A 142,902-nucleotide genomic window follows, 5' to 3' on the forward strand; every position below is an offset into this window, starting at 1 on the left:
AAAAAGAGAAGCGAGAGAGAAGGTGGAAGGAGAGATGAAGGAGGTGATAGTGGAGGTGGAAGGAGAGAAGAAGGAGGCGACATTGGAGGTGGAGGAAGAGAAGAGGTATGGGAGAGAGGATGCAGAAGGAGATAAGAGGTCAGGGAGACAGGATGTCGAAAGAGAAGAATGAAGTGACACTGGAGGTGGAAATAAAGAAGAAAGAAAGAAAGGAGGCAGGAGGAGAGCAGGAGGCAAGAGAGGAGGCAGAAGGAGAGAAGAAGGAGGAGGCAACAGTGGAGCAGAAGGCAGCAGTGGAAGGCAGCGGAAGATGCAGAGGCGGTGAAAGAGGTAGCAGAACACAGTGGAAGATGGCATTGAAAGACCTGTAAAAGAAGGGGTCAGAAAAGACTGCAGAGGAAGCTGGCAGAAGAAGGTGGCAGATGATGACAAGGAAGAAGATGGTGGAATAAGATGGCACATGGAATGGGAAGGTTATCTGCACTCCGACTCAAACCAGGTGCATCACCTCTCCGTTGGGAAAAAAAGTATGGGGCTGGGCATAAAAGGAACAGCAGCTCCAACTCTGGATTCCTTCTGGCTCTGGGCTTGGAGCAGACAACCACAGTGATACCCAAAGGGAAGGAGATACTGAGAACCCAGATGCTGGGTCCTGTTCTCAGCTTTCAGGTACAGAAATTTCATTCCTGGTGGTTAATCACTACTGTCCGTGGTATGACAGATGCATGACCAGGGGGCTCTGCCCCAGGGGACATCTTTGGAGATCAGCAAAATACCTTCCCCACTAATAAGGCAAGCACAATTATCACAAAACCAAGACCTTTAATTCCTCACACATGGAGCTTGAATCCCTCCAGAACAGTTTGGGCACCTGGGCTGCTTCCCCATTCCTTCACCTCTATTCCACTAAGTCCTGGAATCTCCCTGTAGAAAGGAAGAGGACCTCAGCATTGAAGCACTCAGTACACTCCGGCCCCCTCTACCTGCAGGGTGCACATCGTGCCCCAGAGTGCCAGAAATGAGACCCCCTCTCCCCTGGGCATCATATCTGGCCATTCAGAGCTAGGCAGATTCTCTTCCACCCTGTCCCTAGTAAGGCCATTCCCCGTGATGACAACCCTCTACCCCTATCCTTCCACTGCCTGTTACCTGACATCTCTGGGGTTCCTGGCTCCCAGATAAATGAATCTCAATCCCAGGCCCTGGACCTGTTGCAAATCACTCCCTGATGCAGCAGGCCAGCGAGAGGAAAACAGTTTCAGAGAAATCCTGTTTGGGGGTGTAGGAGGGGACATGGACAAATGGACGGACACACACAAACACACGTGGATGTGTATGCACACGCATCACTGCACAGGCACGCTGTTGGTGACGCACCATGGCGTACAGACACACGTACTCCTGTGCACTCAGAGTTTCGTAGACACATCCCACGTGCACACCCACAAAGAGAACTGAACACACTCCCCGTACACACACCCTGTTGTGATCACACACTATTGTACACACACCATATCTCTCAGCCCCACTAGCACTGAGGCTCTGCACTCGCTCCACTGGCTAACCACCTGTGCTGGTTACAGCTGGGACAGGGTTCATTTTCTTCTTAGTAGCTGGTGCCGTGCTGTGGTTTGGATTTGGTGTGAGAGCAATGTTGATAGCACCCTGATGTTCTTAGTTGTTGCTGGGTGATGTTTATAATAAATCAAGGACTTTCTGGTTCCTTAGGCCCTGCCAGTGAGAAGGCTGGAGGGGCATGGGAAATTAGGAGGGGACACAGCCAGGACAGGTGACCCGAACTAGCCAAAGGGGTATTCCATACCATGTGACACCATGCTGAGTATATAAACTGGGGGAAGAAGAAGGGAGGGGGGGACATTTGGGTTTATGGTGTTTGTCTTCTTGACTAACCGTTACGTGTGATGGAGCCCGGCTTTCCTGGGGATGGCTGAACACCTGCCTGCCGCTGGAAAGTAGCGAATGAATTCCGTGTCTTGCTTTGCTTGCATGTGCGGCTTTTGCTTTACCTATTAACATTGTTCTTGTCTCAACCCCTGAGTTTTACATTCCTTTCCGATTCTGCTCCACATCCCTCTGGGTGGGGGGCAGTGAGCAAGCAGCTGTGTGGTGCTTGGTTGCCGGCTGGGGTTAAACCACACCACCACCACGCTCTCCAGTGCACAGTAACAAAATGTATAGCTACCAGCTAGTCTGCCACACAGAATTGGCCTGGATTGAAAGCTGCTCCTTGCCTTCAACTTCCCTTGGCACCCCCTTCAGAGCCCCACCAAAACCACAGCTCTGTCTTTGCTCTAATACTAATCATAACCAGAGCCAGAGCCCAGCAAGGCAGCGGACGGCAGCCAGCTAGGGCTCCCGCAGAGATGTGGCCAGGAGTGAGAGCAGTTGCTGGCCTTCACCTTTCCTTGGCAGCCCACTCACGGCCCCATCAGCACAGGGGAACGGCAGGCTATTTCACAGAGCCATTAAAACCAGGGCGCTCTCTTTCTGCTAACACCTAATGATCACCGTCCTCAAAGCCCAGCAAGAAAAATGGCAGTGGCCAGCCAGGTCACCCACACAGAAGTGGCTGGGGCTGAAAGCTGCTGCCAGGCTTCAGCTGCCCTTTGCAGCTCATTTACGGCCTCACTAACAGTGGTGCCCTGTGCTTGTTCTGAGACCTGAAGATTTCCCTCTCCTCCTTCCTCACTTTAGCCAGAACCCTAATCCAACCAGCAAAAGCCTCTAGCGAAGGCTCCCTGAGAGAGGGGCCAGGACTGAAAGCTCTTGCTGGCCTTCACCTTCTCTTGGCAGCCCCTTCAGAGCACCACCACCACCCATGCTCTAGCTTTGCCACAGCCCAGCGAGCAAACGGTGAGCGGAGAAGGTTCCTGTGCAGAAGCAGCCATGGCTGAAACTCTCACCTCCCTCTGGCAACTCCTTACAGTCACATCAACAGCCGTGCTCTCTGCTTGTGTGACACCTGATGATGTCCCTCACCTACTGCTGCCTTGCCCTAGCCAGAGCCCGGGTCCAACAGAGCCCACCTCCATCGAGGCTTCCCAGCACAGGAGCAGGCAGAACTGAAAGCTTTTCCTCACTCTCAATTTTCCTTGACATCTGTACCAACACTGGGACTCCCTGTTTGCTCTACCACCTGACTTTTACCCTCATCTACCCCACTCAAGGTCAGTGTTATGGATTGGCACTGAGGTGCCTGCATTCCCCAAAGGCACCTGGAGCACAGTTGAAAGCCCTTTTTTCCACCCTTGCACAGCAGGAAAATATACACGGATGCCCATCCTGCCCTTTAGATTTCTCAGGGTTTTGCCTGAACACACCGAAAGACACCTGGAAGATGTCCTGGTTTCAGCTGGCGTAGAGTTCGTTTTCTTCTCAGTAGCTGATGCAGTGCTGTTTTGGGTTTAGTATGAGAATAATGTTGGTAACACACTGATGTCTTTAGCTGTTGCTAGGGAATGTTTATACTCAGTCAAGGACTTTTCAGTTTCTCAGGCCCTGCCAGCGCGAAGGCTGGAGGGGCACGGGGAATTGGGACCCAGCCAGGACAGCTGACCCAAACGGGCCAAAGGGATATTCCACAGCATAGAGCATCACACTCAGTATATAAACTGGGGGAGTTTGTCGGGGGCTGCTGATCGCTGCTCAGGGACTGGCTGGGCATTTGTCAGTGCATGGTGAGCAATGCTATTGTGCATCACTCGGTTTTTGGGTTTGCTTTTGCTTTTGTTTTCCCCTTTTGGATTTTATTCCTCTCTCCGTCTTTCTCCCCTTCTCATTGCAATTATTGTTGTTATTATTATTAATATTATTATCATTACATTTTATTTTATTTTAAATTTATATTTTATTTTTTACTGATTTAAAATGTCCTTATCTCCATTTATGAGTTTTACCTGCTTTCCCAAATCTCCTCCACATCCCTCTGGTGGGAGAGAGTGAGTGAGCAGCTGCATAGTACTAAGTTGCCAGCTGGGGTTAAACCATGACAGTCTTTTTTGGTGCCCAATGTTTGGCACAAAGGCTTGAGATAACAACAGATCTGACTAGAGTGTGTTAAAACAAAACTGTTGTAAGTACTTATTGTATTGGTTTAGTAATCACCGGCCACAGTGCTGGTTTCTTTGCTCTCAGAGTCGCTGCCCATGATCTCAGGGTTGCATTATGTACTTTACTTGCAGTATGTGTTCCCTGTTGTGCTGTTTATTGCCCGTGGAGCCTGGGCTAAAGTTATCATTGTGTTTTACTATGCAGCACTGGCTTCCGACACGATAGACTCGCTGGTCGTGACATTAATCCAGCCTGTGTGCTCAGCGTTGCAGTCACCGCTGCACTTCGGGAGTCATCTGGTGGGGAACACTAACAATTGCACCTTCAGCTTCTCATTTTCAGAGACGATCTATGGGTAGGGACCTACAGCATCCCCCTTCTCCCCTGAGATAATTACAAAAGCATTTAAGACTTTTGAAATATTTTAATATCGTTGGGATGCTGGAACAAGCATAGTGCTGGCCCTGATCCTATTGCTAGGAATGCTGAATGTGCTTTTGACCTTTTGGACCTCGTTGAGAATTAGGCAACTAGTATTCCAACCCCTCCAGCAAGTCCTGTGGGTCCTCTGGCACTCAGCTACTCCAACCCCTGCAAGGAGTGATGCACAGGACCAACCCATGCCAGTATCAGTCATCCCTATACATAAAAAGAAATGGACATCAAAGACAGCTTGTTCAGTAAAGGTGGACGAAGCAGGGCCACCACAGGAACAGGAGGAAGAGTCAGAACAAGAGGTAATCACTCAATACCTATCCCTGAATGAGCAGTGGGATATACCAAAAAAACATTCTAGCCATCATCCCAGTGACCACGTTATCACCTGGCTGCTTCAATGCTGGGATAATGCAGCTAATAGCTTGGAATTAAAGGGTAGGGAAGCCAAGCAGCTGGGATCGCTTTCTAGAGGAGGGGGCACTGACAAGGCAATTGGAAGAGGGACACATCCTCAGCCTCTGGAGGCCACTCCTGTCAAGCATGAAGGAAGGCCATCCCTTCAAGGAGGATATTACATGTCACCCAGGCAAGTGGACTGCAATACAGAGAGGTATCCAGGGAATTAGCTCTGAAAGAGATGACTTATTATGGCCTGAATAGCATGCAGTTACCCACAGACCCCAACAAAGTCCCATGCACGTGACCCACGTGGCAGGAATTTGTATGGAGTGCACCCCTGTCACATGCCAGCTCATTGGCAGAAATGAGCTGGGGAGACAAAGCGTCACCGACACTGGATGAAGGGGCTCGCCAACTCTGGGAATACTGAAGGTAACACCTCTGCCTCCCTTATCTTGGCTGTGGAGAAAATGGTCCAGCAACTCAACAATGATAGACTTTACTCCTCACCTGTACAGACCCGCATCTCAGCTATGAACAGGTAAGCACCATTCTGCTCAAGAGGAGGAATACAGGAGGTACACAGCACAGGGTACCCTGCGGTTTTACTGTGCGACCGTGGGAGAACATGAGGAGGTGGGATGGAAAACCCACTTCAACCCTGAAGGCATGAGTACGTGAATTGCAAGGAAAAAAAATTACAAATAGAGATTCTTCCAGGAAGGCCACTACTCCAGTCTCCAGTGACAGAATGATAGGGCTGCTTTTACTCTCGATCCTATGAAAAGGAATTCTAATACATTTTTGCAAGATGTGAGTGGGCAGAACTACTCCATGCTACAGCCATTCTGAATGGGTTGCCGCCCTGGTGGAGAATCCTACAACCAGGACTAGAGGGGCCCTGCCTCCAGCCACATGGAGGAGAGGGACAGCTGGGTTTAGTGGACTGTGTGGATCAGATGGCCTGGCACATCAGGCACACATAAAGCCCTAGCAGATACCAGTGCACAGTGTACCCTAATGCATCAAGCTATACAGGAGCAGAACCCACTTGTGTTTCTGGAGTGAAGGGGGATCCCAACAGCTAACTGAATTGGAGGTTGAAATAAGCCTGACTGGGAATGAGTGGCAAAGGCATCCCACTGTGACTGGCCCAGAGGCTCCGTGCATCCTTGGCACAGCCTTATGTAGCCAGTGCAAAAGACTAACGGAGAGTGGAGACTAACAGTGGACTATCATGGCCTGAATGAAGTCATGTCGTCAAGCCAGACATGCTAGAACTTCAATACAAACTGGAATCAAAGGCAGCCAAGTGCTATGCCACCATTGATATTGCAAACGTGTTTTTCTCACTCCCTTTGGCAGCAGAGTGCCGGCCACAATTTGCTTTCACTTGGAGGGGCGTGCACTACACCTGGAATCGGCTGCCCCACAGGTGGAAACACAGCCCTACCATCTGCCATGGTACTCTATAGCATAGAACATCACACCCAGTATAGAAACTGGGGGGAGTTGGTTGGGGGCCACTGATTGCTGCTCAGGGACTGGCTGGGCATCGGTCAGCAGGTGGTGCGCAACTGTATTGTTCGTATTGTGCATCACTTGTTTGGGTTTTGGGGGGTTGGGTGTCCCCCTTTGGGATTTTATTCTTCTCTCCCTCCTTCGCATTACAATTGTTGTTGTTGTTACTATTATTACATTTTATTTTAATTATTGAATTGTCTTTATCCCCACCCATGAGTTTTACCCTTTTTCTCGAATCTCCTCCCCACCCCACCAGGGGAGTTGGGGAATGAGCAGGCAGCTGCACGGTACTTAGTTGCCAGCTGAGTTAAACCACGTGGTGCACATCAGATGGCCATCATGGAGCACTGGATGTGGGTTACTGGTTTGGGTTGGGTGAGTGGTAAGGTTTAGAGATGAGCATTGAGTCAGCTGGAGAACAGAAGGATACACTGAGGTCCTCGGGGGAAAAAGAAAGGCAGTCAGATGATGCAGGTAACAGTGGATTGTAGAGCGGTCGCTCAGCATCAGTGAAATGCTCTCAAGACAATGCTTTGCTGAATGGCCCCAGGGAAGCTGGAATGCCCTGAAAGGTACTTGGATGTTCTGCCTTCTCTGAGAGGGCGCTTGATCTCTCCTGGGCTGTTACTTTTCCCAGTCACAGCAACAAGTATCACCAGGAGCACTCTGGTGAGTACTGTAGGCACTCAAATGTCCCACTGACAGGTACACAGAGGAAGCTGAACCATCCTGGGGGACAATCTGAATACCCCAGACAGCATGTGATGGCACTCAGTGGCCCTTGAACATCACCAAAAAGCACTGGCATGTTCCCCAGCTCTCAGAAGAAGGCATCTGGAGGACACCAAACAGACCCAGAAGCCACTGAGAGGAGTCTGGGTAGAACACGAAGGCACTAGGAGGAGTACAGGCAGCACAGAACGACACCCAGAAAGTAACTGATGGCCTGTTGACACCACTGAAATGCACTCCGGAGACTGCAGGGTACCATTGGATCCTAGACTGCTCCCAAACGGTCCCAGGGAACTTGAACTGGAGAGAAAGGCACTCACGGAGGCCAGAGGCTACACTGAAAGGAACGCGGGGGGCCCTGCATTGCACTCAGCCGCACGGTTGGTACCAACAAGCACAAAGAGGCCCTGGGAGCACACAGAAAGGCACTTGGAGGGTACAGAGCTGCCCCGGAGGACATTTAGCTGACCATAGCACAGAAAGGAAATTGGTGTTACAGCAAAAGAGATTCAGGGGGACCCTGGGATGCACAGAAAACCACAATACTCTGCTAGCACCAAACATACTCAGAAAACACTGGAGCGCCCTGCAAAGCACTTGGAGCCCCCAGATCCCACAGAGAGAGGCATCATAAGGATGCTGAATGGCCCCCCAGAGGACACTTAGAAGAATCTAGGCAGACAGACAACACTGGTGGGCCCTAAAGAGAGTCCATCATATGCTGGATAGGCAGGGCTCCAAACTTCCGAGTAATTGTACAGATCATTGACAGACATTGCTTTGAGCTAGTGCAACTGTGACACTTGCCCAGTAAGATATCAATAGCCACATTCTGCAAAACAAACTGAATTCACCATTTCTTCTGAATCAAATTTTGCAGAACATATTTAGGAATATTAGCACAATGTTCTAATATTAAGGATTTTGAACCCCTGACCCTTGGGCCAGGATCTCAGCAGGGACCAGTGATAATAACGTCATCCACAGAGTGGATTTCCCCCACCATTTATGACGTGGGGAAATACTGCAGACTTCCAAATGCTGGGCTACCAGCCCATGACAAATCACAGGGCTCTGTAGATACCCCTGGGCCACAACTGTGAAGGCATGCTGCTGATGCTCCCATGAGAATGCCAGTTGCTCCTGTGATTCCTTAGCTGTTGGAATGCTAAACAAAGCATTAGCTGGATCTAGCACAGGGTGCCATGGCCCAGCTTTGGTTTCACTTAGCTCAGGGAGCGTGACCATGTCAGGCATGAGGGCTGCAAGTGTGGGGCAGCCTGATTTAAGAATCAGCAATCAACTCTCTCCAGGACCCACCAGGGAACAACACCAGCCTCTGCTAACTGTCCAATTATCTGGGCAATCTTTGTACTGCTTGGATGCAACCAGTCAGAGGGGGGTGTTCCGGGAGTCCAGAACAATGGCAGCCACAAACACCTTTTCCAGAATCATAGTATGAAACACAAAAAAGTAGTTCTGCCAACATCATGAAAGTTTTACCTTCCAACAAATAATATATTGCAATACTTTAGCTACCCACATTTTTTGCTATAAAAGGTGGGTAGGAATCTAATTGTAATATCAAAGAGATTTCACGAACAGGTTCTTCTGCCCCCAAAGACATAAATTTCCTTGAATCTATCATTTGGATATTGGGATGGGTCTCCAGAAGTTAAAGTGACCTTAGACCCTCTGTCCATTACAGCTAACACCCACTGCTGGTTATGATGGCTCCAATGTATTTTCAGGGGAATACAAGGGCTGTTATCTCTCTGTGGGGGTCCCAAAAACCTGTTGCATCTTGAAGGTGCAACATCTAAGAAGAAACCACATCTAGTTGGTCAATATGAGTTTTGTATGTTTTTCCAGTGAGCCACGGAGGCAAGATCAGATTATTACTTGGTCCTGGTGTACTCTCCCTCTCTTCACTGAAGGTGGAGGAGGGGAGTGGAAGGTGTAGTTGGTCTATCTATTGTTCTAACATCCTTTTGTGATCTCTTTTTTCCTTGCAATTGCTTATATTTTTCCCATAAAGGTTAGTTTTCCCATCAGTTCTGTCCTTTTGGGACTCCAGACAACAATACAGCTACAAACATATCCTTTCAGGTAACTTTTTTCTTTTGCAGTTTTCCACACAGTGTAATATCCTCTCTTCCCTTTCCGCTTGTATTCTCCTAACTGCCCTCATGTGACAATTACATCACCGACAACTTTTGCCTGGGCAGCTCCCAGAAGTGTTATCATGACCCCGTTAAGATGAAGAAGTGCTCCAGCTTAACAGTCTGGGTTGAATTGCTGAAGTAAATATCTCTGAGTCAGGTTTAGTGAAAGCAAGACTGTAAACATCCTGTTTAATATCTAAATCACTCAAATACTGACTCCCTGTCATGTCACATATACTTACATTCAATATTCCACCATTCAAATCAAACTGGGGGGGGGATGCTGTAGCTTTGCTTCCCCCCACAACTACTCCCAAAGAGAATAAATCACACTGCCATTTGCCTGTGTCCCTTTTAAGCATTGAGTTACCATTAGATACTGGGAAATTGCTCCAAGATGCATCAGTTGTACCCTGTTCCCTCCTTGGTCCTACCCTTGCAGTTGCTGTTATTATTTTCCCCCAGGTTTAGCATGGAATCACAGAATGGTTTGTGTTGGATGCAACCTTCAAAGATCATCTAGCCCAACCTGCCCCCCACCCCCACGGAAGGGAGTATCTTTCACTAGATCAGGTTCCTTTGATCAGGTTGCCCTGTCCAACCTGACCTTGAACACTTCCAACAATAGGCCATACGCAACTTCTCTGGGAAACCTGTCCCAGTGTCGTATCACCCTCATCATAAAAAGTTTCTTCCTGATGTCCAAACTAAACCCACCCTCTTTCAGGTTATAATCATTCCTATGTTTCCTCAATATTAACAACTATAGTAACAGAAACTGTTTTGCAGAGTTCTGGGGCAAAAACATTTAGCCCTACCTGTTTCAGTAGTATCTGCTGTCTAAATGTTAAGAGCACCAAGTGCAGCTTCCGAATCCTGCACTTGCTTTAATAACCATCCCCCTTTATCTGGTAGCAGCTGAATGTTCACTGTAACCAATGCACTCTGCAAGAACAAAATAGAATCCAAAACCTGAGGGTGCTTACCAAGCCAAACTCTCTGCCAACAGAAAGCAAGCAAGTCAGAAGTTTTAAAACACTAATCTTACGCCATAGTAATTTGTATTTTGATACTGTTCTGCAATCTCCAAAAGCATTTAAATGCCATCCAGTGTGATTAAATAGGTTTTTAGCAGAAAATAAGCTAGCCATTATTGTAGTTTAGGAAAGATGCAAGGACACAGAGCCTCTCTTTTTATGGAACAGGTAGTCAAGTGATTTGGACAATCCTGACATCTCTCAAAGCACCCAACATTCAACCTATTTGCACGTTTCTTTCTACGCTAGCAGGGACAACAGTTCTGACTATTTTGAGATGCTATTCTGAGCTCTAGGCAAACAGGGATTTTGAGAATAAAAACTATGAAACACAGTTGTTGGCAATTATTAAAAAAAACAAACAGGCAGTTTATTTCATTGTAAATGAACTTTCATGGCTAGATCACTCTCACTCCACAAGGCCAAGAGAGACCACCAGAAATAGCCATGTTATTTAAAAAGGTCAAGCTGGTTGTGCACTGTTCCATCTTAGGCAAATTACTTTCTGGGTAAAAGACAGGCACAATCTCAGGCAGGTAAAAACTGAGCATCCCCAAATGCAGAAGGTTGTATTACCTTAGGGGTGATTGGCTCATATGTGGCTTAAAGCAACTAGCCTGTGCCTAGGCTGAATTCCCTGCCTTGGACCGTTTTCCTAAACCATCGAAATATTTTGCATTTCTGCTGTGAGGGGATACCATATTCTGATACCTGTCATGAGTAAGAGAAGTCCCCCTGGACACCAAACCAAAAAAAAAAAAAGGGAATAATGGGTGCAGTAAGTGACCTTCTGCTTCAGCTGGACTACACGATGGTTGCGAAGAGCTGTAGTGTCCTGGGGTCCTTCCACACCATGCGATGCTGCAGCTCCCATCAGTGATGCCCACTGCATGCTCCTTCCTCATTTTCCCGATGGAATCTCTCTTAAGCGCAAACTCTTAACTGATTTCTCAGGTTTACTTTTATCGGATGAGGAATAAACAAAACCCTGCTTCATCACTGTCACTGCCAGAGGCTCCACCAGCGGGCTGTCCCGGGCACTGCCCCCGCTCCGGCCCCAAGGCAGCGCGCGGAACGCCGGCTGAGGGGGAAATCGCCTCTTCTTCAGGCATCGGTTTCGTTTCTCCATTATTCCGACCGATACATCCTTTGTTCCTTTACCCCCGCAGGTTTTTAAGCGCTTTGCCTCCGGCCCGGCTCTCCGCACGCACAGGCTCCCCCCAGCACCGCACCGAGCCCACCGCCGGGCGGCAGCTGCCACGCCCCTTCCTGAACCCAGCCAATCAGACCGCCCAACCAGAGCGGCGGAGCCAATCGCAGCCGCGCCCTGAATTCACTGCTCCTCGTCGCTCCCGCACCCCCGCAGGTTCCGATTCATAACGCCGGGGAAAGGGCGGGAAGAGGAAGGCGCGCTGCCATTGGCGAGAGGGCAGCCCGATGGGGCGTGGCCAGAGGCAGGGGGCGTGGCCTCCGCTCCCCCGCGTTTCGGGCGGTACGCGATGACAGGGCGCTGCTCCGCGGTGGTGGCACCAGCCCGACGGTGAGACCAGCGCTCACCCCGGCCTGCCTGGTGCTGCGGGAACGGCCTCCGCTGCCAGGCTCGCCCGTGAAAAGTGAAGTACTCCGAAATAAACTTAAGTTGTAGTAGCAGAAGTATAAACACGCAGCACTGACTATTGGAAGCTGGAAACGTTTCTTTTTTCTTCTGTATTTAAAATGGGGATTACAATTTTATAAAATGCGTGCATTTGTTCCTGACTGCTTTTGTTAATGACAATTCAACTGAGATAATGACTCTGGTAGTAAGAGAATTATGGAAAGGTTATAATGTGTGTACAAAAGGATTAACAACATTTACACTAAATAACAGATTAGCAAAATTAACATCGACAGCCAAATTCAGTCATGGTGTAAACAGATGCAACCCCACTGACTTGCCTGAAGGCTGAATTTGGCTGAGTACCTGCGTGAAAAACGTGACTTTTACACACGAGTAACAATTTTGTGCTTTCACACGTGCCTTGGTATTTTTCCTCCTAAATATACACCGGTTTAGGCTAGCACCACAACACATACGCGCCCACGTGTGCCCTTTTCACAGCCACAACTTTGCTCAACTTGTTTGGAAGCAGGAATATGAAATAAAAGGGACACAGATAGAATGCTTCAAGCCACCCAGGGCAAGTGTATACTTTACGGAGCGCAGAGTACTACAAGCAACTGTGATAGCAATGATGACCTCAGCGCAAGACATTTCCTGGCAAATACTGGGATTTTTCTTTTTTGACTGAGTGCCCACAAGTGCCAATTTATCTAACGTACTAGAAGCAAAAAATACCGGAGTGAGGCCCTCGCTATTATTAGTCATTTCATTCCTGCATTATGCAAAGAACCACCTTACTGGTGCTTAAGTGTTCTTGCTTTAACAACCTGTTCTTAATCAGTAAACCATGTACTGAATTTTAAGCATGCAGTTATATCTTACATGGGAGTGTAATGGGATTCAGGCTAGCTCACAAAGTCAAGCTGCTTTGTCCAGAGATGGACATAAGCTCATGTGGAATACAATTCTGAGTTGGGAACACAGACAAACAGGATGTCTAAATACAGTACTGGACTGAGGCTCTGCCACAGTTTGCTTCTGTGCTTGCAAATGAGTTGCACACAGCCATAATTTCACAAGTGTACACCCAGTTTTTGCCCAAATGGAAACATCCTGCCCCTGATGTCCAAACAATCTGCAGCAAAAAACTCATATAAATCACTTCTGGGGAAAAGTGAAGGCTAGGGCGAGCAGACACAGAGTAAACAAACGCAAATCCTTGGTCCTTAAGTCCGTTTGCTACCGACACCCACCCCCAAGATATCACCCTATGCACTTAGGTCTCCCTCTCTTTGAAATAAGCAGTAAGGCAGGGCTGTAACCCCCACAAGGTAAGGAAGGGACCAGCCCAGGAAGGCACAGAAAGGTTCCTCAAGCCCACATGCTTGTATGATATACCTCATCCCTCTTTCCGTAACAAACTTTTCTACCTTGCAGCTTGTTTCATTGCCAGCAGCTTGACTGTGGCCGAGTTCCCTTCTTTGGCAAGCAGGGCTGATGAAACCTCCCACAAAGGCCTAACATGGTAATGTCTGTACAGTGCTTAAGAACATGCAAAGTGCAATGTAAGTGCCAAATGTTCTCATTTTAGAGATTAATGAATTAATACTCCAAGAAATAGATGCACCGAGGTAACTATAGCTTAAATACTACATTCCCTCCTGATTAAAAAAAAACAACTGATAGAAATTGTCTTTCTAGAAAAGATGAATCCTGAAGTGGTAACACCTTATTTATATTCTGTCAAGCTTACCACAGCTGTAGAGTACCATTTTAGTAAAAGCAAAACTGGGGAAGTGAATTGAAGTTCTCAGAGAAACTAAGAACTCTGCACTGATGATTCCCTCAAATATAGTCTCTGTGATGTTTCCAGCACAGATCTGCTCCTACCTATTACATCTAGAGAAGCTGGTGTCTTACAACACAGAAGCACTGCACAATCCAATTTCAGATCTAGTAATGTGACTGCTGAACAGCCAGAAACACCCACTAGCAAGGGTAAGTATGACGATACTCTACATAAGCTCTCCGAAAAGTTCAAGTTTTGCCCTTAGTGAAGTCCATGTTCCTCATTTGGGAGTCTCTGACAGAAAAGCTGCATGTGGTATCCAATGCACGACCTATCAGAGCACTCCAGCTATTGAGTATAAACTGATTATCCTGGCGGTCAGAAAAGGATCAATGCAACATTGAAATAAACACTGCATATACTTCTCCATTTTCATTCCTGTATCGGCTTTGGCCAGTAATGGACCCAAGACTCAACAGACTAATGATCTGGTTGATGAAACCAAACCCTGCATTCCTATGCACTGTGTGACAGATTTAAGACATGGCACAAGAGTCATTAGCACCCTAAAGAGTAAACAAACACTGCTGTAAAATGTTGATTTAAGTACCAGAATTCAGCTGGTTTTCAAGTGCTGAAAAAACACCGACAGCATCCCAAAAAGGTATCCTGGTTCTGTTGTAACACTAACAGCTGTAGTAGGTCCTGCTTAGTGGTTTCATTCAGTTTTCTTACTCCAGTGCTCCTGTCAAATATTCCCTTCATCGATGCTCTGCAACTTAAGTCTTTGGCTAGCATGGGGTCTGATACCACGCCGTGTGTTCATACTGCTTCCTGGCAGAGTCCGCACAGGGAACAGAGCTCCTGGTAAAGCATCTTCCCCAAACAAGCTGATTTTCACATCAGCTTCAATAGCTCTTGCTAAACTGGATGCGTAACTGTCCAGAGATTTATGGACTTCGGCTTTTACATGAAGAACAGAATTCTTTGCAGCTTCTGGAAAAAAAAAGACCAAAACCCAAAACACCAACACATCAGAAAAGTAACAGTTGATCAGTATGGCTGCACAAATGCTTGAAGACTAACACTGATCCTTTTGTAAAGGTATAATCATGCCTTCTGCAAAGTAACTAACCTACAGAGCGCACGTACTAGCAATAGCCAGGATAACCAAATGGTTCATAGAACATAAAGGTTCAGAGTGACCTCGATAGGTCAAGCAGAGAAAGACTGCCTCCAAGTGAAAAAAAAAAAAAAAAAGATCTGATGAAACAAAGTGCTTATACACGTTTAACTTAATGAATTAAGTTTATGTTGAATGATTTTCTGAATCTGAACCTGTGCACGCTGGATTTTTTTGGTCTTAATTCAAATGAAGTCAACAGCCTGATTTCTGCTTACTATCTCGAGTCCAGGATCAGGGACAACAGGAATTGTCTGGCATCAGGCAAGACATCCTGCAGATGACAGAAACAAATTTCTCAATTTGTACTTGCCCTGCTGTAAGCATGACTTACAGCCTTACAGCAATTCTCAGTGCATTTGAACTAAGATCTCACACTTCACTGACATGAGCAGTGCAGTCTAGGAGCTATTTTATACTATGTTTTAAACCCAAACACCAGATGCTGTGTTTATGGATTAACGGCAACCAAATTTCAAGTGCTTCTTCCAAGCAGTGATTAAAATCAGCAGTCTGCTGTTCTTAGGCTTAAATTTGTTCCAGCCGCACTGTGGGAGCCACTTCCAGTGGGGAAGCCACAGAGCTCGCCATGCCAGGACAGGTTGAAAACTGCAGCTGCAGGCAGTAGTATACTTCTTCCCAACCTTTTATTACCTTGAATACACCTGCTCTTCAGTGTTGATGTAGTTGTTTTTGTAGCATCTATATAACCACCAACACATTGAGCAACACAGGTGTTCATCCTAAACACAATTCTTCAGTGAGGCACCTGAAATAAGTTAAAGTCTCAGAGATTCTGAAAAACCTGAGACATACCAGAAAGAACTGCTAAACCTGTGGGGAACTTTTGCACTAAGGCCTCCTCCTTTCACTGCACTGCACAAAAAATCAGATGTCTGCCCCTACATAATCACCAGAAAGATAATGGGAAACGTACGATAATGCAAAAATATCATAAAAGGAAATAATCAGCTCACGCTGGGAAGAGGGCAAGAGTGCATTTTGCCAAGATGTTTGAAAAGAAAGGTTCACAGGAAGAGTCTTCTCATTTCAGAATCATAAAAAAATCAGTCAGGTTTTATTATTACTTGACTCTTAAAAACATTCTACTCATTTTTGTAGTGTCCACAAACATTTGTGTTTAATAAATCCAGTTATTACCAAGTCTACTAGTCCATAACTATCAGCTTAAACTAACTTTGCCATGTTTTACAGACGATCACAGCACACAGCAACACTTTGCTAGCACAGAATCAGAGTTGACTGAAAAAAGTGCATGTGGTTCATCTGTTTTCCTCTATCTGCTGAGAAACATACTCAGTAAGTGAAGTAAAAGTTAAGTTAAAAAAAGTAAGTGAAACACAATGAAATTCTATTCAGACCATTAAAGTCTGTAAATGGAAGAATTTCAAGTCTGTGAATGACAAAGTTAAGAGCAGGCAGCAAATGAGAAACGTTGGGATAATGGAATCAATGTATGAGGGCAGGAAAATGTATTCCCTGAGAAACACAAAAAAGACTGCAACAGCCACCAGGTGAGTAGAGTTACAGAGAGGATACTGCTGTGCAACATAAATAATATGTATGCAGGGAACCCCAGTTTCTAACTCTTTTCCCTGCCTGTTGTTATTTGAGAACTGCAAGAAAGACCTGATCTTACTTTCTGTTGTGCCTGCTTGAATAGTCAGGTCTGTCAAGGTGAACAGTGGTCAGAGATGTTTTAAAACAATTCTGAAAGACATGGGAGGCTTCCTGAGCAGGCAATATAGGTAATTCTGAGTTTTTCCACATTTATCCCTAAACCCACCTTTAATTTGCTCTATTTCATCTTCAAACGTCACTGAACTCCTCCTTCGAGGAGGACAAATGCAGTGTGGGGCATGAGGACCATCTGAGCTATAATCTTCAAGAAGCATTGCATCTGTTCCTGAAACAAAGCAAGAGTTCTCAAGCAAAACAGAGAAACAATATGATAAAATATTTAAGTGGTGGCAAAAACTCTTTTGGTCCATAGCAGTTCCTTCAAAGACTGTCTAAACCCAGCTTCTCTGAGTAAATTTCAGCCTGAATTAGAACAGTGCACAGAAAAAGAATGAAGTCAGAGTATTCATTCAGAAGATTTAGAAATCTTTTCTCATTAGCCATCTAAAAACCTCAAGAAGCTCTGAAATGCTCAGCTGCAGAGCTCTCAACAGGACAGCAGACATAGGTGAAACCTTACCTTTAGTAAATAAAGGGTAAAGTTGAGGGCAACTTTCCCCATTTCCTGATTAAGAGAAGAGGCTAGCAGTGGCTACCTGAGAGGCAGACGACCATAGCTGCTAAATATCATGCTTGTAATCAGACCTGGATGGAAATCTGAACTGGAGAATTTTTCTGTTCAATTTAGTTTGTTTCTAATCTATTTTGACTTTCTTGAAATGTATTTTAATGGGGAAAAATCCCTTGCTGGTTGGGAATGATTTTTGTCCGGTGAGTCTTTTTTCCAGTTTAGGACTTTAGTTTTTGGGGTTTTTTTACCTCCCTGCATTTGCTTTGCACCTTTACAATATAAAACAGAGTTTACGAGCACAAGCAAATTCATCTTGGCATCTCTGCCACATCTTTTGTTTTCACACAAAGGGCAAAACTGCAGCCTAGACCTCCCTTGCAATGCTGGTCTCTGCTGTGTAAGGGAAAAGCAGAGCAAGCATTTAGGGGAGACACTAGAACAGTGCTGAGTAAGCTGTCCTCAGGTAAGCTGCTACAGGAAGACACAACTTGCACACATTCGATGTGTGACACTTTACTATCAGTCCATTTACTCCTGTGATGTGACAACAGGCCTAGGACAAAGAGCCTTCACAGGTTTCATAACTCCTCCGGATGGTGGCTTCACATCTTCACCCACTTGACTGCTTTTAATCCCGAATATATTCTGTGCAAAAAAGAGGTGTTCCAGCACCCATTTTACAGAAGTGAAAGACATCACTGGGGGTATACCTCTAGACAACACACTAGCTGCTCCACAGCTCTAGTCTTTGCTGACAATTCATTATGATATAGATTTTTAAGGTGAAACTTGCATGTTATGTCTTACATCTCCCTGCAGCGCACAAAAAAGAGAACGACTTGCTGCCCTAATACACAGTTCCAAGTAAGCAAACAACTTCTGTGCTATTCTGTGAATTAGCTGGGTTTGAGGCTGTCTACTGAAAACAGTCCACTATTACTGATCTGCAAGGGTATCACAGCCTCCTCAGAAACAGTGTGCAATGGAAGGGTGGCACTAGGAAGAAAAAGATACTTTCTTCCATGGAGCAGAATTTTAGTGGGTTTTTTTCAAATGCACGAGTTCAGTGTGTTTTTTCAAATGGGGTTAGTGAAGAGACTAGCCCTTTATTCTTACAGGCTGGATCTTTGTCCTTGGAATAACTGATCTTAAGGCAGTATTTCTAGCAATTGGGACTGAGGTCTCCATATTTTGTGGCAGCTGACACCACTTGGATTATTGTCCTTTCCTGCTACTTCATCTGTTTTTCACATGAAGAGCCCAGCTTCTGTTTACCAGGCCACAGGATCACATACATCAATCCAGGCAGCATTGAAGACTGACTAAGACTTCTTTCTGCTCTTTAGTTCCTCACAGTAAAGGCATCCAGTGAAACAGTATTTCAAAGTGGGTCCTTGTGTATCCATTCCCAGGCTATGGACCCTCCATAACAAACAGTGGCACTTCTAACAGCATTTGGTATGCATTTAGTTTGTTCATTTGTTTAAACTGATCAATACCATTCATCAAAAGGTGAAATGAAAGAAAAAAAAAAAACTCACAATATCCTCTTAGCAGAGGCAGTATCCTGGTTTCAGCTGGGATAGAGTTTTCTTCTTAGTAGCTGGTGCAGTGCTGTGTCTTAGATTTGGTGTGAGAACAATGTTGATAGCACCCTGATGGTTTTAGTTGTTGCTGGGTGATGTTTATAATAAATGAAGGACTTTCCGGTTCCTTAGGCCCTGCCAGTGACAGGGCTGGAGGGGCACGAAAAATTGGGAGGGGACACAGCCAGGACAGCTGACTCAAACTAGCCAAAGGGGTATTCCATACCACATGACATCATGCCGAGTATATTAGCTGGGGAAAGGAAAGGGGGGGACACTGGGTGTTATGGCATTTGTCTTCCCAAGTAACCGTCACGCGTGATGGAGCCTGGCTTTCCTGCAGATGACTGAACACCTGCCTGCCCATGGGAACTAGTGAATTAATTCCTTGCTTTGCTTGTGTGTGTGGCTTTTGCTTTACCTATTAAACTGTCTTTATCTCAACCCATGAGTTTTCTCACTTTTCCAGTTCTCTCCCCCATCCCACTGCTGGGGGAGTGAGCGAGCAGCTGTGTGGTGCTTGGCTGGGGTTAAACCACAACAGGCAGGTTTACCAGGATGCTATTCTCCTTCATCACATGCAGCTGCAGAATACCCATAACAGTCATAAAACTACCAGCCTAAAACAACTACCAAAATAAATCCTAGCTCCACAGACTTCCTTTACAAAAGAAAGAAACAAACATCTAACACCAAGGAAATGTTAGAAGATCACCCTCTGGTGACTCTAGAGCAGAAATATTCTTTAAAGTAACTGCAGTGCAGTTAAGGAGTGGTAGCTGAATTAAATGCCAAAAAAAAAAAAAAATCTAGCTACAGTTCTGCACAGAAAATTACTAGCGAAACTCTTTTGCCCTTTTCCAAATCATCTTCAATTGAGAGATCTCAAGTAGTGACAAAATCATAAGCTGAAACCACCCTAAGTGTTTATGTTTAGACTGCAGGATGAGCAAGACAAACTAGGAAACACACAAGCACATTCTCCACAGAACTTCGTTGCTCTGTTCCTTGTGGATACATGTAAACTCCCTGAAGAATGACAGAAACTACAGGAGAAGGGCACAAAAGCTGCGAGTCCTGTTCCCAGGACACATTATTAAGGGAGGGTCATCATTCCTTAGAGCAAACAGTATTTTGCAAGTAAATATATTGACAGCAAGGAAGGAAAAAGCAACTGCAGCAGTTTTGTTGTAACAGCTGGAACTGATACTTAATGTCATCCATCCACCAAGAGACATCTGTGTGTGTAAATACAAAATATCCCAGAGATTTCCGCCAAGTTACAAGTGCAATCTTCTGCCCAAAAAGAGAGAGCAAGAGACTTTTAGTTACCTGAATCCTGTGAGCAGCTGAAACCTGTCTCTCCTGTGCTGCTGCTGTTTCCTAATGGTCGCCCACCTGCCATGAGGGCAGTGAGATGAGGAGATAGTCCCAAATCTGCAAAAGTGTTGTTCTTGTTACAAAATGAATGTTTAAAGGGTCTGCTATAGTAAAAACCTCTTTGGGTAACACCCACTCTACTGTTTTTATTATTCTACATATAAAACTTACCTTGCTGATCCAGACTGCACAGCATCTAGACTTCCCATCTTTGAAATCCAGTCAGCAGCTTTCAAATATCCTTGGAGTCTTCCCATATGGCAAGACTCCTTTCTACCTGCACCATCTCCCTCCCACTCTTTCTGCAATTGCATGTATTTTATGTGCCAGATGGACTGAACACAGGATCATACACACTCCAAGAGATTGGGAATATTTGCCAGACACCTTCTAGACAGAGAATAACCTGGCAGCCACCAGCAGCTGTGACAGCCCATTAGTGTGGCAGGAAGCCCGTGAGTGAGGCTGGGGCACAGCAATGCCTGGCTTCTTTCAAATCTCCAAAACAAGAAGAGACGAGACTCTAGGGAAAGTGCTGTCCTTGGATCCCACTTCAAGATTTTGTTGTGGGTTTGGTTGGGGTTTTTTCCCCTCCCTATCAGCCTCGAGCTAAGACACCTGATAAATTTGAAGTTGTCAGTTTCTTATCGCATGGAAAGAGAAAGAAGTTTCCTGTCTTTCCCTCCCACCGCAGTTCCCAATGTATTCATCCACAGCATCTCATGGATACAGATTTCCCAAAGCTCCTGCAGTTTGTCATGTGGCTGCAGCTGCAGAACTCTTTCATTTAGATGGGTCTCTCCCAGCGATCCCAGGTTGCAGGAAAGACAACAGATGCCTTGCTGCTTTCCCCTTCCTTCTGCATTTTAGATCTTCACTCCCAATTAAATAACTTAAGTTCCTGCCTTCGCGTGAAATATCCCAAGGGACCCAATGAAGATGTTTTTGGATGCTTCCGAACAGGACCAGGGAAATTATTAAAAAAATAATAAAAATCAGAATTTTGTTGCATTTCTACTTAAAAAGAACCAAAACCACACCAAAACAAACTCTGAGCCAATGAAGCTCTCAGCCTGCAGCTCAGGGAGACACCAAATAGTTTTACTCTTTTACATAGTTTTACTTTGTTTATGATCTTTTCTTCACAGTCATTAAGCCTAAAAACCAAATTTACAGATATAGTAAGGCCAGTGTAATTTTAGTGGATCTCAGAGTTGTAGCACAAAGCCAGGAATCAAAGAACAAGCGCTGCAAACGTACAACTAGTAGTGTAAAAACCTGGGTAACATAAAACAACAGGCATATGAAAGGAAATACTTGAGAGAGAAAAAAATAAATGATCTGTTAACCTCATCACTAGGTCTTCTCTAGCAGAGAAAATTTTACTAGAGAGGAGAAAGAGGTTAGCTCCCACAAAAATATTCTCCTTTCAAGGGTCTATGATAACCTGAACAAAAGACTGCTGAAACTTCCAGAAACATCCCACTTTGTTTACAGAGCCCTGAAACACGCCAAGAAGAAGCGGGCATTAAATCTTGCTCTTACTGGTATTCAGGAAGCATGTCTTTTACGGCCAAGCATCTTACCTGTGATCCTATTGGAAATGCTGAATAACCTCGATGTCCTGTGTCGCTGAACAAAGGACTCACGATAATACCGATCCCCAAAGCACATTCCTAGTAGTTCCTTGCGCACTGTCTTGTTCCACAGTCCATAAATTAGTGGATGGCAAATGGCACTGGAAAAGGACAACCATGTAGCTAATGTCTCCAAGGCAGGGGAAATACTATTTTTTCCCCAAAGCGCCTCTGATGTAATTACTACCATGTAAGGCCCCCACGTAATCACGAAAGCACCGATGACAACCAAGATGGTTATGAAAGCTTTGCACTGGTTGGCTGAGTAGACAACCCCTTGGAAAGCATTCCGTCGGCTGCCAGAAGAGGATGTGGAGGTGCTGGAGTTCTTCCTCCCATTCTTCTGGGAGTCCTCCTCCACAATGACGATGCTACCACAGTGGATTTTGCGGGCCTTAATCCTTGCCACGCGGAATATGAATCCATAGCAGATCATCATGACCATGAAAGGCAGCAGTGCGCACCAGATCTGCCAAAAGGCAGTGTAGCCAGCCTCTTTATGCCAGGCCACCACACACATCCACTTGAATTGGTCAAACTCTAAAGACGACCAACCAAAAAGGGGAGGGAGACAGCCAATAAGGGAATGTAGCCACACATACACAAGAGCTACCACTGCTCTGTTGCCCGTTATCTTCATCGGGTAAACCATCGGGTACAGGACAGCGTAGTACCTGGTGGACAAGAAAAGTGTCAATAGAACAAAAGACATACAATAAAAAAACCCCACATTTTAATGATGTTGATAATTGGTTCTCTTTTCTCCAAACCTCAAAGTGGGCTCAGGGACCTTGTTATAAAAATAATTACATATAAAAATACGTATCATTGCAGTCAAGATTGTAAAACTTAGCTGAAGGCACATGTGCAACTATTAAAACTGTCCCTATATGTGAAAGCATGCTTAGGATATAATCTGGAATTTTAAGTCATTATTGTTTCTCAAGTAGTATGTTATTTTACCACTAATAGCTTTAAAAAAATCTAGATGCATGTCCTCATTTTGCATATTGACGACTTTGCTTTCTTCTGTTCTGTATCAGAATTTCACAAGGGGCTGAAGAAAAAATAACACTACAACAGTAGGCAGTGTTACCCACTGCGGTGCTTCTCAATTCTATGAGCAGCCAACAAGTCACTGTATGGAATGAGTAGGCAATTTGTTAAGACTCATTAGAAAAGAGCTGCTCACCTGTCTATAGCTATGAGTCCAAGAGTAAGCATGCTGGCTGAGCTGATCAGCATGTAGAGCAGGGCTGAGAAATTGCACCAAACAACTCCGAAGATCCATTCTCGCCTGATGGAGCTGGTGACAACAAAAGGTAGCACCAGTACAGAGAGTAGAAAGTTGGAGAGGGTCAGGCTGAACACAAACTTGTTGCTCAGCGTGAGAAGGTAAGATTTCCGGTACAGGGTGATGACAATCACCAGGTTGCCCAAACAGATGAAAATAGCAATGACGATGATAGCGATGGACTCTGTGACTCTGACCGCCCCATCTTCCTGCGTGGTGAGGTTCCTCAGGCCCTTCACATTGCTGAGGGAGGAATTGCTGCTCATGGTCAAAGCGTGCAGAGCTGGAGCAGCCGAGACATGCTGAGCAGCTGAGACATGCTGAGCAGCTAGAAGCAGAACAATGCTCAAAAACATTCAGGCAAGATTTCTTCAAACTCTCTTCAAAGACTGGAGGCTTTTTTGCCTGTGTTAATTAAAATTTACCTGTAGGATGCAGGAAACCATTTTAGATGGGAAAGCAAAGAGGCAGGAAATTGCCTGTGGGTACACCAAAGAGGTCAATAACGGTGCCAAGCCTAAAACAGGGAAGAAACTGTCTGAAAGACAAAAAGAGGTGGAGGGGAGGAAACAAGGAAGAAAATTAGCACATTTTACTTTTAAATTTTCTAAGGATCTTACTTGTTTCCAAGCCATACTTGCCAGCTGTGCATCTCACCCAGTCCCTTCATCTACGCTGTGAAGAAAGAATGTCACCATCAGTCCTTGTTTCTCTCACTTTAAAAAAAAGTGACTTTAAAAAAAAATCTGCAGTTTGATCCTGATTGTTACTTTGTATTCTGCCTGTGCAGCATTTGCTGGTGATCTGTAGATGCCCGGCTAGTCATATCCTGCTGACTCTTTCTTAACAGTTGCTCAGTAATGTTCAAAGAGTCAGGGATCGCTGCACATGCTCTCCTACCACCTCTTCTCCCTGTCCATAATCACCTTAGCTAGAACACCAATTCTATTTTACTGCCAAAACTAAAGGACTGGGAGAACTGAGGCTCAAAAGACACCCCTGTCGAGAAATGTCTGAGAAATTTTAACCCTTGACTTCTCAGTGTTGGCTAACATCCATCCCACTGACTCACAAGCTTGCTTTTTGAAAGCTTGGTATTTCTCCCAATTCCTTAAGCAGCCTTCTCCCTGCTGCTTCCAACAGGCACTCCTATCTACTTAATTCCATCCATCACCCATCTGCAGGCCAACGTATTGAAGAAAAAAACACCACTTATTCTTGCGCGTATTCTTGCAGATACACAAGCCAGAAAACTAGAGTCTACCGATTAATATAAAGCTGATATTAGCATTTCTTGGGAACTGAGGACTCGGGGAAAGTTACCTCAGCTAAGGCCGTGGCCGTGCCCACCCGCGGCTCCCGGACGGGCGGTACCCAGGAGCGGCGCCGTGGCCTGATGCAGCGGTGCCAGGCTGGAGAGCCGCGGGTTCTCCATGGGTCTCTGCGCTTCCCTAAAAGCATAATCGCAGGTATGACTGGGCCGTGCTTTGTCGCACATCGCTTGGCGCTTCTCCAGCGAAGGTCTCCGCCGGCTGTTCCAAAAGCGCTTCTCCTCAAGTTTATCTCCAAACACGCCCGCGGCACCCGCGACCCCGCCGGGACGCCGAGGGGCGCAGGGCTGGGAAAGGCGGCGCCCCCCGAAGGCCGCGGCCCCTTCCCGGCCCCTCAGGGCCCTGCCGCGCCCCGGGGGAGAGGAGGGGGCGGCCGCGGGGGGTGGTGCCCCCCCGGGCAGGGCAGGGCAGGGCAGGGCAGCGTCCCGCCCCTGCCGGCACACACAAAGGCAGCGGCGGCGAGCGGCAGACACGGTGGGTAGGGACAGGGGGTCGCCATTTTGCCCCCGCGCTCCCTCCGGCAGTGAACAAAGGGCAGGGTCCCCCGCCCCGGGCACCCACCGACCGCTCCGCACCACCACCGGGTCCCGCCACCCCTGTTCCCCCCCCGGCCGCCGGTGCCGGCACCGCACTCACCGCCCGCCGGAGCGGGAGGGTTCGGGTCACCGCCCCCGGGCCCCCCACAGCCGCCGCCGCCGGCGGAGAGGCCTCGAGCCGCGGCCCGACCCTCCCCCCGCAGGGCCATGCCCCCTCCCCGCCGGCCCGCCCCGCCGCCTCGGCCCGCCGCGCCCCCTCCCCGGCTCCGCCGCCCGCCATTTTCCCTGCGGCCGCCCCCAGGCCGGCGGGCGCCCCTCTCAGCCGAGCTCAGCCTGCGTTGCGGGGGCCGCGGAGCCTCCAGGACAGCCCCGGGCTGGGACTCCGCCGCCGCGGGCAGAGCCTGGCCGTGCCCCGGCTGGGGGGGGGCACCGCATCCACCCCGCGGGCCCGCCCCGAGGCGCAGCCGCCGCTCCCCGCACCGCTGGGCTCCCCGCAGCTCTCCCCCGCTGGAAACGCAGGAGACCAGTTCAGAGGGGAGTGGGGGGTGTCCGCTTTTCACAGATCAGGTGAAGGGGCTTGTCCCGGCACCACAGTGCAAGACAGCTGCCGAGAGAGGGGCAGACCCCGACCGCCAGACTCCCTAATCCCCGAAATGCTGTTGGAAGTAACAGAGAGCGGATGGGGGGGGGGGGGAAGTTGTTCTCCCCCACCCGAAACAGGACATCGGTGAGCGCAGGGTGGATGATAATTAAATGCCACGCTTATGCATCCCTAATTCCTGGCTTCCCCGTGTCCTGGAAGGCCTTTGAGTGCAAAGGTGACTGCTCTGACTTGAGCTTTGCCGTGTTTTGGTTGCGCTGTGGTTTTTGGAAGAGAGGGGGAGTTTTTCACGAAACGGGCATCGCATTCCCACAGCTGCTGTCTCAGCTTGGCGGGTCTAACACGAGCTGGGCTGCACATCGTTGTGCCCCCACACAAGGGGAAGCTCTCGGGGAGCGTCTGTCCTTTCCATGGTGCAGAAAAGCAACACAAGCATCAGGGCTGGAAGTGTAAATTATGTTATTCTCAACCAGTTCTTCCGATGCTTTTCCACAGGATTTTAAGTTTACCCTGCCATCACGTTCTGACATTTTCAAAATGCCATCTCCGGACAGCGTTCAAGACTATGCCCAACCGGCACAGGAGATTCCACACGTATGTATGCACCTGTGTGTGTAATATCTGCAACAGCAGAAGGCGTCTGTGTGTTGGGGCTGGGTGATGCTTGCTGAACCTTGAAGCATGGCCAGGGAGAATGGCTCGGCACCATTTGAGCGTGGCCACGGAGCTTTAGAGCTCCCCATGACTGTTCCACCTCCCCGTGCGTAGCACCGCCGCAGAACCCTGCGTTAGCGGACACGCACGTTTTGCACCGGCTGCTGCTGCCGCCGCCGCTGCCCGGCTCCCCGGGGACAGGGGCTCAGGTGAGCTCGCCGGTCCTTCGCGCCCAGCTGCCCGCGGCGGCGCCGGGCACAGGAGGCCGGAGGCCCGCTCTCTCGCGGTGGGTGGAAGGAGGTTCCCGCCCGCGTTCTCACCCCCGGCACGACGGCTCCGGGGCCCAGCACCTCCGGCCTCCCGCCCACGGCCCGTCCCCGACACGTCATCTCCCGCCGCCGCACGCCTTCCGGGCTGCGCGCGCAGGAGCGTGTCCCCGGAAGCGGAAGTCCGCTGAGGCGGCGGTTCCGGCGGCGCCGTTGCTGCCGTGAGGGGTGCACGGGCTGCGGCGGAGCGGCGAGGCGGGGCAGGGCAGGCGCCGCCGCCCCTTCCGGCCCGTCTTGCCTCCTCCTCGGCGGGGCCTTCCCCCTCGCCTCCGCCATGCACCCCGTTTTCCAAAGCAGCCGGCGCGACTTCACCTTCGGGCCGTGGAAGCTGAGCGCCGCCCGGACGCACATCATGAAGTCGGCGCAGGCCGAGAGGTCGGGCGGGTTTGGGACCGGCCGCGGGGAGGAGGGGGACGACACGGGGCCCGGGAGGTACCGCCGCTGCTCGCCGCCCCTCCCCAGGGCGCGGGGAGGCGGCTCGGTGGGGCCGGGGCCCTCGCCGCCCTGCTCAAGCCGTGACATTCTCGGGGCGCGGGGGACGCTGTTCAGTAGCTGTTCAGGGCCAGTAGCTGGGGGAGGGGCGGGTGTTGTGCCCTCTCTTTTTGCGAGGCTAATGGCTTGGGAAACTGGGATGATTTGAGACACAGATGGTTTCCAGAATTTTGTTTTTAATGATTGCTAACCGTTTTGGAGACCTAGACCTCTACGAACAAAAGCCTGCTAATTAGAGGTCTGTTTCTCTTCATTATTTTTTAACGGTGATTAAAGTTCTTTTAAATGTGGTCCACAGGCTCTCATAAGCTATTCTGTGATAGCGGCTATTTTAAGATAGTGGTTTTCATAAAAGAAATACTATTTTCCATCTCCTTGTACTAATTCCCACACTTATCAAACCACTGGAGAAAATGTTTCTGTGTCAGCATCAAGTACTTGAGTCAGATTTGCTCATGTGGAACTGAGCAGTTCAGCTGTGTAGCGCTGTAGCTGACCTTGGGCAGTTGAATTTGACAGATACTTCTTAGTTTCAATATCTGAAATACATACATGAAAGTCTTGTTGCTTTTGTTAAATGTATCTTCATTCATGTGTGCTTTTAACTTTTTGGAGGCTGGGTGGTTTTTTTTTTATGAAGCCCCATGTCTTGAAATCTTATGCTTTTTTTTATCACAGTAAACTACGTAAAAGTTTGGTTTTTTTTCACATAACAGCATAATGCTGATTGTTTTTTTTAAAACTGGATATCAGCCTTAAAACAGGTAAAAAATACGTTCCTTCCTCCATCTTACGTTCAGTACCTGAAATAATCTTCTCAAACTGCTTCTTTTAATTTTTGCAGTTACAGTTAAGAAAACTTGAATTCTGTGTTTCAGTAATTTTTCTGTAATGAGGATTCAGCATTGAGCTAAGTTGTACCTGTGTCCTGCAGGGGAAGGAGGGGCTACCTTTAAGAGTATCCTATTTTTATGGCAGGTTTCTGAAGCCTTATTTTGTAGGATGCTGCCTCTTAAAAATGAAGATCTTTATTCCTAAGATCAGGAGGACGTTAACTCAAGAGATACTTGAACTGCCAGTCTAGAAGCCAAATTGCCTGCTGTACTCATCTTCTGATCTATTCAGTTTCTTTAACTGTAGCTATGTTAAAATAAACAGCCACCTCTGTAATATTCAGAAACTACCTTTGTCTGTTTAGATGTTTTTGAGGGACAAACAGTTTTTCAGAATGTGTTGAAAAAGGCTGAGAAGTAAATTTGGAAGAGCCACAAAAGGAGCTTGAAAGAACACAGAGGATTTTGCAAGGTAGGGAAGAGAAATCCAAAATTAGCCGTTGACCTGTAGGTCTTGATACCTAATGTGAGATCCCCAAAACAAGTCATCCACTTTAATTTGAAGAGTCAAGAACTGCCTAGTTGCAGTGCCTTTCGTCGGCTTCTTTTTATAATGTATTTCTTTGGGCATCTTGCCTTTTTTTTTATTGCTTGGGGAACATAATTAGTATCTGTAGAAGTTTTATTTCTGGCAAACTTCTATCACAAAAATCCCTCGGCAACCTCTGTGGAAAGGTGAAGGATTAAACATGCAAGAACTCCTTTCTGTCCTGGGGTTGGTCTTTGCAGGTCAAGGGGCCTACACTTAAAATGGAAAAGTTCATAACGTTCTGCCTTCTCTGGGAGAGACATAGGATCATATTCTCCAGATGTATGAATTTGCTATTTTTATTTCAGGCTCGTTAGCATAATGTTCTTTTGTATGCAGAGTTACAGAAATTACCACTTTTGTTCAGGAATGCCTTACTATCAATGTGAATGTTACACTTAGGGCACTTTTTTTTTCTCTCCTCCTTATAAATAATGTGTTTCCTAAAGTTTTCTTCTCTCCAAATGTTGTATTTTTCTTTTTGATCTTGATCAAGTAAAGTAGGTAGTGGTAGAGAGGAAAAGAAAGATATGAAGCCTTTTGGTAAATAAAATCAGTATGTATATAAAGTGGTGTTATATACGTGTGTGTGTGTATTTATATGTAGTGTATGTATATGTGTACATATGTATACATAAGTATAAAGATTGATGTAAAACAAAATGTGAAATGTTTGAGATTTGCTCAGGGATCATGCTTATTTGGTTCGTGCAGTACTTTGTCCGGTTGGGTCTTTGGCTGCGGTTTTCATGCGTAAGGTTACAAATACCACTGTGTTCTCTGCCAGCTTGGGAAAGGAGTAGAGCGTGGTAGTGTCTTCTGCACTTCTCACGTACTCTGCCAGTCTGTTTTGGCCCCTTTTTGTAGGCTTCTAAATTTGGAGGTATGGACCACTGTGTAGTGAATTTAAGCTTGTTGACAATGAGTGTTTGTTCCTAAAAGTTAGCAAAGTAGTTCATGGACCATCCAGGGATTTGCTACAACAGGTTGAAAGCTGCTATTTCATGCTGTTTGGATAGTGTTTTGATTCCTCCCACATGAAGCTTTTGTACAAGCCTGGTGGAGAAGGAATGTTTTAGGAATACTTTTGTGGTGGAAAAGTCATTTTGGATCAATGACTGCAATTCATATCAAATGAGTAAACTGGGAAAACAGGTGTTTTGCGGAACATATTGACAATATGTCTTCTGAATTACCATGGTCTAAAGATTACTTACTCCAAAACAAGACTGCTTTCACTGAACTGTAGCTGACTGATCTCTCTTCATGGGACTTTTATTTTTCTGTACAGATTGGCTGATGAATTACACATGCCTTCCCTGCCAGAGATGATGTTTGGAGACAATATCCTAAGAATACAGCACGATCGTGGTTTTGGAATTGAGTTCAATGCAACAGATGCTTTAAAATGTGTCAATAATTGTCAAGGTATGATCAAAGTGGCTTGTGCAGAGGAGTGGCAAGAGAGCAGGTACAGTATTTTATCACCAGTGGGCAAGTACTGGTGTGTTGTATGTGAAACGGTCATAAGAGCTCAGTCTGTTCTTTTAATTACTTTGAAGACCACGTTACATTTGGTTCTGCTGTAGATACAGTGTGGGATCACAGAAGTCACTTGGCTTTTCTTTGCCACTATCATCCTATCTGTTAAACTGGGTCAACTGTATTTTGCAGTTGCATCTTGGCTTTCTTAAAATAAACTACAAGTTTAACATGGCTTAATGCTCTTTCTGTTTATTTAAACTCATAGGGCCTCGAGCATTACAAGATTGTATGGTGTGGGGTTTCAAAGTGTAAAATGCTGTACGTGTTCAAAATCTTAGCCTTAGGAAAATAGCAGAACAATTACCATGAACGAGAACTAATTGTACTGCTTAGTATTTACCAAAGTAGCGGCAGAGCACCTAGAAATAAAGCACAGAGAGAAATCAAAGCTGTCACAAAAACTAAGGCAAACAGCAGTGTTATTGATTGCTGTGTGTTATCAGCAGATTGCTTTCTGCCTGCAAAGAAAAAATGATCTCGAAATGGGAATTTTTCAGCAACGTTGAACTAAAAATTTTTTTTTTTACCCAGGACTGAGATAGTGTTACCAGAATTCCTGTGCTAACGCTTTTCTAATAAATTATGGAAACATATATTGTAAAGGAAGCAATACTATGTGATTAAGTCTTGATGTTGTCATTGCAGCACAGGCAATGTTGATGCTTTTCTTCTTGAGGCGTGTGGGAATCGTAATATGTAATCTTATGTGAGGCTGTAATTTTTTAAGAATAACTACAAAGCATGCTGTTTTCTTATTTATTTCTTCAGGAGCGAGACTGAGCACACTAAGGAAGTTGTCAAGCCATATGATTGGACTTACACAACAGACTACAAAGGAACATTGCTGGGAGATACCGCAACATTAAAGGTAACTATTTTCACCTTGTTAAATGCTGATTGCCTAGTCTTTCAGACAAACACTTCTGTTTTGTGGTTTTGGGGTTTTTTAAGCTGTCATTTACCTTATAATAGGCTTCTGTAAAATCTTTCATGCTTCATGGTTTTTGACTTCAAGATATAGTTTGAGTTTTTCATGTCTTTCAGCATGTTGTCCTAATCAAATCATGGCTTATTTTAGTAACTCTGTGTGTGTGTGTGTTAAAGCATTTTAGGATTGTATAAAAGGGTGCCATTGTGTCCCTTAGGGAGAACTTACTCAGAGAGTAAAGCACATGGGAATCTTCCGTACTTGCTGGATGCCCCTCTGAAGCCCTGAGCTCCTCACACACAACAGAACTAGTAAATGTGTAATTCTCTAGTACCTTTACTCTCTGTTGCTTGCCTGTTTGTCTAAGCAGATCTGTAGGTCAGTCTGCTTTCAGTGGCTTTGTTTTTCTGCAGCAGTAACTCCTCATACTTAAACTCACAGGCTCTCCCTTGTCTTTATTTACTTTAAAGTAAGACTGAAGATCCCACCTTCTCTTTACTGGATACAGATTGCTTGCTACTAAGCAGATAATTGATATTAATCCACTAGGATTGTGTTAGGTGTAGATCATTGGAGTTACTCTGGAAGTAAAAGTGCAGCATAGGAATAAACGATGTCTTGTGTGTATATGGAGCCCATGAGATAGAAATATATAGGCACTTGATTTCCATTGCAAGGCTTTATTAGGATCATGTTCAGGGTTTGTAGTGGGCTAGAGATATTAAAATCCTGTTTATAACCCAGAACTTTTATCCCTTGTATGTTAAACACAAGGCATCTTGAAATGTTTTCAAGTATCGAGAGTGAGCAGAGTTGTTTGCAGCTGAAATGCTACTGAGCCTATACCCAGAGGGAAGTTTATTCAGAATTTTCCACTCTTGGTTTTTGCTTTGATTGATGTTTCCTCTTGGAAACTTTGGGTTTAATTTTAACTTGTTTTCTTAGAATGTTTTAAGCCTAAAAGCTTTTTTGACTCCAAAAGTAGCAATTGTGGGATTTAAAAGATCAAGAAAAATTTTATGTAGCTTGGCAACAAACTAACTCACTGCTTCTAACTGTTCTTAATCTTTTTCTTCAGGTTGTTCCTACAACAGAACACATAAATACAGAGAAATTGAAAGCCAGGGAGCAAATTATGTTTTTTGAAGAAGTACTTCTGTTTGAAGACGAACTTCATGATCATGGAGTATCAAGTCTGAGTGTAAAAATAGTGAGTACCGAGAGGTGTATACAAGATGCTTAGTGACTCAGTTGGCTGATATATGCAAAATAAAGTAACTTTTTGCATGTTGTTCCTTCTGAGATTTAAAGTTTAAAATGCAAAGCTCTTTATTGTGGCTCTTAGAAATAAAATCTTTCTTTCTGTCAGTTGATTCAGGGAACAATCTTTTCCCTCTTTCTGCATCCTGTATAACAATCTTTTGAGACACACTCTGCCCTGCTGTCCAATGATAGTTGTAGTACATCAACAGCCCAAATTTTTACTTTACTACTGAAAGCTCCTCACACTATCTTTCATTACAAATATCAGATTGTTGTGTTTTAAGCCCAGCCAGTGACTAAGTACCACGGAGCTGCTCGCTTGCTCCTACCCCCAGCGTACCCCAGCAGGATGGGGAGGAGAATCGGGGGAAAAGGTAAAACTCAAGGGTTGAGATAAGAACAGTTTAATAATTGAAAAAAAATATTTTTAAAATAATAATAATAACAATGCTTGTAATGAAAAGGGGAGAGGAATAAAATCCAAAGGGAAGCGGAAAAAAACCCCAAGTGATGCACAATACAGTTGCTCACCACCTGCTGACCGATGCCCACCCAGTCCCTGAGCAGCAATAGGCAGCCCCCAGCCACCTCCCCCTAGTTGATATACAGAGCGTGACGTCCAGTGGCATGGAGTATCCCTTTGGCTAGTTTGGGTCATCTGTCCTGGCTGTGTCCCTTCCCAGTTTCTTGTGCCTCTGCAGCCTTCTTGTTGGTAGGACCTGAGAAGCTGATAAGTCCTTGATTTGTTAAAAACATCACTCAGCAACAACTAAAAACATCAGTGTGTTTTCAGCGTTGTTCTCACACCAAATCTAAGATACAGCACCGCACCAGCCTAAGAAAATTAACTCTATTCCAGTCGAAACCAAGACACTGATGTAGATAAATGCGTGCTTAAAGTAAAACTTTGTAATATGCTGAATGGAACATCTTTATTTTTGCAGAGAGTTATGCCTTCCAGCTTTTTTGTGCTGTTGAGGTTTTTCTTGCGAGTTGATGGCGTGCTTATCAGGATGAATGATACAAGGCTTCATCACGAGGTAAACCCTTATTTGCCATCATGAATACAGATGCTCCCTTGCCATGTTACTTTCAGAGAAGACCTGCTGATATTCCTGTAATTTAATACTGATGTTTGAGGGCATAGAAGTTACCTGAAGTTTCAAGTGTATTTTATTATTGTGGTGATGCTGAAGTAGCAACCAATTACTGGATGCCATGGGGCTTGGTATCGTATGAGCAGAGTAGGCTACCCCTCATGTGAAGTAATCATTTAAATAGATTTGACAGATGCAGATTAAAGAGGAAGTACTAGAAGGAAAATAGCAGTAAATGGTGTGATACTGTGCTTACCCTCATCTCCAAGTCAATGTTTTTTGGCTTGTCTAATACATGACTGCAAGTTTTAACTTGCAAATAACTGTACCACATTGTGTTCTAGTATCTCATAAATAATATAGAATCTGAGTTGTGGTTTGCTTATTTTGTCTAGCTGTATTCATACTGATGTAGGAGTTCTAGTTGAGTAAAGATTAACAAGCATATTCAGTCATACAATTTTTTCATGCATACACACAGAAAGGTGAGTTTTGGGAAAGAGAACATTGCTAAGCATCTTTCTCTCTCTTTGTGAATTTGAACGTTATGTTTCTGCTCCCAGATGAAAATCTGTGGTCAACTAAATTCAAATGCTTACTAAATTTAGTGTGTTTAAAATTGTTATTTTGCACTGATACTAGATAATGATTTTGTAATTATTTTTTGTCATTTTTTTCCCTTAGGCTGACAAGGCCTACATGTTGCGAGAATATACATCCAGAGAAAGCAAAATATCAAGTTTAAAGGTATTGCATTTTAAAAAAAAATATTTTTTGTCTGCTTTTAAAATGTTTTATGGTTAGCATAGGAAGTACTGTGTAAGTCATTCTTTGTTAGGTTTGGAACTGATACAGGGGAAAAAAAACTTTCTGCTTAGGCAACATTTATTTTGGTGATTTCACATTTGTAAATGCTCAGATCATGTGACAAGATATAGGATTGGGTTACTTCTACTTTTGAGTTAACAATATTTTTATTATTATTTTACGTTTTCATAGAACTGTTCAGCCACAAAATCAGATAGTCCGTGTCCTATGATGCTAAATTTCAGGGCTGGCTGTATGCTTGCAAGTGGTATTAGGGGTTAAGATCTGTTTGGTGATAGACTCATTCAGTTTTTCTCAAGTAAGTTTAGCAGTTCACCATAAAACTCTAGCAATGGCTCAGAATAAGTTGTGGCACACTTGGAGTTGCAGCTGTTGATTTTTATTCTTGACCAAACACCTGATCTTGGGTGTTCCTTTACTTTCCTTCTCCCTTGTTTTTTCTTCACTTGTAAATGTGTTACTAACCTTCAGAGGGAGTATTTTGGCAGAATGCTTTTCCTTTTGATAAAAGGGGCAGTGTATCATTTCTTAACAACATGTGATTCCTATAAATGGGACTGAATCCAGACGTGAGCTTTTTGATAGTTTTGTGGGTTTGAAATATAAATCAGTCAGCCAGGTTTCACCTATGCTGTTAAATAATTTTTCCTGCATGTTATAGAGAGGAAATGCATATGGCTTTTCAATTCCCTAGATCAGCTTGCATAGGTAAAGCAAAAAAGATTCCTGCTTCGCTTAGGTTTGGAATAACTGAAACAGCAGTAGAATTCCTTGCATGTTAGTGATATCCAGAATACAGAGTGCATTTGAATAGCTCTGGATAACAACTTTCTTAAAGAATATTACTAGAAAGTTTGAAGGTGGTTTGCTCAGTATACAAGACATCTGATGGGAAAAAAATGTGTGTGGTGAAGTTATCTACAGGAATCTCCAGAGAAAGATACAAACTTAATGAAACCACCTAATTTATTTAAACATTAAATTAAAATCCAATGAGTTTTAGTATTTCATATAAATGTCTGTGCTGAACTTCATAAAACTTAGGATACATGTCGAGGTATATCAATTAGCAATAGCTAAACCCAAGCAACTCCAGTGAATATATTGCAATGACTAGAAGACCTTAAGCATGGGTTCCCTGGTGGCCATCCTGGTCTCACCTAGAACTAGGACCTCAAGAAGACTGTTTGTTACATTTAGATGATAAACGCATTTTTTTAAAACAAACATTGTAGCTGTTCATGAATGTCTCTGACTTCCTTGCACTCTTACAGTCTGCTGCTTAAAAGCATTAAATAGCTTTCCTTAGCCTGTTGGTCCATATGAGTAAAAGACTCTGTACATTTGAAGTTATAAGGTAAATTTTAATAATGATACTTTACTTCAGGTGTTTAAATCAGGTAAATTGTAGATTAGTTGTAAAAGTTTGGGTTTGGAATACCTCCCCCTCTTCTTTTTTTGTTTACTTGTTTCCTGTAAAATTTTTGCTTCTTAGGATGTTCCACCTTCACTGTTCACGGAACCTAACGAGATCTCTCAGTATCTACCCATAAAGGAGACAATTTGTGAAAAACTAGAATTCCCAGAGAAGTTGGAGCCTAAACCAGCAGCAGCACTGGAAACCATGTCTGTTAAGTCTAAATAAATGTGACTTTATATGGACTTGAATCATGTAACCATTGCCATGGGGGATAATGTGATCATGTAACCATTGCCATGGGGGGTGGTTTCACTACTAGTGGAATAAAGAATTTGGCTAATTTTTCTGTAGCCCTAAGAGAAAACATTTCAATCAGGTTTTGCTAATGGTGTTTTTTTGTGGTTTTTTTTAACCTGTATCTGGAGTTAATGATAGTCTGATGGTGAGTTACAGTTTTCAATGGCACTGGAGAAAGAATCTCACGATTAAAAGTCTAGGTTCTGTTTAGTTCACCAATTAGGCAGGAGTATTGTCTGGATACCCTCCACCACAAACACTTCTATGAAGATTTTGTTATTGCTGTTCAGATACTAAGAGACTAGTGGAGTCATAACATTGGCATGATTTTATTGAGAAATTGTCCATGGTGTAAAAAAAAAAAATAAAAAAAAAATCCTCTGCATTTATTTTGTGTACACATGTTGCTTGGCTTCCCCTACTGTGAGCTGGTAACCAACTAAGTTACTTTTTGGAGTCTCTGATCCAGACTGTAACTTAAGATCATTCTTGCTTCATCTGAAGGTAGATTTAAGGAGGAAAAGAAAAAATAATTGCAATTGTTTGACACTATATAAAGGTAAAATTACCTTATTTGTGAGGCAATAACTCCAGAGCAGGATTAAACCTGGAGGCTAACAGAGGCACACACTGATAGCTATGTCTCTTCACAAATACTAATCTGATGTCAGCCAGATTTCTCTGAGCAGCTCTGGAGACCATTGCTTGTGGTCTGTATGCTGCTACAGTCACATAATCTTGCAAATGCATTGTACTGCATTGCCCTCCTGTTGGACATCGCGGATGATGCCCATGTATGATGGTTGTACTGCCCTGACGGTCAAATTGCTACATAGAAGTGTGGCTTAAGGCTGGGGAAGAGAGGGGTGTTTAGTCTCTTAATCCCTAAAGGGTTGCTTCCCTAAAGGATGCTGGTATTTGCAGTTTGAGGAACAAGATCCTATATACCGTTAAAAGGTTGCTAACATATTCCAGATACATCATCTTGGTTTATTTTTAAAATTTGTTAAGTTCTGGTATTAATAGAAGTGATCTATAGTCATCTATGTATAGTTATGGTTTTAACTCAACACTTTGTAGATTAAACTTCAAATATTTATATTGATTTTGGAAATCCTAAATTAATGGTTTGGCCTAAGTGAGGGAGCTAAACAGACTTGTCTAGGTTTACTGCTCATGCTCAGTGAAGTGCAAGAACCAAAGGACTGTAGCGAAAAGTAGGCCTTGTGGTTTAAGGTGATAGCAGATAAGAATGTGTACACATTCTGATGTCTTGGAATTTTTGTTTTAAAGTCTTCATATTCTACACTGCATGGCTTAATAGAAACAACCCACCTCAAAACCTGGTATTTAACCAGGTCTTTTGAGAAATGGTTTTCACTTGGAGAAGAGCCTGAGGTTTTTAGAAAAAAGTGTACTGCCATCTGAGTGACTGGTTTCTTAATTAAAAACAAACACTACACCCTTTCACTTTTATTTGAGGCAGCCTGGTGTAATGAATTAATCATAAGATTGTAGGGCAGCTTTTCCTATGTCACTGATTTACTCAGACCACAAGGAAGTCACTTCTCTGTGCCTCAGTTCCCTGTATGTAAAAATTAGAGTTAATACATGCCTACCTCACTGAGGGTCTGTGAGGATTATTTTGTAAAACATTATTGATTAGAATATCTTTCTTTGGTTGTTTTTTTTTCCTGACTACACCTGCAGCCTTATCTTTGGAATCCTTTGGAAGGGATTACTGCAAAAAAATCCTATGACTCATGGGATCAGATGAGTGAAGAGAACTGAAATTAAACACTCTCTGAAAGAATTTATTATCAGCCAGACATGATCTGGGTAAGCAAATTTACAGCCACTTTGAATTAGAGGTGAGGTCCTCTATTCCCCTTTACAGTCCTGAATTCTGTTGGCTTTTTTCATCTTCCTTCCTGCACTTCTTCCCTAAAGATTTTAGTGTCAGGATGAAGAAGGGGCTGCAAATGATTACAGCATGGAAGTGATCAAATTTAATTTGGTAACAGAAAATTATTTAGGTCCACTCCAGTGATAGAGGGATATGGGGAGAGAGTGAAAAGGAAGGGAACAACGAATGGGGGGTGAAGAGAAGCCAGTCATGGCATTTCTTTTACTCTGAGCATATATTCTTTTAAATGCCTTAAAGGCTTACAAAAACACACTTTAAGCTGGTAGTGATTGAGAGGAGAGCTGATGTAGTGCTAGCATGAACCTATATCTGCATTCATTAATTACAGTTGTGATTTCAGTTTGGTCAGTGATGCTGATAACATTCAGTGATGCTAATAACATTGAGCTCCATTGGGCTAAAGTATAGTTGGGGGGGAACTGGCAGCATGGACACCTACGGTTGAGAAGGTGCTCTGCATGTTTAGCTTATACTGTGTATTTTATCTTGTCCATCACACACACTGATCTGTGACCTGTTGATACAGTTGTCTTGAATGGACTTGAATCCTGACTCTATAGCTATGTGATACCCATCTGTTGTGGGTGCTCTGTGTTTCAGTAGAACACGTGTTGGGGGAATCACAAGAGTGTGTTTAGGAAGTTACAGTTACTACAAAGTAAAACGTGGAGCACTTTGTGACTCTCTCACACCACACGTTACCAAGAAGCAGCAGCATAAACCGGTACACCGTAAGCTCTCTGGTACAAATTTTCCACAGAAAAGTACCACTACGGATAACGTAACTTGAGGGGGAGGGAGTGGGGTGATTCTCCAGCTGTTTTGTGGCAAGTTTAACATGTGACAATTTATATTCTTTCCTGTATGTCGCTAAATAAAACGTACCAAACATTTTATAGTTCTGTTTTTATCTGAGCAAAATAAACTAAAATAACTGCTCGTGGTGCTGAATTGTGCATGCTACTAAGATGTTGGGTCTGTGTGCCTTTGCCTTTCACCAGACCACTCCAGGTAGTTACGAAAATAAAGTGAGACCTTCTCAAAACAGGGAAAGAGCCCCAGTAGTGGGAGGAAAATGAAATATGTGTTACTATTTCTATGAGCTTCGTTATTGCCATGTAATGGATGCAAAACCGGTGGGAGGAGGTAGGATACAACTAGAGAAGTAAAACTGGCAGAGGGTGTGGACTTCATTGTCTGGAGAACAGCAGGACAGTTTGGATGTCAGCTGTCCAGTGCTCGGAAGGGTGAGCGATGGCAAACTTGGAGAAGGTGGGACTGTTTGCTCTCTCTTAAAACACCCGAACCCATAAGTTACTGTGGAGAGGCCAACCTCAGTTCGCCGGGCTGCTCTGTCCGGCCGCCACCCCTGCGGGAGGTTTGCGGCGCTGGGGCCGGTGCCCCCGCTCCCGGGAAGCGGCCGCGGGGCGGCTGGAGCACCCGGGGGCGGGCACGGGCCCCGCTGCGCCCCGGGGCTGAGGGCGAGGGGCCGGCCGGCACAGCGCTGCCCCCCGCCCGCCCCCCCCCCGGGGGACTCACCGCTCCTCAAGTCCCGGAGGCGGCGGGTCCCGGCCATCTCCGCGGGGGAGCGGCCCCGCCCGGCGGACTACAGCCCCCGGCAGCCTGCGCGCCGCCGCCGGCCCTCGCCTACCTGCCGGGCGCAGGTGCGTGCCGGGGCCCAGAGTTCCGGGGGCGGGGAGGAGCGGCCGGGCCGGGCGCGGGGCAGAGCCGCGGGGCCGGGCCTGGGGCCATGGACAAGCTGAAGCGGGTGCTGAGCGGCCGCGACGCGGAGGAGCCGAGCGGCCTGGCTGAGGTAACGCTCCGCTCGCCGTGCCCTCCGCCTCCCTGCCGCGGCCGGCTGCGCGCCGGGGCCCGGCCGGCGGGGGGGCCTGCGCCGCCCCTCGGCTCGGCGGCGGGACCGGCCTGTGCCGCCTCGGCCCGCCCTTGTGCCGCCGGGGCCCGGGCGAGCGCCGTCGGGTTGCGGCTGAGCCGCGCTCCCCACCTTCCGCCTGCAGCTAAAGGCCCCCGTGTCCGCCCGCCAGCAGCCGCTGCCCGGCCGGGGGGCCCTGGCTGCTGGGCTCGGAGCGGAGGAATCGCTTCACCTGTGCGCGGGCGAGCGGAGGGTCGTTATTCGGCAGCGCTGGGGCGCGGGGATCGCTCCACCAAGGCATGCACCCCCAGGGGACCTTTCAGCCCCCTCTTTATACAAGTCACTCATGACTATTCATTAACTTTTCGGGGAATCATTTACATATTGTTTACAATTCCGGGACCTCCTTAACATATCTCGCACTTGCGTTAGTGTCCTTGAGGAGTGGTCGTCCGGGGGTCTTCAAGGTGGAGATCATGAGCCTTCCTCTGATGAACTTTTTACCTTTTGTGTCTGCGCGGACTCTGTTTCTCGATAGACCGGTGACCATGATTTAAATTCCCTGTCCCGTTGTACGAACAACAACTTAGGACCAGATCTTTAAAGATAACAGAAATCTAAGGCCTCGGTAATTAGCACGTTCTTTATGTCATCAATTCGAGAATGACGTCCTCAGGTCAGCATTGAGGCTCTCTGATTTAGTACATCCTAAAGTCAGCAATAAGGGTCTCCGGATGTTTTTCAACCTTTAGACAGACAAGAGCGCGGGCACGTTGTTTTTTTTTTTAATTAAGTCGTACGTAGGTCATTATTCAGCTCACTATGGGAGGGGGCGGCCGGGTCTCCCGCGGGGGCTCGGGCCGGGAGGCGGCTTGGAGCCAGCCCGGGAAGCGGCGGCGCGGGAGTGGCAGGGGGGAGCCCCCCCCCCGACCCCCTCTCCCCCCCCCCCCCCCCCCACCCGAACAACCAACCCCGCGACGCCCGCTGCCGGTGCTGGCTCTGGTCCGGTCCGGCGGGGAGTGGGGGCTCTGGTCCGGCGGGGCAGGGCAGGCCCTGCGGGGGGGCACGGCTTGGTGTCCCGGGGACGAGTCACGGGCTGCCCGAGTGGCAGAGCCGTTACTACATCGTAACTCGCCCTCTTTGTTTTCCTCCTCGTTTCTAGGTTATTGATGCGGCTTCGTTAGGTTGGGGCACCCGAGTGAAAGGCTTCATTGCGTGTTTTGCAATAGGGTGCCTGTGCTCGCTCTTGGTAAGGACTTTTTTTGCCGTATTTCCCTGATCTTTGAGCTTCAGTAATTACAGCCTTGCTGTATGCTGTTGCTTTATTTATTAATTAATTTTTGAGCCTCTGGGAAGGCATCTAACTCAGTTCGTTAGCTGCGATGCAATGCACTAACTGCTAACAAGAATGCCAATAAATGCAATTTACTTTTGTGTGCATGTGATTCTGCAATTTGGGTTTAAGCTTTCCTAAGATTTCTCTCGTGTTGTGACATTTCTTGCATATATGTCTTTTGCAATGTAAAAAAATATTAATTCTATTCCCCCCCACCCCGTTCGTTTCTTTCTAGGGTACTTGTCTGCTATGGGTACCAAAGAAAGGGCTGATACTCTTTGCAGTATTTTATACGCTGGGGAATATTGCGTCTATTGGGAGGTAACAATCTTTATATATTAGTTCCCTAATAAAGATGTGAAACTAAGGCACAGTGATAGGTGAAGCTGCATAAGTGGTACAAGCTGTTGCATTTGTGTGAGAAGGCTTGATGATGTAGATCATTCTCTTGTTGCTGAATATCAGCATTTCCCCAGAAGTGCCCTGAAACAGTAAAGAAACCTTTTATTTTGTTTATTGCTGTTAGTAATGCATTCAAGATAAAAGTTACTTATTAGTAAAGAAGAATCAAACTCATGTTTTGAACATGGAAGTTTTTTGATTTTGTTGGTTCCCCTCCCCCCCCCCCCCCCCCAAGATAAAAAAAAATGGTTTGCCATTTTGTATTTTCTGTGTGTTTTGGTGAATATATTTGGGCAGGCTGGCTGTCAGGGCAGGTGTGTTTGATAAGCCGTCATGGCCATTCAGGGTGCTGAAACGTAGCCCCCTTAATTTTGTCAGAGGCATAAACTTCTGTGGCTGAGGAAACTTAACAATATGTCACAAAGCACAAGGAATGGAATTAGAAATACTATAGTGATGAGGCAGAAATATCACCTTAGGTAAAACTTTCACCTTGTTCATGCAGTATCAATCAGTAGGGCTCTAAATGAGGGCTGCAGATCTGCTAAGGGATCGGAGAATGGATCCAGGCCTGAAAACAGCCCTTTATGTAGAGGAATTTAGCTGGGTGACCTGTCAATCCATGCAGAGCCTCTGTGGCTGGAGTTTTTCAAGAGCAGGTTAAAAAAGCACCTGTCAAGAATGATCTCATTGAAGCTGACCTTGAACCATGCTTCCGGCTTGACAGTTCTGCTCTGCTTATGTTAGTTGTAACTGAACAAGTGTGAATAAAATTATAGAATAAATACCTTACACAGAGAAAAGCAGGGATGGATTTTGTCTTGTATGTCCTGTTTCTTTGTTTCTTTTGTTACGCAGCACTGATTACCATAACAACATAGTGTACTGATGCCCCATATCACAGCGATTGAATAAAATACCCCCCCTTAATGAGGGACCTTAATTAGTTACACTTTTGCCTTTCTACTCTCTGTCTTAATCTTTTCTTTTTTTTTTTTCCCTCCAAAGCACTCTTTTTCTTATGGGACCAATGCAACAGTTGAAAAGGATGTTTGAGCCTACACGTTTGATTGCTACTATTGTTATGCTAGTAAGTATCAAAGGAATCAGTTTGAACTCCTGCTAACCTGTACACAATTCCCATTGTAAAGTCCTTTCCTACACATTGATCTATGTCTCAGGGTGGGTAGGTGGGTGGGTGGTTTGGTTTGTTTTTTTGGTTTTTTTCTCTTAAAACATCAAATATCCTGCACATCTGCTGTAGTGGAAAGGTATGTGTAGCACCAGAAAACCACTTTCCTATTATGAAAGACTGAGCTGGGGCCAGGTTGTTATGTTAAATCAGCATTAAGGGTCTGTGCCTGGTGTGTGAACCATGCACATGCTTTTTTAGGGTGCTTGAGGTCACAACATGATATCTACATGTTGCTTAAAAGGTGGGAAACTAGTTTTTTAAAAGTTGTACTACAGAAGTTGTTAGGCATTCTATTTTGCATAATTTTGTCTTTTTTTATTCTATCTGATTTGCTTTAAAGAGCTGTGCAGGTATTTCTACCTCAATTTAAATAATCGTTCCCTGAGAAAGCAACTGGGAAGTCTCTATGCCTTGGTCATCTTGCATTAAAAATACAGAAATCATCCCAGCTGGCTGATAGCTTCAGGTTTTGAAACTCATGTGACACAATGAAACTGCAAACTCAACATTCAACTGAAGTCAGCCCTTGGAATTATTTTTATTTTCAGAAGATAGGAATGGTAGCCAACCCTCTACTGGGTGGGTGTGTGAGTGTGTGTGAAAGTTGCTGCTAAGTTTCAGACTCTTCCTTGTTTAAAGTGCATGTGCTTTTTTGTCTCTTAGACTTCCCCATTGTCCCCTGGAGTCTAAAGTCTGGAAGGTGGTTTAAGCTGCATGACACTGTCCTCCTTTCAGTGTGAATGTCTTCAGAGTGTTTGCTTGGCATCAGCGCTTCCTATTTTCTCTTTTAACTCACACAACTTTTAACTTAAAACAACCAGAGAGGCTGCAGGCAACTGATAAGAGCTTGAGAAACTGACTGTGTATCCTCACAGATCAGAAGCAAGCAGCCTCCTGCTTGGTGTGTTTGTTTTGTATGCGTTTAGGATGCCTGGAGTCAGGAGAATGCTTGGAATGTTGTTAACTGGAATAAAGCCAGTTGTTAGATGTATGATGTAGTATTTAGACCAATGTACAGATCACCACCTTAACTAATGCAAAAACTACATTTAACTTCAGTAATCATGACTGAGGTGAGGTGTGTGATTTCTTTGGCAATGCATGTGTTGCTGTCTTGAATATGTAGTGCTAATTTGTTTATTTTTTTTTTTTACTCAAGCATTAAAACGTGCATTATAATCTCTAGTGGCACAGTGTTACATGTGTATCAAAAGGCTGTTAGATGTTGATGAAGGAAGACCAAGTATCAGCATCGGTTGTAGCTAAATGAGCTGTTGTGTCTTAAATTGAACACAAAAACTTAAAAGGAGGCTCCTGTTAAAACATAAAATAATCCAAAATTGCCTTGTACCCCCAGAGATTTTAACGGTAGTAAATACGGAGTGCAACTCTGAAGAAAAGAAAAAGTGCTGGTTTAAATGGTTGTGCTGGACTTTATATTAAACAGGAGAGCTACTAAGCAATAGCTGAAAGTTCTTGAAAGTGAATTGTAGTTTTAATTAATAAGAATTAAATAAAGAAATAACTTCAACCCCATGGTAACCTTGAGAATCAACAGGAAATATGGCTTGTACAGAAGCAGAAAGACTAAAGTTGTAACTGAAAGATCTTACTTGCAAAATGATGAACTGTGGTATATACCTGTGACACCAAGAAGTGTGTGGGATGAAGCAGGGACCTGCTGATGTTGCAAAAGAGCTGTAGGAACCTCTTCCCCTTTTGCGGCTGTAAAATTATTTCCTGTAGATATTGGGCTGATACTTCTTATTGCTTTAATTCACTTCAGGAATGTAATAGTGAGAGCATTTTAAATAAGGGACACCGTTATGCAGGATTGGATGCATCTATGAAATTATGTAATCTGTCTGTGTGGAGGAACTCATTATAGTGTTGCAATATCTATAAAAACTGGAGTTGTTTCTGTGTTTAATATATATTGTTTGTTTTCTTCTAGTTGTGTCTCATACTAACATTATGTGCTGCTTTCTGGGTGAGTATGTGTGTCCTGTATGTATATATAACTGGGCTGTATTTTGAAAATAAGATTCTTACAATGTTTTCTCTGTCTGCTTGGTTTCTTCTCCCCTCCTTCAGTGGGGTAAAGGACTTGCGCTCCTCTTCTGCATCTTACAGTTTTTTGCCTTGGCATGGTAAGTGATTTCCTCCCTGCACACTCCTATTGTCTATCACACCTAACATCAGCAGCTGAATTGTGAGTGGATTTTGACCTTGCATGAGTTAGAGGGAAGAAGAATTTGTACCCCACCGTTCCCCTAGATGCAAGACAATGCATCAGTGAGGAGCTGACTTACTCCTGCGTCTTGGTCTCTCCGACCACCCCTCTAGAGATGGAGCTCAGGGCTCCATTTCCGGGGGAAGTTCCTCTGAACGTGTTTAATTTCTGTGAGCTTCAAGTAAAACTACTTTTTTTTTCTTTCCATTATAAATCAATTTGTTGCTTACTGTCTGGTATTCCTCTTCTGCAGTTTGTCTTATTCAAAGACCCAGATATGCTAATCAAATGAACTGTCAGTGTTCTTTAAGTTAACATATGCTCTGTGTAATGTTGCAGCAGCATGGAAACTGGTATGAATATCTAGCCAGCACTCAGAAAAATATATCGGGTGCAGGAGAACTGTGTTAGAATGCTTCTACAACGTGCCCCCCCCCACCCCCACCCCGGTTTTGCCGTAGTGTTTCACAGCCCGGCTGGGCTAAGATGACTTGCAAGGATACTCATTCCTGTTGCTCACAACCTCAGAGCTTCATTTTAGTTGTGTGTCTTGCAGTTACCTGTTTAGAGCATCAGAGGAGTTGTTCTTCTTGTTTGTGACTAATAAAATCTGACATGAATAGTAACTTTAAAAATCTTTTCTTCTTAGGTACAGCATTTCCTTCATACCGTTTGCAAGGTAAGCTTCCCTACTCCCTTACTTTTTTGTCATCTTGAGCATTAATGATACAGAAGATTAGCTTATAGAAGCATTGTAGTGTATTGCTTTAAAAGTTTTTCCATGGTGGTTTCTTAGGGGGAGGAAATACATGTAGTTAAATCTGAACATGAAACTAAGCACATTCTCTAGTGGGAGAACACAGATGTAACAAAATGTGAGGGCTTCCCATAAAAATATGTAACCGTGCTGACCATGTGCTAAACTTGAGGCTTACCTTTGGATGTCTAAATGTTGGTCCAAAATGCTACTAGGCAAGTGTACCTTTTTTCTACTTTTTACACCTTCTGTGTAACTCATTTTTTCCCTGTTCCCCCCCCTGAGCACTGTTACGTGTTTGAGCACACAGTTCTCTCCCCTGCTCCATCACGCCCACCCTTCGTTGCACTGCCTCAACACAGGCTGACAGGTGTCATTTCTGCTGCAGTTGGGCAGGTGGACGGTGAGCAGATCCACTTGTCTCTAATGCATTCATGTAGTCATTCAAATTATGAAAGCACAATTAATACAGGGTCAGCTGATCTTTCAAGTCCTCAGTGTCAGTGTGACAGCAGCATGGAATGAGTCTCATCAAGCAGCATAACTGAGGTGACTCTCTGTGTTGTTGTTTTTTTTCCCCTCTTTCTCCTGCCTGTAGGGATGCTGTGAAGAAATGTGTTTCAGTCTGCCTGTCCTGAGAGGAATACTGGATGCTTCACAAAGTTCTAGGAAGTATAGTAGAGCTACGTTAAGATCACTGTGTGTGTATTTTTCCTACTTCTGTCTCCAACATGTGCCTTTCAGCTTGTTTAGAAGCCCCTTGTGTTAAATCCAGTGTGTGCAATTGCTTGGTTTTGTAAGCAATGGTGTCTGTAGGACAGGGTGCTCGTGGTCAAATGAAGTTCAATCTGGCAGAAAAACTAGGTGGAGATCCAGAATCTGTTATGATAATTCTTTATATAAAGTCATGTATTTGTTTGGTTTTGCAAAAGTAACATAGTAATACATGAAGTTTGTAAAATGGAGATCTCTACTCTGATGGGACTATGCCAGTCTAGAGGATTTCTTTTTTCAAGAAAAAAAATCAGTTGGCAACTGATTTGTTACTGACAACTTGTTTTTTGTTTTCAAATAGCCTTATGTCACTTAATCTTTGCACTGTTTACCTTGGATAATGGAATACTGGTATTCTTTTCATGCCTCTTGAAAAATTTTAGGTTTACTTCAAAAAACTTTAATTCTAAATGAAAAGACTATTTTGGAGTAAGTATGAAATGTTTGCATCTTTAATGAAATATTTACTTTTCAGTTTAGACTGGTGGTGTTTCCTTAAAATACATGAAAGGGACATTTTCATCTATAATAACTTACTCCTGTAGGAAAAGCACTTGCAAAATAAGGTTGATAGAATCTTTTAGCTGTCAGGAACCTGAATTCTTTGCCTTGCCTGCAGCTAAAGGTAATACATAAAAGGCAGAAAACTGAAATTTTTCACATGATGCAGGGTGCTTCCCTTCTTTCCCAGCTGCAGCGTAGGGGCCATGCAAAGCTGAGGGCCTGATAGGTAAGCAACGACAGAATTTATGTATGTCCTTTCCCACAGGACGAACTCTGATAAGGTGAAAGCAGGATATTGTTTAAGCAGTTTGGTCCAAGGAGATGTTTTCTTCTTACCTTATTTACAAGTTAGAACTACAACATTTCTTCTTTTTTGTAAGTGGGATCAGTTTTGTGTCTCCTAAAGCTCTTGCATACACTAGCGAAGAACAACTGTTTTGAGGAGAAAGTACAATTTTCTGTTGCCTGTCTTATCAAAGAAAGCGTGTATCAGTCTAGCTGCCAGCTCGAAACAAATGCTGAACGTCGGTATCCAAATTCCAAGGCTACTCTATATTCTGTTCATATTCTGAGCTGTGTATAATCACTTACTCCCAAACCATTGCTGCGGTTAGTTGTTTATAAGCACAGGTTCCCGCTTCTGCGGGGTGAGATACTGTTTAACTGCTTTCACCTTTCCTCTTACCAACTGTCTTGCTGGAGGCAGTGGCTACGAAGATGATTATCCAACATGAACTGAAGTCTCTCTTCCTCCATCTACCAGGAGTTTAGCCAGGTAACAGCGTTCTGTTTGCATGGCAAACACATCCCTGACTTGTACTACAAAGATTTCAATGTAGGAAAGACCTAGATGTACTTGGCAATAAAACATAAACCCACAGTGAAGCCAAGTAATTCTGTGGCTTCCAGAAAGTTACTAGAAACTGAGTTAATTCAAAATCTTAAACTTAAGTGTCCTTCTGATAATTTATAAAGCACAGTACCATCCTTCTGTTAGGATCCTCTCAAAAAAAAAAACCAACCCAAAACACCAACCTTTTGAGGATAGTATGAAAGGGAAATTTCACCAGGCGTTCAGTGGATTCCAGCTGGCTAGAGTTCCTGTTACAAAGGCATCTGAATGGAAAATGCTGCCTTGAAAATATGGCACCGATGTTGGGATGAATCCATTACACAGGATGATCAAATGCAGTTCCTGGTGCTTTTTTATTTTCCTGCTAGAATTTGGAAATTAGTGTTGAATAACTAGGTTGACTATTACTTTCCTTGAAGGATTGTTAAATGCCCAAGAGAGACTGGGAATTACAGAATACTGCTACTTCTTTCCTCTGACTGACCTAAGTATCTAAACTGATGTGTGTCTTTTATCAGGGAGAAGGTTCAAACCTAATTTACATCTGTCAAAGGACCTGTGTTAGTCTTTTATTAGGACTTTGATGATGTTTACAGAATTCCTTTGTGTGAGGGCAATTTAAATGCAACCCTAATGCCTTCTGCATTCCAATATTTAGTTTAACATACTTGGCTGTTCCTGGAAAACACTAGAAGTATAGCATACGTTCCTCCTTTCCCTCTCCAGGAAGTTATGTTAACTTGGATCATCATTCCAGGCTCATCAGCAGTCAACATAATGGAATTTGACTTTGTTCTTTTTTTGAATACTTCAGATTAGGAGTAAAAATCTTTTGCTTCTTCCTTGACTGGCTTCTGAAGGACTGTGGCACCCTGACTCTCTAGCAGTTCCTCTAGAACACCAGAAGTGGGTATGCTGAATATTAGTTTTTCAACTTGCATACTAGCTAACTGGAACATTTTAGCTGACTGTTGTGAGCACAGCCGCTTGGAAGTAAGAAATTTAGGAAACTACCAATATATAGTGGGTAACCTTAGATAGATTATTTTTTTTCCTTACTCCCCCTCCTTTTCCAACTCCACAGCTTTTTATTCAGTAAGAGAGAAGAACAAATCTTCATTTGACTGTATAGCACGTGAGGCTCAGCAGTTGTGCCATTAAAGAAAGGGAATCCAAGGAGAGGTGGCAAAGACACAAGGACTGCCAGAGTGCAATTAGGGCTTATGTTGCCCTTTGGTGTTGCATTCTGTTCCTGTGAAGGTCAGACAGGAGGAGAGACTCACTGTATTCTTGCCAATATGTGAAACATACTCAGGGTTTATCATTTCGTCTACAAGCAGTTTTGATTTAAAATAACTCTCCTTTATCACAACAAACTCTTCAGATTCTTAGTCGCTTATAAGTAGTTATGTTCAAGCTGATGCCAAGTTTAGCAGCAAAAGATTTTCCCACTTTGTTAAAATACTTTATATGATTTTGCATAATCAGGGAGTAAACCTCTCGTGACCAGTTCCAATCTGAATTAGATTACACCATCATACCTTCTTTTCATCATTCATACTACTTTATGTTAAGTTTTGTTACCATCCGCTTTGGTCATCTGCTCAGCAGGAAGCGTGGTGGGCATTTTTGAAGCCCTCTCTAGCTTTCTATCTTAGTGTCCTTCAAGGCAGGAATGTTTGTTGTGTGTGCTGTACTGCAAATAGAGATGTTTGTGTTTTAAATAGCAAAGCTCCTTCCTTCCCAAAGTCCTTGCTCTGTTGCCTACAGCACTTAACTCAAGGTTGACTTTCCTAAAGAAACTTGCATGATGTTGGATGCGCATCTCGGTAGGCTTTGATGTTCTTCCAGAAAGTGTTTTTTGCCCAGCCTCACTGTTGGTCAGCTTGCCTATCCACTTTTTACTTTTTGCAGTACAGATAACATAACCTTAACCAAGCAGCCCTAGCATACAGTTCTAGCATACAGTTCTAGCATGAAATGTGCATATCTGGGATCAGTTGACTTTCCAGATACAGTAGAAATGGAAGTAAGGAGGGTGGTAGTCATGTGTTCCCAAAGTACTGAGATTCTACACATAAAAATGTGGGATTTCTTTTTCATTACTTCAAAGATTTGCTCTGTTTCATGCAATGAAGTCCATTGTGAATACTGGTGCTATCTGAGATGGTTCCACAGGGATGATGTGAACAATTTCCTCTTGTTTAGTATTTACAGTAATGAGATTGTTCATGAACTGTTACAAAAACCAAGGAAGAAATTTCTGCACCAAGTTGAAATTCTTCTAAGAAATTGTTTTTTAAAAAAGGAAGTGGTGTAAGCTTTGTGTGTGAATAAATACGCAAGTTTGGGGGAGGATAGGGACCCTGCTATGGGATGGCTTCCAGCTAGGTGTAAGATGGCAGGCTTGAATCGATCATGATTTGTGGGTAGAATGCAGCTGGCGTGCAATGCATTTGGAGGCTCATGGCACTGTTGCTTACATGTGGTCTGAAACTCCTGTTCTGGGAATTGCCTTGTGGAGTAGTGCGGGCACTTGAAGCTCATCCCCTTTTGCTATGTGCTATGAGATGGAAAGAGCCTCCGAGTCTGAGAATGGTTCTTGCTTAGTTTTGGTACTTAGTCACATTAAGGGAAGTAAGATCACTGTTGCTATTGTAAAGTGAGGAGGATGATGACATTGAAACACGCTTGTCTTATATACTTATGTTTAACAACCACAGCAAATACTGACCATGCAAGACAGAAAGCACAGAAATGGTATATTTTTCTTAAAACCACGTGCCTCACTGTAATGGGACCACTATATTTTTTTAACAGCTGTGGACTTGTTTTGTAAAACAAAACCCAAACTCTCAGAAATTCTCCACAATGTTTTCTACTGTTACTGATTCTATTTGCTGTTGTGCTTTTTGTATGTTTTTACACTGTTTTCTACTTTGACAAACATCTTCTTTCCTAACTTCCAACTTTCTCTGTAATTAAGTGAAATATTAAAAGTGCTGGGGTTTTTTTCTTCAATAAAGTTGTCATTGCATTAAATTAATTGCTGTTATGGTTAATATGGAGTTTTTAATAATGCTGATTCTCCAGATGATGCTGAATTGCTGTGGGTTGTTTTGTTCAAAAAAAAAAAAAAAAAAGTTACTGTCTTGTTCTCACTTCCTTTGCTGTATATACAGGTACTGCTGAGTTTGTCACCATTGCTGTGCAGCTGTTTCACCCACCATCATCTTCTCTAGCTCAATCAAATTCTTATTGTTCGTTGTGTGCGCCCAGACAACTGGTGTGCCCAATTAGGGTTGTGAAGGTGGGGGTGATAATTTTATTACTAGTTATTCATTTACCTCAAGAGTCAGCCTAGATGTGCCAGCAAAGTAGTGGCTTAGTCCATGCTACAGCACAAATAATTCCTGATACTGTTCTGTCAGCAAAGACTGGAATTAAGAAGCCACATGATCTGGCTCTGTTTGTCGAATAAATACACTCTGAATACTGATGTACACTGGAAGTAAAAAAGCCAACTATTTATGAATGTGTGTTTGTTTTGCCAATTGATGGGGTCAATAGATAGCACACAGACACCAATAAAGAAAATAACCTTAGTTTACTGTTTGTTTCAAATTAATACAGAAAATAAGGCATTAGCTTACAATACCCTGATTCAAGCAATGAAACAGATAAGCAAGGTAATGCACCTAATCATTACTACTTAAGGTTAGCAGTTGTGATTAAGAAAGGTACATCACCAATTGCCCTAACATGTTACCATCATCCAGGTCTGCAGTCAGTAGGGAGCCCCTGTTGCAGTGAGGATTTGGAGAGCCAGTCCCGTGCAGGACGTCCCCGCATAGGGGAGGTCTCCAAAGTCACTGTGAGAGGGTCCAGCTTTTACACTGTTGAATAAGCTTACGTAATTTCAAATGCAAAACCATCTGGCTTCACTCTTCTTCTCTCAGGTTCCCCCACAGCCTGGCCAGGGCTCAGGGAGGAACCGAGGGAGTTTCCTTCATCTGCTGGGTTTTAACCACCTGGTTCCAAACAAGGCCAAACAGCTGGTTCGTGGCCTCGACCACCTGCCTCTAAGCAAGGAAGGATGCACTGTATCTTCGTTAATGATTATATTTTCCCTAAGCTATGTCTTTCGCAAATGACCATGGGTATTTTGCTGGTGATCGGATACTAAGCATATATAATGTTCAGTTGGCAGGTTCATCTAGAGGTCAACTTTATCTCAGGGCCTGTTGCTCAGGCCTCAACTACTTCAGCGTTAAAATTAGGTATCGGGGCAATGATTTTAATGTTCTTGGGGAGGAGGGTTAAACTTTTAGAAAGCACATCTATCTAAGTTTGTGCCTAATACACATCCAAATGCTTACTGTGGTTTTAATGTCCATGGGCAGTGTAACAGGGCTGTTCAGAACACATTAAACTGCCTTCCGAGTGACAGGGCAAACCAAAGCAGTTGCATTTTTTGCGAGGGTGGTGGCTTGAGTTGTGTGCTGTGGGAGGCTGTATTCAGCTTTTAGGTACATTTTTTGGGGGGGGGTGAGATTGTTCTAAGCAAGCCCTGTCTCAAAGCTGACTAACCTGAAATCTGTCTTACAGAAAACTCCAAAGTTTTATTTGAAATAGAAGCAGCAACCTGTCTTCCTGTAATATAGAAACCTAGGGGGTTGTATTTTGTCTTTTTGAAAAGGTTAGTTTCCAAGGACTGTCAGGAGAGGTTGATCTATCTATTTCATATCAAGACAGCTGTGAATCTGAGTCCTAAAGGGCAATAAACCCTTTCCATACTTAATAGCTTAGAAAGAGCTGTTTTACTTGGCCTAGTTCAACCTCCTGCAAAACAACAAAGCTGTTGAATTTTGCCACATCATTCTTATGCTGAGGTCTTAATACCTGAATGATTAAAAAAAAAAAAAAAAAAGTCTTCATCTGAAATCTCTAAAGTATGAATGATCAGATGCCTTCTAGGGAAAGTGTATTCTGTGGGTGACTTTGCTCCTTAGAAATCCTCTGGAAGGGGTTTATCAGTTGCATTACAGCATCTGGTCCTCGAATCCCATTTATAGATACTGGGGCAGAGTCATCCTCACCACATGCAAATTCAGTGACGAGACTCTTGGAAGGCTGCTGTACGCCTAATGTCTGCCCCTTTCTCTTCTCCTACAAGGTCTGATTTGCAAGAGGGGGTATTTGCAAGAGGAGGCACAAAGTTCAAATTTGGGGGTTGATATTTATTTCCTTCCCTTACTTGTACCTTTCCAACTGAGCTCAGTCTTGGTTGCGTTATCGGTGGGGGTACAGGCTTGTAACTGCCTGGCCATGAAAAGCTGGAGATGCCTAAAGGGAACAAAATCCTCTGTTTTCTCACTTTTCTGAAGAAAGCTTCTGATGAATTTGAGATGGAATGGTATGTGTAAGCTGCCAATCTTCGGGATTGATATTTTAAGTTAGCCTATTTGAAACCCTTTTAAGTTTTTCTTGGGTTCCCTTGTGGCATCTCTAAGAGAGGTTATTCCTGAGCAAATGTGCTTTAAAAATCTCTGTAGAAGCAAGTGTGGAGTAACACTGGTGCAGTGTAAAAATGGTACATTGAAAGTATTGGCTGGCCAACATGATTTCATTGCAGCTCTGAAGGGCTGTCACTTCCAAATATGTGGAGTGGAAACAAATTATTTTATCATGGGCATGTACTCCTGTGTTTTCTAGTTGTGTGTAATTTGATGAGCTATTTAACTCATCCTTCTTGAGAGAATCAAAAGCTTCAACTGAATTACACTTAAAACTTGTTAACTGTCATAGTTAACAAAAAGCTTTAACTTACACATCCAAGTCAAAAGTTCATGTTTGATTTCCCTAATATAAACACTGAACATATTCCTTTTATTCTGAGATATTGTAAATAGAAATCAAGAGTTTGTTTAGAAACCTTTAAGTTCTTTATTTTTATTATTTTCTGGTCTTAAAAATAGGGACAGTAATAGTTTCTTGCTCTAGGTGCTAATCCATGTCTGGGGACAGCACTGCAGATCTTCAAGTAGGAAAAACAAATTAGGGAAAAGTAAAATTACTGTTTAAAACTAACTTACGTTTATTGCCAGCCTGACTACATGTATTGGGTTTGCATGGCAAAGTTTTGGTAGTGAGCGCGCTACAGAGGTGGCTTCTGTGGGAAGCTGCTAGAAGCTTCCCCCATGTCCAACAGAGCCAATGCCAGCTGGCTGCAAGATGATCTTGCCACTGCCAAGGCTGAGCCCATCAGCGATGGTGGTAGCACCTCCGGGAATAGCGTATTTAAGAAGGGTGGGGAGGGGGAAAGCTGCACAACAGCAACTGCAGCATGAGAAAGAGTGAGAATATGCGAGAGGAACAGCTCTGCAGAGACCCAGGCCAGTGCAGAAGGAGGCAGGAGGAGCTCCAGGTGCTGGAGCAGATTTCCCAGCAGCCTGTGGAGAAGCCCATGGTGAGGCAGGTTGTGCCCCTGCAACCTATGGAGCCCATGGTGGAGCAGATTCCCACCTGCAGCCCATGGGGGACCCCATGCTGGAGCAGGGGGATGCCCAAAGGAGTCTGTGACCCATGGGAAGCCCATGCTGGAGCAGGCTCCTGGCAGGGTCTGTGGATCTGTGGAAAGAGGAGCCCACGATGGGGCAGAGTTTCTGGCAGGGGACCCACTCTGGAGCAGTCTGTTCCTGAAGGACTGCACCCTGTAGAAGGCACACATGCCGGAACACTTCATACTGCAGCATGGGAAAGACTCACGCTGGAAAAGTTTGTGGACTGTCTCCTGTGGGAGGGATGGACCCCACGCTGGAGCAGGGGCAGAGCGTGAGGAGCTCTCCCGCCGAGGAGGAAGGAGCAGCAGAGACAACGTGCGATGAACTGACCACAGGCCCCGTTCCCTGTCCCCCTGTGCCACTGGCAGGGAGGAGGTGGGGAAATTGGGAGTAAAGTTTAGCCTGGGAGGAAAGGAGGGTTAGAGGGAAGGTGTGTCTGTTTCTAAATTTGGTTTTATTTCTCATTACCCTGCTCTGATTTGATTGGTAATAAATTAAATTCATTTTCCCCAAGTCAAGTCTGTTTTGCCTGTGGCAGTAATTGGTGAGTGGCATCTCTCCTGTCCTTACCTTGACCCACGAGCCTTTCATTATATCCCTACCCACCTGAGGAGGAGAGTGACAGAGTGGCTTTGGTGGGCACATGGCATCCAGCCAGGGTCAACCCACTGTGCTACATAAGGATATTATTTTTTTTTTTCTACCTTCTTTTTTTAAAAAAGAAGAAAGTTGTTCTGGAAAGCTACCCATGCTTTCTGGGCTTCAGAATTAATCTCATTTATAACCTCAGTTATAACACCAGGCAGGGAGATACTACTTGAACAAGCTGCCTGCCTCACTGCTAAAAACATACCTGGTGGAAATTATTGAAACTGTCCCCTCACCCCCAACATTAATGAAAAGGCTAATCTTCTCTGTCTCTTCTAGCCTAGCAATCTCTTAAGGGGCTGGATCCATGATTAAAAACCAGAAGGAAAGCAGCTGTCTTTTTATCCTCTCTTAATTATTCTGTGGTAGTTGATAGGTGTTGATTTCCTGGGAGTGTCATGGTGATGGAGGTTACATTTCCCTGTGGTGTTGGGACTAAATGTTCAGAGGGGGGTTTGTTGTTTGAATGCTTCGGTGGGAGCTTTGGAGATGGAAAGAGTGAGTCTTGTTCTCTGTGATTTCATCTGGTCACAAAGGGCTGCCTTTTATTTGGAAGCATGCACCTAAAGGCCAAAAAACAGCTATCTAATGTCAAGGCAAGGGAGGCCTCTTTAATTACCTTCTTTCTTTTTCTGTTTGTGAGGGTTTTTTTTTCTTTTTCTTTCTGCTGTACCTCACCAGCTGGTGGCCAGGAGGGTTTTATGACAAGTTTAATTAGAAAGTTAAAAATAACACCTTGCTTTTTCCTGCTGTAACTTGGTGAATAAACTCCAGTAAGTGTTGCAGGATTGTTCTTTTGCTGCTCTCCCCAGTTCTCATTGCTTCATTTAAAAATACAAGTCACTAAATTCTTATTAGAAAATCCTGGGCATGATTACAAGTGTTGTACTCGCATTTTTAACTAGTAGAGCTTAGTTCTGACCGGCTATGAGACACAAGGTGTCTGATCCCTGCTTGGAAGTGCCCAGCTCTCCCAGCTGAGTTTCAGGGAAAGTTTGCAACGTTGCAGGTTTTGTATGAGCATCTTCTGCTCCCTCCGATGCCCCTATTGATTTGCTTGTTTAATTAAATGGAGACAAGTGCAAAAGGGGTTTCAGTCGTCCGTCCTTTGGCTCTGCTCTGTCCCACTTGCAGCGGCAATGACTGCCAGTCACCTTGCTGCTGTGTCACTCTGGAAGTGCAGCTACCTTTTCTTCAGATGTCAGGGTCAGGGAGACCTAACTTGCAGCCCAAGAAGTAACCCACCTGACATGTGAGAATGGGTGCTTCTTGGTGCCCTGGCAATACCTACGTGCAGTGACATTAATCTCTTGGTGCCTCAGTTTCAGCATCTGTAGACTTGGAAAAATTAATCTTGTAAGAAAGCGGGAGAGAGAAGGGAAGTTTGGGAAGTATTCAAAGTTGTTATTTAGGTGAGCAGAGGGACATAAGATTAGAGGATGTCTCTTACTTCTCCTAAACCACGCTAAATATTCAAAGTAAAGTTTTCCGCCCTTAATATGAAATGCCAACAATAAGCAGATAACTTTGACTATGAATTTGTTCAGTTTCTCTTCTGCAGCCCCCTCCCATGGCAGCTGTGTGAAGCAGAGACAATGTAGGATGTCAGGAAGCCTGACATATGGGTCTGGATGTGTATTTTAAAGTAAAATATCAGGCCAAAACACACTCAGCTGATCATTTGTTTGCACACATGCAAACTTTTTATTTTTTTGGCTAATTCTTCTCAGTTGGAAAGATATGTCACTGGTGAGCCATGCCTTCTGGATATGTTGCTACATACATCACAAATTGCTCTTAGTCTGAACTCTTACAGCTGAAACACCCTTCCCCACACTGAAAATAGCGATTGGGCTATTCCCACTAGCCAGCCACAGGTAACTACTCTCATTTTGAAAAAAGTTGTGGTTGCAGGCATGGTTGCAGCTATGGTAACATTCTTATAAAATTAGAATTCAAACTGTACGAAAGTCAGCTACTTTAAGAGACAAGATTTGTGGAGGTTTTTTTCCTCTGGGACACAAGACTTCCAAGCATCATGCAGATTGAGTGAGTGATAACTGTAAGCACCCAGGTGTAACTTACTTTTAGTGTCTAAGAGTGCATTTTATTATTGTGCAGGATGAAAATTTTAGTATGATACTGCAAAGCAAACGCCTTTGTGCTTCTCCCTTAGGGATGCCAGCTGTAAAAAAATCCAGCCTTATTGATGAAAAACTTGCTTCCTTGTCCTTTACTGGAATGGGCCCATTATCCGTCACTTCCATATATCCTTCCTTCTCCACAGCTCTGTCCCAGGAGTGCTTTGGGCAAGCAGTGCACTCAGGGAAGGACCTCCCTTTTGCTTTGTGGCTGCCTCCATTTCCAATCCATCTTTGCTGAGTATGTTTTTTACCTCCAGTGATCCACACTGCCTGCTGGTGAGACAGTGTTTCACTGCCATAACTTGAAACCCTTCCACCAACAAACTGTTGTTGCTTTTTTGCATGCTTTTGATTTCCTTTAAGCTCTAAGCATCTTGAGGAAGGCGGATGGGATGTGATTTTTCAGAGGCTGTGATCTGGTATCACTCCACTTAAAGCCCTGTGGGAGAAATGGGCAGTCAAGTACTTTGGAAAACCAGACTACTTTGCTTTTTATTTGTCTACAGAAAGAACTGTGTGTAACTACTGAAAAATTACTACTTTTATGAGTAGTATTATCTCTTTACTTGCCTCAACTTTGAATCTCCTGATTTCTGAGCAACTAATTCTAAAAAAACATGTGTGGAAATAAGGCTTCGACTAAATAAAAAAAAAAATCTCAAAATAACACGATTTATTTGTTTTAGAGCTGTCTGAAAAACTGAAGTTATTGAATTGAAATACATAGTACTTCTACCAGCTCTGATTTCTGTGTTTATCTGTATTTATAATAAAATGAAACTAAACTGCATTTGCTCTGCCATTTGATCACGTGCAAGGGAAAATTACAGTGGTAGTTTCTCTCTCTCCACTTTGAGCATTTGGAAAGGAGAACCCAAACAAAGATATTCTGTGTTACACAAACGTATTACCCGAGATGCAATTATTTTTCCGAATGCGTCATGGCACACTTTCAAGTACCTAAATATCCTATAGATTTTAAAGTACATTCTTCAGTTGTTCAATAGTGAAGATGGGCTGGATATTAACTAGAAGCTGCTATTTGACACTGTACATTCTAGTGTAACTCCAAAGGTGAGTTGACTGACAGAGTAATCTAGGTAACTTTGTTACGAGTTGGCAATTTAAAAAAAGGCATGGAAAGCCTGAAGAGAGGGACGATGTGTTAGTTTTACGTTTGAAAGCAGCATGACTGAGATTATCCAGATGTAAAAACAGCTCAAACCTATTTGGCTTGCACCTTCCAATCATGCTAAAATTGCTGGGAATTGAGGGCTGTCTCCTAAGGTCTCCTGTTCTGCAGAACATCACATTGCTGCACACCTGCAGCTGTGCAGTTTTGAGGACTTGCAGCCAGTATCCTCACTCCAGGTAGGGCTTGAGGGATTAGTAGGACTAGTTGCCAAATAAGGTGTACAACACAAGATCAACAAGCTCTGGCCCCTGCTGCTTAGGTAGGTGATATCTCCAAGGTTTTTTTAACTGCAAGATCTGTTGAGCCTTGTCAAATGATGGATTTAATTCAAATCCTGTTTCACAAAATTTGCACGATCCACCAAGTCATTTTATCTTTTAGAAAGAACTGGAACCACAGGAATTCAGCAGGGGGTATTGAACTGAACAAATGCAAAGTTCTCAATAAACAGTCAGAAAATATATTTCTCTGAAAACAACTCCCGAGAGTATGTTTTCATAATCAAGTCCCTGACTATGTCACGTGCAACAGACCAGAAATTTCAGAGACACTATTGAAACTAGATGCATCAGGAGAAATTAGGCACTCAAATGCCTTGTTATGTGCCAAAGTCCGGTGTTTATGGGTCACTGGTAGTCAAGTGGCCTCCACTTAACCCTTTAGCATGGAACTGAACCCAGGTCTCTCATATTCTTGGCTGGGTACCAAAATTGTTTGACTTCTCAGCAAAATGGTGGTTTCTTTTTGGAGGGTATGTGCGGTTGGATTAGGCTTGTCAAAGAAGGTTACAGCCTGAGGCAAGAGGGAACACCTGTTTTAGAGATGCTGAGAGAGCTTTTCTACGACATGGACCTTGAGCAGGTCAGCAACACCAGGCCTCGGGCGGTTGGGTTCACACTGAGCCCCAGGAGCGTGGGGTCTGTCCCTGGAAATGCAGCCAGAGGGGAGTTCAGCCGCTTGTAAGATGCAGCAGGGGTTTTGGGAATGACAGTGGGACCAAGGGATGGACACAGTCAGCATCAACGGTGGAGTGTAGGGATGCTACCTTCTCCTTGTGCATTGAAACGTCAGTGCAGAAGGGTCTCGTACTATTATATTTTGATTTAGGAACACAGAGGAATGAAATTAATGTGTTTATTCAACATGCCTGGTGAAAATATTTTAAGGCTACCTCCTCTGTGTAACTATCTTGACTGTTACCAGCTCCTTCAGTTAGAGTCCGCATCAGTGTGAATGCAATTTCCATGCATTGTTTCAGTCTGGAAATGAAACAATTTTCATTAATGGAAACCTGGTTCTCAAGCAGAACAATTAGACCCACTTCAGGTTGAAAAAAGATAAAAGCATGCTAATTTGGATGGAGGACTCTTCTTTCAAGGCAGCCAATTGAGTCATCAGCCTGCCACCCACCTGACTGTCTGACAGGTAATTAGGAGATAGTCCTCTTTTTGTGTGGAGTGTGTGCGTAAACCTCCACATGCTGGTGTCACTGCCCATTGGGACTTCCAGAGGAAAGAGCCAGTCAGTGGCAAAAGAGTGAGGAGAGCACATTTGTCAGATGGTGCCCAATGAATTGACTTGCTTTTTGATTTAGCTCATTATTTTTTTCTTTTAACAGCTACCTGAAGTTTCTGGCAGTAAAGTCATCATGGCAGACCTGGGCTGCAAAAAAACCAGCGACTGCACCGTCTCCAGGCTACTTAGCGTAGTGGAGAGCGAACTCCGAGCTGGGAGAGACAAAGGCGACCCCACTGAGAAACAGCTCCAGGTTGTCTTAGAGGATGCGACGCTCTGGCAGAGATTCAGGGAAGTCACTAATGAGATGATCGTGACCAAGAACGGCAGGTGAGTGATCTGCTCAGCTCTGTGGGCTAAGTGTAGATGACAGCCAGGGGGGTTAGGTGTATAATAATAAACTGTGTGTGCAGACTCGAAAGAACTGCAATGAGCACTGAACAGTTTTATCCCTGCAGCTTCACAGTCCTCTAAACCCAGCATATGTATGGGTGTCCCTGCTCCTTTTTGGTCACTGCTAAACCATTCCTGCCACCCTTTATTCTGCCTGTGAAAGATGCCTGAGAAATATATTAACTGTCTTAAGGTTGCACAAAAAGGGAACTTTTGCAAGGGAATAGATGCTACTTCTCAAAATCTTTTTAATAACTTCTTGTACTAATAAACACCAGCCTTTATTGCAAGTCCTGTAGACCTCAAATTACTGTACAGAAGCAGATCAGTGTTGTTATCTGCAGCTGCAGTTCCTGTCTCTCTGGCCTTGGATATTAACAGCTTGTACAAGCAGTCTGTACTAGAATGGGGTACAATAAAACTGTGCCCTACATGGCATGTATGTGCAGCCTGGATTGCATGGTCCCTATTGCTCCATAGCTGTTGCTGGTGACCTTAGAAACAAGCATGGAATATTGGTTAACACACAGTTTTAGAAAGACAAAACACTGTGATGTAAATGGGTCACATCATATCATACTATCTGGGGAACACAGAAAGGCTCCGGAAAAGAGTGCAAAACCTGGTGAGAAGATACTAAGTCTGAATCAGACACTGGCTTGAAGGAAGCTCTCCACAGGGGTTCTGCTCTGAACTGGGCTGACAGCAGAGTCTAGACCATAACAGACAGGCAGCTACCAGAATAAGGTTCACTGGTACAGTTGTACTAAGGTTTTTATTTAATGCACCCTCGCCAGCCCTCTGCCATCACCCCCCAGCATGCACACGTTTCTTCCACAAGACCTCTCAGCAGATCCACGACCTCTTAGCAGATCTGCACAGGAGAGAGGAATTAAGAGATGGAAAGAAAGATTTGCTCATGTGGTGTGACTTGTATTAATTTTGCAGACTTTGGTTTAGCAGAATTTGTGGACAATATAACTGTTGACCATAGCTTGACAAGGGACACAGGTGAAAGCAGTTAAAACGAAAAAATCTCGCCTGTTGGCTCAGCAAGGTTATTCTGTTGAGAGAACAGCTACTTTTCCAAAATATCAGTCCTCGGTGTAACACTACCTATTGCCATTCTGATTCCTCCTAATAACTTATAGGGATAGAAATCACCTGCTGAGGTTCTCTTTACACTGAGAAGGTTTTTTTGCTTCATTTAAATTGCTTTAAAAACTGCTGTTAGGCTACAGCGAACTTGTGAGTGGACCTTCACTTAGTGTACAGTAGCTTAGACTGACTCCTTGGCAGTATCAGTGACGAAAATGAGGTAATATACATTTGCCTCAAATTAATTAAATTGGTACAAAGAATCACACCTTACCAACAAGGTTTTTTCAGTTTCTTTCCTCTCAGCTAATGTAAATCACGACTGTGGACTGTGTGGTGATACTAGTTCTCTCTAAAATGTCTAGGTGAGTGCATAGATAAAATCTTTTTATAATGATGATAAGGGAATCTTTTCTTATTTGAATATGCCTGGTTAGTTTTCATTTCATTGTGTAAGCTGCCTTATTCTTCTTTATTTGAACTTTTACTGTCCTTATCAGCTCGATCCTATTTTTCCTAAAGCCAGCAACAGATCTGGTAATGTCAGTGGGGGCAGGAATAGATTCTTTATGAACAAAATCACACAGCAATCTCAAAATAAAAAATTATAGGAAGTATGTCACACTTTTACCTGCATAAATCATTTTTAACAAAGTTACTGGAGCATCAGGGACTATGAAAAAGGATCTCTTGTATTTCTTTGTATTTCCATAACAAACACACCAGCGCACCAAAAAAAAAAGGAAATGCACACAGTGGCCTGCAGCAAAGCTCTCTGAACAACTCCATGCTGTTCAAGAGGAGGCAAACTTGAGACAGTTTCCTATGAGTGCTAGGGCTTTTTCAGGTTCAAGATTCTTCAGTGATTGTCTCCAGAGGGATTCTCAACAGAAAAAATATTGATCTAATTCTGCTCCTGCTTAAATCAGTAGAACTAACGCAGTCATTCTTGCTGAAGTGTATACGAACACTTTTGAAAACTGTGTTCTACGATTAACAAGAAGAGCCAGTCTGAACTTCTGTGTGTGAAAACTGAGACAGTTTGCACGGACACGTTGTTAGCAAAAATCAGAAATTAAACTGAAACCTGATACAGGAGCATCGCAGAGAATTAAAGGCTGATTGATTAGTGATCCTCAAGTGTCAAACGCTAGTGTGCACAATTCTATCTGCTGTGATTGAGTCATCTCTAATCGGTACCGAGGGTCCCAAAATACCATAATTAGATGAACCAACTTCAGTGTTAAAACATAGGTATGTCTCCATTTCTGTATCATACTTCATTATAATAATCACCTGCCACAGCAATATGCCTAGGTACACAGGGAAGACAGATGTACTCTGAACAGGATAGACATTAGTGAAATTAAACCACATACTATATCACAAAATACATCTGAATGGGTGCAGCTGATATGGTGGGAATCAGTCTCATATTTTACACAGATTTATTGTATTCACTTGGCACTTCAATATTAAACACCCTGTTTTCTGACTGAGCAGGTTTTCTCTTTTAATGTTTACACCATATTAGCTATGCAGTATCTTTAGACTTTCCAATCCACATTATTGCCTGGAGGCAGGAATGGGCCACTGTTCCCCTCCACATATGGGGAGAATCCACAGTGGATCAATGCAGGCAAATGTGAGTTGGGGGAGAGAAGTGCTTTCCAGGCTTAAATGCTAAAGCAACTTTACTGGTTACTATGCATTCAAGTTTGATATCAAACATCTTCCCACTGTTTCTTCCCACTCCCACTGGAGTAATTGTAGCAGATCTGCTCTAAATAAATTGAAGAGGCTGAAGTGCTCAGCTATTGCAGTAATGGAAGACATGCGTGTACCAACCTGATCATTGAAACAAACATTCTGACTGAAACAAATTCGGAGAAATCATAATTTACCATTCTAAAAGACAGACAAATGTGATTTTATCGGTAAAGCTGCTTAATCAGCAGAACAGGTGAGGTGGTAAGTTTTCTGTCATTAGAATCTGTACAGTCAAGACATGCTGGTCCAAGTGAAGCAGCGATTAACTGTGTGTGAAGCAGGTTAACACAGGGAAGTGTTATAATCTCTGCGATACGGGAAGTCAGAATTGATGATGACTCTATTACATGCTGGTGTTTGTCTATAGATCTTACAGAGATAAACTCAAGCCTCGCGCAGAGAGGCAGAGAAGCCTGCATTCTGGGCAGAGGAATTAACAATCTGTATGTAACACAAATAGTTCTGAGAAATCTAGTGAAATTAGATTTTCACACGGATTAATTTTCCCTTTCAACTAAATATTAAAATGTGTTACCTCAAAGACTGACAGTAGAAGGGGAGGAATGCATCCACACTTTTTATCACATCCCAGTTTGGTAGCTGGTACATCCTGGTCAGAAAGACACATTAAATGCAGCATATAAATCTTGGGCTAAGCTTCTATTTAGTCAGAATAATGTTGCACTGGCCCTACATCACCAAGTATTTATATTAGATGAAAAATCTCAAATTTCTCAAATCGTGTCTTTTCTGGTCAGCACTAGGCATTGAGTGTATACAGCGAGAACTATATAAAGGTGTCCAGAAAGGTAGGTGGTGAGTAGGATGTCACAGGAGGTTGTTAGCAATCTGCAGTTGGGTATATGGCTGCAAGGGCAGAGACTTTTGATGTCCCGTGAGAGAGCCTGGAGTTTCAGTTCCCTTCTTGTGTATTTTGGATGTCTTGCACTGCTACCTAACTAAGCCTGGCGAGCTACCTTACCTTAGCCATGGACCTCAGGCAATTGCTGTGCTTGCTTGTTATCACCAGTCTCTCTGTACCCATAGAGGAAAGGAGCTAGAAGATTTGTCGACCTGTGCATAAAAATGTGGCACAGCAAAATGGCAGTTGCCAGGAGAGGTCAATATGAGGTGTCTGGGGCAGGGAGGCTTCTCATTCATACAAGAATGTAGGAGGTGATACATAACAGCTATAATAATCCTCCACAGTAATGACGTGCATTCCTTGACAAGCTAAGAAACTTAATGAATAGGATACCTTTGTTGGGAGATGCCTCTGTTCTGCTGACAATTTTTTTCCCAGTTCCTGAAGCTGTTGGAGCCCTACTAACTCTGTCGCTGCAGACTTTCAGGCACTGAGATGCCAATTCAAAGCTGTGCTATGGATCTCAAGTACAGGGACAGGCAAAAAATTGCAGAAAGTCTAGCTGTGAGGTGCTGCAAATGTGCTTTACAAAAAAAAAAAATAATTAGAAAATGGGGATTGATAAAAGGTGGCATCGGACCTTTAAGCACAAAAGGAGTGTTTTCCCAAAACTAAACAAAGGTAGGATTTCAGTTTTAAATGCACAAGATGGTAGGAAGGCTGGATGGCAGATGTTTAGAGCTTAGTAAAAGAAAACACTGCATGTAAGGTGGAACTAAGAGCAGAACTTGATCAAGATGATGAGGTCAGGGAATATGGAAGGATGGAACCAAATTACTGGAGGAAGAACTGCCAAGTGCAAGGTCTCATGGCAAGGATTTTAACCAGACTTCTCAAACTGGAGAGTTATGTAGTGGTAGTGGGACAGTACATGAATACTTGCACTTAAGAAAGGGAGAAAACACATTTCAGCTAACTATGGACTTTTTAATATATTTGTGTAATAAGAATTCAGGATATTTTGAGGAAAGAGTAAATATGTGGAAGACAATGGAAAATGAGATAAAAGGGCATTTTATTAAATTTAAGTCATGCCGGACTAACCTGACACAACCCTGATAAAGAAGTATTTTTAGACAAGGAAAATGTAGCAAATTTATTATTTAGAATAACACTACCTGGAATCCATTACTCAAGTAGGAGATGGGGATTAACACAAGAACCACAAGAAATGACAGAGGGAGGTAACTGATTTTGCTCACAAAATTATAGAATATGACTATCCCTCCAGAGGAAGGGAGAAAAACCTTTTGTATTGAGTAGTGTGGTCAATAAATCTAACTGGAGTCTGATGAGTACCTGACTGGGATTATGTCCTGATTGCTGGAGATTACAGGATGATTTCAGAGCACACACCCAGAGTCAGACAGAGTAGGACAGAGTATGGGAGCGTGTGCTGGGGGAACCTAAGCACCAAAGAAGTGCATTTTATAATAGGATTCTGCAGTTAATGCAGTAAATCTGTGCTTCAGCTCCACCTTCTCAGCATTTTGAGCTATTCAATCCTGTTCATGCCTTCTTGTCCCACACCTAAGGATGTATTTATTATGTCCAGATCCCAGGGACTCTGCTGACGCTATACACTCATTACGTTCACAACTCTGCATGACCAAGACCTTAGTGCCCTACTTTAGAGACAACACTTTTTTTCCAAATGATTGAAATAAAATAAATATAAAATGAAAGACTGACCTTTAAGAGACTTACTCATCTAGATAGAGGGAAGGAGGATGTTTTTTTACATTGACCTAATCTGCGAGCATCTGGTCACAAACATACTGAGTTTTAAAAGCATTTTCCAGTGGTGTCCCCCTTTTTTGTTTCCTGGCCAGGCGGATGTTCCCCGTTTTGAAGATCAGCGTGTCAGGCTTGGACCCAAATGCCATGTATTCCTTCCTGTTGGACTTCGCCCCAACTGATGGCCACCGCTGGAAGTATGTCAATGGGGAATGGGTGCCGGCTGGCAAACCAGAGCCACCGAACCACAGCTGCGTGTACATCCATCCAGACTCTCCCAACTTTGGGGCCCACTGGATGAAAGCTGCCATTTCCTTCAGCAAAGTCAAACTTACCAACAAGCTCAATGGGAATGGGCAGGTATGGCCTGATGTTTCCCCATACACCTCTTGGCTTCAATTGCAAGCACCTACCAATCAAGAAATATCAAGGGTGCATTTGTGTAATTATAGAGGCCCTTACAGGCCTCTTCACCCACAGATGCCAATTATTCTCTGTAGGCCAAATGTAAACAGGAATAAACAGGTCTTAATTGGCGCTTTCAGATTTTAATGGACTTCTTGATGTTAAGAGAGACAGAGTGCTGTGGTTTACTTAATCATCAGGGGGCTTTTCAGAGTTGGTCTTGTGTGCTGGGGATTTTTACATAGGACTTCAGAGAAGGGGGAAAAAATGGTCACGGGTATTAGGTTTTTGTTGTGTTCCCCCATGTTGTTTGGTGTAAGTGGAATGTTGGCAGGAGTCAGATAGCAGAATAAAAGGCTGTTCCTAAATGAAATAATTACTATGTCTGCTTCTGCATCATGATAATTATCAATATTCTATTGAATCAGCTTTGGCCTTTGGAAAGAAACCACATGTACCAGAAATAAGTGACTTTCTCTTTGAACCCCTTAAAAATGCAAACAGGAAAATTAGTTTTGTTTCATATTTTATTTTTGATGATGCATCTAAAGGTAAAATGTTACACAAGACCTTTTGTTTGCTTGTTTGTTCTGTACAAAACTCCTACATTGGATGATACTTGTCAGCCCGGAATCAATTCCTTTCATGTAAATATTATATGTTCTCTATCTGTTATTTCCATTAGGTTTGTGAGGTACCTCCATAAGCCTAGTACCCTAATTAGGTAGAAAATTATCTCAGTTTTTACAGACTGGAGAACAGAAAGATGACCTGACTTTTCCTAAGTCACACATGGAATCAGCACACAAGATTTATTGTGAAGCACAGAACAGGATCTGCATTTGCAAATTCTTGTCCTGCATCCAGGGCCTCAGAAAAGTCAAAGGCCTCAGAAAAGTACGCATAGGTGCAAAAAAGCTACAGGAAACAAACTTGGAGAGTCACAGAGACCCTGGGCAAAAAACAAGGAAACACAATATGTATATATGGTGGAGAAGAAAAAAGTAGAAAGCTTGAGAGGAAAAGCCATATGAGAAACAGATCCCAAACAAAAGTCACTAAATAAAACTCACTAAATAACAAATGATTGCGGTTCCCCTTGTTTTGAAATCTTGATGACAACAGTGTTAAGGCAAACCATGTCCCCAGTCTGCTTCCATTTGCCCCTCTGTGGTGTTATGAGAAAATAATAGCTGACTAGCAGTGCTTTATGCTAATGGATGCATTCTTTCTTACATATATATATATGTGTATGTATGTATGCACACAGTACTTTCTAAAGTACAGGTTGGGTTTTTTAAGTATCTTTCTTGCAGTAGAGACAATTAAGCAATGCAATAGACTTCCTGAGGAAGGTGTATTGTGGAATCAATGCCAATCACAGCTTTTAATGCCAGATTAGAGACATCTACCAAGGATTGTTTAGATACAGTTTGTCTCATCTAGAAAGATGAGTGGGTCACTGCCTCAGCTCCCTCCTAGCCCTGATTTCTGTGATGGTGATTCCAAGTCTTTCAGATAGCAGACACAGGACAGGGATTGCCCCTTAACTGTTTCAACAGCCTCTACTGCAGTGGAAGCCCGACAATTTGAAGGACATAGCTGCTAACACAAATACTCACTAATGCTCTTGTATCAAAAGCTTTACATTCAAGTCCAGTGAAGTCTCATTCTGTTCAGCTTTGTAGTTCATCAGAAGTGAGGAAGGCACCTGCCCTTCTGCTCTCAGTAATCACTGACTGAGGAGGTTTAGCAGTGACATCTGGTCTATTACAGAGCCAGCGTGAAAGAGCAGCTGTGGGATACCAGAGTGGCACTGGGGTCTGTCTCTGTTTTGTTTTCTGCAGATAATGTTGAACTCCCTGCATAAATATGAGCCCCAGGTACACATAGTTCGCGTAGGAGGCCCCCACCGGATGGTGATGAACTGCTCGTTCCCTGAGACGCAGTTCATAGCTGTGACTGCGTATCAAAACGAAGAGGTAGGCGGATGCCACACTGTGCTCTCGATTGCCATTGATGAGATATATTAAAAGCTTATTAAATACAAGATCACCATGGACAGACTGATCCTTTTCTTGTTTCCCCACCAGTCCCATGGAGTGTAATGTTCCATCCAATCTAATACTCTGTTTTCTCTCTGCAGTAGAACATTCTCTAATCTAGTGTCTGGCTGCAGTACTAAGCCAGGTTTAGCTTAATATCCTGCCATGGCTATTCCAGACTGGTCCATCTGTCCTGGCATCCCAATCCCTCACTGGAAGAAAACTAGAGTCAAGTCCAGGATCTCTCTCCGACAATGACTGATAGTTAAAATGATAACCCTATTTGTCCCCTCTCCTTACAATACATACAACTGTAGAAGAGCACAACATTCCATGGGAAAATTTCTCCCCAACCCCGAAACTGTAATTGAGGGATGCTTTGGATTGTGACAGTTGTTAACTCATGTGCCACATCCCTTAGCTAGTGTTGCTGCAGGTTTGATTCATACTTGGTAGGAACTCAGTGTTTAAACTCTCTTGAAAGGGTCCACCATCCCACAGGATTTGCCAGACCGGACCATGCCATCAGGTTGCCCTGACTGGTGTTCTGCCTGTGGCACTGATCAGTACACAGCACTCTGCAACGACCAAAACTCCCCTAACCAGCCCTGGAGTACATCATGTGTGGGGATATATTTTGTTAGGCTAACAAAGGCAGTTCCACTTGGATTACTCTGGAAGATGTTTTGTCAAGTTTCTATTCCAAATTGCCTTCACTAACATGCCTTGTTTTCTGTAAACTCAAGATAACAGCTCTCAAAATCAAGTATAATCCCTTTGCCAAAGCCTTCCTGGATGCGAAAGAGAGGTAAGTTCATCTTTTTTGCTCCAGTAGCATTTTGCTGCTGATACTGTTAAAACTGTGGCAACACAATGTGAAAGATTGATTATATAACTTAATCTTGTTTCTGCTGTCTTAAATCCAGAGTCGCTCCACTGATATTAGCAGGGAAACTTTCTATATAACTATTACAATAGGGTCTGAAGTAGGTGACTATCCTCTTGGGGATCCTAGGACTTAGCACTGTTTACACAGGAAGCCTGAAATGAGATTCTGTGAACTTCCCCAGCAATGTTATACACCACATATGTTCACTACATTGTACTTGCACTGCAATGAATCCCATGATTTGATAGCTCAGGAAGAATAAAAATTAACTGCAGATGTCAAAAAGCATAGCTAACGTGAAATTGCACTGTAACTGTAACTATGCTGCTATTATTAAATCCATGTGGTATTAAAAGTAACCTGTAGGTGCTAACTGTATAAGGTGTTAGAGATGCTTCCATTGGAAATGAATTGTGGTTTATCTTCCAAAGTTTTACTGGCTGAACTGGAGGCAAAGCCCTACCTTGGTCTGGGGGAAAGTCCAGACTGAGGCTGTTCACGCAAGCAGGCACAGTGCCCACAGGTAGATTTAGAATTCCAGGTTCAGCCCCTAAATTTGGCAGAAATTTAGGAACATTTTTGGGTATGCCATGAAACATAGCTCCTGCTTCCCTTATGGAAAACTGAAGAAAAGTCTACTGCTGCCTAGCAAGTGGTTAAAGAAGATGGATTTCCCTCCTTTCTAACTAATTTTTCCACTTTTTTTAGTGAATAGTTCTATTTCTGACTTTCTTTTGTAATTTCTTAATTGGAAGTTCTACCACTAGGTATTTTACTTTTCAGAAACCATCCCAAGGATGCTCCAGAAACAGTCTCTGAAGGTCAACACGTAACATATTCTCACTGTAAGGTTTTTATTCATGTCAGCTGGACATTTTGTATGATATGACAGGTGTTGGGAACCTGGGACTAGCTTAAATGGATCATAAGAGTCATTCACTGAGTCCTGAGCTGTGTTCATAGAAGGGGACCCTTTAAAAAAGCAAAAGAAGATTGAAGAAACCTCACAGTAGGAAATAATGCAAGACTCTGCAGAGGGATCACTTTCTTTATGATCCAGGTTTTCAATATTAAAAGGAATCTAAAATCAAGATGATATATAACATTTTCAGGGCTTTCTCCCGCCCGCCCCCCCCCCCCTTTTTTTTTATTTGTATCTGTGAATAATTTTGTCCCTATAAAATTATTTGTCATTACTGAACATGTGAAAAAAATAATGGGGTGAGCAGAGGTTGTGTTTGTTGCAATGATAGAAATTTTTTCTTTTATTTGTTCTTTGATGTTTTTTTACATCATTTGTAACTCTGATGTAACTTTCTGTTAGTTGTTTTCAGGTCCAGTTTTTAGGGTTGGTGGCTTTAGGTTTTTGGGGGGTTGGTATGTTGTTTTAGGGGTTTTTTTTGATTGTTCAGCTGTTCTATAAACCAGTATCTTGGAATCTGCTTGGTGTTTCTGAGGCACAGCTGATTCTGCAGGAAGGCTGGTTATTTTATTGTATTGCAGTGTTTTAGTGCAATAATAGCTTTTTTTCCCTCGGTTCCCTCAAAGTAGGTGGCTGGTTGATTTCCAACCCAGATACAATGTGTGCGTCAGGAAGCTCTAATTATCAGTACACTGGACCTTTGCCTCTGCCAGCTCCACACACTCCCCACAGCTGTGAGCGATACTCAGCACGGCGAGGGCATCGGGCTGCTCCGTACCCACCTTCCTACATGCAGAGAAATCATTCACCTACAGGTACCACTGTAATGCTGCTTTGCTTCCAGGGACCAGACACTCTCTACCTGCCTGACCCTTGCTTTAGGTTAGCACAAGCAACTAAAACGAGCAAGAGCTGAGGCTAGGAAATAGCATGACAAGTCCAGGTAACAACCTGCACTCAACCCTGACAAACAGAGTATGTTTAAGGCAGCAAAACAATAAGTACAAAGAGCTGGGTGCACTGTAACTGTTAATTATAAATGAGATTGAATGATCTTGCTAAAAGTACAGCTCCTAATTATACAAAAAGAGCATTGCAAGCCTTCTTTCAATGTCACACCATGAAGCAGTTGTGCTCTCAAGTTGAAGCAGCCCTTAGGAACATGGTAGGAGGTGACTTGAGATGAGGGCATTTTGGTACTGCCAGAATGTCTTTTGAGTCCCTTTCACTCTCTAGATCTGGGTGACAAGTTCCAGAAGTTGATTCTACTTTGATCCGAGAAAATCAGCCAGAAACAAGAGTAAGGATAAAAAAAATGAGCTTACTAACTACAATCTAGCAAGGTATCCTTTTTAACGGAAATATTTAAGCTCAAGTTATAAGGAAATCTGTACCAAAGCATTGCCAGTGACACGGCAATTGTCATTAATGAAAAGACTGTTAGTCAGACTTGCAAAAATGCATATCCTATATCTATTATGCTGTACCTTCTCATATATCACACCTGGGATTAAAATGCCACCTTGCTCTTGATAAACATGTGAATTTTGTCCTTTTACCTATGGTTAGGAAGCTTGTGATCAGATTGCTTTCTCAGGCCTACCCATGTTCTGTTGCCTTAAGACAATGCCCCTGTGATAGACACTGAAGATTTGTTGCCTCTTTTTTTCCTCCCCCCACCCCCACCTCCAAGTTAATTTGCTGGAGAGCTCCAGCAATAATCTTCAGGTATTCTCAGGACATGACAGCTGGACTTTGCCATCTCCTCCACATGCTAATTTGCTCTCAGTGCCACACACGAAGGGAGCTGCCAGCCCTGGACCCAGGTAAGGTTATGGGAAAACTGCTGGAATTAGGAGCAGCGAGACTTGTAGGACTGCCCTGGTGATTCGCACTTTGTTCCAAGCTTTTATTGGTAGCCAGGATTTGAAACATTCTGAATGCCCAACACAAGATTCCTGGATAGATCTTTCCAACAAGCTAATTATCTCCCGCTCTGAAATCAATGGGAGCTTCGTATTTCCCCAGCACTGCTGAAAACCAGGATCTTGGAACAGCCACAGAGAACTCTAGTATCTACAATCTGTGACCATTTTAAAGCCAAATTATTTTTCTCTATCTATTCCTCAGTATTCTCCTGCATGAAATGAGGATCCTATTCCCATGCAGGGATGTAACAATCTAATTCATGTTTTACGATTAAAATATTGCTAATAGGGTAGTAAACAGTTCTAGGAATGCTGGATTTTAGACCTAGAGAGTCAATTATCAAAGTATTTACCCTTCTTTTCCTAAAATAAACGCACACATTTCTTCTCTAATTTAGGTGCCAGGAAAAGCAGATGCAATTCTTTAAAATACGTATGCATGCACAAAAAAGATCTTTAAATCTTGAATCCTCACATGTATTTGTACATTTGTCTCCATGCGTCTTTCCAAGGTCACTGGGTCTGATGGTTGCTGGTGGTTTTTCACTTAAGATCTGCAAGGCTGATCTAGTTCAGTAACTCGATTCAGATAGCTGCCTTTTAGCAGATAATGCACCTGACTTTAGTGTGCTAAGTCTTGTGCAGGGGAAAATGCTTTGAAATAAGTCATTCAATGTGTACTGCTTTTTTTCCAGCCACTACCCTTGCCTGTGGACAGTGAGCAACAGTGCTGTCAATGTTGCCAACCCAGGAAGCGAGGTGAACAGCAGCCCTTCAAGTGTATTTTTAAGGGGTAATGTCCCCTTTTCCACTGCACAATCCGTCCAAATCCCTCTGCAGGGAATGGTGTCTGGCAGCATGGAAACACAAGGGGAAACCACTCTAGCCAGACTAGCCGACTCCGCGTGGACATCCTCACATTCCTTTTAACGGACGGGCAGCTTACAAGGGAAGCTCAGCCAAACAAGACTGACACAAATGGCAAACAATCCCCTAGAATTGCAGCTCAGAGCAGGGATGTGTATGCAGAAAACCACCTTCATCAAACATCACTTTCCATAATGTACCTCTTGTGTGCCAGTGAAGCCAAAATGCATAATGCAAAGGCAGGAAACATTATGGGAACCAGCTTATTTCTGTAACTTTTGTGCGCCATTCAGGAAGTCGTCCAGAAAGAATCTTTGTAGTTAGTTTTGCTTCTATACCACATAGAAAACGGTCAGACCCATGAGACTGAGTGAAGCAGACATGGCAGCTGGATATCCACTTATCATTTTAAAAGTCCTTTCTGTAGCTAGCGGCCAAGTCCAGGGGAAACTGTAGACAAGTTCGCAACTGGTAATTTGAAGGGACAACGCTGATTTAAAGACTTTCTGAATCTGTCACATGAAGGTTTTCACAATACCTGAAACTAAACCCTTCAGGGGATGAAATGAGTCTGACACCCTAATGCCACCTGCATACAGTATTGTCCGTCCCCTTCCCTCTTCCAGCTCCCGTTTGCTGTCTGTATGCTGTAGGGATAATGGACATACTCAAGCTGAGAAAGTGGCTGCATTGTAGCAGCAGGGTGAAGGGCATCTCCTTTAGCATTTATAGTCTGATGTGATGGTCTTTGAAATGAAAAGTTCCAATGTATTCTATATGTGCTATTTTTGAAATGGTGGAGGGAAAAGAATTATAGAAAAAAGATTCAGCTTGCATTTCCACTTTGCTTCAGGTATAGAATATAAATAAAATACAAATAAATGGTGTATTATCTCCTCAGTGCCCTTCCAAGGTGTAAACACACATACCGTCTTTTTCACCTAACAGCCTCTGTGCAATTTAAAGCAGCTTTGCCAGAAGCAAGTTGACAGGACAGACGTTTTCTATTCCTTGAACAGCAACTGTCTGTATGCTCTTGGGCATGATATTTCATGTCTTTGTGCCTGTTTCCCCTTTTGTCTGTTTCAGCTTCCTTTTTCAGGCTACAGCTTTTCCTATCCTGTGTGAATGTATGCCAGATGCTGTCATCTAGCACAGTGGACATCTGATCCTGTCTGGGATTTCTAAGCACTAGTGTGATGCAGATAATAACGGTTGTCCCCCAATCTTCCTTGTCCTCTCATGTACCTCCTCAGGCAAGCTCTACCAGCTTCTCAGGGAAGAGTGCTGCCATTTGATCTCTTGGAGGGGTAAAGAAAAAATTGCAAGTTAATGCATGTAGATATATGTCTCTGTATAATGAAATGCCCAGCAGCAATTCAGTTCCTATTACATTCATTAGCATTGCTAGGGGCTGGATAGATAGCCCTGGAAGAGGAAATCCTTGGCATAGGTATAGACGAGGATTCTCCAAAGCTCTTGCAAGCTGGTGTCTCTACAGAGGTGTTTCTGCTTCTGCTAGATACGCAACGTTCTCTTTGTGAATACTCATTTATTGCATACAGGCTCTGGGACCAGCATTTTATTTTGGGTAGACATTAGGGGCAGCAGCAAGGAGAACATTTTCCTTCCAGCCATCAAATAAGCATCTGTCTGGTGAACTCAGCAAGCTCCTGTTTCATTTTCTGTTACCTTGGCCCTGAACCATCCCCTTAAGGTGTTCTCAGTATTCCGCATTTTCTTGACTGCCCCATCTGGCCTTTCAAATTCCCTGCAGGCAAGACAATGTGCCAGGATGCCTCACTAATGCTGTTAGTTTTACTGACTTAACGCTGTTATCCCCTAAAAGCAAAGTAATGAAGTTGCTTTGGATATGCATTTTTATTAATAGAGGCATTGGTCAAACAGGAGCTAACAGAGTGCAAAAAGCTCTGTGGCCTGCTATCAGTCTAATTCTTGTCAGTTCTGACTGTAAATCTACTTCTCCACATTCTCTCAAAAGCTTGGTGATGAGTTTCTTAATGTTGTTTCTCCTCCTTGCCAGAAATATAAGTAGGTGTTTCTCTGAAAAATAGCGCTGCTTTACAGATAAGGTTTATTAACTTACGCTACCCTCTTCTGGCTGTTCTGCTCCCCACATACACACCACATGCTGAGTATGGGTAAGACGGCTGTAGATGCTCAAAAATACACAAGTGATGACTTGTCTATATTCCAGGACTTGCTATGCTTCCTTCATGGTTACTGAGTTGGGTAATTTCCTAGTTTTCCCAATATAATGCATTACAGTAACAGAAAAGTTATTAGAAGGTGTTACACAAACTGTATTTTTATTTCACAAACAACCTAGGGGAAAATTCAAAGAGCTTTCCTGATAGTCCCATAGGATTGAAAGGATTTAAAAAAGGATCAAAATGAACAGGCAGAGTCATTTGTCTTTCTTATCACTGGAAGAGCAGCCGTGATTCATGTCATAGGAGGCAAAAAGTTTTGAGATCTCAGAAATAAGCCAAGTTTTTGTCATTGCAGACAATCTGACTTAGCCAAAGCCTGAGAAATGACATGGAGGGTAAAAATACCCTAGGCTTGCTTACTACCTTGACATTTTTCTGCTTTGGTAAAGGCTTTGAGAATTGATATCTGGCTTGGACAGATCACCTCTAAGAAGCAGCAGGAGAAAGGTTTTTGCCACTTGTTCACAAGAAAAGCTGCTGGGTTTAACTTTGCAGACCTCCTTTCCCAGCGCAGTGGAGTTCCCCACGGCACAGTAACAAGCTGAGACGCTGTCTACACTGTTCTCCTGTGGGAGGCAGGTTGCCTTAAACGGTATATAAACTGTTCCCCTCCAGAAAAACTATTATTGTGGATCTGGTTTTGCACCTATAGTGCCCTCGTTACCCATTAGGTTTCTGTTTGCCATTAAAAACCATACAATAACAATTTCACTGGTTGCTATAAGCAGTAACTGAAACTGCAGCAAGAGAAGGAAGCAACCCCCCTCGATGTTTATATATTTTGACAAAGTCACTTGATTTTGTGGAAAACAAATACATCAAGAGACTAGGAGAGCTCTTTTGAGGTCTCCGGGGTAAATATACTACCTGATACAAAAGACAGTTTGTATTTTTTAACTTAACTAGATTACGGATCTCTCGGCCCATGAAACACAGCTGGCTTTGTCCTGACTGAGAAGCAATGCTGGGGCACATCTCCATACAAATCTTTATATAATTAGAGGGAAGAACCATTTTTTTACAATTTCTGCAGGGCTTTAGCACAGTACCCAGTAACTAAATGTGAGGTTGCAAGGTGGTTTGGGTGACATTTTGTTTAACTGTATAAAAAACCCCGTACGTGTGTGTCTGTGTGTGCATGTAGTAAAAGCGTTAAGATCTAATGGGTGAAAAATAAAACTTCAAAACAAGCTGTTTTGCCCCCATGCTGCAGTTTCTGCTCCCTGGCCTGCAGCTGTAACAGGGCCTGCCTCGCCCTGGTGTCCCTGCTCCAGGGAACGGCACTGGGCAGCCTCGCAGGGCAAGCCGGCCGAGCCGGGAGGGACGCTGCCCTTGGCGGCAGCTGCCCTTCCATCACCTCAGTGGGCTCCCGCGGCCATTGAATCGGGGGTTCTCCTCAGCTCGCCCGTCTCCTCCCGGCACCGCCCGGCCGTGGCGCGACGGCGCTCCCCCGGCCGCAGCGCCTCTGCTGGCGGGCAGGCGCCATTTTGTGCAGGCGACGCGTCGGGCCGTGGGGACGGAGGGCAGCGGCGCCTCGGGCGGTCCCTGTGCGCTGCCCGGCAGCCGGTTGCCTCTGCGCAGCGTGGAGCGGTCTGCAGCCCTCCCCTGGGGCGGCAGCGGGCTCCCGCCGGAACACACAAAGCCACCCAGGCTGAGGCAGGTGCTTTTTGTCTCAGGCTTTTCCCTCAGGGTTTATTTTCCTGGCACTGGGGCAGATGTGCTCCCAGAGAGGCGAGGAAGAGCCTCTGCCAATGCCCATGGAGGTGTGGAGAAGTTTTTCCCTCAGAGGGTGGCCCACAGCTCCCCAGGTAGCTCCCATTTGAAGCCTGCAAGAATGGCTGATGCCTGTCCACCATGGTGTGGTGTGGAGGGTGCGCTCAGCTGCCTGGGTGGCCTCAACCCAAACAGTGACATCTCCTGTGCTTCACACTAGCCTTGCTGGGTCTTCTGCAACAGGTTGTCCCAGCCTCACCTCAGGCACCTGCATGTATGCCAACAGAGGGGTTAGATGGCTTCAAATGTTCCCATCCATGCAGTTTTAAGGAAACATCCCTTCACTCTGATGGGCAGAAAACCAGCGAGCAGATAAACGCCGTGCTTCTTGGTGAGCCAGCCCTGGGCGCTCATCAACACAGACATCTTGCCTCTGCTGGCAATGGAGGACAAGCAGGGGGTAAGCTCCTCAGAAGTGAACTTTTCCCCTTCACACACCCTGTGCCCCTCCGAGTGGGCTGTGCCCCCCAGGAAATCCTGCCTCTGTGCCTGCACTGGGCCCAGTGCTGCTGGTCTCCGCCCCTGTGACCTGCACACCTCCTCTCAGAGAGATTTGACCAAGGTATTTCTGAGCTTTCAGATCATGAAGAGCTCCCAGGCTTACAAATTTTCAGGTGTTTGGGGGATTGTTCAATGAGCACGTCCCGCCTGCTGTGGAAATGCTTTAGGATGACTGCCCGGTTTTTCCTAGTATGTACTGATGCAAAAAACGCAAGCATTTTGAGAAGGCTGCATGTTTGACTAGGCAAAAGATAAACCCCCTGCTGTGTGGCACAGTTCAGCCAGGTTTGTAGTGAACAGAACAAATCAAAGTGCCATGGCCTGGTTCCCAAAACGCTTCCTAGGCAAGGGCACATCTGTTTGTAAAGTCCACTTTTGCCAACAAAACTCAGCAGTGCCTTCTGTACTCAGCTGGGACATTGGCTCAGCACTGACAGAGGCCGAAGGGTGCTCTATATGGAATCTCTAGCATGACCACCGGGAGGATCTTACTTCCTCCTTCTCTCTGTGATTCACTCTGAACTGCCTTGCTTGCCTCAGTCTGTTATGCTCACCTCAGTCTGTTATGCTCACATATTATTATCTCAGTCATAACACTGAGGGAATTCCGGAAGTCAGTACCGCTGGTGAACTGTCCATCCATCCACCTCTCTTGCTGTCAGAGAGATGGCTTGTGAAGGGCATCTGTATGCCGTACTCTGTGTAAGCTCTGGCCTTGTTCTTCTATTCTTTTGTTTTTCAAGTTGTCTTTTTAAAAATTAGCTGGTATTAGTACATACTGTCCTCTAGGAGGCCAGTTGTACATTGCAGTTGAGGGATGCTTTACTATAATCTCTGTTCATCCTTGCTTTCCTTCTGCTTTCCTCTTGCTTTCCCAGTGTGGGCTCTCCACAGTAGTGTAACAGTCCCATTAAGGCATCCTGGACTGAGATCTGGATTTTATTTTTTTGCATCCCATATTTCTGGAGTATCTATAACTTTGTGTTCAATACAGACATGAACTGTTTTTGTAAAATATGCATCATTGTTTGAGTCTGAAATGCCATGCAGTTTGCAGGGTAAGCAGAAGAAATTTACTTCTGTATTTGGACTCAAATCAGCCACAGGAGCAATCACAAATTTTCATAGGAGACAGGAATTTTCCAAGTGCTAGATCAGTTTCCACAGTCTTAGCTGTTTAAGAACGTTGTGTCACATCTTCTGAATTTGTAGAAAAGACTTGGTAGTGTCCACAAAACTAGGCCTAGCTGCCAGTATTTCCATTTTCTCCTGGTTTTGTTGACCTCTTCTGCCACTGAAATGTCAGCTCGCTGAGCCTTTGTTGACTAGAATTTAGCAAATGCAGAAACAGGGAAAGAACAGCTGGTAGTTAAGCTAACAACACTTTAAGAAGAATCTGGAATTTTGTGCTGTTAGAAAATTCTTGTGTCAGTTTAAACTTAACTCATACAGTTTGTCCACACTGAGGTGCAACACTGGGTGCTTGGTTCGATGCTCAGATGTAGTTTTGTCCTGAAGCTGGTTCTGGGTTCTCACACTCGGGCAGATCCTCTGCAGAGCTCCTCTGGGTTCTGTTTCTGTTTGGTCTTAAAATGAGCACAGTAACAACTGATAATATTTAACCATTTTTATATTTTAGCCATATATACTGGTCATACAAGTATGTAGGTTAAAAATAATCCTTTTAAATAGAACAAACCCACAGTTTCTTCCTAATGGCTGCAGCTATCGTGTGTCATAGTCTGCTAGGCCTACAGCAATGATAACTACTGGTCCTTGCCACAGAGATGCTAATGGTAACTATATGGTTTGAAAGCCTCTCATTTAAGATGTTCCTGAAACATGAAGTATGAGTGATTTTTATGGTGAGTTGAAGGATATACTCAGTTTTTAAATGAAGAATTGATGGGGAAAGAGTGAACTAGGGGAGGATGTGAATTATCTGGACTGAATGCCTATAGTTTTCATAGACTTTCTGTAGGATTTTGCATAAATGACTTACAGCCTCATAGGTCAAATGCCTGAGGATCTTTTTTGTCTTAGGGCAGTGTTGCATCAGACTTCTCAGTTACTAATCTGAAAACTGGGCATTTTGCCTTTCAGCCTCTGTAGTGGGAGATCTGTGGGATACGGGTTCCTCTTACTACATGTATGTACAGCACCAGCAAAATGAGGCCTTGTGTCTGTGGTGAAAGTTTATTAAATTGATTCCTGCTTATGAAAAAGTCTTTGTCTTCAATTAAGTATTGTTTAACTTGGACAGTGAGCTCTGGGAGCTCAAGGACAACTTTAATGAACAGCTGGTGTTGGTCCTGAGCCCCTTGAACAAGCAAGATATGGGCAGGACCATCCAGACAATAAATATTGTGTGCAGCTGTGTCATGACAGTAACTCCACCACGTTTGGACATCTGGCCAACATCCCTGGCATGTGTGGAGCTTATGGATTGTGAGACAATGCACGCCTGCACTTGACACAAACTTAAAGTTTGCATACACTAGGTACGTAAACTGCTTTTGTTTTTGCTCAAGTATAAAGGCAGGCAAGCTCCGGGACTGGGCCAGAAGCCTTACCTACGGGTGGACACACCACGTAGGAGCTTTCCAGTTACTGGGAGACTCCTGGCACCAGCTGCAATGGGGCTTCCCAGTCAAAGTGTGGGCCTGGATGATGTTATTAAGGTGGTAATTGGTGATATATCCTTTTCTTAGTCTCTGTAGTGCTTTGATTTGATGCTTTGCTCCTGTTGCTTTTTTATATTGTGCATAATAACTAGTACTGTTTTCTTTTATAATACTGCATGTTATTCTTCTTTATTATATTGTAATATAATAAGCTGCATTAATTCTTATATTTGATTTGGAGTCCATTTTTGCTTGGTATCCAGTCAGCCAGCGAAACAGTCTCACTGGGGCCGTTTGGCACACTCTTATGCATAAAAATTAAAGATCCTTGAGTGTTTGTACATGTATCACCAATGGAGGCAGCAGTCAGTAGCACTGTGGTCTTGGTACTCTAAAACCTGTGAGTGGAGCTCTGAGTAAAGCATCACTGGTGTTCCCAAAACACAACTTGACTCCTAGAAGGAAGCAGTCCATTTAAGTAATCTGCAGTGCTGTACAATGCCACAGATAACCTTTTAAAATATTACAGAAATCTGTTTGCCAGGTTGTACATTTGCAGTGAAACTGAGGTAGAGCTGTCTTCTGGTCTTTTAGGTTTCCCTGTGAAAAATTAGAAAAACTCTTACATAATTCACTTCACCTTTACTTTTGTGACAAACTTGAAACTCAGGCCAGATTTAGACCTGGTACAAGACAGACTTGTGGGCTTTATGGATTGCGTAGGATCTCATGCAGGAGCACCAAACACTGGGAGGACGGTCAGGACTGGAGTCTGTGCCCCCACGTCACTGTGAACTATGCAGCTGTAGCTAGCACATCACTCCTAGAGAGAGAGAAGAGTCAAATTCCCCAGGCACAAGCTGCTTGCTGGCTGGCTGGCTGCTGTAGCCTGTTTCTCCTGTATTTTATATTCCAGCAGCTAGATTACTCTTCAGAGAGAATGTAGTAAAAACAAAATATAAACCCCTAACTTTCTGGTATTGAGACATAAACAAGGCACCTCATTTAAACCACAAAAATATGCTGTAACCCTTGGTTTTGTCAGAGCCCTGGGTGCACTAATGAGCCTTAATTGCCCTGACAAGCCTCACCTGCAGCTTTCACCCACACACCTACCCTTGCGCTTCAGCCTGAGGGTCTCAGTTTCTGTCTGGGTTGTGTTGAGGAGTGTGTGCTCTGACTTTTTTTCCTGAGTTGGTGGGTGTTTGGCTTTCCTGAACCTGGCTTCTTGCCTTGCCTGATGCTCACTGGACTGTTAGTAGGACATGTTTCCATCACAGCCTTGGCCTGCTCTACAGGGCTTAGCTGCAGTGGGCTTGTGTGCTGCTGCTGAGAGCCTTGCCTGCACTGTGGCAGCTCTTGCCTCCCCATCCTCTGGAATGCAGCTCTGCTTTTGCTGCCTCTGGTAGGTTTGCTACTATTTAATTTCTCTCTCCCTTTATGCAGTCCCCTCAGGTGAATAAGGAGCTCAACAGGACAGTCTTGATGCTGTCCTGACTAGCTTCAGATATGTGTGGCTTTGTCTCTGTTATGGGTATGATGCTTGACCCTTCAGAAGGGTAACACTTAAGAATGTCCCTGATCATATGGTGTTGGCTAAATGTCAGGCTTATGTGGTGTATGCAGCTGAAACTCTGAAGAGAGAGGGTCATCCCTGGGAAAGAACTGTTTTACTGTCTAAATTATGCTTGGTGAGGAGGGGTTGTTCCTCACTTGTAAGGTGGCATCTGTTGAGTGTTGGTGTACTCTAAGAGGCAGGTTTCCAGGGGAGCACAGGAGAAATGGATAAACTACCACCTGTGGTTTGCCCCTGTTTGTTTGGCCTGTCTGTTCAGGCTGTGCACCCTTCTGAAATGGGACAGTCTCTCCCTCTGTTTTTTCTTTGGTTCCTCATTGCTTTTTGGGGAAAACAGTTAGAGCTTTTAGTCACAAATGTAGTGATAAATAACAGCAGTAGCTTAAAAATTGCATTTACTGATAATATGACAAATTTGGTGTGCATATATGCAAAGAGGTGAGGGTTTTTATGGCAAATATTCATTGTTGCTATGTTGTGGTTTAATCCTAGCTGGTAATTAGGTGCTGCGCAGCTGCTTGCTTACTCCTCCCTCACCCAAAGAGATGGGGAGGAGAATTGGAAAGAAATATAAAACACAAGCATTGAGATAAGAACAATTTAATAGTTGAAATAAAATAAAACCAAAAGAGCAATAATAATAATAACAATAACAGTTATAATGAACAGAAGGGAGAAAGGGAGAGGAACAAAATCCAAAGGGAAGGGACAAAAGAAAACAAGTGATGCACAATACAAATGCTTACCACCCGCTGACCGGTGGCCAGCCAGTCCCTGAGCAATGATAGGCAGGCCCTGGACAACCCCTCCCTCCAGTTTTGTACGGAACAGACATCCCATGGTATGGAATATCTCTTCATCTATTTCAGGTCAGCTGCCCTGGCCATGTCCCCTCCTGATTTTTTGTGCCACTCCAGCCTTGTCACTGGCAGGGTCTGAGAAACTGAAAAGTCCTTGACTCATTATTTTAACATTACCCAGCAACAACTAAAACCATCTGTATGTTATCAACATTGTTCTCTCTCCAAATCCAAATCACAGTGCTGCACCAGCTAGTAAGAAGAAAATTAACTCTGTCCCAGCTGAAACCAGGACATGCTACTACTATAAAGTGCTAGTTTTGTAAAAATCAGGATTTTCTTTTTGGAGAAGGCCTATTTTCATTGATATTTTCAAATTGTTTTGGAGGGGTCAAAGTGTTGCTTAAAATGTTTGGAAGGGTGGTTGAATGGTAGTATTTCAGCTTATACTGACTTTCACTTTGGAATTCAGAGTTGTTATGGGGTTAAAAAAATTAAGCAATAAAAACTTATTCTGAGGGTACCGAACTCCTTAAGTTGAGGTATTTACTATAATTTCTCTCCAGGTTTATGTCTTGTGCACTCTCTCCATTTGGAATATGGAGACTTCCAGACCATTCTTTCTGGGCAGAAAATACATAAACAAATGCTAGATCTGCTAGAACTGTATTATCTGGTAAGAATAAAGTAGGTTTGTACTTCTAAAGAGTGTGGTATTTTTCCAACTAACAACATGCTATAATTATGAAGGACAAAAATTAGTAGCTTTTGGAAGGATTATGTTCTAGAAACCCTAGGTGGGCAAATTTGAAAGAAAGTCTTAAGTGTATATGCACATTTGAAAGTACTTATGCATGAAGCTTACTTTTTCTTCCAGCAAAGTCAGTAAGAACAGTTTAAAATATATTCCGTAAATTATTTAGTAATTCACTCCATATAAAGCCAAAGCACATATTTATGCTTGGTTTGAAAAAAACACCTCAACCAACCACAACAGAAGAACCAAACAAAAAAATCCAAATCAGCAAAGTAAAACTTTTTCAAAAGCTCTGCCCTTTTCCTATTTCTATGTGCTATTGCATGACAGTTATGTCTTTGCTCCTCAGCTGCTCTCTAGATGTGTTTTGCTCTCCTCTGTTCACTTGTTGGTGCAGAGAACAGTATAAATACGGATGGTGCAGACTATGTGTCACCTCCAGGGGAGTAAGACTATTGGAGCAGAAGTGTGGCAGTTTAACCAAGGGGGAAAGTGAATGTGAAGCAGGTGTAAAATAAGCATGGGCCCATGGCAAGATGAAGAAAGCTGAAGGCAGCTCTTATGCTGAGACAAATATTCATGCTGGTGCAAACCATCTTCCCTTGCAGAAGCTCACTTTGTACGGCTGATGGTGTAGCCCACAGTGCACAACTTGGATAAAAGCGTGGGCCATCTTTGCCCTTCTTACCACCTTGGCCTTTGCTTGCCCACTGGTTGTGTAGCCTCCTCCCTGAGGCTCATCATGGTCTGCCCATGGGGGTCCTCGTCCTATACCCAGCCGGCCATGGCATGAGCCTGGGCTAGGCACTGTGTGCACAGTACATGTGGTATTTGGGGGAAAATGCGGTGTTTGCTGTGCAAACACAATAAACTGGGAATCCCTGCATGTAAGCAGGGGCAAGGCTGTACAAGGCACTGCTTTTTGTGAAGCTACCCACAGGCTCTAGGGAGCTGCATGGTCATAGTGTGCTGGTACTTCTTTCCTAATTGCCTAAACGCATGGGAGTCAGCTTGTTCATAGTGCAGAAATTCAGGAGAGTACTTGGTCTAATGGAGTCCTGGTCTTGGACAGGTCCTGCTCTATAAGAAGTAACTGTGTAGTAACTTGACAGACTGAAAGGCTGAGCTGACTCTACAGGGATTAGGGAACCAAGTTGTTCTGGGGCACGCTTTCAGCTACTGTGAAATTCCACTGTGCCAGTGAAATGGGTTTCACCAGCTGAGCATCTTCTTTTCAAACTGTAAAGTCTCTAGACTAATCAATTTTAGCCCTAGGACAAGCTTTGTGCGCGTGTCTGTGTGTGTGCCTGTGGATAATCTGTATTTGTAGCCCTTCCTGTGACAGTAGCTGGCAGACAGGAAACTGGCCGTGTTCTCTATCTGATCTGTTTGAATGTCCTGAGGTCCTTGCTGTCCCCTGCTATGAAAGTTCCTCTCTGCACAAGTAAATTCCCAGACAGAAAATCAATTTCTGTAACATATGTTGGTCAATTGAACCAATTTTGCCCTGAAAAGTCAAATGTCCAAAAGGGACACATTGCTTTTGATCTATTTTGTCAGCATGCAATAAAATGCTTTGTCCAGATTTATTTGAACCTTCAGTTTGAGTCACCTAGAGCAGATTTTTATATTTTTTTTTTTTACATTACTTATAGCAAGAAATCTAGTTTCTGGAGCTTTTAAATGTTTTCAATAATTTTCCTATTAGAAGGGTTGACATAAATAGACAATCAACCTCAGAATGTAGGATTGGCAGGGAGCTCCAGGAGCATGCTCTCTTCCTCTGCCACTGGAAGGAAAACACCATTCATTTCATAAATTGATCAAGATTGCCTGGAATATTAATTGAGGCTTATGACCCAGTACCCCAGTGAGAAGGCTGACATTTAGAAAGCTTATTTCCAGCCTAAATGTGTTTATGGTTAATTTATAAACATTAGTTCCTGGGCTAGCATTGTTCCTTAGCTGAAATTATTAAATTATTAATTTCTACTTTCTTTGTTTTTGTTGGTTTGGGGTTTTTTTTTGGTTGGTTGCGTGGTTTGGGGTTTTTTTGTGTTTTTTTTTTTGTTGTGCTTTTTAAACTGCTGTACTTAGCAGCACTTCATAAATTGCTCTCTTAAGACAGTTTTACATTATGCCTCATTTGATCTTGCTCCTGCTGAAAGAAGGGATCCTTACTTTTCCCTCAGCTGCACATTCTCGCTGCTTCCTTTGTCCAACCTGACCATGCTGCAGCAGCAGAGTGAGCTGTATGTGCTTGTGATCTCTCACTCATTGCAAGGGAGACATGGGACTGGGACAAGCGGGACTGCCCTTCTGATGGCAAGCTGCTGTTAGATCAGATTAAACATACTTTGAAACTGCAATCCCAACCTTAACTGTGCTGGCTAACCAAGTGAAGGTTTGGTTTTATTTTACCCCCCTTTCAGCTGTTTGGTTTTCTGTTGCTGTGTTCATCCTAGAGCCCTTTTCTGTGCTGACTCTGTTGAAATTCATCCATCCTGAACTTAGTGAGCCGAGCTGTCTGCAGTATTTCAGAGGCAGTCTTACCAGTGTCTTGTATAATGCCACAAAAACTATCCTCTTTCTCCTGGGAATACTTCAACAAATTCATCCTGTGATCATATTTGCTTCTAACACAGAAGGTAAGATTCCATTTTGGGCAGCACTGATGCATGAGGCATAACCTCTATTTCCCCTTTACTGATAAAGGGATCCTAAGATTCAGGGCTCCTCATAGCTTTTACAGCATTATCTGAAGCAGCCTGCTTACTGCTGTGAGATTTGCTTTGCTAAAAATCCTGGTGCTTCCAGAAAAGCTGGAGCAGATGCATTGTTAGCTACACAGGGTAAAATCCTGGCAGTACTTTCACTGACTTAATAGGGTAAGGAGTCAATTTGTCCTTTCACACAATGTCTGGCTGACTAAATCAGGACCTTACATAAAATCTGATGTCTAATAACCATTGAACATGTGATTCATCCCTAATTTCAGTATCAAAATAGGAAAATGGGGGGAGAGAAAAGGAGTGGGAAGTAGGAAACACACAACCTCCACAGTGTGTTCTATACCTGATACAATTTCAGCTGGGCCTGTGTTTTACATTGGTGAAATAAAAAGCTTAACCACTGCATCCTGTGTCATATGGAGCTAGGTGATGTGCAAAATAAATTTGACCTGAAGAAACAAAAAAGGGGGTGCAGTCTCCTGCCATAAATAACTAATTAAAAACTATCATCTTGCATCCAACAGCAGTGGCAGCTGCCTAATTGGATGTTAAAAATATCCCTGCTGGTCTTTGAAATGTACGTGTTTGCAGGGTGATGAGATAACTGGAACTTTGGCCTTTGTACAGGATGCAAGAAACCAAGAGCTCATGTCTGAATGTGTAATGGCTGCTTCCTCTCCCTGCACAGGCTCCGCATCTCCAGCTTCTGACTCATGCTGAAGTCCTGGATTTTTCAACAGAAAGACAGTTCAGTTCTGTACTCTCAGAATTACATCCTGACTTTGCAGAAAGCTTCTTTTTCTGGTGTTATTTTGTTTTTATTTGTTCAGGAAGGGGTAAAGCCAGTCTACAGATAGTGATGAACTTGAAGTGTAACTGCATGGCAGAGCCCCCTGCACAATTTGCACAGTCTGGAGCATAGGACTTCATAGGACTTTTTGTCTGTGTGATTGCCTGTTTGTTAGCAGCCCAGATTTGCCTTTCAAAAAGAGAAAAGAAAACAGAAATAAGGTGTGGGTGAGGGGTAAAGCCCAGTCAAAGCCAACCCACAGACACCTCAATGTTTTCTTTCTTTCTGCCCGGCAGTAAGTTGCTGGTATTATTATTTTTTTCTTCACAATCCAGCAGATGGTGTTAGATGGCTATTTAATGACTCACATGGGACTGAAAGAAGAACTTGGTGATGGTAAAGCCAAAAGGATGCAGGGAAAAAAAAAAAAACACGTTTTTGCAGGGATGTTCAGGGAATGTGAAAGCTGTGATAGACTCCTGTTTTAAGCATCTGTGTGGATGCTTTCAGCTTACTACTAGTAGGGGGTGAGTAGCTTCATAGTTGTAGTACTCAATTTAAATTGAGACTTCTGTGACATCTATCATACTTCTTCCTTTAAGGCTTTAGGTGTGTTTGAGTCCAATGGAGCGGAATGAATATAACCAACAACCCCCACTGAACACTTTGGGGTTGAGAAGTGTATAAATTATTTTTGGTATTTATTTTTTAATTGCATTTCCTCCTTGCATGCACCTGAAAAGGGAGAGTGAAGTGGTACAAATTCTCTGCAGTGCACTGCTGTGACGGAAGTATTTCCCAAATCACACTGCCCGTACAAAGGAAATAAGTGAGGCAGAATGAATAAAATGTGAGCTCAGCAGGTTGTACACTGTCCAGCCAGGCTAAAACATGGTATCAGTTTCTGACTGCTTTCTGTTGGCTGGTGTGATGAATGCAGCAGGTCTTGGTCAAGCTCCTAGAGAGCAAGTATCTGTCTGCACTGCTGACCCGGATCTGTTACAGATCATAGTATTACCTGTGGAAACCACTAAGTGTGAAGTGGTGAGTACCTCTGGGTAGAAAAAAATACCAGCTTGAATAGATATACACACACACGGGCTGTAATTTCCTACCATTTAGGAAAGATCTTGGGGTCATTTGGAGTATTTCATAGATTATCTGGTTAGCACGCAGCAGTTAGAAAGTTAGGAAGTTAGGAACTGGGGGAAAAGATAGTAAAAAATCCATTCTGTTATGTGTAAGTCAATGATGTAACCCATCTTTTGAATACTGTAGCCAGTTCTAATAACACCGCCTCAAAATGCTTATAGAAGAGCTAGAAAAAATACGGAAATAGGCAGCAAGAATAGTCGAAGACATGGACTTGCTACTATGTGAAGAGGGCATATATGATTTGACTCTTCACCCTGGAAGAGAAGGGACTGTAGTACGATATGGGGGAGTGCTAGAAATCATACAGTAAAGATGAACAGGGAAAGACTACTGCTGTTTATTGAAATGCAATTGGAGGCAATGCCTTAAAAGTTTGTGGGTTTGTGCGTGATTTTTTTTAAGCCTGTTGGTTCCTGTAGTGCATAATGAATTTGTGAAGCTTGTTGTCACCTGTTTTTTCTCTTGACTTTTACTTTATGGAAGTTGGAGAAATAAATGGATCCAAAATAGGTTGGACAAATTCAGAAAATCCATTGCTGGCTGTAAAGCATGACTGTGGCAATATAACATGAGAAGCATCAGCCTGCACATTCTTTTCAGTCTTTTGCCAAGCTTAGGTTTTGCTGGCAGTTCCTAGTTCCTGGTAGGTCACTTGTAGGTCTGTTCAGTAGTTAAACTAAGTGGCTACTGGAAATGGAATTAGAGATTTGTGAAGGTCTTCCTTACCTGTAAGATAACAATGCATATTAAGTGATGCATTTAAGTGGTAGAGTTCTGTATGTATGCTGCTGTAGGAAGGCTACAGGTAGGCTACTGTACCCTGTCATTCAGACAGTGGCTTGTAAAACTCTGTCTAAATCTGCTTCTGTCTTTTAAGCAGCCTTCATTCTGGACTCTGGGGCTGGGTTCGAGTATGCTGGTAAGACTCACCTTAACATCAAACAGTTAACAGACTGACATGGGTAACCATCAGCAGAACAGGCCTGACATGCCAGTCAAGGGCATAATTTATACAATCCTAGGAAATTTGTTTTATAAAGTGACAGCTTTTAGTGATGTGGTAATGTATTCTACTTGGTAGATTCCTTCCTGAGCAGTCACTAAAAATAAAGCCCTAGGGTATACAAATGTCCTGGCTAGAGGCACAGAAAACAAGAGAAAGGTAGAGCAGCATGATGCGTCTGCTAATAGATTGCAGGACTGGTGTTTTGGGGGAAGGTTTTTTGTGGGTTTTTTGTTTGTTGGTTTGGGGGTTTTTAAGAGTTATCACTTTAAAAGGTCGGGGGCTGATTTCTCTCCTGTAGTCCATGAGAATAGTACATAAATCCACACTCAGTAATGAGAATAATTTTTACTATGATATTTAATCTTAGAGCATCCTAAAGGAATTTATAGACTACTAACCACAAAGGGAGCTTTATCAATATCTGGTCTGGGAAGCTGAGTCCTCTCTTAAGTGTGACCAGCCCTTCAGTAGGGTGCTAGCTGGAAATCATGTGTCCATTCTGCCCTGTGGAGCAGGGGAAAAAAAACCCAGAACCAAACCAGACAACACCTACCCCCCAGGAAGCCCTACATTCTATTTTTGGTATTCTTGACTAGCTTGCAGTATGCTTTAAAGGAGGAAGGACTGTGATCTTGCCTTATGCCCTGAGGTTTCAGAGGGGATTTGCATTCCGTCATGTTTTACATTTTGTTGAACTGCTCAAGTAACAGTAAATGTAAAAATGCGTGTAAAGAGAGGCTTCTGGTTAGTGGATCTCAATGACCTTGCTGGTTTGAAGGGGTATGTTGCAGCTAGTAGTACTGCTTTGGTATCTGATATATGCACAATTCTGTATTGCGCTTCTGATGTAGATGAGCTGGCTGAGTGTGTAATATACTGTGCTTGAGCCCTAAAGCTGTCTTTTAGTCTTGCTTAGCTCTCGGTTACTTTTTTAAAAAAATCTCTTCACTGTTTTCATCCCTTCTGGTTCATGTCCAATAGATGTAGCCCTTGGTGGAAATGGGCTCATCCTCACATCTGCAGTACAATAATTCTCTTAAGATACTGGGGTTTGGTTGATTTTTTTTTTTTTTTTTTTTTCATTCTGCTAGTGTTAGTTTAGTTTATCAGCTTCTGAGGCAGTTCTATGTGTCCCCATCCTACATGGGACAAAACACAGCCGAGGCTTTCAAAATGGTCCTTGGCAGCCAAGAAGGTGCAAGTTCATAACTAACTGTTGCTGTGGTAACACATCAGCACTGTCCCTAGGCTGAGTTTTCACTGGTAGGTGCTAACATTGGAAATTATTAACTGGACTGGGAGCTGTGTTAGTGACAGAGTACTGCAAAATGAGATTAACCACTTTAGGTGAGGTGTGTGTTAAGCAAAAATATTCAGTATGTCCCCAGGTGGCTCGGAAGGTTGTTGAAGGGGTAACACAACATTTAGGTGTGTTTTGCTCTTCAGTGGTCCAGACAGAAAGCATTGGTGTGTGAGTGCAATAGTGAAGTCCACAGGCTTTCCTTTGCCGCCCTATTGACAATCTTAGCAAAAAGTCCAAGAACTTAAGAAATTTGCATGCTTCAGACATGTTCAAAATCCTCCTTTCCTTGCCAATGAGCACTAACCAGACGTTGTTGGGAATCTACAGTGGTACTGTCCATGCTGAGGCCAAGTCATCTAAATCTTCAGGACAGTTTAGTGCAAGTTCACTGTTAATGAAAGATTGCAAATGGAAGGGTTGCTCAGGAATCTAAACATCTTCCTAGTTTCTCCCAGCTATGCCTTTTAAAAACAACTTGTACTATATTTAGAGGCCATCTAGTAAGATTAAAAATGTTATTTCATGTATAACTATTCTCTCTGAACTGGAAGAACAGCATATATTATTCAGCTGGCCTGTGCTGTATGTATGTTTGTGTTTTGGTGTTTGTTCTCAAATAAAACTTAGTTAAACTGCATTGTATTTACATACAGTTTTACTTTTGGGTGTGCATGCACTAACTCCCTGCCCTTATGTCATCTTCCCGGGATGAAGAAAGGGTTATTTTTTCCCTGTTGTGCTTTAGGTTTGTTTGGTTTTTTTAAAGTATGAAAAGATGTTACTTCTATTCATATAGCAGCTCTGGAGCTTGAGAGATCTATCTTTTTCGAAACAATTTCCTATTTTCAGAATTAATTAAATCATATATCCTTCTGTTTCTATATGAAGTATAGAAGAATATATGAAGCATTTTTTTTCCTGGTGATAGCTTTGGTTTTCATGGGTTATAAACTTGGATTTTAAAAAAAAGTATTTCTTTTAATAACCTATCTTCTCACTGCTACTTCATCCTTTCTCACACAACATATGATTTGTTAATATAAAACATGACAATTTCTTGTGGACTTCTTGATGATGTCTTAAGGTATTTACTTTTCTTGTACTGTGCATGCAGTATCACATTAATGCACCTTAAATGGCCAGATTTTGCCTCATGACTTGGTACAGGCCTTTCAGAAGTTCCGGATAAGGCAATTGCTATACAACACTGGATCCTATGCTATTTTTATGAACTGTTGATCTTCTGTGAACTTCTGGCAACCAGCAGCTTTTGCTTGGAATAATTTTACTTTTTTTTCTCTCCTCACCACCCCCTGTATCTCCTTATGATACATAGCTTGAACTTAACCTAACCTCTTATTTTCCATAGTAAAGCAGTGTTCCTGCCTGTTTGCAGTGACACAGGAAATTACTTGTCTGCCGAAGGTGTAAAACAACTGCAGTCCCTCAGTAGCTTCATAGTGATTTGGTGCCTGAGAACTGACTGCTGATGGTGATTATTTGCAAACATACAGGCAGTGTAAGCCTGCAGATCTTCCATAAGAGCATTATTGAAGAACACATACATTTTGGAGGTGCATTTGGGTCAGGGTGTGGTCTTACAACATAGTTCTTAAATTATTTAGCTCCATGTTTGAGCCAAATGCTGATCTGGAAAGACTGCAGCAGGTGGGGAGTACCTTTCCTGTGAGTCTATGATGCAGCCTGCCTGTTCTACAAAAGTTTCTGAACTTTGAAGGTAGCCACGAGCAAATTAACACAACAGGCTTTTTGACTTGGTCAAAGGTAAGCATCAGCTGATGGATCTTCTCCTCATGCTATTGAGGACCGAGTAAAAAGAGCTAATAACCATTTTTACCTGTGCTGCAGGAAGCTGAAGTATTTCTCCCCACTTCCCTCATCTGAGGCATAAGCATGCAGCTTCATTCTAGAAATCAGCAAGGTAGCTAACATGATAAGGAAAGATTCTTGCCACTGAAATCATATCCCTGTGGCAAGGCTGTGTAAGGTTCAGTCTTTGAGACTTCAGCTTTGCAGTCTTCCTTCAGTTACTGCAGAAATGAAGGAACTCCTGGCTTTCAGGCCTGAGTTATCTGGCAACTTGCTAAGGGATTTTAAAGCATGAAATAAAATTTGGGTGAATGGCAAAATGCCTGATGAATTCAGGAAGGGAGCCAGCATTCACTTTGTCCTCTGATCTCTTATCACAAATAAGAAAGTACTGTTGACAACTAGAGATTGTCCTAGTGTGAGTATAGTGTTGTACTTCTCCCTACTCTCTCCTCCCCCAACCCTGGAAAGGAATATTGCAGAACAAACTGAATTTACAGATGGCTAACTAGTTCTCTGCTCTTCCTTTTGCACCTGTTGGGAGGCCTGTGGTAAGGATCCCACAGGGCTTTGAGAATTACTGTTCCTTGCAGGGAGGGTTTCACCCAGGGAGCTGCGTAAATGGCTTCCATTACATTTAGCTGTTTTTTTTCCTGCCAGGTAAACTAAAACAAGGGAGACAGAGTAGTTATAAGAAAGAATCTTTTTTCCTGAGAGAACAGTAAGGCAAAGGAACAGGTTGCCCAGCAGGGCTGTAGTGGCTCCATCCTTGGAGGTTTTGATGACCTGACTGGATAAAGCCCTGAGCACCCTTGTCAGACCTCAAAGCAGATTGTACCTTCAGCTAGAGACTGACTAGGAACCTCTTAAAGTCTCTTCCAACCTGCATTATCCTATGAACACAAATCCCCCTTAAGCCCCGGGCAGTGCAGTCACATTTGGTGCCAGCCTGGATGGGCAAACAAGATCCCAAATTCTCAGCATTGCTCACCCATACAAGATCATCTTTTCCTAGGATATATTCTTAATATTGTATAGTAATAAAGGTACTGCAGGGTGTATTTTTATTATTTTTTTTTAAAATCCCATGGGAATAGCTGGAGTGCATCAGCGTGCACTTGGTCTAGAATGAGCTATTCTCAGAGTGTGTTCCTGATCCCCACCAGCAGCTCTTTCTTGCCTGTGACAGACTTCTAGTTTTTGTCTACTTCCTAGCAGGACAGTAGCACTCTAGAGTGTTAGAATTTGTATCAGTTTTACTGTAATTCCCTGTGTAGACATTCAAAGCAATGAAAATGACATCAGAAAAAGGTGCATGTACTTGAAGATTAAGCTTGTGTCCACAAAAAGCTAACATCAGTAATAAAATAAAGTAATAAAATCATACCAGTGTAGTTCTGCTGGAAGACTCTCCTTTGTAGAGGAGCCTGATGACTGTCATACTGCTGAGTTCAATCTGAAAGGGCCCGTTAGGCTTAATCTACCTATGGTCAGCAAAACAGTCTAGCACCTTGATATGAGATAGGTTGTTCATGCCAAAGTGGTGGACATGAAAGACCAGATTGTTTCATGTTTTGCAATTCTTTCCCAGTCACTTCTTTCTTTTTGCTATGAGCCCCTTGCTGGGTGGATGAAGGGTCTGCTGCCATTCCCACCCTCTTGACTGCTCTAGCTCAGGGATACTCAGCCTTTCCATATCACAGCCATGTTTTCATATGTTCACCCTCCCAGACCTGCAGGTACTATCTACCCTTTGCTGACAGGACCCTTAGGGGACAGTTTTTCACCTTCATGGCTTCTCTGCTCTGTGGGACAGGCAGCTACAATGAGGCTTAGGCCATTGTTCTTTACAAAAGTAGCTGCTCTCTTTGCCTTCCAACAGTGTATTCCTTATCCTCTGCTGGTAGAAAACCTCAGATTGGTTGGTTTTTTTTTTCGGAAAGTGTCACTGAGCTTGTGTGTAAGATGGGCTGGAATGTTTTGCTGAAAACATTTTCATGATGGGAATGCAGAAATTTTAATCCTGTTGCTGTTTCTTGTCTTGCTGCTCTGTGTGGCTTGTTTCCATAATCTGATTACTGTGTGATGCTGGAGAAGAAAAGAAACAGAACGCTGCTCCTGTTAGAGTTGCAGTAGTTGTGAGATGGTTAGCAAGCAAGTCAAAGTCTACATGGTCAAAACCAAAAACTTTTTGAAAGATGGTGATAAAGATTGTTTTTGAAGCTAGGGCTTCTCTGCACAAAAACAAATAAAATGTGTCATGGTCTCATTCTTACACGCAGTGATACAATATCTGCAGGTAAAGAACAGAAATGAAAAGAACACCCTACCATTCCCCAAAACAAATGCACAGGAGAAAAGAACAGCTCACCCCCTCCACCCTTTCACAAACATTGTGCTGCCTGAAGATCAAGGCCAGTCTGGGAGGTAAACTGTAAGGCATACAGTCTCCTGCTGAAAAGGCAGACATATCTATTGGATTGTTTCAAAGACTTCTCTTTTAAAAAAAAAAAAAAAAAAAAGAGGGGGAGGAGCTTTTATATCTTTGCTTCAAGTTGCCATCAAATTGTTGTTGTAGTCTAAGCCTGTTGTGCCAGTGCAGAGGTTCCTGTTCTAGAGAACTTATTTGCACTGGGATGCAAGGTAATTGTCCTTGCTTCAGATGATAGATTTGGAAGGAAACCTGGTACGTGATTGATAAGTCATTCAGGCCTTTATATGTCTATGTGACTACTCTTCTTCACCTCTAGGGAAACTGAGTCAAAAGAGGAGTTTCTAGACAAGGATACCACTATACCAGTGTTCTCCAGTCAGTCCCTGAATGGTCCCAAAGAGTAGCACCTCAAGTGCATTAAAGGCTCCAGGTGATGTAAATGGGTAACAGAAATGAGAGCTACTTGGGAAGTCTAAGGTCTGATGTTCTGGGTTCAAGTGTGTCCACTCTCTGGGCACACAGCAGTCAGGGATCAACGTTACAGATCAGCATGGCAAACAAACATCAGCCTTGTCTCTTTGCAGCTCAATTGCTGCCCTGGCTGACTTTTCTTTTTTGTTTCACTGGGACGTTTGCTGTAGCTTTCACATTGCTGTAGCTAATCTCAGACAAATGGATGTCAGGACCTTTCATTTCATTGACCCAACAGCATCAGGCTCCTATCAGCAGCCATTTTAAGCTGCCTTTAGGGGATAAGTTAATTAATTCATGGCATAAAAAAGGAGGAGAGGTGAAAACAAAGGATATCAGACTAACTTTGTTGGAAATACTGAGTGGGACCTATGATGGCCACATACAGAGTGGACAAAGAGTCAGCCTTCCTTGTCTCATCAGAGCTAATATCCACTGTATTTACCCCAGAAAGATGATGGAGAAGGGTTAGCTTTGATGGGTGTTGTTTCAGGACTTTAATATTGCTTAGCAACAGCGTTTCAGCTCTCTTCAACCTTATCTTTGCACTTGAAAGGTGGTACATAGGGTATTTCCAAGAAGAAATTACTTGCCTGGAGCCATTCTGTCAAAGCTGGAGGTCGAGGGTAGGGCCTGGAAACCTTAACTCTTGATCTGTGCAATGGTCTTTGTAAGCCCCTACTTGTATTTAAATTATGGGGCATCTGACATTGATGCTGAACATCGTAGATTAATGTCTAGGACAGGATATTATGTTTTATTTATAAGCACTGCTTAGCGGAAATGGTAGTAGGGTTTTTTTTAACCATGCTATCTGGAAGAGGTATGCAGGTTTAATAAAACCAGGTGTTTGCTGTCTGCCCTTCTGCCCAGCTGTTTTAATTCTCCTCCTTTAAGTCCCAGGATGAGGGCATTCAAAATGCAAATGCTCTTTGATACAGGTTTCTGTGACTTTGTTTCATTATATGTGCAGCTTCTGGTTTCAGGGGACCTTCACACAGACAAAATTGATCAGCAGCAGGAGGAGGAAAATAGCCGTTGCCACGGCAACTGGTGATGACTCATCCCGGGTGGCAGGCAGCAAAAACTGTGAGGCTGCAGTAATTTTCCAGATGCTTAATCCAGCTCTCGACTCTTTATTTCTCTTGCTGACAGGCAGAAATCCTCCTCTGCCTTTCTTCGCTCAGAGACCCACGCAGCCTGCAGCCGTACGTGATGCAGAGTAGTTCTTTGTGGTGCTTACCCAGAATGGCGTCACAGAGACATGTCTGAGTAATGCAGATGAGCTACTCCCCAGACTGAACTGTAGCCCCCAAAGGCAGTAAAAATAGAACTGTAAACTGCCCGTCTGCAAAGTTACCCCAGTGTGTCGTTGGCTGCAGTCCTATCTACCAACTAGCATCATGTTTACTGTAACTCCAGCTATGATATATTAAATCAGTTCATCTTGCTCCTTTTCAATAGAGGCTGTACTTGTGCTGCATACAGAATGTGTGAACTGCATTCAGCACATGGTTTCCATGAATTAGCTTCTCTTTTCTATGACCTACTAATTTGTGTGCATGAATTTCAGTTTGCATGTGATGAATAGAGCAGGTTGAGGCTTATTCAGGAAAAGGGCAGTAAAAGGAGCAACTTCCATGTCACTCAGGATGCCTATCTTGCAGTTTTCGTGCAATGACTGCATTGTAATACAGGCGTCACCCCATTTGGGGCACTGCTATAAATGTCCAAGTAGTTATTTACCTGCTGTCGTGGCAATGGGGAGTCCGTGATTGCTGTATGATGCTGAAAAATGCAAGTGTAATTAGATTAAAGGTAGCTTTAGCTTATTTACACGAGGAAAGTATACATTACTCTGTTAGTGGGAAGAGTAATTAGCACAGGGTGATGGTGGAAATCTGTTTCCCTGTTCAAGTGAGTTCATGTAGCTGCGGGGATGTGAACTTGCTCTGTGGCGTGGGAAGAAGGAAGAGCTTGTGGGAAACACAGGAAAAGCAGCACTAGAAACCTGTGTTTGTTTTGGGAGGGGGAAAAGAAGTACTGATGCTGCCAGCTGCTATCTTGTGCAATCCCTGGAAGGCAGGTGGCTTTCTGTTAGTGAATCAAGTGAGACACCTTCTCCCACAATGCAGCCTTTTACTTGTAAGTCCTCGTTAAAGTTTGGCAAGGGTATGCAGCTGAAATGAGCTACTGCATTGCTGACAGGCTCTGCAATGTGTTGCTGGCTGAAGCCAAATCCATGTGAATCCACCAAGTGTGCAGAGCATGAGGAAGCTGTATTGTGATGTTTGTTTTCCACTTCTTGTTGTGGTCAGGTCATCTGCTAATAAATACATGAGGAAGCTGTATTGTGATGTTTGTTTTCCACTTCTTGTTGTGGTCAGGTCATCTGCTAATAAATACACGAATCATAAGAATATGTATTGCCTTGAATCTTTGTCTCCTGTTAGTAGGTGGGATGTGTAAGCATTTAATGAATGAGATGTGGCTGCTCTTCAGGGGAAACCAGTTTTAAAGGGTGGTAGTAGAGGCTCATCCTGTTACTGTGAGATGCTGATCTCTTTCTTGGTGTGCAGCTGTTCCTGTCTGTGGCCAGGTTTTGTGTCTCCAAAGGGAGCAGTATTCCATGATCAATGTCTGATACTGCAACACCGTGCATGGCTTAGTACACTAACCCTATTTTGCTTCATATCCTTGCAGGAAAACTAATGTTACTATGCAACAGGTGGATAAGTGCGGTGAATTTGCTAGAAAGTTGTCCTTTCCAGATGCACACAATTTTGGAAATGTAATAAAATGGAAGCCAAATAGGAGATTTTGATCCATTCATCTTGCCCCCCGAGACAGGAATAATTGCTACCTGTGTAGCATGATGTATGTGATAATAAAAATGCTGCCGGTCAGATCATCTGCAATTTCAGCAGCAATTATTGCAGGCCTGCATAGTTGTGTTAGTTTTATTATAACATCTATATAGCTAAAAAGCACCCAAAGTTCTGTAGTTCTAGCAAATTCCTTATATGAAATCATCAAATATCATTGATTGCATTAAGCTCATATATATTTTGTGGGTCCTAGGAAAGATGCTGGCTTGTCTATCTTCTTTTTTGTTTTTGGGGGGGGTGTGTGTTTAAACCCACCTGTTTACCTAATAATTAATATTCGCTATAAATAAGGATGTAGTAACTTGCTAATGCATTTTGTGATCAGTTAGACTTAAGCAGGTTGCCTGAAACCTCATAGAAATGCATTTGCTATGCTGACTGTGGATAACAGTGTTTGTAATTAGTTGCATGCTAGTTTCTTGATTAGTTTGTTTGCAGAAGGGATGTTCTAGACAGAAGCTGGATAAGGACACTGTATCCCCTAAAGGTCCCCATGGACTTTCTGGCCTGTGGAATAATTTAAGGGGGGATAAAATCCTGATCCTCTTCAGGGTAACATTTTGTTTCCAGATGCCTTTTTGCTTTTGGAAGACATAATTACTAATAAATGTGACTGGATAAAACCTTTAATAATCGGGGTGTCTTTGGGATACTTGGAGGTGCTGCACAAATCATACAGTATTAGCCTTGCTGCTTCTCAAAATGTGTAAAATTGCATATTTTAAGTTTTTCCCCTTCTGGGTGTTTTCTTTCTGAAGGCCTTTTTGTACAGGGGGTGCACTCTTCCAAGTTCACTTGCTGGGCATCCTGTACTATGGGAGCCTTATGATGTAGAAATAGTAGTTCCCATCTCCCTTTCAAAGCTGTTCAGTGCAGTGCCAGCATCAGGCAGAGAGGATGACTGCTGAAGCTGATGAAGACGTCTCATCTCCCCTCTCTAATCCATGCTATGGATGAGGTAAGACATCTCGCCTTGCATGCAAGTGAAGGATCCAGCCTGCATGTCAAAATCTGCCCCTGTCACAGACTTCCTCTTCACGAGTCACCAGCTATGCAACGGCTAGGCTTTCAGCGTATTGCAGAAACAAATATGAATAGATTTGGAAATCAAAGCAAGCTTTGCACACCACTGAAATCTCTTTGTGGGGCTATAGTAAGAGGTGCGAAGAAGGTGTGTTCAGTGGAGACACGCTGAATTGTGCAGTTCAGCCTGTATATGATTTCTGAGCCAACTGGCAGCCTAGAGACTGCTGGAGCAGGAGCACCATCCATCATTGCTGGTAGCGAAGGTGACGTCCCACTGAGCCAGTCAACTCCACAGTTAGAAGAGGGGCTGGCATTGCATCTTTGTGGAAAGGGAGCAAAATCAGTAGCTGCCCTTGACTTCACAAAGCTCCGGGCTCATTTATCTCCTTGGAAATGCTGTACAAATAGGTTTTATTTTTGCTTATCTTAAACTAACATGAAGCAAAATGTCTTTTACAGGAAAGAAAAATTCAAGCCGTAGGAACAGCTTGAACTAAATCCCAGGTTCTAAATGCTGAGTGTAGCTTTTCATTTGGATTTTGAACACACTCTTTAAATCCCTCTGATCCAATCTATTGTTTACAGAAAATAGGAATCTTATGTCTTTGGGATATGAGGCCCTAGGGGAGCTTAAAATCCAGGTATATCATATTTCATGCTGCCTTGTACCAACACGTGGGAGGAGAACTTGGTTCTTATCTTGGTCGGTGCTTGACACTTCAGTATGGAAATTCCCAATCAGAAGCCATTTGCTACTAATTTAGTTTTGGCATTTGGATGACTGTCCTTTGAAAACAATATTGTAGGCTGTTGAAGAGAGAGCATAGTTACACCCCTAATGAGATTTAAAAAATTGACTTGTTCACCTCCATTTTTCTCCATAATGTTTCCGGGTAGTAAGATGTATTACTTTGATAGTTTTGCAGGGGAAGCAGTAGAAACACTGCGTTCTGAAACCTTAAAAACCATAGCTGCTGAGAATTTCTGGGAGAGGTGCTAGATCTCCCCAAGTAGGTGGTGTACAGTGTCTGGCATGGCAAGGTCCTGGTGGATATAGCTGCTGCATTACCCCTGAATAGCCCTAATACTCATCACAGTGCTGTGAAGTTATGCTCTAATCGGTATTTTCTAATACCAGGATGATGAGTGAGAAGGTGGATCCGGCATTACTAGATGAAGGCAGAGAAAAGCAAAGTCCTGTCGCATTCCTGGTATCCTTCTTCATGAGATTTACTTTTCTCCTTTGAGCTCTTCTGAAGATGCCTACCTGAATTTTCCACGTTTAGGGATGCACAGAGCTGTCTTTTAGTACACCTTTGGTACAGAAGACAGAAGAAGATGCTTGTAGGAAAGGTCCTGTGATACTAAAGTTCCTGAAGTCATTAAGAAAGAAGAATCCAATCCTTTGAATCATGTGTTAATACATTCTAATTTAATCTTATTTTTTGTAGAAATGAAGCCAAGGATAATACTTAAACATCTGGCCTGCCTGCACTTTATACAGGACAGAAGTTCTTTGCCTCGTGAAGCACTTGCTGTTCATTCTAGGAGAGGTCTGGGTTGTTATTTTTTTTTGTCCTACTGTTACATAGCCAGTTCCATTTATCTTTCCGTGGTATGCCACTCCTGGGCACTGATTCAGAATTGAGTGCCATCCCCTATCTTCTGTGTCTTTCCCTGAGGTGTGGTGAGATTTCTCTGCGGATCTGTCTCTGAAGTTTGAGCCAAGTCTGCTTTGCTTAGATAAGAACTATCAGTGGTGAATGCTGTTGTCTTTAACAGCGAGCAAAGTTATCTTTATAGTTTTCTTCCTATGCTGGCTACTCATACATTTTTACCCATGAGCACGGCAGAATCTCTTCTGCTCAGCAGTAGTGTGTCAGCTGTGAAGCTTAACTAGTACCAGTGTGGCTAGCTGGTTTGCTGATAAGCACAGGTTTAAAGTCAGAGAAGAAACTCCATGGATGTTGCTTGATTCCCCCACCTTTTCTTTTTTCCCCCCCTCTCTTCATGATTATTGCATTTGTGTCAGTGACTGCTTTGGCTTTGCAGGTAAGAACCCTTAAGACCTCTCCTATCCATCTCTTGCACAGCACAAGACATGACTTGACTGACCTGTCATTGCAAAGAAGTTGCATGAAGACCACTGTATTTAATAACAACTCTTTCATCTAAATTCCCCTGAAACAGGTCATCTGTGTATATAATCACCTCTCTTGAGCATTGTGTAACACCACGCCATACACCTGTCATTCATTGGTCTGAGGCTTTTGTTGCCAAAGAGAGTATTTGGCGCCTTTTGCTAGCACTCTATTCTCCACAATACCTTCTTTATTTTAAGCAGTACTTACATTTCCCAGACTGACAACCACCACCTTGGGATTCCTGGGAGCATCAGTAGAGACAAAGAATTTTCTTCCCCCACAGAATCCAAGTTCTGATTTTTTTTTTAATCTTTTTTTTTTTTTTTTCCCTATAATGTGCCATCTGAAGGCACTGGATCTAAACCCCTTTATTTTGTGGGTAAGAAAAAGGGTAGTGGTGTAGAAATAAGCTCTGGAAAGTATGTTTGCACTTTGCAGCACTAAGCTAATGAAGAGGATGAATATTTCTGAGGATACTCTATTAATTAATTTCTACAGTACTATGTTGTAGAAACACACCACATTGTTGGCCTGTGAAATACTCCATTTTACTGCAAGTCAACTGAGGGCCAGAGAGTAGGTGCTGCCCTGAAACAGGGTATTAAACTAGCCCTTGAAGTCCTTATTTTAAATTTAGAGGAACCGAGCCTGAAGCTACATCCCCATCTACATTGTGTGATTCCAAGTTCTGCAGCTGACTTGGCAAACTGGGAATGGGCAGTCTCTGATCACACAGGAGCTTCTCTTGCCCAGTAACTGGGGTCAGTCTAAAACTTCCCTGTGCATGTAATCATTTTGCTATTATCTGAAGGCCACTGCCCTTCAGCTTGCTGGGAGCATATGAGATTATTACACAGGCACTGGTATAATGAAGCATGAGCTTACTTTTTCATTGAGTGTTACTAATACAGTTCTTCAGCTTTATTAAACATTCTTGAGATTGCTATCTCTGACATTTGTAACTAATTTTTTTTTATATAATTACTTTGGGGTGGCAGTGGTTTTTTAATAAGAATTTATGTCTTTATCTGATGTGTTTGCCTGTAAATAAAATTTAAACAAATATTTGAAGTTTAAAACAGTAAAGTGAAATCACTCTGAAGAGCCAGCATCACATAGCTTCCAGAGCTTTCTGCTCTTGTGTGGAAGTTTTACATGCATCTAGTAGAGCTGTCTAGGGTTTAACCAATGCCTGTTACCACAGAGTTAGCATGATGGTTTCCTCCTTAAGCACAGAGACTAACCCAGGAGGATTTAGAGCTAATTCTGCATGGTAGGGGATGGCAAAATGTTGGTTGTTTTTGAAATTATAACCTCTATTCCTGCACATGTTGCAATCTTGGAAAATCATGCACAGAGTATACTAGCCAAGGTTTCTTCACCTGCCAAGTAAAATTGTGTGACTGGACCCAAAATATGGGCACATGTGAGCTCAACAAGCTCTCTGCAGGGTAGGTGAGGAAAAGTACAAGTCAGTACCTTGCAGATGCAGAATGATCCATTCCCCCTGCTCGGCAGTGGAGGAAAGCCCGTACAGTTACCTGCTTGAGAGGACTGCACCCAGGAGTGCTACAAGGGGTTTGTGGTGTGTTATAACTTTGATCATAGGTGTAGGGTTTGGATTACTCAGTAGTGTGGGAGACTTAGTATAGATCTTCAGGAAAAATGTATGAGGCAAGCAATGTAAGGAAGTTATAGATTGCTTGATACTGAAGGTGCTTTAGAACTGATCATACTAATATGCTGGGGATTATCAGGGTAAACTTGATCTTGTTTTAGAGGAAACAGATGGAGTATGTGACTCTGAGATCTTTCTTCAGTTGCATTTCTGGAATAGGCAGTCTTCCCTTGTTGACATAAATCTGACTGTGATCATATGCTACCACTAGTACCTGATAAGCACAGAAATGGCTTTAAATAGCCCTGAAAAGGGGGCTAGGAGGCCTAGGTTCTACTCCTGCTCTGCTAAACGGCTGTGTACAAATCCTTTTGTTTTCCAAACAAACCTTTACCCTATCCCCATCACATCTCTTTCAACTATAGATTCATTGGTGCAGGGCTGATTCTCAGCATGTGTTTGCAGAGCACTGAGCACAACACAGCTCCAGTCCTCCTTGGGGCTTCAAAATGATAATAATTTTGATTTCTAATTTCATTTACAGAGGAGGGATGCGTAAAAAGCAGAAGTTTGACCACTTGAAATGTTGTCCCTGAATAAGCTAGGTCGCTATTATTACTAACAGGGGATGTTTTAAAACGTTGGGAACTGCTTCTGAGAGCAGATTGTGCACGGAGGGGTGGAGCCAGTAAGAAGGGCCAAATACAGCCTTGTAGAGTGGGTGTATTTGCTAATTGTTTCATCTCCTGTGAGGGCTGATGGATGTTGCAGTGCTGACAAATGTTTTGTAAGTTATCGAGATCTGGAGCCAAGCACAGGAGCTTCTAAAGTTGCTAGCTGGGACTTAGTCTGCAGGTTTGGGTCCTGAGTTATGCTGGTTTTGTCTTAGTGCCTTTCCTCCAGCCTGCTGACTATATCTGGAATTTTGTTTCCATTATAGAGGGGAAATAATCACTTTGAACTTCGCTTCTGACATTTGTTTAGTGAGGAAGGTAGTCCCATAGAGCTCTCTACCCTCCCTCTGCTTTTGCTTAGTGTTCCTGATTTTTTCCTCACAATGAGCAGGTTGTGTAGTGTGGAGGGAGATGTGAACAGCGTGACCCTCTTCCTTAAAACAGCTCCACTGTTTGTTCTCATTTCTTGTGCCTTTGCTCCTCTGAGTGCCCATGCCTGAAGTGTGTTCCAGATGCTATGAACATGGTGTACAGTCACACAACAAAATTAGCCTTTGAGTGCTTTGCGTTTTTTTCCGCAGCAGTTTCTACTTTATAATATATGCCAGCAGGAAGCAGTTCAATGAGTATTTAGATTTTGTTGCCATAATACCTGACATTCAATCCCTTGTTAGTTTTCTTTGTCTTCCTCAGATACATACTGCTGCATTGACACAGGCCTGTACCTTGCTTCAGCCCTGAAACACAAGTGCTGTACAAAGCAGGGGGTAAATAAAAACGGTTTCCCTGGTTCTGCTTGCCACTACAGAGGCTGGAGCAAAATACCTCATCACATTGTAACAGGGGAAAAACTGGAATTAATTAGCACTGTTTCCCAAGGAGGTGAGTTTAGCTTTATGGCACCAGGGGGCTGAATACAGCCTGGGAATGCGAAACATTCTTTCCAGCAGCAGGGTGCAAGCTGACAGCCTGGCTTTCAGTACTCAGGCATTTGCCTCCCAGCTCTCTGCTTGTGGCCAAGCTGGGGTATGAGCAGTTGGTGGGGGAGAGAAAGTTACTTCCCTGGGAAAGGAGGAAATGCTGTTTATTGCTCTGCTTAGAAACTTCTGTCTGGCTTTTTATTCATATCTAAGCGCGTATAAAGTCAAATATCCTAAATAGATAAATAAATTTAAGCGTAGGCTAATACACTTTTGGCCAAGTGTTGTCCTGAAAAAGTGGTACATTTCTGAACAGGAATTTTACTGTTTTTTATCGGTTCTAAAGTTAAATGAAACCTTTATTCTTAGTATGTATGTCACAGTTCCTTTTTAGAGAATGTTTTCTTTTAAAATACATTGTGCTATGGAGCCTCTGAGAACTGAGGTGCATCAGTGAAGTATTCGGCTATCTATGAATGAATCTTTTTTGAAGGTCACTTAAATCTCTTGGAATATTGGTATGTCCCACCTGGCCTGGATGATGAAAATACTGAGTGTAGAAACTTGTGGTTTGATTTCATGTTGACATTTTCTTGTAAAACCACCTTTATCTACCTTCTTTAGCAATGATGTGGCTACATTGGGCTGCCAGAACATGATATAGAAATAGGATAGGATAAGAAGATGCCTTTTAAAGTCAAGGAAGTGCATGTAAACCTCAGCCACAAATGACAGTAGAACTGCGCAATTTATGTCACATCTTTATTACAAGCAATTGATGACATCTCTTATCAGTAAACAACAGTACCTTTTGCTCTTAGCAATAATGAGGCTAGTGATTAATAAAGCCTCAGATGTGAGGCAGACCACAAGATGATGTCTGTAGAAGAATCTACAGTAAGAATGGCCAAAGCTGTTTCTGTTTGTTCATTAAATATATAGGCTTAAAATTAAAATTAAATGCTCGGTGTGATTGCTATAAGAGCACAGCCAGAGTGGGACCAGCCAACTTAGGTATGACAAGGTCTTCTACATTGATTTTTGTGACAAAAATATAGCAAAGGCAGACAGCCATTAGAAAATCTCTTTTCATACTATTTTTAACACTAAGTATTTCTGGAAACTATCTTTCTCTACCTTGGAAGAATCAAAGACACATACAAGCTTGCCAACTATTATTTTCCTGCAGTTGCCATCTGGCCACCAACTCCAAGTAGCTATCTAAAATGATGGAGTGGTTCCTGGGACAGGTCATCCATCAGGGAGATCTTGGATGGAAACTGGTATTTTTTTTTCCACTATTATTGAGTAATTGGGTGTTAGCTTTTTCCCTCTATGACCCTGCAGGAGAGTTCAGAAACTGTGGAAGACAGAGAGAATGACTTCTCTGTTGGTACCCAAGATGGAAGCTACCAACCACTTCAATGGAAAAGGCTTTCAAAAAAAGTATTATTGTTGATAAAGAGATGCCTTTAAAAATGCAGTCTTTTTTACTAAAAAAAAAACCAAAACATAGCAGCCTGATGTTTTTTCTTCTGTACAAAGTATGTTCATTCTGTGAGTAGAAACCTGGGAGCTTTTTTTGTAATTACTTCCTCTGTAAACTCAGGCTGTGGCTCTGTGTGATGATGAGACCCATGACAGAAAGGGACAAGATAAGTGCTCAGTCCACACCACAAAAAGTGCTGAACTGGTACAAACTCTGCCACTAAAAGTTTTGTCTGAAAATGTAAAAGGGGCAGTTTCATCTCACAGCTTTTATGCCACATCATTCAATCTCTTCCTCTGCAGGTGGAGAAAAGAATAAAGCTGGCTGTGTCTTGTGTTCTGTATCACTTAAAACTGCAGCTGAGCAGTTAGGAGCACAGCTGCCTAATCCTGATCAAATTCTCCTGCTGACTAACCAGTGGTGCACAGCTTCCCTTGTTCAGGGCCACAGAACCACTGTTTGCTGTGGGTTTGAAAAGCCTGTCCTCTGAAAGCTGTTTACAAGCAGGTTGCCTTTGCTAAGGATACAGCTAGTTACATGCATACTTCTTTCGGTGGTGGTGCAACTTAACTTAAAGTCCTGGGGTTTGGCTTCCCTCCCCCTTTGAGCAACCATCAAATTTGAGATCTGGCACAGACGAGAAGACCTCTGAGGCAGACATGGCAAATGGAGAGAAGAGAAGGGAAGAATGATGAAGGGCAGGGACAAGCAGGAATCTTTAAAATCAGCTTTGTCATCAGAGAAATAGTGGAACAACTTTGATCTGAGAGGGATTTATAGTCAAAGAAATCAAGACTCAGATTTGGTAAACAAATCTGCTGATGTGGAGCAGATCTATGTGTGTGCTTTTAGAGTTGGGTTGCCTCTGTTTTGTCAATGGAATAGAAAACAAAAATCTCAGGACAGCCAAACCAACACTTATACTTGCAAGTATCAATTATTGGTTTGTGGGTGGTTTTTTTTTTTGAGAGGACAAATGAGAGAGGCTGTGTTGTTTGGGTGGTGATTTGTTAGGGGTTTTTTTACATTGCTGTTTCTATGGAGCTCTGACACTCTACAGTGCACTTTTAACACTGGCCATTGAGCATGGGAGTGAATTCTATGTTTGAGTCCTCATCCCTATCTGATGCTTGCAGTGAATCCCCAACCCCAGAAAACTGGGATTCTGAAAACTTTCCTCCTGCCTTTGGGATATGTCCTACCTTGGGTCTGGATGCAGTGCAGATGCCCTCTGAGGAGTGAGAGGGGAGGACACTGCAGGCAGGCTGGATGGTGCTAGTCTTCCCTGTTGAAACCTGTGCCTGACTACGCTAAGAGGATAATGTCAGGCTGGGCTTTCTTTTCTACTCCTAATGAATGGGTGTAAGCTCAACCAAAAGTACATGTTACTATAGTTGTATTCCTTCTAACACCAAATTGTCTATTTTACTTCTCAGCTTTTCCCTTTTGTTCATAGCACTTCGGTATTTGTATTTGTGTTTCAGCACTGCTGTAGGAAAGTTCTTGATTCTACCTCCTGATGGTACCAATGGGCATCTCTGTGCTCAGTGAGATTAAGCCAAACATGGTGTTGCTGCAGGCATGAATAAACAGAGGGAGATGGGATCAGCAGGGTAGCTGTGCAACAGAGAAGGCAAGTGGGGAAGAAAAATTAAAAAGTAGGCAGAGACATAAATATAGTAATTGCTGCAAGAAGATATTTGTGCCTCAAGTAAAAAGTGTAAAGAAATGAAGTAGGTCTTTGTGGCCTTGTATTGCGAGTTCCCAATGCACCTGGCTGCATGAGTGTAGATGTCAGTGCTCTGTGCTGAGATGACCTAGGTGTCTTGAAATAACTTCGCCTGCCTTATCTCCCTTCCCACACCCAGATCAAAGGTGTCAAAACCTACACATACATTTGAAGAACCACAGTCAGGAAACCGAAGCAGTAAGCTTTTTTTTTAATTTCCCTGAGTTTTTCAAGAAAATGAACAGTTGTCCCATCCTTTGGTCAGTGAAGCCCTAATGTGCACATGTAAGTAAGCACATGAAGCTGTGAATCATTCACATACCAAGTGAAACCCATTCTCCAGCAGCAGTAGCTGTTTCCAGAGTAGTTATGGAAATGGATCCTGGTGTTGTGAAAGCAGGAGAGCTGTGGTTCTCTGACTTTACTGTCATTTCTTTCCATGTGCCTTTTCCATGTAATTTTTTTTCTTTTTATTTTAGACTTTCTAGTGTTCTTCCCTGGGAAACAAATTTTCTAGTGCTTGTTTAAGAAATCAGGGTTGTTCTCTTTTAGTATTAGTATGTGTACTTAAGTCTGATCACAGGTGTAGGGAAGTATTGGTGTTAGTCTCACAGATGTAGTCTGTCTCGTGTACTGTAGTAGAGATCTTTCTGGAAAATCTGGCAGGCAGAGGAAGACTTTAAGTGATTTAGTCCTTGACAGTCTCCTTTCTGAGTAAAAATAGACTAATTTTTGAAGTGAAAGAACAGCAGAGAAGAATACATGGGTTTGGTAGGTGGTGGGTTGGGAAGAGAAGCTGAGCAGAGGAGTGTCAGTCATCTGTAGAATTTAACTCCCTATTTCCTTGCTAATGATGCTTCACTGTTAGTGGAGGAGCAGCTAAGTGAGGCTCATGTTTATATAGATGATGGGCTGGATTCTCCAGGATAGTCTCTCACACTGTTCATACTGTGGCGTGCGACTATTTCCTGGCCTGGCTGATCTTGTTGTGCAGGTGGTCTCCAGGCTAGTGGCTGGTGTTCATGCTGGCGCTGGCGCTTGCTTGGCACCAGAGAGGCAAGGGATGGACTGAGAGCAGCCTGGGTCTGGGAGTAAGGGGAGTTGGTGGAGTGCCACTGGAACAGCCCTCAGCTTGCAAAAGCCCTGCTCCACTTGCGGTTTGTCCCCCGTCTCTCCATCTGACACTGGGGCTGAGGTTGAGTTGCAGCTCTTTCTTTGTTCTCAATAGGTCAGGGTTGAAATATATCTGCAATAGAACAGTTTCTAGGCTCCTTCAGGGCCCAGTATGGACTTGGCTACCTGCATGGCTGTAGACTGGCTCGCTCTTTATAAATATAAGAGAACAGCGTGTGGCTGTCCTTCACCCTATATGTGCCTTGCCAGTTCATCCCCAGAAAGGCAGTGCTGGACTATGAATATTCCTGACCTCATTTCTTCATGTTCACCCAGCGATGAGATTTTCCAGACAGCTACAAGATTGGAAGCTTTCTAAGACAAAAGCATGCTTTCTTCTTGTTACGTTTAAATGACAGCAAGCACAATGGGATGGCAGAGTGTGTGAGGATGAACAATGACGTATGCTGGGTTCTGACACCAGGAGAGGTTTGGAGGCAAGGAATGGAGCAAGAAGGTTTGTCTTTCCTGGTGTGGTGCATATTTGGCAGTGGAGAGCCATAGTGGAGGGGCAAGAGTATAATCGTTGGAGCTGCTGTTGAGATCAAATGCCTGCTTTGTTTGCTCCTTCAGTAGCTGTAATGAACTAAAGAGCATGCCTGTACAGTAAGATAACCAGGCCTTACAGCAGGATTAAGTTCACAATGACCACAAGATACTTTGGCTTATATGAGCTCCTGGAAGACTAGCCATGCTTCTCTGTGGGCAGCAGGAGCTGGACATTATACATCACTCTAATTGCACTAAGCAACAAAAATGCTGCTTGCATGCATATCTTAATGGATGCAATTTCCCTCTTTGTATGCAGTTTGTCACACCTAGACAAATGGTTCTGAATAATGCTGTCTTGCTTATTAAGGTGTGTTTTCACATGGAGCAGACTGACAGGCTGTTGAAAGCTCAGCAGAATGGTCTCATAGGGAATTTTTAACCTGGCCTTTCTGGCTGGCAATCCACTAGCCCAGTTAGAGTGAATAGGTGGTAATGGTGCTTAAATTGGCATGAGGAATAGCTCCGTCTATCTGTGGAAGTGAATGCTCTCTGTCACAGGGAATGGTGATCTGATAAGCTGCTTCTTGAAATGTGGCTTACTTTTAGTCTCCTTTCTGTGGGCTGGCCCTGTTGCTTGCGTGGGACACAGCGCTCCCTTGAATGCTCAGTCTCTCCAGTGGGCTTGTCTTAGATGCATCACAAGTTTGCTGCTAGTTCTCGTGGCACTGCTGCTTAGTCTGAAGTGGGCACAAATCATGAATGGGGCTTCATGTACGCTTGGTATGGGGAAAGGAATTCTTTCTGAGCAGCATCAGGCTTGGATCAGTTCCTGGAAAGCCACATGGACTCATGTGCACTTAGTTTCCCCAAACATCAAGGAGCTTACAACATGTAAAGGAAAATTCCCGAGCCATTAAAGGACTTTTCAGTCTAATTACCTTGTTTACATACAAGTGTCAGTTTTACGATACTAAGGAATATGCTAGTCAGATATCTAGGAGTAGCTATGGCTTGGCTATTTGACAAACCAGTAGCTGAGGGTGCCCACTGGGCAGGAGCTTCTGAATTATGTTTGCTGTTCCATTGGCATTTTTTCCTTTTGAGATGTTTGTGAAAGCAGTGGGAGCCTTCATCTTTCTGACTGGTAGTTAGTGTATGTTTTGCCTTTCCTAACTGAAGATAAACTTTGCAGATAAATGTGGCCTTAATTCGGCTCTGCTTCCTGGGAGACAAGCTGATCAAAGGAGAATATTAGAGTTGTGGATTACTTTATTTTTCCTTGGAATGCTGAATCAAGGAACACTGTTCTTTTGCAGGCTACAGCTACTTCACTTCTGCTGTGTTGCCTGTGGTTTTAACTAACTGGGGTATGTGATGAATGAGCTGGGTATTTCTCATGCTTAGTTCAAATAAGTGATTAGGCTCTGCAGGGAGTTCAATCGCTTTAATGATATCCCATTCCTGCCTTGCTTCCAGCTTGGCGGGAGGGAGGGAGGGAGGAATCTATTCAAGACACTGCAAGGCACCTGGGTAGTATGGCAGTACATTTTATTTACACTCATGACAGCTCTATGAAGTATGAATGTGCTGTGTCCCTTATTTTATGGATGGTAATCTGAAGCACTTTCAAAGCTATTCAGAGAAGTAGCTTATGGTATTGTTTTGTGTGTTTTGTTCTGTTCAAGTCCTTTCCTGCATTAAAATAACTTCAGTTGAAGACGTGGGTCATTTGGTAAGCCTGCTGAAAACCTTTCTGTAATTTTAGGTGTCTGAATACATTGCAGAAAAATCTCTGGCAAACACACTTTCAAAGGTCACACAGAGTCTGAGAATTGAACCCCAGGTTATGGTAGAATGCTGAGCTGAACTTTTGCCACCTGATCATCTTCCTCTATTTTCGTTTTCCAACCCAGATGGTGTGGTAAGTGCAGAAGGAGGAGGACATGGTAAGAAACCAAACTATGTTTCAGTGGCATTTCTGCAGTGGCCAACCCATCCTGCCTACTGCTTGACACAGTGCCAGTTTTCTGGGGAAAACTTACACCCCTCAGTGAGGCATGGTCTCATAAAGAGGAGCCAGGAGCACAGAGCTGTGCTGCAGACACTGCTGCTCTGCCTCTTCTAAAGAAATCAGCCCAGGGTTTGCTGGAGCACATTGCACCATACAGTTACTCTAGCAGTACAGCAGTTGATGCAGAGTCCCCAGGGAAGCTCTTGGCAGTGAGGAGGCTCCTGAGCACCAGCAATCCCCACAAGATGCTAGCAACAGGGCCACATGTCTGGTAGCTTTTCTAAAATGCAGCTTGTAGATGAGGATGTGTGTGTGGTAGGTCCCTCTGACAAAATTATTGTATGGTCGCAGCAGAAAGGCGGATCACCTGACAGTTTTCCAGTATGAAAACTGAGGAAATTACAGCCATCACTTACCTAGTTTGTTTTAGTGACCATTTTATGGCTGACCATGGGCAGCAGTGTGATCTGCTAATATAGTGCGGTGTAAGCCGAGGTCTTGATGATGATCACACAGTACATGGTATCAAGCTAGAAGTAGCTGTAGTCACTGAAAATGCATCTCTTCCCTTTGCTTCATTGTGCACTGATGGTTGTATTTAACAAGTGGATATTTACTAGACAGCCCTGCTTATATCCCAGGCTGTGACCCAAGCTGGATGGTAGTGTTCCTTCTTGTTTTACAGTTGACTGTTCAGCATGGTTGTTGCACAGTGCGTTAGGTGCCTCAGTCCCCTGTATTGGGGGCCTTCTCTCTGTGGCTGTGCAGCCTGCCTTGCACAGGTACCTCTGTGCTCTGGCACGCAGGCTGCCACGGCTGCCTTTGCCAGAGTCTCTGGGGCGACATTTTCTTTCCCCTTGTTGGTGTTATTCTCATGGCCTTCCACTTGCCCACCCTGAGGTGATATTCACTGCTGTGAGCACTACCCACTGGGCTGTAGCTCTTGCCTTACATTAGGGAACCCAATAATAGGTGTGCACAGAATTGGAACACAGCACCTGTCCCTGTTCAGCAGGTGCTCTGATCAGTGCTAACTGTCATACACAGGGACAAGAAACAGGGGATTTGAGTGGATCTTGATGGAAACTATACAGTTACTATGGGAAAACTGTGGGAGGAATGGCCTGCTGCACTGGAGGGGTACCTGGTGTTACTGAAAAATCAGAGACAAACTCTCTAATACTAATTTTTTGAGTTTTAGAAAGCAGGCATTCTTTATTTTTGACACTGGATGCATGGGGTATTTGTTCAGCCCAATGTGCATGCCAACTTTATTCACTGTTTATATGGCTGATCTATACATATTAATGACATTTCTGAGAAAACATCAACATATTCATTACAATTCCAAGAACTACTTATCTTACTATGCATGTGTTGTCTAATGAGCTAGGGGTCCTCTGGTGGTTGTTTGGGACATCTTCATTCTTTCTTAATCCTCTTGTTCGTCATCTTCCTCTTCTTCTTCTTGTCCTTTTCGTGTCCTTCTCTCTCTTCTGGACCTGTTCCAGCACTCTTGGCTCATGCCTTGCTTTTGGGCTGGTTCTTATCTACTAGTAGCTAAGCTACACAGCGCAGCGTTGTACAGCTTGGTCATGTCATTGATACGTTAGTTGCCACAATTTACAGTTAAGCCATTGGTAAAATTTCTCCAATATTGCTGGCAAGGATGCTCATTTGGGGACCCCATCACTTCTTGCCCTGGATAGCCACTGGGGAACTTTCCCTTCCCCTTCTAATTCTGTCTGTCTCATCTTCTGTTCTGTTCTTTTCGTGGCTCTTCCCCCCTGCCCCAAGGAGCTTTCACCATTACAGTTGACACATGGCATCAGAAATGGATGCTGCTAATAAATCTTTGTGCATGTGCACGTTGCACCATTCTTTGTGAGGATGTTCTAGTCCTGAGCAAGTTGGTCCTTTAATATGCCAGCAGAATAAATGCATCTAAGATGGAGGACATTAGAAATTACCTTTCTGTTTTACAAGCACAGTTGTACAATAATTAAATAAAATTGCTTCTGCTTTGAGTTTTGCTTAAGACTGATTGTGTCCAGACCCAAGGAACTACTGTAGCCTGCCATATGCTGAGGAGGACCTGGGCTCTGTATTAAATTAATATTATATGGCAGCTTGTTCAGATAGAGGCTTTGATGAGGGTTAAGGTGGTCTGGATCCTGCTTCCATGCTATGTGCCTGAAAGCAGGGACAGAAAGCAGCTACAGAACTGTTATTTTGCTGGTGCAGATCTACATCAATGCAAACTGAAGTTGTAGCAACCTCGAAAGAGCTCATCTGTGTCAGGCAGAGCAGACTTCATTCTATGTCTGTATTACTAACTTGAAGAAATGATGGGATCAATGGTGCTGGAAGTAATTGTACTTACCACTTCTAACTGGTTGGGGACAATTGCTCAATTACGCTTTGTACCTTGCTTGCAAACCTTTGGTTCCTACCCTTTTAATTAAGCTACAGGTTGTCTGCTTGCGAGGTGAAGAAGAACTAATGGCATATCGGAGAGCCTGCACATTGAAGGCACAGCTGCAGAGGTTTTTTCCTGCTTCTGTTGCCTTCCTGCTGTCTCTGTGAGACCTGGGTAATGGCCATGCTGTGCTGTGGAGAACGCCAGCCATCTGCACCTCTGCTCGCAGCTCAGGCGTGTGAGCTGTGGTGCAGTGTAACGTGCCACAGAGAAAGCAGAGCTCTGTCTTATCTGACTTCTATTTTCAGTTTGGGTTTTTAAAGTTACTTACCTAAAGTTGTCAATGAAAGAGTTAGAACCAGAATTCACACACAGCTGGATCTTTTCCTTCAGTGTAGTTTGTGCCTAGATCATTAGCTAAATTAAACTTCAGGCTGACTTTATGCTGGCAGAACATGATTATCTAACTTGGTCTTTGTCCAGAGTAGTGGAGGTAATGCACTTTTCCAATGAATGGCTTAAAGTGTATTACCCTTCTATGCCTGTCTGCTATTTCTTTCCTTCCCAGGTGGGTGTAACCTTGCAAGCGACTCTGGATTGGCACAGATGGCTGTCTCCCTGTTCCAGCCCTCTCAGCAGCCTGGTCTGATCTCAACAGATGGAATGGGCTTGGTGCTCCAGTGTTAGGAGCTGCAGAGGACATGTGTATGCTTGGTGGAAGCAGTAGACTGAGTCACTCAAATATTTATGGTGTACTTCCTGCTGAAAAGATTAATGCGGACATGAAAAGTAAAGTGCAGAAAAAATTGCTACGCTGTAGAAGTAACCGTGGTTCCCAGTGTGGAACTATAAACAGCAAAACTGTGGAGCCTGATTTATGAAGAACAAAAAAAGGAGTTCTGCAGAGCTCAGTTAAGTGATGACAGCTGCTAGGCCATGAGGAAGGCAAGCTGTTATTGAAAGTGGGGCACAAGGGCACAGCCAGATTCAAGGGAATGAAAATGAGTGTACAAAACCTGAACGTTGCAGAAATGTTCTGGACAGTGAGACCTTTCTTCTGCTTCCTAAAGGGAGTGGGAGAGAGCCCCAGCACACTGGATAAATTGGTTTCGTAATGAACAGAACAGGGCTACACTGTGCGTTAGAACTTGATGGCTGTGCAGGGATGTAGCAAGGGAGGAAATGTGGCTGTTTCAGCCTCCCATCTGGCTGTGTGAAGGGAAGTATTTGCTTCTCTGCTTTGGAGCAGGTGTGTGAAGAGCATCAGGTAGATGCTGCAATTCTTTGTCCTAAAGCATCTCCCTCTCTTTATGCTTCTTTTGATGAAATTGGGGGAATTACAGTAACTTCTCTCTTTTGTGAATCTCCTTCTTCTTATAGCCTAAGCCAGTTCTGGCTTGTATAGCCTGCAGGTTTTTCCTCATTCTTGGAAACTTCTGAGGGGCTTAATGTTAAACCAGAGACAGGTGCTCAGGCTTTCTTCACATGACAGATTAGCTTGGAGATTTGAAAGGGAAGGCATATGACACACACAAATTCTGGGGATCTAGAGCCAGGTTACCCTGTGCACGTATGCCTGTGTCTCTGAGATAGCAAAGATCATACTCCTTTAGCCCACCCACAGCTAGAAAATCTCTCAGCCCCCAGTTTCCTTGGAAAGAGCTTCAGCTCTGTTCCTTCCCACAAGATAATCAATGCAGACTTATTGATTCACCGAGTGAACCAGGCTTTGAATATCAGATACTTTACCACCCAGGTGGAAATCAGCAGCAATGCCAATTAGGTCAAAAGGTTATCAAGTTTGAAAGTGGTAGGAAGGTGAAACGAGACACAGTCATTTAACAATGAAGCATGTATGATTTTGGGAGGGTTTTTTTTCCTTCCTGGGAAACATCCTAAAGCAACACATGATAGATTAAAAAAATAATGAAATGCCAGAAGCTAAAAAGATAATTTGGAGAGTAATGTGCAATTCCTCTCAACACAGAGCAATCTTAGTCTCATTCAAACACATTTTTCAAATTTGTTTTTTCCCTTTCCCCCAGCCCATATCCTATTTCATATAATGTTGCCTTCTTGATAGTTTGGCTTCTTACTTTTGATTAAACAAATTAGTGCACTAGATGAGCAACCCTGACACATTTCCAGATATCCTTTTTGTTCCTTATTGATTTCTGCATAAAAAAATTTACATTCAGTGTCCATGCAGAGGTATGCAGTTTGTTATTATAGTGCTCTCTACCATTTTAGACCATGTTTTCTCAGGGATCAGCAAAGCTGATGAACACTACTGAATTCTGATTGTGCAGCTACAGAAGCAAGCCATACGTTCTGTGCGTGTCCTGTGTGCAAACACAGGAGCTGCTGCACTGATCCATTTTGAAGAGCAGAACAGTTGTCTCCTACAGGGGCTAATGCATGTTCCTTAGAAGTAGGTATAAAAATTGCTTCTCTGTTTAATCACTCAGGTTGGATCAGTGAATAACATTTTTTCCATACCCTGTATGGAAAGCAGCTTTATTATCAGAAGTAAGAGAACAGAGAACAAACTAGGATTTTATCGTTACTGGTGTAACATCACATACGGTGCTTCATCACTCGGTGATTTCTAACCTGTTGGTTTTGACAAAGTTGCTGTACTGTACCACAGTCACATCCTGTACCAATCAGGTTTTGGTTTTTCTCTTCTCATCTTCTCAGAATCTCTAATGCATAAGGTTTCTTCCAGTATCTGCCATTTAATCTGGACTTGGAGCCAGACAAAATGCCACAGTTTCAGCCTGTGGAGGACTTTGAATGTCATACTGGTGAACTGGGCTTTTTCTTACATTCCTCTATAAAGTGTTTCCCTAGGTTGCTTACTCTCTTTCCCAGAGGATGCTAGCACTTGGTAAAGGAATCGTACAGGTAACAAGTCTTGGGTCTGTCTACCCTCCTACGCTTGATAATGTTACAAGAATTTGCAACTGGCCTTTGCCAACCGAGGAGAGAGGCTAGGACACCAGGTATAGAATTACAAGGGTAAATATTTATTCCTGTGCCTGAGGTTTGCCAGCCAAATTGGGGCACTCCAAGTGTGGTTTTACACGGGGTTCTTATAACCTTCAAGCATTCAGGCACAACATGATTTGGCTAATCACTAACAGCTACACTACTGATTACTAATCATAGTAAAACTTTGCAAAGCAATTATATTTCTGTAGTGTCCTTGCCTCTTGTCCATGTGTCCTATGATGCCAGACAATGCTGGGAAGGTTTCAGACATGTGTTAGAGGGCCTAGGATGCTGGCGTTATCTCAGTTGTCCAGGGCTATCTTTTATCCTTTATGGACAGCTCTAAGCTTCCAGGAAGCAAAGCCTTTACATTACTTCCAGGGCCAGGTTGTACTTTAGTTTGTTTTACAAGTCTCCAGTAAAATTCTCATACCTCAATCATTGCAGTGTATAAGGTGAACTGATACATATTAACAAATTTAATACACTGTCATACCATAAAGACTATAGTTAGGGAGGGGAATTTTCATAACAATACATCAGTTTAGAATTTTTCAAAGAACTTTTTCCATTGGACTCTGAGGACACTTTCATTTTCCTATCGATCACTGTGGCAGATTTTTGTGACTTTAATTCATGATGACAGTATTGAAAGTTCATATTTTTGTACCAGCACTGACCGTGCTGCTTGTTTGTTGTGCTTTTTATAATTGTCTTGCTACGTAGCACCTAATATGGTCTTTTACGTGACAGGTAAAATTATTTACACCTTCACCTACGTTTGATGGGTGCCTTTGGGACAATGCTATCTATATATTTTGTCTTTCTGTTATTGATAAATGAGCTCTTTTATTAGGCTACATGTGCTAGCAGGCGTCACTCCTATTCAACAATGTTATTGAACAAATTTTGGCAATATTGAGAAAACCTTGAGGTTTTAAAAAGGTTTTAGAATATTCCATTACATTTCTTACTTGCCTTTAACAATCTCATCCTCTGTGGACTGTGGCCCTGTCCATACAGAGAACTGTAGTCGTTATGTGCTCTTGATAAACTCCAGCTGCCACTGAAGACTGCTGGCTGATGTTGTCCTCATGCCCAACTACACATTCAGTGGCACACAGTCCTTTGGGCTTAATTATTTTTGCTGCTAACCCATAATATACTGTAATCTTCCAGAGGTTTGTCTCTCGTTACATGCTTTTCAAGATCTTGCAGGAAATTCTTAGCATTTTTTGCAGGAGGTGCCTTCTGCTGTACATTTTGTCAGTAGTCAGAAAGTAAAGGTGTAGTTGGCACATGAGCTCCCTGTTCAGAAATTTGCCTCTTTCTTTCAGACCTGGTGATCCCTTTTGTAATCATGGGGAGTCATGAGTCATGTATGCCTTCCCTCGATACTACACTTGGGCAGGTCATCTATTTTTGCAGCTTCGCTATGAAGCTTCTTCCCCAGTGGCTTCTCTGTCTTGTTTCAAAGTGCATGGAAACTCTGGATGATTTTTCTGTCACTTGCCTGAAGCATCTCTCCAGTAACAGTTTCTTCTCCAGCCACTTTTCCATTTTTATGTTTAATAATGGAGTTTCCTCTCAGTGTTACAAGTTAATTACACAGAAGCTCTGAATATTTCAGTCTGTGTTACTGCTTTGCTGTCATCTCTTCCGAGCCCTCTCTTGAGCTTGCATCAGGGGAGAGAAGAGATGGTTTCTCTCTATCCTTCTGTTTCAGAGATTTGTTTGAACTGTCACTCACTTGGAGGGCTGTCACTCATTTGAAGAGTAATCACTGATTTTAATCCCAAAGCTACATGATATAACCTTGAATAGTATTTGTAATCAGAAGTAAAAACTAACAATTATGAGGATGGAGGGAATCTTCCATGCTGAAAGTATGAAATTCATGACATAGGAATTTCTAAATAACTTCTAGGGATCTTATTTCAGATGTAAACCACAAATTGCTTCCTACTTTTGGATATACATTTGCTTGAAAATTTGCCTATTGTTGAGTCCTTATGAACTTGAAGATAGGTTTGTACCAAATGATAAAGTAGAAGTGTTAAAACATTCTCCAGCTGAGATACAGGAATGTAGTCTGTCCGCTGCATGCCCTCAAACTCTGATTCTGAGGTGATCACGCTTGTTTGGGGTATGATTGCTGTTTGTTACGGACTTACCACAGCCAATTCCTGTAGTAATACCTGTGGGCTGGCCAGATATTAGGTCGTGAATTATCTTTTTCTTGTGGTGCTCCCAGAGCACAGATCTGATGCCTGGGGTCCTGTATGTAATTATGGAGAATCTGAGCATTTTTTAAGAAACTGTTCATTCTCACTCCCAAGCAAAAGCAAAACACCAGATAAAATTCTGTTGGAGTAGAAGAAATTTCTGGCAGTCCAGTGAGATGGCTATTTTTCATGAGGTGTCAAAGTCAGGGAAATTTCCTCAAGTGTTCTAGTCTGGCTGCTCTTCCAGACCTTTAAAGCTGACCTCATAGTTTCTAGCTCTAAAAGTCTTAGTACTTGTTTATAGCATCCTTAGCAACTAGAAAGAGCTGAAAGTCAGACCAAATTTAAAGTAAGATCAAAGGCTTGCAAGTCAAGAATAGCTGACACATTTTTCTGAATTGTTGCACTATAGGCTTAATTTGTTCTGGTTTTTGGGTTGTGTGGGGTTGTTTGTTTTTTGTTTGTTCGATGGGGTTTTTTTGTCTCTTATGTCACAGCCTATAATAAAGATTTGGCTGGTGAAAATTGGTTGATATCTACTTCTACTAATGATGAACAAACCAAAATGGAAGTGGCTTCTTTCTCATTGCTGTTCTGTCTCCTGTGGGTAATTAGAGATTATCTCAGCAGAGCTGTGATATCCATATTGAATTCCCTGTGATTGCAGAGTGATTTTTTTGTCGGGTCTTATTTTCCCTATGTTGACTTTTCCAGCCTTTGCCACATTAAAAACACAGACCTTAAATAACCACGTTCATTAGCTATCTGCTGATGTTGCTATTCATCCCCTGTAGTATGGCTGCCTGTTGCAAGGCTGTGGGACCCCTGCAATCATGAAGGACTTTGCCCTCAGCTTGCATCAAGGTAACACCCACCCTTGTTCACGGCCTCTTCTGATGGCTCCTTTCCATGACAGCAGTGATGGCCAAAGGCTGGGGTGTTTGGTGATCAGGAGACAGGTTGTTCACCCTCCTCTCTGACCACAGGCCTGTTTTCAGGCATCAGTGCAAAAATAGCTTCTTCCACTACACTCTCCCTACACCAGTCTCTTTTTCCACAGGCAAATAAAACCAAGACAGTCCTCAGATGTGCAGCCAGCAGGTTGTTCCAGGAGGTGAACAAGGGAGGTGTGAGAGAGAAGAGGCCGAAAACTCAGGACAGAATCTTATCAAACTCAAGTGCGTAGCATGGCACAAGTAAATACTTGTGGTGGCTTTTCTTGACTGACTTGAGGAAACGTGGGGAATCAGTGGACCAGTAAGGCACAGGTGATAAACAGGAGATGGCGCAGGGCAGCTGAAGCACATTATGGGCTGGTGGGCCCTCACCAGAGGTACTACATGTTCAGCAAAGAGCTGCTGCTTTGCTTGCTTGCAGATGTGCCCGTGCTCAGGAGCTGACTTTGGCCCCTAAACCCCCTCCCTGAGGACCCAAGGTCCTGCATTTGGATAACAACAACCCCATGCAGTGCTACAGGCTTGGGGAAGAGTGGTTGGGAAGCTGCCTGGGGGAAAAGGACCTGAGGGTGTTGATCAGCTGCCGGCTCAACATGAGCCAACAGTGTGCTCAGGTGGCCAGAAGGCCAATAACATCTTGACTTGTATCAGAAACAGCATGGCCAGCAGGACTAGGGAGGCGGTTGTCCCCCTGTACTCAGCACAGGTGAGGTCACACCTCAAATCCTGTTCAGTTTTGGGCCCCTCACTACAAGAAAGGCACTGAGGTGCTGGAGCATGTCCAGAGAAGGGCAATGGCAATAGAGCTTGTGAAGGATCTGGAGCCCAAGTCTGATGAGGAGTGGCTGAGGGAACTGGGGTGGTTTAGTTTGGAGAAAAGAAGACTCAGGGGAGGCCTTATTGCTCTCTACAACTGCCTGAAAGGATGTTGTAGGCAGGTGGGGATTGGTCTCTTCTCCCAGATAACAAGCGACAAGACAAGAGGAATCATCATCAACCTATGCCAGAGGAGGTTTAGATTGGATATTAAGAAAAATTTCTTCACTGAAAAGGTGATCAAGCATTGGAACAGGCTGCCCAGGGAGGTGGTGGAATCACCACCCCTGAAGGTGTTTAAAAAAACACGTAAATGCAGTGCTTGGTGACGTAGTTTAGTGATGGACTTGGCAGTCCTGGGTTAACAGTTGGAGTCTATGATCTTAAAGATCTATTCCAACCTAAACAATTATATGATTCTACAGTTCTATCCAGAATCACATTATGGCAGCTTTTCACTAATGTGGTGTCTGTATCTCTTTGAAAGTGGGTGAAGATCATGATCCTAGGAATTGAAGTGACTACCTGATACAGGGCCAGATCACTTCAATACCTGCAACCCCAAATGCATTAATGTCTTCATAGATATCAATTCCTCTTAATTTCTTTCCATCCAGTTAATCTAATTAGTCATATGTTGGTCTTGCAGCTCTCCACTGCAAAACAGAGGGAGATGCTTCTGATCTTTCCTTTTTTCAGTTTTGAGTCCTTCTGTGTCACACTACATGGTTGCAGCTAGCTGCTTGAATAACCTTCAACATGAAGCCAAGTTCATTGTGGGCTGACTCTGGAGGCTCTGGTTGGTTAGTTGTCCTCAGACTGATGTGGGTCTGGTCAGTAGTACTTTGTATCCTCATTAGCAGCGCAGAGAAGGAAAGACAGAATGAGATAGGGAATTTAGCTGATCACGGTAATTTGTTTCAGTTGGTGAAAGCTGTTGAGGTTTGTTAGATGCTCCAGGAAGAACTGAACATCTTGGCAGTGCAGTGAGAGATTAAATTTGATGTGGATAAAGCTACAATAATGCCCAGTGGCAAAAGTAATCTAAGTTTCCCTTCACCTCCCTGCGCTCTGAATTTGCAGTCTGTTCTGAAGGCAGAACATTAGGATAGATATTATCACAGACAGCTTAATGAAGTGTGTAGCTACAGTTTTAAAAAGGGAACCGAGCTGCTTGCATGTTTGAAAAAAATAATACAGTAACACAGAGCAAACTGTGATACATGGATATTCTGGTAGAAAGTTAATGAAGAACACTTACCACAAAATTACACTGCAGTTGCCTCCTGCTGGGACCAAGAGCTCAGCAGGTAAAAAAAAAATAAAAAAAATCTACTTGTACAGGTATTAAAAGTGCCTCAGATTAAATTATATGCGAGAAATACTTAGAAGGCTGTTCCATTTGTATTATTCAGAGGCATAAGCTAATTCCTCCTTGAGGCAAGGAAAAAAGTGTTATGGACATAGATATTGTTTCTCTGTTTTATTTATTTATTTTTTTTTTTACATCTTTCCTTTGAAGCATTAGTACTGGCTGCTGCCAGTGGGACAGAACATCAGAATGGACTTCAGGTCTGATCCAACGAGGAAATAAATCATATTTGCATAGGAAAATTACAGTGATACATAGTACAGTGCTCTGTCATATCAGTAAGCTCTCAGATAGTACGTAGATTTGATCATGCCTCCTTTAAAAACACCCACTGCCATCTTGTTAAATGCTAGATCTGTGAAATTTTGTGCTGAGCTGGACAGTATTTCATTCAATAGGAGATAGCTTCAGAAAGACTAAAGCTCAAATGCAAGAGGTGAGGTTTTAAAAAAGTCTGGAAAACTCTGCAGTTCTGACAAGAGCAAGTATTTGGTTACCAGATGGGTCTGCCCAGAAGAGAGTATCAGCAGAGTATGTGAAAAACATTTTGACCTCTTAAGGTGAGAGGCATAAGGATGTACCAGAAAATAAATACAAGAACCAAGGGCAAACACTACATTTACAGGCTGTGTAATGCTTTTAATGCTTCTAGAGAGTGTTTTAAACCCATGAAAGTAGGAAATACAAACATATTCAAAAGGTAGTTCTCCCTTTACAAATGCACAGGGTAGGTAATACTGCCTTTTCACAAGGTGATCAATCGACACTGGGTTTTAAGTACCTTACTTCTTGATTTGCTTTTTCAGTGCCAGGTTACAACCCAAATGCTTTCTCATGGAGCCGTAATCATTTGGGAGCCATTATCACACCAGACAGCTCAACTTTGTTTTCTTTTTTTTCCTCAGTTTGCCAGTCTGGATTTGGTTTTGTTTTGCAAGCATTATTGTGCTGGGAGGAAGTGTTGTTCTGACCGTCTAAAGGTGAGATTCTCCTCCTTGCAGGCTGTAGCAGCACAGGAAAGCCAGTTCCCGGTAAGCACACCAGGGTGTGGGAGAAGAGTAGAGTCACCGGGGCCTGGCCAGTCCTTGTGCTAAGTGCATTGTGGGGACTGCTGACATGACAATTTGGCAGTATGGACTCACAGGGATAAAACTGAAGCCAATCATTTCACAAGGGTCCTTGGAGGTTCAAGGGTTTCGCATCACAGATTTGAGGTCTGTTCCTGCAGACAACCAAGGTCAACGTCAGGTCTTTTTGCTTTCAGCCTTGAGCTACCAGAGTTTTGCAAGTCGGTGCTGGTTGGGAATTTGAAACGCCTTGTGTCATTTCTTCTGCATTCAGTGGTCTGGCTGGGTGCTTAGATGGCTTTACCTCAATACTTCTGCAGAACACTGTAGGGCCAGATTTTGCAGAAGAATCTCATCCTTTGACGTGCAGAATTAGACTCTATAACTCGAAAGTTATAAAGTAGGTATGTTTATTGCGCGCAGATGCACGGGGGATCGCTCCTCCACAAGCGTGCATGCCCGAAGTGACGAACCATCTCACATTTATACAATAAAACAAATGAATATTCAATTAACGCCTATACATATTCGTTACCTAAACCCGCTTACTCTCGCTTCGTATGTTAATTAGCTTATCAGTCCTTTGGCTGGAATGTGGTGGTCTTGCAGGTTTGTAGGTGATTCATGTTCTTGTGACCATCCGATCTTCTCCAGCAAGGAGACTTAGCACTCCCTCCCTCTAGATAGCATTGGAATATCTCTCATCCTTTTCTCATTCTTTTTTAAATAGCCCCTTTGTTAGAGGAAGAAGGGCAGGCGTCTCCTCAAAACTGTAGTCGTCTCTTCAAAGCTGTGTGCCTATGTGACCAGACACCGCACCCATGACTAGTCACCATACCCACATTCCTTGAGCAGACATACAATCGATGTCCATTGTCCCCATTTCACACTATTTCTCCATATCACCTTGGCTGTTCCCAAAGGGGACAATGGGAGTCTTTGGCTAGTGAGCACCTTCAGTAGGGGGCAACACTAATGACTGTGCTTTGTGGTACTGACCTTGTATTCCTTGAGACACTGGCCTGATGCATTTAATTGTTTTTTTTGAGGAGCAAAAACATGAGGAAACTTGTTTTTCCAAAGTCTTGTTACATAAATTTATCACTATAGTTTGCAAATTGCATGCCTTCTGTAAAGCAGCTGCATGGTATGTTTCTTGAGTCTTGGTCACCATTTGTTGGGAAACAAATCAAAAACTGTGGCTTGATCCTCAGCTGATGAAAAATAGGATTTGAAACCAGTCAGTTTTTGCTAGCTAAGAACTTGACTCCTGCTCTTTAAGAGCCTGCTTTTTTTTCTTCCCTTCCCCCCCCCCCCCCCCCCTTCTTTTTTAGCATTTCTTGTGATGGGAGACAATTATGAAGTCAAAAGAGAGGAGACATCCAACTGTTCTCATGTGTGACTCTTCCAAAATACAATTGAAGGGTGAGAAGGAGGAGGCATAAATAGTGTTTGGGTGGGGAGGCAATAAAGCTTTGTCACCCAGCTATTTGCTATTGTACTGCAATAGAGCAAGGACTTTGAAATCTGCTGCTGCCATAGAGGAGTTTTGCTCCTCTGGTCGGGAACAGCCATAGTCTTGTCATGCAGAGTGAGGCTCAGGGTATTTTGTCAAGTGCTCGCAGGACTCCCACTGAGTACAGGATACTCATCACTGCCTTCGAAGCTGCACCTACAAGCAGTTTCTAGTCCTTAGCGACTCTCCCTCAATGCAATTGAATTCTGAGTGGCTGCTGTTCTTTTTTAAAAGAACATTTAATTGTTTAAAAGTGTAACGATATCAACCTTTTTTGATTTGCCATCTGTGCTCTGTATTTGCAGCAAACTGATGTTTAAAGCTGCCCATGTGGTTAACCCATGGGAGTAGAGGTAAAGAGCCACAACTGCCTCTGACAGTACAAAGGAGTTAACCATACATTTTCTGCTGAGGATCTTTGAAGTTACAGTAAGATTAACGGGCTCTAGTTGGTGCTGCCTTGCAGTGACACATCATTGCCCCTGAGTCAGTAAGACCAATTGTGGCACTCCATTTGCTAATGCACGTTGATACAGCCCAGCGCTGTGCCGTGCTTCTGCACTAGAATGCTCAGATGCTGTAGTAGCTTGGCTGGTTGGTGAAGTGTTATGTGTCTTCTTGGCACTGCCACGGGTCACTGGCTTATCTAGCAATTTTCAAGATGCTAATGTAACGATCTAGATTTCATTTTCTCTTTCTCACTGTGCAACGTGTCATTGAGGCCTGGTACCTCACAAGCTATCCTAATGTCCTATGACCAAATGAAATACTTTTTTTTTTTAAATCTTTTTTCTCCCCCCCCCTTTTTTTTCTTTCTTTAAATAATTTTAAAAAAACCCAGTCATTTTTCTTCAGCTAGAATTGTATTTTTTGTGTTAAGTATATGTTTTGAGGAAAGGAAGGCAGGTTCTTGAGACAGCTAGTCTAATTCCTCTTCTACTGAAAACTGTATATGCTTCCACCAGAACTCCTGCAGCTTGCATTGTGTAATTACTGTCCTGGTGGCAGGCCCAGATGAAAATCCTGCTAAACATATACAAATGGAAAAAGAACTATCTGATCCTACAACAGGGAGATATTTGAAGTCTTGCTTCACTGGTGCTGTTACCGTGGAGATATAGAGGCAAACCCAGGAATTTTTATCATCTATTTTTAGGCTCTGCCTAAGTGTGTCTACAGAAAAGCATGCCCTATTACTTTTATAGGTTAGTTCGATCCATGGTCCACATTTTCCTAGTGCACAGTCTGCAGACGCTTCTCCCTCTCCTTCAGGGAGGATAAAACCCACTTAACAGCTACCAGTGGGGCAGCGTTCAGGAGGCTTGCATTGTTACAGGGGATGGCAGGTCTATTTTGTACAGGAACTGAAGTCTTATTGCGTATCTGTACAGTGCCTACTAAAGATGTTGTTCAGGTGCTGTGGAGCATTCATCCCTTGACAGAAAGCAAAAGCAAATATGAAGTCCAAATTTTTTCTTCAGACTGCTACTATAAATGAGAGGAAGGACTTAAGCTGTATACATGGTTAAACCTGCTGAAGCTCTGCTGAGCTACAGATGGAAATACGTTCTGGAGTCATGGACTGTCTATAACTGTACCAGATAATGCTTGGTATCTTTTAGCATCAAAATGCTTGTTTCATTAGTCAGGAGTCGGTATGTACTAGAACATGCAGAAATGTTTTTGGCTACATCTGTTGAGGAAAACATAATTAGTCCAAGGAGCCTGTGATTTACCTCAAAACCTCTAGTGTCCCCTTGCACTTTCAAAAAGTTTTCTGCTTAAATGGGAAATTAGAATGATCTGAAACTTGCAAGATCTCATGCAAGAGGGCTAATGGAAGGAGTTGTCATCGTGACTTCTCTGCCACCTGTCTTGGGGTTTTGAATGTAGCCAAACTGGTTGGTGCCTACTAAAATTGTACTAACTGGGGCTGGCTGCCACAATGTCTGGTGAGATGTCTGACTATTCAGTGTTGTTTATTCTGAGGCAGTTAAGCAGAAATTTGCCACTGTCCACATCCTCTCTGTGTCTGATACTTGATTGTAAGGGCTATTTAGACTGTCCCTTTACAAAGGATGTGGAAGGTTAACATTGATTTCTCAGCCAATACCCATGTGTTTTACAGACCTGTATGGTGTTCCTATCACCTTTTTAGCTGAAGAGCATCTTAAAGAGAAGAGACGTTATTTCTGATCTTACTGAGAAAAACTGCTGCTTTTTTTTAAAAAAGTCAATCAGGATAGATTGATAAAGGATGAAGCAAACGCTGAGGCAAAAAGAGAGTGACATTTCAGATTTTTTGATAGTCTAATGATTTATTTATTAATTTATATTGAAATTTTATCTGCCATGGAATATGATTCATGTCCAATACCTCAGCAGTTTATGCACTCATCAATGTTACTGTGGGCAATAATGCATTGCATGGTTTTTTTATGAAGTCATTTGGATACCTGGACCGAGAGGGTGTGTTAGAGGAGACTGGTTGGCTTAAGAGTGGCAAACAAGCCCCTGCATGGCCTAGTCCTTGCTCTGAGTTTCACATGTAGTGACAATACCCAAAAGTCACAGATTATTTTACGGTGGCTGATGTGAAAAGTGTTGGTGTTACCAGTTAGGTTTGAATAGGCTGGCACATTGGCACCCACTGTGGGCCTTTGGGGTGAACTGCTGTGACCAGTGTAAAGGTCTGCTTCCATTACAGACCCTCAGTATGGAGCCGCTACTGTCTGTCTCGTGCTTACCTTTCCCATCCCCAGAGTGCGAGGAGCCACCCTGCTGCAGGCTCTGGGGACCCAGAGGCAGGGTCGGGGATAGCAGCCCTTGGCCCAGCCATAGGGCACCACTGATAACGATGGTGGAAGAACCTTGGTTACTCCTGTCTTTTTTTGTGGGCCTCATCCTCCTATAAAGACCGGTGTTTTTCATTTAGGAAATAATTTTTCCAAGTCGTGTTTCAGGCCTATTTATATTGCTGCTTACACCTTGTACCTTTTCTGCCGATCAACAGAAGACTTTGGTATCTGAAACTTGTCATTGTCGCTACAGTTCACTCAATGTCAGTAGCTCCCTTGAAATCACAGAGCTGGGACCCAGAGGTGGGAGCTCCATGTGGAGTGGCCACTGATGCTTGCAGGAGTTTGTTCCTGTAACAGAAAAGGCAGTACGAGGAGGATCTGGGTCTCACAAATGAAAGCACAGCTTTCTAAAGAACACAGTGGTCTTGTGGCCAGGAAATAGTGTTTCTTCATGGTGTGAAATATGTGGTAAGGTGGGGGAAAATATGTACGTGATGCCACATACTTGGAGGGAAAATGTTAGCTGAGTGGAGGCATGGGGTGTGTGTGGAAGGGTCTATGTGAAGTGCATGGGTAGGAAAGGGTTGGTGTGCCAGGAGGTCCGTGAGAGTGCTGTGAGATAGTGAAGGAAAGAGTGGGCTTTGCTGCCGACTGCTTTGTGTGCTTATTTTTGCTTTGGCTTGCAGAGGAGGAGAAAGGTGGAGAAAAGAGGGGTGTCATAGGGCTCTTCTGAGGTAGTAAGTAACCTTATGCGGTTTGAGAAGGCTCGCCTATAATCATGGGTGGCCATCTGAGTGGTTGGGGTGGAGAATATGCATACTGGTTGAGTTTCCTTCCCTTTCACTAGTGTCTGTAGTTTTTAAGCAGTGGCTTCAGGCAAGGCACTTCTGGTGAGGGATCAAGGAAAGATCAGAAGCATTGACCCCAAACCACACAAGCTCGCTCCTTAGCATGTGGGCTGTAGAGGGTACTCTGAAGCGGGAGGATTTCCAGAGGTTACAAATCAACTTCTGAGAGACTGGTATATCTCATCTGGTGGTTTTGAGCATTAGAGAGCAAGTATTTCAGGCAGGGGGTTTTAATAGCATTTAAATGTTTAACTAATCCCAGTTTTTGGAACCTGTGACAATTCTTGAGTTCTCTGCAGTCTTTTTTTTTGGCTAAAACCCCTTCTGAATCTACTGTTTTCCAGAGGTTCTTTCTGTATGCTGTAGTTGGTAGGTCCGTGCTCTTCCTCCAGAACAGCTACACCTCACTGGGTTTAGACAGTGGTCTGTCGGTGCAATTTACCTTGCATGGAGACATCTGTTTTGCAGTTAATTGTGTAGTATCCAGGGGACGGTTCAAGTCTGGTGCTGACAGTCTTGAACGGCTGCCCGAGGTCATCCTATCCCTGAAACTGCAGGCTAAGGAGGAATTAGCAAATTTAATTGCTGGTGGCAGCAAAACCTAATGTTTCTTTCCATTTCTTTATGAAGGAGGGTCCAAGTGTAAGTGAAGATGCCTGTGAGATTTTATTTTTAATTGAAAAATAAGCAAATAATCCTTGCTTGTTCTGGTTAAATCCAGTTACTTGCCAAGGACTGCCTTGTTCTTACAAGGCTGTAGGGACACGTGTTTACCTGGCAACGTATTCACAGGCATCTGTGGCAGATCTGTGGTGCCTGGTGCTCTGCGGTATTTACCATGTTGCAGATACTTTGGCTGGTCCCCAAAATGCAGCCAGTGACAGCCAGCTTGTAAACTGCAGTTCTTCTAATTTCAGGCTGATATCTCAGCTAAAAGAAATGGCTTTGCACTGAAAGAGGCATTGAAAATCGCTGGGGGTGGTGGTGCAAATTCAGGCGTGTTATTTAAGGACAGGTTTATATGATCCTGCCAGCTTCAGTGTGGTGACTGCCATGGTGCCCCCTCTCCGTACCTGGGGTCTTCTTTTTCTCTAACTTTTCAGCCTCTGATTACAAGTAGGTCTATGACAAGCCTCACAGCTTTTACCTGTTGCCACATGCAGAGCTTTTCAAAACAGCAATAAACTTTCCAAAGGGTGAATACATACGGGAATATGTGAGAGTTTTGTCTTTACTGCATCCCACTGGCTTAGAGGCATACAGAGGGAATATGTGTCAACTCAGTTGCTAACTGTAAATTGTGTGAAAGCAAGACTTCAGAGACATATATGTACAGGCACTTGTAAGTCCTTATTTCTGTAGTGCTTCCCAGGTTTGTGGGATAAAGGGCAGTGATTCAAGATGAAGGTAAACCAAAACTTGATAGCTAATATAGTGCTTTCAGTTCCACTGATTTGTGCTGAGGATCTGGTACCTTCTGCTTCTGCCTCAGGTAGGCTTATTTTTATTGTAAGTGGTTATTATTGCTGGCACGGGAGGCAAGGGAGCAGCTGCAGGCTTTGTTTGCTCTGATTTTGAATTTAACTTTTGGCAAAGGCAATTTTGTACCCATGATCAGTCATTTCTTTTCCATCTATTTGTTATAAAACCAGATAAATAGAAGTCTGTCAGCACAGAAGTTGAAGAAATGGAATCATACCATTGGGTGAAAAGCCAAAGAGGATAAAATGAATTAGATACTGGACTTAATAAACCCCCATTAATTACGATGCAATAGTGTATTTCCTGCCTGCCATAGAAATGGATTGTATTTCTCTGTTGCATAAAACATTGTAATCTTCTCTCACATTAAGACTAAGTCTGAATAGAAAAATGTGATTTAATTCTTCTGAGAGAAACCTTTCTCCTCTTAGTCCCCAGGTCCTCGTCAGGAAGCAGGAGAGCAGTAATAGAGTATGGAAAGAGGAGAGGTAGAAAACCAATGTCCATGTTGGATATGGAGTCAGTGAAAGAGAATATATTTAGGACCCATTGTGCTCTCACTTGTTTGCAAAGATCTTTTTCAGGTGAGGAACAGGAATAGGGAAAAGAGTTAATGGAATGAATATGCAGTGGTTGTAAGACTAGAAGCAAGCTTTTTACAGCTTTGCTGGAGAAGGCCAGAGTTGAATTTTGACCAGCTAAAGTATTATTAAGCTAGTTGTCTATTCACGTGACTGCATCTTGGAAATACTTAACTGTATGGAATTGGGACTTTACTGTTGGTCCATACCCACTGGGAAGGTAAGTGGTTATCTATGAGCATTTGTGTTTACAGTAATACACTGTGCATTGTGGGGAAAGACAGGTAATTAGAAAGATATTTTTGGCTTATTAAGGCCCATTTAAACCCATCATGAATTATCTAAATTCTGTGATTTCTTATGATAAAAAGCCTTTAACAAGGCTAAATGTGGAAAAGCCTGTTACAAGGCTGAGTAACACATGGCTTATGGTCTGCATGAGATGTATTTTGTGTACCTGTTTGTGCTCTGCAAATTCTCAGCTGTGTGTGCTTGGTCTTTCAAACCTATTTCAGTTCAAGGTAATGACTTCAGGGAATGTTACCTAGGCTCACAGAAGGCTTACTGTATTTGAATCAATTGACTTTAATAACCAGAAGGAAAATTAAGTATGGAGTATAAAAATAGGTATACGAGGTAGGTACATTCTTTTAGGAAATGGACACAGGAACTTTTTCTGCTTTTGGTAACAAAGCTGTTCTTTTGAAAGCCCCAGTTTGAAAAACCCCTGAGAACATCTCCAAAATTAAACAGGGCATACCCTCTTACACTGAACAGCTTAACAGTCTATAGTTGATAATAAAACAGTTCAGACTTGTCCTTTAGGAACATGGTATAACTTTAACACGTATAGTAAGGACAAGGACTAGCTTAGAAACATCTGACCAGGATGCTTAGCTGAATATTGCCAAGAATCTGACCCAGAGCTCAGTTATCACCTCAAACTCTTCCAAGTCCAGAAATAAAGCTTCTTTCATTTGTATTTGGTGAAATAGTTAAAAGGCGAGTTGACTGTGAAGCAGATGTGACACATCAATAGCAGTTTCTGCAGATGAATAACAAAGCTCTTTAGGAGTGCTAAAAATAGTCATAAACTGTAGTTGTGAAGAGGCAATCCCTAGTAATGAATCTATAAATAAATAAGCTAAAGGCCAATATGGTAGGTTTATATCTTTCATATATTTTAAGCACTTTTGAAATCAGAGGTAGCATGACCTGGAGGTTAGAGCAAAGAGCTGGGAAGTGAGGACTGTTTCCAGTGTCTGAGACCTGGTTTACAGGACTTGCCGTAATCACAGACGTAGGGTTTGGGGATCTTGCAGAGCAGTGGTGGTATTTTCAACCTTCACCAGTTTCAAAATGCAGTCAGCTGAGTGGGACATTTTAAAATGCAGTCCCACCACTAGATGGGGGGAAATAGTTATCCTGACGGTACTTTACAGTCCCCCTTATTAAAAGGAAAACCAAAAATCTTTACTGTACGTGCTGCTTCTTTACCCTATACACCGTTTTTAAGCACAGTTCATCTGTGTGGATGCCTTCAGTCTGAGTGGGTTGCTTGAACTCTCTTTATGGGAGAGAACAATAGCCACATCAGCAGTTCACCTTCTTTTTTCCTAAAGTAGATCTCTAAACATACAGACAGTTGAATGACATTGTAGAAGTGCTTGTTTCCCCTGTCCTGGACTATAAAGGGGATCCTACGTGCTCTCTGTCTCCATATGAGATGGAGACATCTTTGCTGTAGGTGCCAAAAAGTGGGTGGAGCAAGACCCAGATCTTTTCTTCACTCCTTGCAGGTGTTGCCCTTCACAATCTTATATTCTGGGGAAGCACTGCTGTCTACCAGACTGAAAGATTAGGGAGAGCCCTCATCTGCCTTGGAAATCTGAAAGGTTTTGGAGAAGCCTATTTGTTTTTCTTTCACCATCTGTCTCCTCTAAAACAGGGTAATCTCAGGGGAATACAGATGCTTTGCCTATAGCACAGGGATCCCACTGTGGCCAGGGCTTCTGCATGCTCCAGTTGGTTATTTTGTCTCATCAGCATCACATATATTCCAGCTCTGTATGTATAGCTGAGGGAGACTTAATTTCCACACCTACTCCCTTCTCAAAAAAGCTTTCACTTTAACTCATAAGAAAGTACAAATGTTTGGGGGGCCTTAAAGATGGGGTTTTGGAGGCAATGTTTAGTTTTGCAAGACCTGTGTCTGTTACAATACCTAAACCAAGCTGACAACGTCCCCTCAGGTAGTTCTTCACCTTTAAACAGATATTTCTAAGAGACTTAAGACTTGATTCAGCCCACAGAGAAAACGGATAGCAAAGCTCTTCTGAGTTTCATTGGCAATGGATGAGGCTCATAATTCAATCAAGAAATCCAGGTGGGCTTCTGTATTCAAATTTTCCAGCAAAAGTGGTTGCAATTAGTTCAGTTGGAAGCCATTACATTGTAAAAAAGCATAGAAATGCTCCTGATCTGCATCTCACAAGGCTGTCCAGCCTGTCTGCTTCCCCGATCTCTTTGGTCGTGCTAAGTTAAAAGGTCATGAGTTATTGTGACCTGGGTTGCTGATTGTTTTATCTTCATCTCTCATTCTACCTTCAGACAGTGTCTTACATGAAAACGGACAGAATGTACCTGCCAATAACTTCTAAATTTTGCAGAGGCTTCCTGCTTCCTTTCTAACATGTAAAAATGTGGGTTTACTTGCAAGCAGTTCATAGTGAGAAAATTGTCAGAGATACACCTTTGTATTTAGATGGTTTATATTTAGTACTTTTTTTTTTTTTTCCTTCGGAAGTGATTAACAGGAGGTGCTGCTAATGGTCCTGCAGGCTTTTGATGAAGGCTGATTTCATATCTATGTATGTACATACACACACAAAATAGTTCTGTTTTCTGAGAACTAAAAAAAAAAAGTAGTATATTTTCATCTAAAGGCATTGTGTGATTTCACAGACATTATTGCTTGTCTTGGAGGCTGCAATTCTGAGGAAAATAGGTACTGAAGAGAGAGGAAAATGAAGGGGGTGGTGGGGGGAAGAAACCAGCAGCTTTTATAATGCAATGAACAGTCTCATTAGGCAAGCCAAGGACAGGTGTCATTGCAAAAGGTAGGGTAGTCACTTCAGATACTGCTAAAGCATGCCGACAAGCAGGGAATATTTCAGTTGCCAAGGCTGATAACCTTGACTTCTTATTGCCATTATAACTGTGGGATTTTTTAATGAGCTCCAGTTGAGAAGCTGGACTTTATTTCTACGATCAGAGGTTCAACTGAGAAACTTTTAAGGTCATTCCCATCCTCTTGAGACAGGAACTTTGGCTGGCTACCATGCAGGTGTAGTTTTCCTCAGCTTTTAGTTTTCTATTATTTTTCAGTTCTGCTAAAGGTAAAAAACCCACCCCCACCCCCCCCCTTTCACTGGGGAATAGGAGCTCAACAGGAACTGTGAAAGAAATATGCTGCAGTTTCATGGCGGGAAGGCTATTTTTCTAGCTGAGCTATGAAATAATAATACTTTTAAGCCAGGACAGGATTGCTCTTTGAGGCATAAATTTCTTTGTTCTGCCAGGAAGGCTCTGAATGAGGAGAGACAGCGTGATTTAGGAGCTGAGCTGAGAGCCAAGAGAGCTGCATTCGGTCCCTTGGACTGTTAACTTCAGCAAGTCACTCCTTGGCTTTATGCCACCTATAAAATGGGATGAGAGATGCGTTCACTTCTTGTTCATCTCGCCTCTGTAGATTGCTGAGCATATGGTGCACGAATTGCCTTTTCCTCAGTGCCAAGGACACTGGGGACCCGGATCGCAGCTGTGGGTTCTGATGTGTGCCATAAACTATAACAGGAAACAAGATTTTTGTCTTGCCTCTTTTTTTGTAGAGACCTTGTTAAGAATTTGTGTCCCTCCACTTAACCTGTAAAGATACCCAGCTGATTCCCAAATGGGGGCTAGCCACTGTACAGGTGAAAGGGGTATCCCCAAAGTCTCCTTTTTGCCAGGAGAAAGGTCTTCCTCACCTAACCCTGCCCTCCTGACAAGGGCCTGCTTGTCTGTCTTGCCCAGACTGAACCTTGAGTCATGAAACAAGTACAGCGGTGCTTTAGAGAAGAGGGGAGCCAGCGAGTGGCTGTGGTTAGAGTAAAGAAATGGGATGTGTAAAGCAGCGTAAGTATTAGCGCTGGGGAAGATGTTGAGCAACATAGGAACACAAATAAGGCAGGTAGGAGTCTTTTGTAGAGGAGGAGGATTTGGAGGAAACTTGTGTGTAGTATGATTGTCCTGTCCCCTTACTTAAAGTGAATTAAGAGCTGCAGAGTCCTGTAGCTTGTTCTGCTACTGGCAGTGTAGTAATTTTACTGACAGTTTCCACAGGGAAATGCTGTCTTTGAATAAAAAACTGGGGTTTCCTTTGAGGAAAAGCTACCTGAAAATTTTCAGGTTAAATCAGTATTCTGAAGAGAAATGATGGTTTTCATTTTCCTTTGTCTTAAAATGCTTTTTTATTTTCCTTGTTTACGAATAAAAAATATAAACCACAATTCTGTTTTAAATTGAAATGGAACAAAAAAATCATTGTTTTACATCAAACCACACGTGTAAGCATGAAACAGGATTTTTCTTTTTTGTTCATAATTTCTTGGCTTAATAGTTGTAAATAAAGGGGTTTTTTCACTTGAATTTAATCAGTAGGAAAAAATCTGGTTTTCCAGCTCATTTTTAACTATCATTAAGTTGCACAGTACAGTTTAGGCACATATAATGTTTCTTGACAGTTAAGAAGCAAAACTATTTTGTTGGGAATGAAGGGCTACAGTGCTATGTACCTAAGACTCACTTCTCAGGTAATCGCGGCTTGCATGGTCACTCTCCTGCTGAATTTGAAGGCATAAACAAAGTACAGAAAGACCACAGTACAAACATCACTGATGGGACAGTGGGAAATGGGTGGCCTCCAAGCGTTACTGAAATCCTTCTGCTTTATTATCATCTGTCCTCATCTGTAGGGCCAGTTGTAGGTGTAAGTAGGCAGCTGCCTAAGGTGAGTAGGCTGCTGTGGGCAGTAAGACGGCTGCTTGCTTGGCCTGTGCCAAAGCCCTGCAAGGCCAGGCTGCTGCTGGAGAGATGGTGAGCCCTGGGAAGCTGTGGCTGGCCCCTTCCTGCGACCACAACCTCCACCCACCCTGCCATCGGCCATGCAGCTGCTGGGGCTTTGTGTCCCACAGATCTTCATCCCAAGTTCTTCCCATCTTTTCCCATGGCAGGGGCGTCTTGTCCCTGGTCTCTCGTTCTTGGCCATCCATACTGACTCAGTGTATACAGATGACCAGCCTTGAGCTGGCTCCGCTTGGCTGTGCAACAAACAGACTACAGGAGTCTGCTTCTCACGGCACTAGGCAGTGCTGAGGCATTCATCACCTGCAGCTGCTGATCAAAGAGGAGGGAGACTTTTCCTGAAAATAACTCCCTGCAGATTAAACTCTGCACATTGCCTGAGTCAATCTGATTTTTAGCAGATTGCCATAAATCTACGTGTGTCTTTCTCTTTTTAGAACAGTATCTTCAGCTTTCCTTTTAAGATAAAAAGCTAGAAGAAAGTCAAGCTGGAAGTAAAAATAATTCCTTATATGTATATACAGCTTGCATAAAATACATTCCGGCAATGTTTGCTCTGACAGCTGGAGAATAGAACTATTTTTTTTCATTTAAACTTTGTTTTTTGGGCTTTGACATACCAGATGCCCTGGAAGAGTGTTAGCCTAGTTGTCTCTGGGTTGAAGCCATATATAAATGGTTCCATTTTTGGTGCAGATCTAACATCAGAATAGCAGTCTTTGGGATGTCAGAAAACAAACTAATTATCGTTATGAGTTTTGAACTGCTACTCTATCTTGACAAATAGCATGTGTAATTGGAAGCAGAGGAATAACCCGTACACTCTCTAAAAGTCATCTGTTACCGAGTGAATCTCTCCTGCTAAATGACTGTTGAAGTGAGAGCTGTATGTTCTATAGCATTTGCTGTGGACTGTATAGAAATAATAATCCAAAGAAAAATGAGTTACTGTGTTAGCATTATATACATACAGGAAGCTGCAAAGCAAGTATCAGGGAAAAGGAATTGGAATTGAGAAAGTAGAGTAGCATTTGGAACTCGGAGAAATATCTATATTATCTTGGTATCAGCTGTTGGGAACAAAGGCCATGTCTCTTAACCTTAAAAATTATCTGGTCTATACTTGGATAGGAGCCTTTTCACTGGCATCTATACTTCGCTGGCAGTGGTGATGGTGATTTATTTACTCTCCCAGCTAACCCCAGACTGATGAAGAAGGGGTTTTTAGACTTCATATCACAGGAAATAACCATCCTTTAAGTGAGATCTAAAATTGAAGACTTAGCCTTACTTTTCACCATTTCATTCCACTCATTCCTTCAAAGCTTTGAGTTTGCTGTAGTTTTGTTTCTTGTGTCTTGCTGTGGTAAGGTCTGATTTGGTCTGATATTCCTTGTTTCCCCTTTTCACATTCTGTTTTGGATGTGAGTTAAGCTTGAATACTTTTTACTTCAAGCTTTTCTCCCTGATGCTCTTGTTACCTCTGTATTAAGCTGAAGCCCATCCACTTAAAGAAGCCTCTTTTGTAACGTAAGTGTAACAAGCGGTTTGGATGTCACAGTAACTTTGTGTTTGATGCTGCTTTGTAGAAGATGGCTTAAGCTGGAGCAGAGTCCTAGTGAATTTGGTACATTTATGTTATTGTTCGTAGCTGTGTAACAGTTGCCACATGGAGATCTGAGCCTTAGTGCACTAGGAGGCACCTCTCCTGTGGAGAGACTCGATGTTTGGGTAGCTGAGAGAGAGGCCTCGCTCCCTGACGCTTGAAAACAGTAATCTCCTCAGTCTGATCTTGCTAATATTAATGTGAAGGTGGTCTTGAGGTAGTATTTTTTGTGATATCTCATACCTCCTGGCCAAAAGCACTTGGAAGGAATTGACTTTTGATGATGTTCCACCGAGAAAGTCCAACAGGAAAATTTCTGACTCAGGATTTCATTATTTTTTTTTCAGTGAAAAAATGGTATTGGTGATAGCTCACATGGAATGTAGGAATGGCTACTTCTGTCATGTATGTTTGCTTTTCACACAAATTACATACGTGGTGCTGCTTCTGTCTCTGGTTGCATTTAGAAAACTAGCCTTTAAAAAACCACAGTGAGTACTTAGCCAAAAGTCAAGTCTTTTTTTTGCCCCTCATGGCTGTAACAAGGGGAGTTGGGGCAGCAGTTTGCAGACCTTGCTAATTTATTTCTGTCTGTCAGTGTTCTAGTCGATAAGGTCTGGTCACTCATACTGTAGCGATATGAAATGTCACCTTTCCCTTGCTGCTTATCATGCTGTCAGCTTGCTGGATTTTGTGGTCATGTAACAGCACTGGCAGAGAGGTGTATGCGTCCCTGTCTTGGCTGCTCCAGCTTGGTGTAGGAGTCTGGCCTGTTCATTTACACTTCCAATGAAAATTGTCCTGCACTACTTTGCTGGGCTGGGAACTGGAGTCCCAGCCAGGTAGATGCACCAGTCCAAGCTGGCGGAATTACAGCAAAATCAGAACAGGCCAACTTTGCTGCTCCTGACTTGGGCTTGGTGGACTTAAACAGGCTGAAGGTGGAAATGCTGTCAGGTGCCAGGCAGAGTTGGCTTGAATCTTTATGCAGTTTCTTGTCAAAGGGGAAAAATTTCTGCTTGAGTATTTGAGTTCCAAAGCTTTAATATGAGTAGGGGATAGAGATTTAAAAAAGCATCTCAGAAAATATTCATAAGAAAGTGAAAAAAAGTTACTTTTAAAAAAACCCAAAAGTCTTATGGACTCTACTTGCTATTTATTAATCTTTCATGCTGTAGTCAGTGTCACTCATGCATTTGGCTGGGTCTGTTATAAAGCAGAAGACAGTTTGAAAAATGGCCTCTTTAACTTGTATCATTGTCCATGTATCCCAGTTCTCCACAATACTTATACTAGTATTGCTTAAGACTAAACTTGGTTCACCCTGTGCTGCTCCCTGGGTACAAATTCTGACTTTGGGAAACCAAGCTTTGATTTGTTACTTATACAGCAGTATTAAAGTACCCAGTCTTTCCTTACCATAACAGATAAGTCTTTTTTTCCTGAGAAGACTGTAATTTCTTAGTCTTCAGTCATGTTCACACTTCTCTTGAAACCAGAGGAGCATCCCTGGTGACTGAGGCCCAAAAGCCTTCAGAGTTGTTTCTGGGATCGCTGTTCTATAACCAAATCTCTGCTGGCTCGTACATGCCCAGATATCCTTATATGCCTGACTTTTGCCCAGCCTCAAAGAAGATGGGGAGCTGGAAAACACAGTGCTGAAGTATATTTGTTCTGGGGGTCCTGAGGTAGCACTGCTTTTCGTAGTCTTGGCTCACATAATCCAAAAGTTACCATGAACCACTGAGTGGTTTTGGCAAGCAAGAAAAGAATTGAACATATTTAAAATTACAGTTGGCTAGTTGTATCCTCAGCTCTAGGCTTCTTTTTCACCAAGTCAAATGTGATGAACAGAACAAAGGGCTATTGGTAGGCCATGCTCTGCTGGTTTCTTATGCTTTTTTTTTTTTTTCCCCTTCTCTTTTCTTTTCTTTTACTTTTTCCCCCATTAACAATTGTAGCAGGGATTCTTCCAGCTCCTCTGGCCAACTCAGGATGGTTTCTTTAGAGATGTTTCATTAATGCAACAACTGCTGTTCTCATCTGGAGAATGTTTTACTAGTTTTAATATTTAATATTTATTTTAATATTTAAAATATTTTACGGATTTTATCTGTTCTTTCTTCCCTCTGTAGAATTTCTCAAAGAAAGTAGCAGGCATGCTGCTTATCTGGTGAAACTGAATCCAATGTGCTTCAGGGAAGTGCTCACCTGCTCAGTCTTGCTTCTGGCTCCACTGTGGTAGATGGATTCACATTTCGTGTAGCTGATGCACACCATGACTGCCCTTCCAGTAACCCTGCCCTGCCATCCTTTCCTCCAGGTATTGTGTATGGGCATGTAGTTTCATTAATAAATAACACTGGTACAGGACATGGGCTCCTGCAGGCTTCACTGCTTTAATAAAGACAAACCAATTTACACATAGCTGAAGTCTGAGATTGGAGTGCCCAACATCAGGGGTTCCCAGCTTTTAGCTGTACTCTTTGAGGGCTGGGTTTACCTTTGGCTCACACCTACTACTTCTGGCAGTGTGGGTGCCCGTGCCCTTCCCAGCTTGTCAGGGCCATGCTGCCGTGCAGGAGTTACATTACCTCATGTAGTCTTGCCTTTTAGGACAAGTGTTCCCACAGCACAGAAGAATCTCTGCCTGTTCCTTACAGGAGAGGTGCAACAGATCTGTCCTGATCTCTTAGAGGCAAGGAGGAAGGCCCACTGTACAGGGTACATTGCCTGCTGGAGACAAACAGGACATTGGGGTGTGACAGCTACAGGGTGGGCTGGAGAGCATGAGGGAAGCTAAGTGCCCCTTCCTGCCCTGCGGTTAGAGTAGTGCTGATGAGAAGGCTGAAGCTCCCACTGTACTGCTTCCTCCTTCCTGCTGGTTTATCTGTTCTCTAATGCCACACAGCCTTGCACAGGGAAGCTGGACTGACCTGTGAAGCACAGGGACTCTGGTGAAGGGCTGAGCAGTGAAGACTTAAGAATGAAGTTCAGGGTCTGGCTGTAAGATTTGTTTATATGTTTGCTCTTGCCTTGCGCAAAGCACAGTGTGGGAAGAGATAGATCTAAAAATAAGAAAGATGGGAGCTTATATGAAATAGGAATATCTAAAAAAAGGGTGACAGGGAAAGCAGCAGAAATAAATGGGACAGCAGTACCAGCTTGAAACAGAAGGTATGGTAGGAAAACGAAGGTGAAAGCAGTCACTGAAGTCCCTCCTTCCTACATCATCTTACGCAATTCTACAGAAGGCTCACCTTGCATTCACACAAAACACATCCTGTTACTTGTGGGGTTTTGTGTAGGTGTGGAGATCCATGCTCAGAGCTGCTTGCCACTTAGCTAGTTCTGCTTGAGGAAAGGGACAGTAGCCAGAAGAGAACTAGGGACAGATAAAAAACTAATATTGATATGTAGCAATACCTACAGCATCTCAGCACCACCAGAGGACAAGCTCAGCTCCTGTAAGAGAAAATGAGATCACCTCTCAGGAGACTGAAGAGATATGCTGGTCTCCAGTACAAGCCAGAGATCTGGCAAAAGGGCAAGTACCAAATCAACACTGTGACCTGGTGCTATGTTTTTGATCCCATTAAAAGCTCTAAACCCCATTTTAACAGTTGAATAATAGCTGCGTTTTTTAATAGGATTTTATCATCATAAGATTATCAAACCTTTCAATGAACATCCACTGCATCTGGCAAGGTTGGAGGGACTAACCTTCAGATTTCAGAGCCTGGGATGAGGAATCTGCTGACAGGGCTTTAATATAAGTCAGAAGAACAGACTGTCTTGTGAACCTGAAATAGACTGTCAAGGGAAAACACCCTTGCCTACTCACTGGAAAAGCTCAGGATAAAAAGCCTGATAATCATTGTGCAGCTGAACAGCCCATTCAACTCCTTTGTGGAAAGTTAAACTGGAATGTCAGAAATGTGGGAGTCTTGGCTAGCTAAATCTGTATTTAATGATAGACCTATTGCATAGGTACATACTGTGGGCTGGTTTACAGTTACCAGGAGGCTGCTGTTCCCCTTTCTGGCAGTGCACAGTGGTAAGAATCTTACCCTGTATAGATGAATGTGTATAAAATGTATTGTAGCTATTTATATAAAATGAGGAGGAGGTTGAAACAGTGCTGGTTATTTCTGAAAACTCTTCTGAAACAAATCATCTATGCTTCTGTCTAGATAGTTGTATCTAGATAGTCTGTCTAATACACAAGTTATTTCAAATTGTTTTTCAGAAATAGCTGTCATTCTGAAAACGCTGCCCTCACTGAGGATGGAGCTGATGTCTTTTTTTGGAGGCAACATTTATCAGTGTTTTTAGTTGCAATTTGGTTGTGTCATCTGAGACAGGATGTTCAGTTCTTGAAAGTACGTATGTAAGGACAAAGAAAGAGTGGTGCTTCAGTGGTATAAGGACTCTTATATACTTGGCAATATTTGTTTAAGTTTTCTACATAAACAATGTAGTAGGGCTTGCTGTAACACTTCACAGCTTCTGAAAGCTTCCTGTAAGTCATGGATTTCCATTAGGCTTGCAACCTTAGAAACCAAAAGAAGAGAAAAAGTGGTTAGCCACACTGGCTGGAGGTGATCTGCATGTTCAGTGAGTGCAGCACTGACCTAATGAAAAAAGGCAACTTACCGCATTTTTGTGACTTTTTTCCTTCTTAATTTTGAAGCTGGGTGAAAAAAAATAAAATAATTGTTGACATACAGGGTTATAAACCATTAGTAAACAGCTCGGAAAAAAACTTCCCTTGCTTAAAGTCATGGTGTCCTCCTCCAACCCAGTTCTAGCTCAAATTGAGTGTTAGACACCCCTGAATCAGGATAGTTTTAACAACTGATTTATATAGAACCCCAATTCTTCCTACAGCATGCGCTCTCTTTTCAGGAATGTAATGAACCAAAGCACAGAACAATGGAGAATCAACTCCACTGTCAGTCTCATACAGTCAAAATAACTTGCTGCTTTCTTCCTAATGTTACATGCATGTTTCTTTATTATCTGGGTTTTTTTTTTCTATTTAAAAAATAATTCTGTCTTCTGATATGGATATGCTTACAAAATTGTATGAAAAATACATAAAACTGATGTATAGATGGACTGCAATAAGAAAGTTCTTGCATTACAGACAGATTAGAGGCCTCTCCTCAGCAGATCTTTTCTGGAGACAAGGCAGATCTTTTCTGAAACTTGGCGTATGTTTAGAGAATCCACTAAATAGTAGGTAAGCAACTGATTATTTATACTACTTGAAATTCTTGTTTAGTACTTGGGACATTTTTAATTAGATGGTTTGTTATATAAAGCAATAATGAAGACAAGAGCCTGGCAGATTGGAGCATTTTCTAAGACTCAGGAATGACTTGGAATGAAAACTTTTGCTCTGCTCTTAGCTCTAACACGAGTAGTTTAGTGACAGGTGTGCCACTCAACTTCTGTGTCATTTGACTCATTACATGATGATAGGTAAGATTTATCAATACGTAATGGCTGGACCTGTCATAAAGTCTTAATTATACAACAAGACACTCTCAGGTAGGAAAAGCTACCAAAACGTTAAGTTTTTACAGCTAGAGATAGTGAAAACTCAAGATTATTCAACCTTGGGAAGCTACGACATTCAAGAAAAAAGGAGTTTTATTTCCATTTGGAAACAGAAAAATGCCCTAGACCTTTCTGTACAACTGAAAATGTTTTTTCAGTTTTGAGGAAAAAAAAAAAAGTTGAAATATTTTATTTATTTGAAACACATCCCAGCTTCTCTGGGACTTCAGTTCTAGGGATACTCTGCTACTACCATGAATTTAAGGCTAGCTGTTATCCCTTGGTATAGAGAGTGGATTTGGTAGACCATGATCAATCTGCCTTGAGCAAGGGTTCTTTGGGCTTTTTTGCTTCTACCAAAGTCTGTGTATCCAGCATGCACTTGCTTTGGAGCAGTGCTATGATATCTGCTTCTCTGATGTTGGGGACCCCAAAGCTTTTAGAATCTGAAACTGTGGGTTTTCAAAGTGCAGTGCTCCAAGAAAATGACAGAACACATGGGCTCTCCTTGGGCGAGGCCACACGCAATTCATGCATGACCTGCTGAGCCAGAAACACAGATGATTTGAAGGGTCACCGTCTTCCCTGCTGGCCCCATGGGAATCTGAGAAACCAGATTTAAGCCACAGTTGTCA

The 142,902-nt window shown here is 43.2% G+C and overlaps 4 protein-coding genes and 1 long non-coding RNA gene across 15 annotated transcripts; 3 read left to right on the forward strand and 2 right to left on the reverse strand.

Moving 5' to 3' along the window:
- Positions 1-12,042: 12,042 nt before the first annotated feature.
- Positions 12,043-25,160, reverse strand: GPR161 (G protein-coupled receptor 161). Of its 6 annotated transcripts, none has more exons than XM_037390021.1 (8): positions 25,078-25,160; positions 24,434-24,561; positions 23,009-23,648; positions 22,419-22,490; positions 21,766-21,917; positions 20,132-20,236; positions 16,749-16,868; positions 12,043-14,754 (listed from the first exon to the last, which is right to left on the reverse strand). In XM_037390021.1, exons 3-8 carry the CDS (start codon positions 23,464-23,466, stop codon positions 14,507-14,509), a joined length of 1,155 nt encoding a protein of 384 aa, XP_037245918.1. In that variant the 5' UTR covers positions 23,467-23,648; positions 24,434-24,561; positions 25,078-25,160; the 3' UTR covers positions 12,043-14,506. The 6 variants fall into 6 exon arrangements, with proteins under 6 accessions (XP_037245918.1, XP_037245913.1, XP_037245917.1 ...); XM_037390020.1 differs by having other exon boundaries at positions 14,507-14,754; positions 21,766-22,490; positions 23,009-23,438; positions 23,536-23,648; XM_037390017.1 differs by adding an exon at positions 23,748-23,785 and having other exon boundaries at positions 14,507-14,754; positions 21,766-22,490.
- TIPRL (TOR signaling pathway regulator) lies at positions 24,837-36,235 on the forward strand. Of its 5 annotated transcripts, none has more exons than XM_037390025.1 (8): positions 24,837-24,915; positions 26,074-26,172; positions 29,764-29,943; positions 30,786-30,885; positions 32,024-32,155; positions 33,153-33,248; positions 33,990-34,052; positions 35,629-36,235. In XM_037390025.1, exons 2-8 carry the CDS (start codon positions 26,144-26,146, stop codon positions 35,776-35,778), a joined length of 750 nt encoding a protein of 249 aa, XP_037245922.1. In that variant the 5' UTR covers positions 24,837-24,915; positions 26,074-26,143; the 3' UTR covers positions 35,779-36,235. The 5 variants fall into 5 exon arrangements, with proteins under 5 accessions (XP_037245922.1, XP_037245920.1, XP_037245923.1 ...); XM_037390023.1 differs by lacking the exon at positions 24,837-24,915 and adding an exon at positions 25,598-25,704; XM_037390026.1 differs by lacking the exon at positions 24,837-24,915 and adding an exon at positions 25,775-25,795.
- LOC119149102 lies at positions 35,942-38,731 on the reverse strand. The gene is made up of 3 exons (XR_005104571.1): positions 37,470-38,731; positions 37,417-37,418; positions 35,942-37,243 (listed from the first exon to the last, which is right to left on the reverse strand). It is a non-coding gene; the product is annotated as an uncharacterized LOC119149102 (long non-coding RNA).
- Positions 38,732-39,016: 285 nt separating this feature from the next.
- SFT2D2 (SFT2 domain containing 2) lies at positions 39,017-50,747 on the forward strand. Of its 2 annotated transcripts, none has more exons than XM_037390029.1 (8): positions 39,017-39,049; positions 40,810-40,896; positions 41,219-41,304; positions 42,394-42,475; positions 44,535-44,570; positions 44,675-44,730; positions 45,463-45,492; positions 46,169-50,747. In XM_037390029.1, exons 1-8 carry the CDS (start codon positions 39,032-39,034, stop codon positions 46,206-46,208), a joined length of 435 nt encoding a protein of 144 aa, XP_037245926.1. In that variant the 5' UTR covers positions 39,017-39,031; the 3' UTR covers positions 46,209-50,747. The 2 variants fall into 2 exon arrangements, with proteins under 2 accessions (XP_037245926.1, XP_037245925.1); XM_037390028.1 differs by lacking the exon at positions 39,017-39,049 and adding an exon at positions 39,455-39,590.
- Positions 50,748-59,728: 8,981 nt separating this feature from the next.
- Positions 59,729-74,464, forward strand: TBX19 (T-box transcription factor 19). The gene is given in 10 exon segments (XM_037390644.1): positions 59,729-59,770; positions 59,773-59,858; positions 59,860-60,096; positions 65,785-66,049; positions 67,942-68,076; positions 68,886-68,947; positions 69,812-69,873; positions 70,577-70,765; positions 71,644-71,776; positions 72,574-74,464. Coding segments are annotated over 10 exon segments (1,446 nt in total). The 3' UTR covers positions 72,809-74,464.
- The last annotated feature ends 68,438 nt before the right edge of the window (positions 74,465-142,902 follow it).

The sequence above is a fragment of the Falco rusticolus genome, chromosome 5 (genome assembly GCF_015220075.1).
Source record: "Falco rusticolus isolate bFalRus1 chromosome 5, bFalRus1.pri, whole genome shotgun sequence".
Classification (NCBI taxonomy): Eukaryota; Metazoa; Chordata; class Aves; order Falconiformes; family Falconidae; genus Falco; species Falco rusticolus.

What these genes read in the sequence shown, in the direction of transcription:
- GPR161 (XM_037390016.1), bottom strand. Translation starts at nt 23,466, where the DNA reads ATGTTTTTGAGCATTGTTCTGCTTCTAGCTGCTCAGCATGTCTCAGCT. An exon ending in GGACTCATAGCTATAGACAG is followed by an intron (nt 22,491 to 23,008) that starts GTGAGCAGCTCT and finishes CTTGTCCACCAG; the next exon opens with GTACTACGCTGTCCTGTACC. An exon ending in CATTTCCAATAGGATCACAG is followed by an intron (nt 20,237 to 21,765) that starts GTAAGATGCTTG and finishes ACACTTTTGCAG; the next exon opens with ATTTGGGACTATCTCCTCAT.
- TIPRL (XM_037390023.1), top strand. Translation starts at nt 25,631, where the DNA reads ATGCTGTTGGAAGTAACAGAGAGCGGATGGGGGGGGGGGGGAAGTTGT. An exon ending in CGGCACAGGAGATTCCACAC is followed by an intron (nt 26,173 to 29,763) that starts GTATGTATGCAC and finishes TTTTCTGTACAG; the next exon opens with ATTGGCTGATGAATTACACA. An exon ending in GAGGAGTGGCAAGAGAGCAG is followed by an intron (nt 29,944 to 30,785) that starts GTACAGTATTTT and finishes TTATTTCTTCAG; the next exon opens with GAGCGAGACTGAGCACACTA.
- SFT2D2 (XM_037390028.1), top strand. Translation starts at nt 39,528, where the DNA reads ATGGACAAGCTGAAGCGGGTGCTGAGCGGCCGCGACGCGGAGGAGCCG. An exon ending in AGCCGAGCGGCCTGGCTGAG is followed by an intron (nt 39,591 to 40,809) that starts GTAACGCTCCGC and finishes CCTCGTTTCTAG; the next exon opens with GTTATTGATGCGGCTTCGTT. An exon ending in AATATTGCGTCTATTGGGAG is followed by an intron (nt 41,305 to 42,393) that starts GTAACAATCTTT and finishes TTCCCTCCAAAG; the next exon opens with CACTCTTTTTCTTATGGGAC.